The 114,013-nt window shown below is 38.6% G+C and overlaps 2 protein-coding genes and 1 long non-coding RNA gene across 7 annotated transcripts; 2 read left to right on the forward strand and 1 right to left on the reverse strand.

The window, feature by feature from the left end:
* Positions 1-10,335: 10,335 nt before the first annotated feature.
* Positions 10,336-15,216, reverse strand: LOC140514321 (uncharacterized). The gene is made up of 3 exons (XR_011970545.1): positions 15,101-15,216; positions 13,342-13,489; positions 10,336-12,402 (listed from the first exon to the last, which is right to left on the reverse strand). It is a non-coding gene; the product is annotated as an uncharacterized lncRNA (long non-coding RNA).
* A 15,894-nt stretch (positions 15,217-31,110) lies between these two features.
* Positions 31,111-54,746, forward strand: LOC140514330 (sulfotransferase 1 family member D1-like). Of its 2 annotated transcripts, none has more exons than XM_072624533.1 (8): positions 31,111-31,624; positions 39,367-39,521; positions 43,267-43,392; positions 45,221-45,318; positions 48,314-48,440; positions 50,973-51,067; positions 52,396-52,576; positions 54,210-54,746. In XM_072624533.1, the coding sequence occupies exons 2-8, from the start codon at positions 39,377-39,379 to the stop codon at positions 54,320-54,322; spliced, it is 885 nt and encodes a 294-aa protein (XP_072480634.1). In that variant the 5' UTR covers positions 31,111-31,624; positions 39,367-39,376; the 3' UTR covers positions 54,323-54,746. The 2 variants fall into 2 exon arrangements, with proteins under 2 accessions (XP_072480634.1, XP_072480635.1); XM_072624534.1 differs by lacking the exon at positions 31,111-31,624 and adding an exon at positions 37,330-37,523.
* Positions 54,747-64,566: 9,820 nt separating this feature from the next.
* On the forward strand, positions 64,567-91,244 carry LOC140514333 (sulfotransferase 1B1-like). Of its 4 annotated transcripts, XM_072624539.1 has the most exons (10): positions 64,868-64,910; positions 65,047-65,206; positions 65,276-65,422; positions 72,429-72,611; positions 77,608-77,736; positions 78,430-78,527; positions 87,493-87,619; positions 88,580-88,674; positions 90,051-90,231; positions 91,059-91,244. In XM_072624539.1, exons 4-10 carry the CDS (start codon positions 72,467-72,469, stop codon positions 91,169-91,171), a joined length of 888 nt encoding a protein of 295 aa, XP_072480640.1. In that variant the 5' UTR covers positions 64,868-64,910; positions 65,047-65,206; positions 65,276-65,422; positions 72,429-72,466; the 3' UTR covers positions 91,172-91,244. The 4 variants fall into 4 exon arrangements, with proteins under 4 accessions (XP_072480642.1, XP_072480639.1, XP_072480641.1 ...); XM_072624538.1 differs by lacking the exon at positions 65,047-65,206 and having other exon boundaries at positions 64,568-64,910; XM_072624540.1 differs by lacking the exon at positions 65,276-65,422 and having other exon boundaries at positions 64,814-64,910.
* The last annotated feature ends 22,769 nt before the right edge of the window (positions 91,245-114,013 follow it).

Below are 114,013 nucleotides of genomic sequence, written 5' to 3' on the forward strand. Positions count from 1 at the left end.
TGTCATTTCCATTGATTACATCATATCATTGTTTTGTCTTTTATTCTCAAAGCCTGGAGGAGTGCCTTGGACATAGTAGACTCTTAACAAGTGTTTCTTAAAGTTAAATTAATACAACATCAAGGTATACAAATGAAAAACATTGAAAGTGCAACATACATGGGCTCCTGATTAACTTGAAATAGCATCCTTTTGCCCATGCCAACACGGACTTTTCAGCTGGCAGTGTCCCAACGCTGACTTTATGTTGACATTGCTTTTATCACTCTCTGTTCTAAGATCCCTAAGTTTTTCAAAATAATGTTGTATCAATGTCATTTGTCATTTATCATTTATATCATAGTCCATTTAATTTTAATTGTAGGAGTTTTGCTTTTCTTTTATCCCCAGTGATCAGCACAGCACCTGGCAGATAGTAAGTGCTTAACAAATCTTTGTTAATTAATTGGCTGCGTTATTAAGCTGAGCTCTTTTGGGTAATCCTGAGTGCACTAAGAAAGTTCTGTCATATTCTGGGGCTTCATACAATCAGCACAATGTCAGACACAAACAGAAGCTTCTGGAAGACCTCAGCATCCCCCAGTGAATCTCCATCCCATTTAGATCTGCACGGGACATCCTTCCATGATGTTCTTGTTCCCTACCACTGCTCCAGAATCAGAACCACTCCTGCAACACTGGCTTCTCACCATCTCTCTCTCCTAGTGCCATGACTTCAGGATAATTATTGTGTATGCTTTCTGCATTTCTCCCTGTGGTCCCAGTCAGTGGGTACTTATGTGCATCATTCTGATGGCAGGCAAGAACTCCAAATCTCTGAGCAGTGGAAGAAAGTAAGCTAATCCCAGATTCCACATGTTCTATCCTTCTCTCCTATTATGTGTCATCCTGCCCCAGAATGACTTTGGGGCAAGAAAGGTTTCACTGTCATCTCTCTACCCCAGGGAGAATTAGACAAGTCTCACCTCTAGTGGCAGCTAGGTGTCACAGAGGCTAGAGTGCCAGCTTTGGAGTCAGGAAGACTTATCTTCATGAGTTCAAATCTAGTCCCAGACACTTATTAGCTGTGTGACCTTGGGCAAGTCAGTTAATGCTTATGCCTCAGTTCCTCATCTGTAAAATGAGTTGTAGAAGGAAATAGCAAGCCACTCCGGCATATCTGCCAAGAAAACCCCAAATGGGGTCAGGAAGAGTCAGATGTGACTGAAACTTGACTAGACAAGAAAAAACCCTTGAGTGAAATATAAGACAGTTCTCTTGGGTGGGTCTTAGGCCAATCCCTTTAGGGGTAGGGAAAGAAGGAGAATGAGAATGGCAAAATCTTCAAGAAGATAAAAGGTCCTCTTTGTTCAAATTTCAGTTTCTTCCTTTAATTCATTTCCTTATACAAGAGGCTTTTTTGTCCTTAACCCATCCTACCTTGAAACAGTGAAGCGTGAAAAGCCACTTAACCCTGTTTACCTCAGTTTCCTCACTTGTAAAGTGAGTTGGAGAAAAGAAAGTTGGGGATTGGAGTTGGAGGTGTAGTAAAGTAAAAAGAAAATCTGTAAAATGAGTTGGAGAAAGAAGTGGCAAATCACTCAAGTATTTTTGCCAAGAAAACTCTAAATGCTATCATGAAGAGTTGGACACAAATATAATGACTGAACAACAACAGCACGTCTAGTGATGTGTCTTATAACTTCTATTCCATCTCTCTACCCCTTTGGAAACATTTTGGGTCCTAGGATCTCCACAAAAGTGAAACAAGTGATGAAGCACCAGTTATGTACAAAACTATTTAAAGCCAGAAACAAATAGAGAAATAGATCAGTGGAATAAAAGAGAGAACGCAGAAATAGAATCTAGTGAACATAAAAGATAAGGATTTGATAAATTTATACTTTTAAAATCACTGAACAATGGAATTATTTAATTATTTGTTCAGGAAAATTAGATGGTTAAGGACAAAAATATATATACATTTGGATCTATACCTCCCAGAATTTGGATCCTGTCTCATCCCCATAATAGGACAAATTTATGCCAGCATATCCATTTCCCATACCCCAAATGAAGGTTAGATTAGTTTTTCCCTAAAAGACAATAAAGCCAGAATTGATTGGCCCCAGGGTGAAACAGGTCTTGTCTGTGCCTCCCTTGAGTTTCCTAGAAGCCTTTAGTTATATTTATGTGGCTTCAGGGTCACCTAAGGACATAAAAAGGTCCACCTACATGAGGTCAGGGTCCTCCAGACTTGGCAAATATCCCAAGAGTGACAATTCACCACACTTTGCCCTGCTGAACAGATGCATTTTTATATGGAGATAAGGGGGGGGAAGGGGTAAATCTACCCGAGTTAAGTTCAGGGGCATTTTTGTTGAATATCCTTTCTATCTCAGAGCTAAGTCAACCTTCTGTTAACTTTTAACTTTTGTTAACATAGGTCTTTTGTTTGAAGACCTATGAACAACTCATTGCAACCCAACATTGAACTAAGTCACGACAACCTGTAATCCATCCCCCTCTCCCTCCAACCCTGTCACTAGCTACCCTTATATACAAATTTATCCTTCCTTATAAAGTTATCCATATCCATACCCATACATACATATGTTTGCATGTATCTATGTTATGTGTGCATATTTATATAGCCTTACAATAAACATATCTTACCATCAGGAGAAGTCTAAGGGGTGAGGATTTCCCCTTTAGCATGTTCCCAGACTTCTGCATCAGCCACCAAGATGTTATATTTTTAAATATAAAAATGAAAAAAGAAAAAGGAATATTTACCTTCCCAGTGGAGAGAAGGGATTGTTTTGTGAGTCAAGCAAGAAGAAGAAAGAGTGGTATAAAACTGAGGTATGTGGCTACACCAAGACAGAAGAATTTTTTTAGTCAGTGAATATTTATTAAATACTTACTATATGTCAGACACTGTGCTAAACATTGGGGATACAAAGTCAGGCAACAAAACCACCTCTGTCCTGAAGAAGCTCATATTCTAAGAGGAAGATAAAATATAAATAGGCGTGCATATAACTGGATATATACAGAGCAGAAGAAGGTATCCATAGAGGAAAAGGAGAGAATGCCTTGTGCTAAAGGAGACATTTGATCAGTGTTGATGGAAGTCACCAAAGCTAAGAGATGAAGAATATGAGAGAGTGGATTCCAGATGGGCAACAGCCATTACAATGGCAGGAGAGAGTGTACCATGTGCAAGAAAAGAATAGTCCAATGTAGGTAGATCATAGAAGATTTCTGATTAGCTAGGAAGAGACCAGGCTATCAAGGACTTTAATCTATCTGTATAGGGTATCCTATAGTGCAGTATAAGTTTTAATAATCTTATTAAAGCTTATTAAGCTGGATTTGTTTTATCTCTTAATAGAACATATTAAATAAGCTTATTTTTCCTTCTATACTTAATAAGTTTATTCAAGTTTAAAACTTCACTAAGACTTTTGGGACCCGCTATATAAGAATAAGAACCATTCCCCAAAAAATGTGAATAGGCAGTGATTAAGAGAAGAAATCCAGGCTATTATGTGAAATTCCATATGAAAAATTATCCAAATCACTAATAACAAAAAAAGAAAGAAAATTAAGAAGTTTATACTTCATAACTATCAGATTGGCAAGGTTAGGAAAACGATAACCATTGCATGGGCTGTAGTAAGAAAGGCTTATTAATGCAGTGATGATGAATCTGTAAATTGAATTGGTCCAACCTTCTGGAATGCAATTTAGAAATATACCTTTGAGAGACAGTAATGAGTTGTTTCCACAGAGTAGCTAAGTTGAAGAAGCCACTATAAAAAAAGTTAGATAAAAGAGGCTGGAAGACTGCAAATGGCCAAAAGAACTGATTCTTGTATCTGTATTGCTCTGTCTGTATATGTTGTGTTGATGTTTCCATGTGAACGAAAGTCTGTGTTTTATCTAACAATTTGTAAGATTGCAAATTTAGCCAGCCAATCAGCAGGAACAGAAAGGCTGAGTTGGACTGTCCTTGAAATGTCACATTACCTCCCTTCCTCAACCTTCCCTTATCAGTTTCAGAGGAGCAGAGGGACAGAGAGGGAGGGAAAGAGAGAAAAAATTATTTCACAGTTTAGTTTATATGTTAGATAATAGCAACTAAAAGAGTGTAAGAGAAGCGTCAGGTCAGGAGTAGAAAGAAATAAGGTAAATGAAGTTTTAAAGGAACTTTACTCAAAGTCCACCAAAGGAAAAGGTGAGAAAGTTTAAGAAGGTAAAAATGATAGGAGCAGAGGTACTGTGTAATCAGAAGCCTTGAAAGAAGGGGAAAAAAGGAGGAAGGGAAGGAATTTCTCTTTTTCCCTCAGACCATAGAAAGGCAGGTTAACCAACATTTAGCCATTTCCTGCCTCACCCAAAGGAGAAACTTTTGTGTAATGGGACACAATCGAAGATAATTGGTAATTCTGATCATATTTGAAAATGTGAAAAGGTGAAATGTGTCTCTTGATTTAATGTTTAAGATGGGTTCGAATTTATTAAACTCTACTAGAAGTAAGTGAAAGATTAGCAAGTAAAAGAAAAATCTCAGGTAGACAACTTGGAGTGAAAAGTTGAGCTTTGAATTTAAATTAAAATCTAACACCAGACAATGTGTTTAAAATTGCAACAAAAAAAATTTAATAAGGGTTTTCTGTCTTTTAAGATACTTTGTTCAGGGCTTTTCTATCATAGCCTTAGTTATGATTCACTTTAGAATTTCAGTGATTTCTTTTAAATACATGTTAAGCATCAACTCTCTCCAGATTCTGAAGGATGAAGACAAGGAGAGAGAAGTCTCTCAAACCCCAGTGAGTCTTTTAAACCTTTTTAGGAGAGAATGGGTTGAGATTTGATTGAAAATATGGAAGACAAATAAGAAGGTTTGGGAACAAATGGGGGTCATTCAAACCCATCCTGTCCCTACATAGTTGTTCTGGATACCTTTGTATCAGTTTCAGATGATTTAAGTATGTTGTGAGGGTGTGAGGAAGTATTTTAAGAGGACAGAAAAATTATGCAGATTTGAACATTAATAGCTCAATCTGAGATGGCCCTATCTGAAGGATACAAGCCACTATTTATTTCCTTTTTAAGACTTCATGGGTCTGCAATTTAGCATTGTTTTAAGTCCTGATTATAGAAATAGTTGCCTAAGTTATCATAAAGCCAATTGACATGGCCTAGCAAATTTCTATAATCAATAAGTTATAATAAATGATTATCAGGTGATAGTGTGTGTCCACGTATTGATGAGGAGATGAATCTCTGTGCAAGGTGATGTGGAAATGCATTCACCTGAATGGATGATGGGTTCCTTCAAGTTTTAAATATATAATAAGGTATATTGTTGAAAAAGTAATTTATCTAAATGTTGTTATATTAGGAATTACATTGTTAAATTAATGATGAATTGATTAAGAAGCTGTTATGAATTCTATGTAAAAGTCGTTGTGCTGTAAATTCTTTATCTAGAAAACGACCCTTGAAAGAAAATAAGTGTGATTTTAAGCCTCTTTCGTCTAAGGATGTATGTGTGTATGTTAATCTGGAGGCTTATGCTCTACTACATTAATTCTGCACTAATTTAGGAATTAAATAGGACTTAAAGTGGTTTTAATGAATTCCAACGTTGGAAAGTTTATTTTTGCTTTAAGGGAGAAATTCTAGTCAAAATTATTCCACTATCATTTATGAAATTTCTGAAATTGTTAAATAAGTTACTTGGGGTTACTGTTTTTATGCTAAAATGTAAAATTGTTCTTTGATTACTGTGTATGGGAAGGAGGGAACTGGGTGAAAACTTTATTTAGACTGGTTCTGCCCATTCCAAACAGTTCTCCTGTATGTTGGCAGGCATGAGCAATAGCATCAGCACCCTCCCTGGGGTCCATGCCAATTCCCCTTATTTTGTAAAATTACCAAGGTCCTTGGAAACCATCTGGATGGGCAAGGTCATTAGCCTCAGGAAAAGAACTTGTTTGGGTTATGTAGTTCCTAAACAATGAATATGACTTAGTCTGAAGTTGTAATAGATAAAAAGGATTTTTAATAGTTGGCTTTTACACCAATGTAAATTTGAGAAGGAAAGATGTTAAATGGAATCCCTTATGTATGTAAGTTCTGGTAAACCATTATTGCTTACTGCAGCTCCAAGAGAATAAAATTACTGTACTTGACTCTAAGTTGTAATTGTTGAAACTTGCTGTTTGAGTTCTTGGGACCATAGCTAAACTTGTTTTGAGTTTGAATTTGGATATAGTTGTCTGCATTAAATCAGTATCTGGGAGAATGCCCTTAGTTACTCAGAGAGAGAGAAGGTGAGTGTTATTCCTGGGTTTAATTATCTAGTCATGTCCTCGCTTTTTCCTTTTTGTGGCATGTTTCTGAAATCAAAACAGGTAGGAGAAGATGTGAACACAATGCAAGCATGTGGAACTTTGCAGTTTTCAATCCAATAATTGTGTATATTAATATCCTTGTATAGTCTTGTAAAAGATAAAATCCCTGGAATAAGAACACTGTTTCTGAATGATATGGGAGTATTAGATAAAAGAAAGGAAAAAAAGTACAAACACAATGTTGAATCATTATCCCATAGAACAAGGCTGGGATTTAAAGTTAACAGAAAAAAAGGAATAAGGTCTTTACATGTTACAAAGTGATTTAAGAGCAAGCGAGTATTAATACAATTGACTGAATTAATTACTGAGACTAAATCAGAGACATCTACAATTTGGGAAAAAGAATTTCAATGTAAGTTTCTTAGAGGCAGGTAACCTCTGGTAATATTTTGCATTAATGGAGAAGTTAAATGTTTCCGTTTTTATTTGAATTCATTTCATGATCTAAACATAAGTTGAAGTTAGTGTTTGAATTTATCATATGTGTATCACATTCTTTTAGATTGAGCTCTGTTAGAAAAGGATAGAGAAGCTTAGGAAACGTAAATCTATTAGAGCAATAACATGATATTAATGGTAAATTTTATTTTATAGTGTTATGTAATAAGGAACTAGAACAAGTTTAGAAAGGCATGCGAGCTACTTAAGACTTACTCTAAAGATGTTCCTCAACCAATGTGAAATTATAATCATATCTGAAGCTGATTATTGGAGTTTGCTATTTTAAGATTTTATAGGACTGTCAACTGATTATTTTTCTGAGTCTAAGTCCAGGTGTGGATACCAAGAAAGGCTGTCTGAGCCATTGATCCATGATGTCAGCCACCCTGTGAGGGTATGAACTGCAAAAAGGTGATCTCATGGGAAGGTTGGAAGAACAACGTTTGAACCTAAGCTGAGGTAGGATTCTCCTGACTCAATTTTCCCACTGACACCTGGCAACGTTAAGCCTAATTAAGTGCCAGCTGACAATCTACACGACTTCTGCCTGGAATTGATATGAAATTAAGAAAATGTTTCCTTGCTCCAGCTGTGTCCCCATTCTTAATGGCAAATTCCTATAATCAAAAGTTTTGTAAGCATGATACCAGATATATTAGATAGCAGGTTGGTAGGGGAACATCTGAGGTTAAGCTATAAGTCTAAGATTACACTATTAGACTTAGGATTTTAGACCAACAACAATAAGTTAGGGTCCTTTAATTCTTAGTAATAATTTGAAGACAATTGGGTCAAGGGCTTGTGAGATCAGCATATTATTCTTATCTCAGTTAGTTAATGTTAAAGGAAGAATGGTTTGTAGTCTATCTCGTAAATGCTTTAAAGAAGTATAGCATGACCAGAAGTTAGAAATGTTTATGACCTGATATGTACTGTGTTAAAAATTGATCATTTACTGTATTTATGTAGGTATTGAAACCTGTAATCAATTTCTTAGTAAAATCTCATCTTCTTGATTGGGGAATAAATAATGTGCAACTGGCCAAAGTTCCCATTTCAATTTTGTAAGAGCAATAAGGGGTACAAGGCTTAAGAATGGTAATTCATAAATTGTGTCAGGATCAATTTTGTAGGAGAACAGAAGGACTTCTACAAAAGATGTCAAGAAGATTCTCTGCTGAAGATGGTTTGAATGAACATCTAGACCATAAAGTTGCAAGAGATGATGCTCACCCCCCTCTCCCCACTGCTGTATAAGATGAAACTTCTAAATGGACAGTTCATTGATTCACCTTTTTCTTTTGGGTCTCTGTTTCTATATTTATGAAGGGGATTGCCCCCCCTTTAATTTCTCAATGCATCAATCAGCCTGTCTGCCTTTCTACTTAAAGGGCAGATAGATGAAGGGAAGAATTCATATGAGAATGAGAGTAAGGGAACATTAAAAACGTGGAAACACAATTTTAAGGAGGGAAATGTTTCGATCTTGGTGGAAAGAACCACAGGAAACTCTCTCTGATGAGGATTGTGAGTTAATGATAAACAGGTTTAAAGAGAATATTGAAAAAAATATTGAAAAATATTGAAAGAATATGGAAACATAACCCCTATTAAAAGAAGAGAAGGGACTGTGAGAGACAGTAAAGTGTTAAGTTTCCACAGAGTCACTAAGTTGAAGAAGCCACTGGAAAAAAACAAGTTAAGTAAAGAGGGCAAGCAGACTGCAGGTGGGCCCAACCAATCAGAAGACAATCAGTGGCCTTCAGAAAACCACAAAGTTTTTGATAAAGGGGTCCAAGACTGCAACCAATCTGAACCAGCAGGGGAATATGACCAGGAATAACTGGGAAGCTTTTCTTCTTTGTGCTTGCTTAATAAACTCCTTGCATATTAACTTCTCCACTCAGCGGGGAGAAATAGCACAGAATTAGGCACAATTCATATGTTAAAGAAAGGGGGGAAATATTAAACAGGCATGTAAAAAAGTTTGTGTCCTAAAGGGAAATGGACGAATCCATCCTCTGATGGGAAGATTTGTTCTGAATTAACAGTATAAAGCCAATCTTGCTTCTACATTACACATTCCCTCCTCTTGAAAAGAGGGGTAGGGTCTGCTTTGGCCAAAACATCCAAGTCCTCTAAACTCTGCTTCTATAAATTTTTCTTGATACCTTTTTAGTGTCAAGCATGTTTCTAAAATACCCAAAACGTCCCTAAACTATGTCACCTTTGAATCAGCTGCTAAGAGCTGAGAGGCAGCTCACCCTAAAGAGATGAGAGACAGAAGAAAGAAACTTTCTATGTATGAAAAATACTTATAGTGGGACTTTTTGTTTTAACAAAGAAATGTGACTATCTATCAATTAGGGGATGGCTAAACAAATTATGGCATATGAATGAATGTAACATAATATTAATGTGGCATAAGAATTGATTAAAATTACAAGTGCTGAGAAACTTTGGAAAAATTGCATAGACTAATTCAGAGTGAAGTAAATAGAAACAGAACTATTTAAACAGTAACCAACAACACTGTAAATGAAAATAATTTGGAGAGACTTAAGAACTTGATCAACACAAGGAACAATTCCAACTCAGAGAATAAGTGATGAGAATGCACTTCCCACTTCTTAGTGGAGAGGTGATGATAGACTATAAGTTCACAATGAATCCTACATTCTCGGACAGTCAATGTCTGAAATTGATTTTGCTTGAAGATACATACTTGTCACAATGGAGGGCTTTTATTCAGGAGAAAGGGCTTAAGTTGTGAGGTAGTGATGAAAATATTTTTTAAAGGAAAGAAAAGAAAGTACATCAATGAACTATTTTAATAATACATGGCAAAGGCAGCTCTTTTTGTGGTGGCCAAGAACTGGAAATTGAGGGGATGCCCATTAATTGAGGAATGCCAGAACTAGTTGTAGTATATGAATGTAATTGAATATTATTGTGCTATAAGAAATTATGAACAGGCAACTTCAGAAAAACCTGGAAAAACTTATATGAATTGATGCTGAGTAAAGTGAGTAGAACCAGGAGAACACTGCACACAGTAACAGCCATAGTGTTTGAGGACTGACTTTGATAGACTTAGCCTTTCTCAACAATATGAGGAGCTAAAACAGTTCTAAAAGACTCACGGTGAAAAATGGCATCAGCACCCAGGGAAAGAACTATGGAATTGGAATGCAGAGCGAAGCAGACGATTTTTTTCTTTTGTTTTATTTTTCTTTCTCATGGTTCCTCCTGTTCATTCTCATTCTTCTATACAACATGACTAATGTGAAAATATGTTTAATAGGAATGTACACGTAGAGTCTATACCAGATTACGTGCCATCTTGCAGAGAGAGGAGGGAAAGAAGAGGAAAAAATTTAAAATTTATGGAAGTGAGTGTTGAAAACTAAAAATAAATTAACTTAAAAATGCATAGCAAAGAGCAGAAGGAATTTTAGGAAGGGAATAAAGAAACAAAGCAATGTTGACACTAGCATGTTAAAGTTTATTTTATTTTCTTTTATTCTTAAAACAAGCTGTATAGGACGGATTCAAGAATTTATACGCAGTCCTTTTCTTGCTGACCTTTGTCTGTGTAGATATTCCTGTTAGTTGATGATTTTCTAGTTCACAGTAAAAAGCATTTTTTTAAAAAATACATAGCATGGCATGCAATACAGTGGAGCAGTGTTCTGCTATTTGAGGAGCAGTAATATAGCTTACTGAATGTCTATTTAATCATTTTATTGATTCTCCTCTTCTATGGGGACCAATAATAGAGAAGTAATTCTGTGTTGTGAGGAAAGTGGCATTGCAATAAGGAGATTGATTAGGGAATGGAAACAGGATTGCCAGAATTAAGAAACCTCTAACACCGCAAGAGATCGTGGAGGTGACAGCACTAAAAAGGGGTAACTCCATTCCTGAGAGATGAACAATCCAGTGGACCTAAAGTCAGACCTTACAACCTGAAGACCAAAATTAAAATTTTTAGTTTTTGCTATCTGAGAGACTCTGCTTGCCTTTATTCTTTAGCAAAGAGCTAACTCTCACAACTTTTCCTAAAATTACACAGAAAATTAGCTAAAGTCAAAAGTGAAAGTCAATCAAGTTTTGTTCATCGAAAAAAATAAGTATTAAAAAAATCAAAGGTAAAAATTCAAGCCTGACAAGTAAATGATTAAACTCTTATCTCATGATGTAATAGTATAGAAGAAGCTCAAAGACCACAAGAATGCAGGTTCAGCTGAATTCTGGCTTTACCATGGCCCTTAAGAATAATAATAAAAAAAAATTATAGGCAGCCTATGAGGGATAATTTGTGTTATAAACTAACTTTTCAAAACTTGGAGGAGTTCAATTGGAGGTAATCACAAGGGCATAGTACTGTCATCTCTAAGATCATTTTATGACCTTGGGCAAATCACTCAACCCAGTTTGCCTCAGATTTCTCATCTGTGAAAAAAAAATGTGCTGGAGAAGGAACTGGCAAACCATTCCAATATCTCTGCCAAGAAAATCCTAAATGGGGTCAAGAAGAGTTGGACATGATTGAAAAAATGGTTGCTTTCACTTATATATACATATGTAAATCTAAAATTAGATTTAGCCTACCATTTTAGCCTACCCTCCAAATCTCACTTGCAGATTAAGTTCCCTGAAAGATCACTACTACAAGGTCAAAGATCTACATTCCTCAAGAGGCCCCACCAGTGTTTACCTTTCAAACAGTCAGAGGTCACAACTGGCTTAGAGCAACGACTTTTAGCTGAATAGCTTAGTAAGAGAATTTACATTAGACCATTACTGCCAAAATCTAGGGCATACTCCCCTTTGAACATACTGTTGTCAAAGAAAAGATGTTAGTACTGTACCATCTGCATTTTAGGTGCAAATCTTAGCTCAGTGCTTAATAAAAGTTTATTAATTGATTGAAGTCTACCATGAACAATTTTATTTAATTTAATGATAACCTAATATCCAAGCATTTCTAACAGAGCATGAGAGAGAGAGAGAGAGAGAGAGAGAGAGAGAGAGAGAGAGAGAGAGAGAGAGATGTCTAAACTGGTATAGTATTTGAATACCCTTGGACAGAACTCTTTCCCCCCAAGACAATTTAAGTTTACATTTATAGAAATCTTGAACAAGGAAAAAAATTATCATAAAATTAATCCTAAAAAGAAATGATGTCTCCATTTCCTTTTCTCTCATTTTTTTAATTCTTGCCAGTCTAGCTTCTGACCTCTATATTCAACTAAAACTGCTCTCTCCAAAGTTACCAGTGCTTTCTTAAATGCCAAATCCAATGACATTTTTTCATTCCTCATCTTTCTTAATCCAGTTGCAGCCTTTGAGATTACCGTCACCCTCTTCTTCATACTCTCTTGAAGTTTGGGGAATGCCACTCTCTCCTCATTCTCCTTCTACCTATCTGACTGCTGCTTCTCAGTCGTTGCTTTGTCTTCAGTCAGGACACACTCACCGACAGTGGATATCCTTGTCCTTTGTTGTATGAATTGTCTTAGGGTCATCATGAGCCATTGCCAATTAGCTGTCACAGGAGACAGACACAGGAAAAAAGCAGTTTATTGCACTCAGAGCACAGGTTACACCAAACACTTGCCCATAAGTCTGAGCCACAAACATCAGTTTTAAGATATTTTGTGTACCTTATATACCTTGGCTACATAACCATGGAATTTTACAGATAGCAGAAAGAAAAGATAAAAATCATTCCATGAGAAACATAGGAAACTAGGCAGTTAAAACCAGAATGGCAGCTGATGTCTCAAGCTTGATGTCACAGACTTCAGCAGGACACATGACTGAACTCACTTAGGATGTTCAAGACAGAACCAGAGTCAGAGTTTTTCTCGTAACACTCTTTACACTACTTCACCTACTGATCCTAACAGTTCCCAGGAATTCAACTAGCATCTCTAGGTAGATCCTCAGATCTGCTTGTACAGCTCTAACCTCTCTGCTGACTCTTCTCCACATGCCTATTAGACATCTCAACTGAATGTCCTGCAGAAATCTTCAGCTCAACATGTCCAGAACTGAACTTATCTTTCCCTTAATCATCCTACCTCCCACCTTCCCTATTACTATCCATGGCAACACCATCCTTCCAATCCCTCAACCTAAGTACCATTCTATTCTTCTCATCATCTCTCCTCCCATATCCCGATCTGTTGCCAAGATCTATCGATTTCACCTTTGTAACATCTCTCAAATATGTTCCCTTCTCTCCTTTGACATCTCATGTCTGGATTACTGCAAAAGCTTGCTGGTGGGTCTTCTTGACACAAGTCTTTTCCCACTCTGGTCCATCCTCCATTCAGCCACAAAGTGATTTTCTTAAAGGACAGGTCTGACCACGTCAATTTCCCCCCCACCCACCCCCAAGTCAATAAACTCACTATCACCTCCAGGATAAAATCCTCCGTTTTCATTCAAAGTTTTTCCAAACCTAGTCTCCCCTACATACCTATCTAGTCTTCTTATACATTATACACCACACCCATATATCCACACACATATAGTCTTGGTTCAGTGGTCTCCACTTAAGAATTCCGATCAATGCCATGACTACTCATGACTCCAGAAGACAAACGATGAAGCATGCTTCCCACCTCCTGTTGGAGAAGGTATGGATTGTAGCATAAGAAGCCTTTTCAGAAATGACTAATATGGGATAAATTTGTTTTGCCTGACTATACTGTACATTTACATACTATTGCCAATCACTGTACTAACCACTTTACACATATCACCTCATTTGATCATCACAACAACTTTAGAGGGTGTTATTATTCTCCCCATTTTATGATTGAGGAAACTGAGGCAGATGAGATTAAGTGATTTGCCCAGAGTCACACAGCTAGTGTCTGAGACAAAATCTGAGCTCGGGTCTTCCAAATTAGATCATTTATTAAACTGGAATAAGAAAATACATACACATATCTCAGTTACTATATACTAAAACATAAAAACCCTATAAAAAAAGGCAAAAAGGCAAAACTATTCAATACTACTTTTACTGATCATAATACAATAAAAATGACAATTAATTAAGGATTTTTGAAGGAAGGATACAAACTTAGATGGAAAATAACTAACTTGATCCTAAAGTAATGGGTAGGGCAAAGATCAAATCACAAAAATGGTATATAATTTCAAAAAAGATAATGACAACAATTAGACCAAAACTAATCAGACCAAAACCAAAAATTTTATGATGCAGTCAAAGTAGTCTTATGGAGAAAATTGTGTCATTTTCATCAAAAGGAAAAAAATAAGAGATCAAAGAAGTGAGCATTCATCTAAATTTCTATAATAAAAAACAAATCAAAACTCCCCACCTAAACATAGTAGTAGAAATGTTGAAAATCAGAGGATAGATTAAAATTTAAAAAGAAAAAATTAACAAGAAACAGCTAATTTGATTTTTAAGAGAGTAAAACCTGATAGATATTTTTTAAAATAAATTTAAAAAGAGAATTCACAACAAATGAAAAGAAATAAAGGAAATTATCAGAAAACATTTTGTCAAGTTTTACATCCACGAAACTGGTAACTTCAAATAGATGAATATTTGTAAAAATATCAAATGCCCAGTTTAATAGAATAAGAAATAGATAATTCTAATAGGTCAGCCTGACTAGGAGGGGCACTGAAAAAGTCATATACGAAGTTCCAATGGAAGGGGGGAGAGAAAGATCCACAGAGATTTACAGGTTAGTTCTCATAAACATTTAATGAATTATCAATGTCAATACTACATAAACTTTAAAAAATTATGAAAAGAGGGGCTCTTATCAAGTTCCTTTTATGACACAGATATGGTATTGACACCCAAATTAGGGAGAGAGAAAATAGAGAAAGAAAATTATAAAACAGTATTTCTAATTACTATCAATGCAAAAACAGTGGAGAAAAAAAAAGAAGCAAAGAGGTTACAACATTATCCCTACTTAGGGAATTTCTGGGAAAACTGAAAAAGTCTGATATGAATTAGGTTTCGACCAACATCTTATATTGCATGCAGTAATAAATTCAAAATAGACATGTGACTTGAATCATAAAGATTATACTATAAAAGCTTAGAAGAATCAGATTAGAAACTTATCACAACTATGGTTAATAGCTAAATTCTTAAACAAACAAGGGATATAGCAATTACAAAAGTTGTATAATTTTGATTACATGAAATTAGAAAACTTTTTCTATGAACAAAATTGCTGTACCTCAGATGAGAAGGGGAACAGTACACTGTGAAGAATATTTATATCAAATACCTCTGACAAAGGTTTGATATCCAAGAATTATAGACAGTTAACAAAAAGATAGAATTAGCCTTATATCAGAGATGAATCTGGTAAAGTGCTTTGCTAGTGATTCATATGCCAATGTGAAACATTTGAGTTAATAATTATAGATCTTATGCTGACCCACCATTTTCCAATTCTGTAGGAAAGCTGGTTTCTATCACTTTCCTTGTTGGACACGTTTAGCAGTGCACAAAATTTCTAATATAGTGAACTTATTTCTACCAAGTAGAAGATTTTTCTACATTTTCTACATTTCTAATTTTCTACATCCTTCTTTAGGGGTTCTACATCTCCTCTAATTTCTTTGCTTCTCATGCCTGTATAGCATAGTTTGTGGTTTATATTGAATTTTAAAATTTTTCTTACTTTCACTGTTTCATTCTTTATGTCACCTTAACCTTTTTGTTTTCGCTTTCACATACTTATTAAAGATTTCAGAATCTTCAGGTATACCAGATTCCATTCTGCATTCTTCATTTTCAATACTTTTAATCAGGTGATATATGCATTCAAGTTTTCTACTACATGTACCAGTCTTTCACTGTCTTCCCTTAAGTTTTCAATAGTGTTCTCAAGCACCAACTTCTACCACGATTTCATTTGATGTGGGTTCTTAGAAGTATGCTCTGTAGCTCCACCTTTCTTTCCTCCTTTGGTTCTTACCAGGACAACAGCAGCAGCACAAATTTTGTGTGCAGGTCCTGAAATGTTTTTAATGCGGTCAAAGTTTTGGAGGATATATTTCTTTATTGTGGTTGTAACAGGCACACGCATTACTTTGCTTTGATATAATTAGATCCATACCATAAAACTCAATTAGGACTTTTCAAAATTATCCTCAAGTTATTTTCATCTCATCAAAATCATTTGAGACATCAGTGTTGCTTTTGCCATATGTTTCACTATTGAGTAACTCCTGCGCCAAGTGTAGATTTCCAATTCCTTCCACTTCCTCAGTTTTTCCTCCTTCGTATTTAAGTAATTCCTCAATTCCCATTTCATGTAGGTTTTTGGAATGCAGTTACTCTTTATGATTCCCCTGCACTATTCTGTAATTATGTTCTGTAAACTGAGAATGAGGATACCACTGACAAAAAAAAATTCTGTAGGAAAGCCTTGCCTTTACCTGACATCTGCGATGGGTCATAATAAAAATATTCATATATTTAGTCTATTTCATGGTTATTCATAGTTTGTCCAGTTTGGTGGACAATTCCTTCTACTCATCTGTATTTCTAGTAAATGGATGTGTGGGTATTTTTTATTTGTTCCACTTTATTTTGTCCTCTTGTAACAACTGAGAAGGAAGAAGCCCCTCTTGCTTCACGGTCTTTCATGTCATGTCCTTCACTGCCAAGAACAACATGACAGTTTTAAGTAGAGCTAGTCTACATTCTTATATTTCTTAGATTCACAGGACCAGTTACAATATACTGGCAGAGTGCAACACTTAAACAGTCATGCAACTTGAATCTAACTGTGTGATTTTTCAAAGTTTCTGAAACTGTAGCAGTCCCGGGACACATGGAATACCCTCTCTACATCACCTTGGCTGGACTTCCTATTCTTTGCTGTTACACTCCAATCACAACATGGACAACAGATTAGCCTTTGAGGTAATTATTACTATTGGAATATAATCACTTTATGTGAGAGAGGACCAAGCTTACTTAAAATAAGAATACTTTTCTATTAAAGCTAAATTCTGCATGCCTTAAGACTGGATTTAGTCCTTCAGGAAGAATCTACTGCCTGCATGGCCTCAAGTAAGCTTCTTTAACCTCTCCAGGTCTCAGTTTCTTCCTCTGTCAAAATGAATATGTGGAGATGAATTAGCTCTCAGATTCCTTTCCATTCTAAAACTTTGATGCTCTGACTATTATTAGTTGTAGCAAGTATTATATAGGTTAATTTCTCTGCTCAAAAGAGCAGATCTAGGTAAGATGAAAAATTCTGTGTATTTTATATAAATGGAATCCAGATTCAAGCATCTCTGTTAGAGATTTTGTGTGAAATCTGAGAAATATTTCTGCAGCTGTGCTCAGGGAAATATACTGCTCCTTTCCTGAGAAAATCATGATACAGCAGAATTTGACATCAGAAGACCCAGGTTAAAATTCTGCCCCTGTGACTTACTATCACTGTGACCTTGAGTGAGTCACCAGATTTGGGCTGCTTATAGGGTCCCATCCAGTTCTACATAATATGATCTTATCCCCCTCTTGTCAAACTACCCACCTTGCCATTCATCTTACTCTGGCCCCAGGGAGAGGGCACATCAGGGAGCAGCAGAATTCAAGACATGTTCCCAGTGGTGAGAGAACACTTGCTTTGGAAGCCACCTTAACAATGTTGAACTCAAGTGTCCATGTGGAAGAACAAAGAAACCAAGTCCCTGAGAGGGATTGACCTCTCTTGAACTTCTCTCTTTCATGTTCCTCAAATATTTGTTTGTCTCTAATTAATGCAGTTCATTCATGCTTATGAACAGATTCCTCCGCTCACTTTCTTTGCTTAGGGGTTCTGCATATTTCTCATCAGCAGAAATATGTGTGTAGAAAGCTATTTGTTGGCTCTGAAGTCTTATTTGCGGTTCTAACTTTCTTGGTGCACATTCAAATGTGTAGATATTGGGGTGGGATGGTGGGAAGATCTAATTTCTTTCTTTGTTGTCTAACTCTTACTCATTCTTTCTAAATGTATTTGGTCTCTTGAGATAGTTCACCTGCACACTACTCTATGCCAGCTACCTTAAGTTCTTGAAGGTATTTAGCATCCTGTTAAGGTTTTTGTTACTGTCCCCTGACTGGTAGGATTGTAGAGTAGTAAGTCTGATGGACCTGAAGGGAAGAGACCTGGATTCAAATCCTGCCTCAAATATCAACTTTGACCTAAAGAAATTAGTCAGGATACCAGTGATGGCCCAGGATGCAGCAGATGACTTTTGATATCTGATCTGACTCTAAGCTCTCCACATTACTTGCTTTAGCCATCTTTGTGGTCAATGTAAAAGGTTGTTCTCATCTACCCATTTCACCAGGGGAAAGCTTCCCATGTTTAAATTAGACACCCCCCTAACTCACCAACAGATCAGAGACCTGTCATTTACCCTAAATCTGGTGTAACCCATCTGCCAAGACAGTTTTACCATGGTGTGACCATTGCACATGCTATAGTGTTTTGGAGCCACAGATGAGAATTGCCTGGAAAAGGATCCAGCCAGCCCTCACACCAGAGGCACTAGTCCTCCCTTAACACCCTACACCCCCTATTAATAGTATTAACATTAATTAACATAATTTATTATTATATCCCTCATATTAGTTTGATATTAACTCATTAATAACATAACAGTATTAATAGTGCTCCGATTTCCTCATTTTTTAAACCAAAAATCACAATGTTAACACAACCAATCTCATAGGACTGTCATTGAGAATCAAATTATGTATTATGATGTGAGTGTAGATTTGGTAAGTGGCCCAGAAAACACTTGGAGCACTTCTAGTGTAAGCAGCAAACATTGGCTAATGTCTTGCCTTCTACAAGATTATGGAAAGACCTGGAGTCTCTCGGCGGCAGGGTGTAGTTTGTAATTTTATCACCAGGTGGCACTATTCTCCAACCAACAGACTAGTGGTCCATTGAAGATCCGTTTGAAAGGTGCACAAAAGATTCCTTCCATGGGAACGGGCTAAAAGCCCCAACCTGCCAAACCTTCAACTTCAAAAAGACCCAACAGGAAAGTCCCACCTGTTCCAGGCTCGGGGGGAAAAATGCCACTGTGTACCATAAAGACAGGGCAGTGTAGATCTAGAACCTCCATCCCTACTGGCCAGAACATCCTCTAGCTCCATCTCAAGCTCTCTGTGCTGATATGGAGAAGATAGGTACTGACAGCAAGAAGTGCTCTTCAGAGTCGCCTCTCAGCCTGACGGTGCCTGCCTGGCTACTGTCTCTAGAACCATGCCAGCCTTCCTGCCACAGCTCCTAGTACAGATGTCAGATAGTGACACAAGTCCCATTGTCTGCTCAGCAGATTGGGAGGTTTTGACCTGACAGGTATGGCTTTTCCTGTCCTTGTGACCTAAGGGCTGCTGGAAAGTCTCTCTTGGACCAGGGCAAACATGGTCATAACCTCAATCCCATTTCCCAAAGTCAGTTGACATGTTAGTCACCATCATGACTCCAACCAGCAGCATCCAAATATGCTTCCCTTGGTGAGGAAGATTCCCAGTCCCAAGGATGAATTGGAGGAAGACTAGAATGTAATATAAGCAAGCATCCCTTCTCACTTTTTTTTTAATTCAAGCCTCTACTTCAGAAAGAAAGAAAGATATTGGACAGAAGTAGTATTCTGTCCTTCCTAGAAGAACTTTTTCTTCTCTCGCAGGCTCCTGTTGCTGCAGGGCTCCTAGGTCCCCATCAGTCCCTATACTTTTAAGTGGTTTCATGACTGCAACAAGCAAATGCCTCCCTAGAGGGAGATCCCATGTCAGGTATATTCCCAGTGAAGGCAAAGGGGAAACAAGGCAATGGTCATGAGTATTTAAGTCTTTCTGATCACCAATCCGCCATCACCTTCGGCCCTGGAGCTTGAGGGTACCATTTATACTCAGAAACACAAACTAACCCCCTGTAAATGTTGTCTTTGTAAAGGTTGGCCAATATAGGAGACAGTTCGTGTTGGCCACCGCCTCCTCTCAGGTTTGTAAGGAAAGTTCCTTACTTAGGAAGACGCTGGCTGTGTGTGGGAAATAGATTCTTTTCTTTTTTCTTTTTTTTTAATGTAGGTGGGAAAAGTACAATTTATCTTTTTAAAAAAATTTACATCAAACAGCAAATGATCTATAGAATTGTAGTGCCCTCATTCACATCATAGAAAAGTTCTGGAAGAGTACAGGATAGATTGTTCCCATGCCAACCTGGAAATGTCTTAAAACAGTTGCAAACTAAATTTTGCTATCTAAAATGTCATTTGAAAAGCTTAACAATTGACTACAGCAGAAGAGCTGGTATTTAAATATTAAGAAATATGGCAAAAAAAAAAAGATTCACTTAATGAGTTTAACACTACGGAATATAAACTGAACAGTTTCTTTAGCAAACGCAGCACATTGGTACTTAGCAAGTCTATTGCAACATGTAGCCCATTCATTGGTACTTATAAGCTGCATATATGCATATGTCTATGTTTTTAAACTATATTTCTTGAAGACACAAGTGTGAAACTTCAAGTCTTTAAGAGCATTGGGAGATAGTTAAGAAGCTCAGATTGGGAAAGAGCTTTTTATCACCTTCTCACACTCTCACTCACCTCCACATTCTCTGTTTCAGCCAAACCTGAATCACTGGCTGTTCCCTAATCACATCTCACATTCTCTTCTGCCTCCATGGTACCTGGAATGCATTCCCTCCTCATCAGGTGCCACCTTCTGATGAGAAAACTGCCTTTGTCCCAGTCTCCCACAGCTGAAAGTGATCTTGGCTTTCTCAGTGATAATATTGAGAAAACACTTAGCACAGTACCTTCCACCTAGGTGTTTAATAAATGTGTATTTGTAGACATATTCCTTTTCTAAAATTTAGCTTGGCTATTTTGTATGGATCTCTCCTTTGCCAATCCCATGTTATATTTCACATTAGTTTCTCTTGAAGTCATATTCTTTCAATTAGAGTATAAGCCCCTTGAAGACAAGGATGACGCTGTTTTTCTTTTTTAATCCTCAGAAGTCAGCACAGAGTCCAGATCCTTGGGAAATATCACCCTGTGACATCTGAAAGCCAACCCTAGCTGGTTTCTTTGTCTGTCTGAGTCTGCCCTGTGAGGATCTATGACTTATATGCTGACTGGGAAGAATGAGTCTATCTCATTGGAGTGGTTTAATTGACTCTCTCCACCCATAGATTTGAAATGAAATAGAGAAAGTTTCAGGGTCAGAAAGGGAGGTTCTTGACCCCCTACACACATTATCTTGGACTCACTCCTATGAGAGGTTTAAAGGTGCCCAGACCCTCCCATGTTTGCTTTGGAGGGCGCAGCTCAGGAAAAACACAGACAATTCAGAGCATACAAATGAGGAGAGGTAGTAGTGGTGGGAAGTCAGAAGGTCCCAGAAAGCCTAGTCCTGAGGTTTGCTGGATAGAAAGAGTAGGTTAGACAGAGCAGGTGCAAGATACTCCAATTAGAGTTTTCCTCTGCGGTGAAGTTGTAAGAGCGTTGTTGGATCTGGAATCCAAGGACTTGAGTTCAAGTGTGGGTCCTATAATTCCCTATACCTGTGACCTCAGGCAATACTTCACTACTCTGAGTCTTAGATTCCCCAGCTGCAAAATAAGAGGGTTGGACTACATTAGGGTTTTTCATCTTTTTGCAATGTCATGGACCTCTTGGAACCTATGGACCCTTCTCAGAACAATGTTTTTAAGAGCATGAAATAAAATACATGGGATTACAAAGGAAACCACATATGTGAAAATACAGTCATCATTTTATTTTTTTTTAAGTTTATAAACTCCCAAGGGAAGAATCTCTAAACTGGATGGTCTAGAGATTCTAAGGTCTAGGGTCCCTTGGAATTCTAATCTATGATTTTGTGAAACATCTTTAGGACCTTGACCCCTTAATGTACTCATCAGAACGTTAAGAAACCTGGGTGAAATGAAGAAAGGAAATCTCTGAACCAGCCAGTAGCTATCTATCTTAAAAGCCTTCTGGTGGTTTCCTGGTAACTGTATCATTTGCTACACACAAATCCAGAGCCAAAGGACTCAGGCCAGAAGGCTTGGGTCGTGCTAAAATGACTAGATCAGGGCTTCCCAAGATGGGGTATATATTCCCCTTGGGTGGGGGTAGGGGAAACAGAGGGAGTAAATAACTACAAAGGGTGTCCCAAAAGTCTTAGCACAGATTTAAGTTTTAATAATTTTAGCAATATAAATGCTACAAACTCAGAAAAATACCATTTGAAAGTTAGCTTAAATTTCTTTCCCAATTTAGTTTTGTGAATTTTACGTAATAATTTTTTTTAACTTTAACTAGACAAGCACCCTGTCATTATACATTGCATATGAGACAGTTTTTGGATGACATTTTCTCAGATCAGTGGATGGGTAGAAGAATTTCTCTTGCTTGGCCACCTTCATCACCTGATGTATTTCCATTTGACTTTTTCTTGTGGAGTCACATCATAATCGTCATATGTACATCAAAACCTCACTCTCTGGATAATCATAAGGCTAGGATACAAATGCCCATTCAGTCACTGAGCCACAGCTGATGAAAGTTTTTATAAAGTTTGAAAATCAGCTAGAGTGGTGTATAACACAAGATGGTAGGTATGTTGAGTCTTATTAAGAAACATCCATATTTTGAATACTTAATCTTTCAAATGTTTTTTATGAGTTTATAGAATTTATACTTCTGAAGTTATTAAAGTTTAAAACTGCATTAAGATTTTGGGTCACCCTGTAGACTAGCCAATGAAACACTACAAAAGTAGTTGTGTTAGTAGTAGGGAAACCATAGATTGAAGAGAGAAAGGTGTGGAGGTAGGGAGTGGCACAGAACCTGAGAAATTTAAGAGGCAGTTGAAAGGTAATTACTACCGACCACAGATAAAGCTCATTGATTTTGAAACATGGATAGACTTGCACAAAATAATGAAGAGTGAAATGAACAGAAGCCAGAGAATATTGTATACAGTAACAGTAATATTATTTAAAGAATAAATTTGAGTGACTGCCATTTTGACTATTATAAATACCCAATTAACTACAAAGGATATATGAAGGAAACTGCCATCTGCATCCAGAAAAAAAAAAACTAATATAAGTATGTCTAGAATGATTTTACATATTTATGTGTGTACACATTTTTGTGTCTAATGGTAGTCGTCTCTAGGGGATGGGGGAGGGGAAAAAAAGGAAAAAATAAATTTACATGATAAATTTTTTATATATTTAGAAGGACTAGCAAGCTGTATATAAAAGATTTGCAGTTTCGTGTGCAATCATCTTTTTATCATTCTACTATGTTATGGAAATGTTTGTTTTATTTCATAAAATAAAATAATTTTTAAAATGAATGAGGTTTGAATATGAAACATTGGTATATAAAGCTAGAAAAAAAATCATAATAGTAGCTCACAAATGGCATGCTAATTGAGTTCAAAATCAAATAATTAAAAACCCTGATTGCCATGTTTTTGTTGTGCCATTGGAAAAGTTTAGTTCATTCTTAACCAATGTGACCATAAAACTTTAAATTCTTTTATGACAACTTTTGCATATTTAACATAGTCACAGGACCTGTTCACATTGGTCCTTCCCTGGTGGTTGACCAGAATATGTGTAAATAGTCTGTTCTTCCCTCCAGTTTGTGACAACCATATGGATGATGAGATGTGGCATTCTAATAGGATGGTATAGACCCTAAGTGATCCCTCTATTGTCCTCCCAACCACTGAATGCATGGCGGGAGGAGGGAGGTACAGGGGGAGGAAGATTGGAGGATGGGAGAGGCATAGCACCTGGCAAAAGAAGAGGTATCATCTTTCCTGGCTTCAACTCTCCAGGTGGTAGGATAAGACTGCAATAAGGGGGAAAGGACAATCTCCAATAAAAGAACTCCCACAAAGAGCTGTCACTTCTTTTTAACAAATATGGTCCCTTCCTTCACCTGATGCTGTCATTGGGTTATAGGTTGACCAAGGGACCACTCAGCAGTCTATCTTGTGATGTGACAATACCAAATCCTATCATCAATGGGTCCCACATAGCCAAAAGTAGCATCAAAGCACCTACATGGTCAATTGGAGGCAGGCAGAGGGCATTTTCAAATGCTCTGCACAACCCACCAAGAAGGGCAAAAGCAAATACATTCCACTACCCTGTTAAATGAGCTAAATTGTTATCATAGAAATTACAGCTTTATGAGTCTGTTGGACAAGTGAGAATGGGATAGATTTCTCCAAGGGTACACAAAAAATGTAACAACAGAAACAAGGAGATTTGCAGGTAAGTGAAAATACCAAATCCTATCAGCCCCAAAGCTCCCATGCCTTTGGTGGGAGGCAGACCAAGAATGCCCACCAAGAGGGACACTCTTTGTGACCCTGTCACATCTGTCAGTCAGGATTCTCAGTCCAGTCTTCAATCAAATCCAAAGCAAGAAACATCCAGAGGAGGCTGAATGCAATCTTTGGATATGTGTTTCAAAAAATTATACCAAGATAAAATCGTCACCTGATTAAAAACAGAACCAAGGGTCTCCTTAACTTGTTTGACTGCTCCAAAAAACATTTAACAATTTTATGCTACTAAAAATGCTACATACCAAAAAATTTTCTTTATAAAAAATTAATTTATTTCTCATTTTTATCTAATAGTATTTGTGGAGAGCCAGAGTTAACCTGAAGGATTGATCAAAGCAGGGTGAGGTCATCTTCATGGTTTTTTTTACTGATTATTTCTTGAGGACAACTGCAGCATTACCTAAGAAAAGATGTGTATATTCTTTGGCTTGGGAACACAGAATTTGGAAGAATGTTTTGTCTTGGGACTCACTTTCCCCTGGGAACTATTGAGTTCACATGAGATGTATTGATATATTTGACTATATGAAGATTTGCTGAGCTACAATAAACTAGTCATGTACAGATTATAGAGGCTCGCCTACCCCCCACTGCTGTTGTCTCTTTCTTTTCAATCACTGTCTTGCCCTACACCATGCCAGTTGCTGGCAATTGGAACCTGAACAGGGACATTGAGGAAGAAGGGGAGATGGGGTCTTACCGAAAGACTCCAGAGTACTCAAAGAAAAGATGGTAAGAGAATTTCTGATCAGTAGGCTCTCTGGGGGAAATATTTTCCTATCACAACCTTTCCTAACTTGGTCTCTAAGACCATAAAGAATGTGTTTCCTAGCCTCCGCTTGGTCTGGAGAGCCAAGTCAAAAGTCTGATTTGTGCAGAGGATTTTTTACAATCTTCTCTCAGTTTTTGGATTCTTCTTTTCATTGTCTGTATATGTGTTCTGTCTCTATATGTTCTGCGTGAGTGTGTCTGTGTGTTAGCGCTAGCACTTCCATTGCAGCTGAACTTTGGAATGCAGTTGTCTCTTTCCCTCCCCCTCTTCTCCTCTCTCTGATTGCTGCAGCATCAGAGGAGAGGATGGGAAAGAGAAAGAAGAAACATCTTATACTATTTAGTTTATATAATTGCTAAACGCAGTTTCAGGTCAGAAATAGAAAGAAATAAAGTATGTGCAGTTTTAAGGGGCCTTTAATCAAAGCCCACCAGAAGGAGAACATGAGTAGAAAATTTAAGGAAAGCATAAAAGGTCTAGAAATTGTTGGAAAGCTATTGGTAAAATTTTCTCTCTCTTTCTACCTTCTAACCCTGGCCAGATTGTGAAGGTGGGGAGAAAAACAAAAAGAAATCAGAAAAACTTTTCCCCTCATATCAGAGAGGCAGACTGACTAGCATTTTAATTATCTCATGCCTCCCCTAAAAAAGAAAAGTTTTTGTATAATGGAAAACAACTGAAAGGTAGTTACTCTGGTTATATTTTAAGTGAAATGTGTCACTCCTAATTGGAAGTTTAAGATAGTCAGAATTTGTTTTATTATTTGGCACTAAGGCAAATTGGGAAAATGCACAGATCTGAAAAAGACATATCTCAGAGATAAAGCTTTGAACTCTCCAGTAGACAGAAGGGGACTAGGCACCACTGGATCTTTTTCCAGAGTCTCCCCCACTTCAACTGAAAGATTCATAGCCCTCTCTTTCAAAGAAGCTTTTAACGAGTGGACACAGAAGTGAAGTTTACTTGAGTAAAAATTAGAACCATTGAGATCCTTTTACCCTGTAGTCCTGACTCTGACTATCGAGCTAAGGCTGCAGCAAACAGTTGGGACAACTAAAAACATTTTAGGATATTCTGTTAACTCCTCTCATCCCAGATTAAATCAAGGATATACAGTGTTAAAGAATAGTATGGAATTTAAGTTATCCACCCCGAGAGTAGGGGATAGGCCACAGAAGTATGAGATCACAAGCCAACTAGCCTCTACATTTAGTAAGCCCAGTCTTGTATTGATAATTTTTATATGTGATGGTTTGGAAATGCAATTAATGTCACCCAAAGTTCATTGTTTGTGTTACTATTGTGTTTCTAAATTGTAGTAAAATTCTCTTATATTAAAAGAAATTGAGTGACCACTGTAATCCAGAAATGGTATTAGAGAAAGAAATTTTTAATCTGAATTTTGTTGAAGCTAAAAGATGTTGGGAAAATTGTGTAAAACCAGTTGTGTTATTTTAAATTTTATCAGTCCTGCTAACCTTGTCTTATAACGTTTTGCAATTGCCATTTAGAAAACCAAGTATTTTCACCTTTGTCTGTTAAAGAAGTTATAACTAAAACAATTTGGCTATCATTTATAAAAGTTGTAAGATGGTTAATTAAGCCATTTGGAGTTACTGTTTCAATGCTAAACCTAAAATTGTCAATTGATTACTGTGTGTGGAAAGAAAGGAACTGAGTGAAAACTCTAAAGAAAACTTTAGATTGGTTCTGCCAATTCAGAACAGTCCTCCTGTATGTTTGGGGTTTGGTAGCCATGGGGTCTGTGCCAGTTCCCTTTATTTTGTAAAACTGCTAAGGCCTCTGGAAACCATCCATGTGGGCAAGGCCATCTGCCCTAGGAAAGAACTTATTTGTGTTATGTAGATCCTAAACAATGACTATGACTTCCTCAGAAGTTGTAATAGACAGAAAGGATTTTTAATAATTGGCTTTTACATCAGGACAAGTTTTTAATTTGAGAAGGAAAGATGTTAAATGGAATCCCTTATGCATGTGTGTCCTGATAAATCTTTATTGCTTATTGCAACTCCATGAGAATAGAAATAACTGTATCTGACTCTAAGCTATGATTAGTGAAATTTGCTGTTTAAGGTAAAAGGCATTTGGGACCATAGCTATTTTTGTTTTGAGTTTGAATTTGGGTAGAGTTATCTGCATTAAATCAGTATCTGAGAGAAATGCCATTAGCTATTCAGGGGGAATGTGCTCCTGTACTGTTAACAGGTGAAGTTTGTATCTGGAAAGAAAACACCAAGGGGACAATTCCAGACTCAGTCTAAGATGGGATCCTCCTGGTCAGTTTCCCTATTGTGCTCCTTTACAAAGGAATATTTCCCACCTGACTATTCCTGAGTCTGGTTATAAAACAGATACTGCATGACTGGAGAATTTCACTCTTATCTGAATTCAAACAGAGTCAAGGATGTTTTATCCTGTCATATTTGGTATGTCACATGTCCCTGATTTTTTCCTTCTATAGCAAATTTCTATGATCGATAGCAACTAGTCAGTAAAACATGTGAGCCCTTTTGTGTAATCTTACTGCAGATCTAATATTATTTTTATCTGAAGTTAGAACATATTCAGAAATTTATGTAAACTACTTAAGACTCACCTTAAGATGTACCCATTGTTTAAAAGGATTTTAAAAGCTCTGGATACCTTTGTACCAGTCTCAGATGGTTTAAGTATGTTGAGAGAGTGTAGGGAAGTATTTTCAGAAAACAGAAAAATGATATAACTTGATTTGATAATTAATAACCCAATAAAATTTGAGATGGTCCCACCTAAAGGATACCAACCCATATTTAACCTCTTCTGGCCATTTTTTGACCTTGGTTTGCTTAACCTTCTTTCCAGATTTGTCTCCTCCAGGTTTAGTGCCCTCCACTTGCAGATGATCATTCTGGCTGCGTATCACCCTCTGTCTGAGACCATTTCACTGTCTAGACCTGGCATTGACCATGTTCCTGATGCTGACTAAAGACCCAACCTCTCCAATGGCAGGAACTTGTGAGGTAGGGACAGCTCTATGTCCAATCTCAGCAGGAAGCATTTTCAGAAGCCAAGACCTTCATCCCTTACCCCAAAAGATTTTGAGCTCCATCTGTTTAAGAGGAGAATGATGGGGTGCTTGGTTACATGTACTTGGGTTCCAATTCTAAAATAACATTTCTCTTTAAAAACCACATTTCTCCCTAGCCTCAAAATATTGTCTCAGGCAGTTTCTCCCTCAAGGACACAGCCTGCCCTAGCAACAACCGTAATCTCCCTTCCTCCGATAGTAGCCAGCTGCAACTGTAGAACTCATTAGTTTGAACTGGCTGTGTACTGGGTCATAATGACATTTATTGCTCACTGACCAATCATATGTATCCCAGACTTAGACATACTTATACTCCTTTAGTGTAATAAATCTCTACCTTGACTTCAACAATACTTGAGTCTGTGAAAGAAAAAACAAAGATATTAAAAATTATCTCCATAAACAGAAAGGGGGAATCTAGGCTGATTCCTTAGCACAGAGATTAGCAAAAATAATCTATACTCTCAATTTTTTGAATCTTACCCTAGATATTAATTCTTTTTATGCTACAGTGGAGCAAATAGAAAATAACCCTCGACTGGGATTGACCCAGAGGGGATTACAAAAAAATTGTTGATACATTACATGGATTTCCTCCCTTCCATATTGTTTCAGTGCTTTTGCATTTTTTTGCCATATGTTGTTATAGTAGCCTGCTTATTTCTTTGTCTTCCTTGTTTCATCAGACTTCTGATGGGGCTGATTAAACCCTTGTTGGTTGAGCTGCACGAATTCTGATTAAAAAATAAAAAGAGAGGAGATGTGGACAGCCAGAGTTAACCTGAAGGATTGATCAAAGCAAGTCATCCAGAGGGTGAGAAAGGGGGATTGGCAGGGCCTCCCCCTCCCTGGCCTCTTCATGTTTTCTTATTGCTTATTTCTTGAGGACAGTTGTAGCATTATCTAGGGAACGATGTGTACATTCTGTGGCTTGGGAACACAGAACTCGGAAGAATGTTTTGTCTTGGGACTGACTTTCTCCTGCAACTCTTGAGTTCACACAAGATATATTGATATGTTTGACTATATGAAAGCCTGCTGAGCTACAATAAACTAGTCATGTACAGATTACAGATTGTAGAGGCTCGCCTAGCCGCCGCTGCTGTTGTCTCTATCTTTTCAGTCACTCTCACCCTACACTATGACAGTTGCTCGCAAGTATTTTATTTTTCCAATTACATGTAAAGATAGTTTTCAACATTCATTTTTATAAGATTTTGAGTTCCAGATTTTTCTTCCTCCCTCTTTTCCCACCTCCCCAAGACAGCAAGCAATCTGATATAGGTTATACATGTGTGCAATCACGTTCAATATATTTCCACTTTAGTCATATTGTGAAAGAAAAAAAAACAAAAGGGAAAAGCCATCAAAAAATCAAAAATAGAATGCTTTGATTTGCATTCAGACTGCACAGCTCTTTCTCTGGATGTGGATAACTTTTCCATCATAAGTTTTGGAATTTTCTCAGATCATTGTGTTGCTGAGAACTAAGTCTATCAGAGTTCATCATCATACAATGTTACAATGTTCTGCTGGTTCTGCTTACTTCATTCAGCATCAGTTCATGTCATTCTTTCTAAGTTTTTCTGAATTCTGTCTTCTCATCATTTCTTACAGCACACACTTTATTTCTCATTCCTGACAGTTATGACACAGTGTGTAGAGCATTGGACATGGAGTGAGAAAGAACTGAGTCTTTCCTCCATTCCAGACACTTACTATCTGTTTGACCCGGGGCAAGTTACTAAACTGCTTCCCTCAGTTTTCTCATTAACAAAAGAGGGGATAATAATGGCATCTATTTCTCAGGGCTGTTCTAAAATCAAATGAGATCATGATTATAAAGTACTTAGCACAACATTTGGCATAGTAAGTACTGTATAAATATTTTGTTATTTAGTCATTTTTTCAGTCATGTCCAACTCTCTATGACCCCCTTTGGGATTTCCTTGGCAAAGATACTGGAATGGTTTGTCATTTCCTCCACCAGATCATTTTATAGATGAGGAAACTGAGGCAAACAGGGTAAAGTGACTTGCCCAGAGTCACACATCTAGTATGCATCTGAGGCTAGATTTGAAATCAGGTCTATTAAGTTCTCTCTATGTGCAATGCACCATACTAATTCTGGAGATACAAACAGAAAAGACAGTCTCTGCTTTCAAGGAGCTCCCATTCTATGGGAGAGAAAACATATATGGAACATTTCAGATACAAGTCAGATGGAAAGCCCATGGTCCTTAGGCTACAGCTACAAAGAAGATGTTAATGTTTCTTCTTTAAAGTCATTTCCATTGATAAAATTATATCATTTTCCAGTGTTAAACCATTTGATGACACTTTGATAGTCCTTGGTGACAAGGACTTTCTTTTCTGAGTCTTCAGGAACTTTGGCTACATCACTTACAGGAGCAGTTGCCAAGCTGCATCTCCATTGGGGTTGCTTCCTGTGTTTGAAGACACTCAGCTAGGTGGCACTGCAGTGGATAGAGTGCTGGGCTTGGAATCAGGGAGACTCATCTTCCTGAGTTTAATCTGGCCTCAGACATTTACTAACTGTGTGACCCTGAACAAGTCACTTAACCCTGTTTGCCTCAGTTCCTCATCTATGAAAAATGGGTTGGAGAAAACAATGGCAAACCACTCCAGTATCTTTCCCAAGAAAACACCAAAAGAGGTCACAACAGTCAGACATAAAACAACTAAACAACAACAATAACAGCCATATATATATATACATATATATAATATACGTATATATACGTATATATATATATGGTAAACTCTAAAATTCACTTCTTTCCATATAGAATGAGGGTGCCAGAAAGTTTACTAAAAGTCAAAGTTGGCAATCCTTGGAGTGGATAGGGTTAACCCACTGAACACTTTAGGAAGCAAGCATGTCTGATTCTCCAAACTGGTTTGGCTAAAAGCTAAGCTTTGTTACAAGGAAAAATTATTGTATTTTCTTAATATGATCTTAATTTTCTTAGTATTCACGTCATACCAGTGCCTAGCTCCATGTCCACTATTAGCTGCACTTACTGACTTGGCCAAGCCACTGTGTGTGCCATTAATAATATGTATCTGATTTTTTTTACCTCTGTTTTACAGCACCATAGTCATCAGTGACATCCTCCCTCTGGGGAGGAGCTGAGAGGGCTTAGTCCATTCTTTATCGAATATATATTTATTCACACCTGATCCAGCTGCTGAGTCTGACAGATTTCCTCTGGCTCCCTTCCATCCTGTCCCCCACCAAGACAAAATACACCTGCAACTAAGCCTTCCTGGCTTAGAATAACAACCACCAAGACGCCTGGTCAGGTCACATTTTTGAATGTCCTGTTCCCCTTGTCTTATTGCCTTTTTTAAGAACATTGAAAGAATTCATCTAAGTTGACTAGGTTACTGGAGCTGAATTATTTTCCAAATCAGGCAAAGAAAACCTGGATTTCTGAGTTTTCGGGAGAGGCGAGGAACAGGTAAGGAACATTATCCTCTATTCATAATGACCTTGCTTGGGTGAATCAAAAATTCAGAGAACCAAAAAAACTGAAGGTTGAACAGAGTGTAGAGGAAGGTGTGGTTAGTATTTGAGAAAACTTCCTTATTAGCCCTAAGTCTGCTGCCCTCATGTGCCCTCCACATGTGTGCCCTCAGAAGAGTAACTCTGGGTGAGCTAGCTCATTATAAAATTAGCGAAGCTCCTAGCTGAGACAATCTCTGGGATTCCTTCCAACTCTGAAGTACTCTGCTGTGCTGTCAGACATGGAAAAAAAAGTTTGAATGCATCATTGTGATGTAGACCCTATACCGTAGAGTGACAGAGATGGGTTCTTTCCCCCTAAACAATACAGGTGAAATTTGAGGGGACTCAGGTCTAAGATGCTAACGTATGGACTTGAAATGTGTTTTTAGTTAGATTAAACTTGAGATGAAGGCAGTCCCATATAACATTTTTGAAGCTGAGTAAGATAAAAATAAGAAATTTCAAGTTGTTAGGTGTGAATTCTTCCTCTGGCTAAACCCTAATCCTCTCTCAGTATATCCAATATCGGTCAGTTGTAACTTCTCATATAACAGTCCAAGTAATTAAGAGCCCTATACAGGAAAGAGTTCCTTGGGAAAGGGGATGTCAGTTATGTGATTCCTTTACTGGGCTGTCTTAAATGAGTTTCTTTTCCTGGTGGCCGCAGCATCAACTTTCACAAATGTACTTTTCGCATTTTACTTTTTGATAAATGAACTCATTATTTGACTGTTATCATGTTGGATTTTTAATGCATTTATCCCTTTTTAAATGTTAACAGGAAATCATGAGGTCACATGAACTAACCTCTCGACATCAGAAGGCAGGCATTAATTAAGCTCAGCTCTGGGAAGGAGTTCAGTTGTTTCAGTCATGTCTGACTCCTCATGACCCATTTGGGGTTTTATTGGCAGATACTAGAGTGGTTTTCCATTTTCTTTTCCAGCTTATTTGATAGACCAGGAAACTAAAGCAAACAGGATTAAGTGACCTGTCCAGGGTATGGACCCTAGTATGTGTCTGAAGCCAGATTTGAACTCAGGAAGATGAATCTTCCTAACTCTAGGTTTGGTGCTCTATCCATTATGCCACCTAGCTGTCTGCTCTGAGAAGGAAAGGAAGGGCACTTGGGGTAGGGAGGTGGAGCAATTCAGGGACTACTGCAGAGCAGAAGTGGCTGGCCAAAAATTGAGCTTACCTGTATATGGAGAAAGGAAAGGAAAATCCAGTCAGAACCTGTCCTGCCCCCACTAGGGTTCACCAGACCCAACAACACTACCATCTTGGATCATAGTCTTTTATGTGACCATAGTCTGTTGTCATTCCTCATTCTCACTGTGACCGCTAATCCCTCCACCCCTCAGTTTATCCCCATGTCTTCACTTCTACACTCTCCTCCCTCCCCCACATTGACTCCTTGGTAAACCAGTTTCTCCTTATCTTGAGTCCCTTACCTCTTTATTCTAGAGATCTTCCCCTGCCAAGCATTAGTCTTGGATCACTCCCATCATGCACTGCCTTTGCTCCTACTCATGTGCTGCTAAACAAAACTGGAAAAAAATCACAAAACTATCTCAACTGGGCCCCCCTTTGAAGCAAGGCAACCTTGTAATACCAACCTAATTGCACCAAATGGATAATTCAACTTATATCATCACCCTTTCATCTTTCCTCAAATCCCCCATGACTCTCCTTCCCACACACTCTCAGTGAAGAACTTTGATTCATATTTCACTGAAAAATGAGAATATTTGCCAAGAGCTCCCCCTTTTCCTCTCTTCCTCATCTCAGAGCTACATATTGTCCACCACTTTCTCCTCCTTTACTCCTGTCTCATGTGGAGAAGGATCACTTCTCCTTACCAAGACAAACTCCTCTAGGCACAAAAGTGATCCTATTCTATCACATCTTCCAATCTCTCCCTATTATCCCCACTCTCTCACTAACCTTCAATCCCTCCCTTTTTACTGGCTGCTTCCCTCCTGCCTACAAATATGCCTGTATCTCCCCCTTCCTCACAAAACCCTCACTTGATTCCTCCATCTCTGCTAGCTACCAACCTATATCTCTCCTTTTCATGTCTAAACTCCTTGAGAAGATTGTCTATAATAGAAGCCTCCCCTTTCTCTCCTCTCACTCTCTTCTTAACCCCTCATAACCTAGGTCTGACCTCATCGCTCAGCCAAAATTGCTCTCTCCAAAGTTACCAATGATGTCATTGCCAAGTCCAATGGCCTTTTCTCATCCCTCATTCTTTTTACCCTCTTTGCAGCCTTTGACATTGCCCTCTTGTCCTCAATAGTCTTCTTCTCTCTGGATCATTGTGACACTGCTCTCACCTGCTTCTCCTCCTGTATGACCACTCTTCTGTCTCCTTTGCCTGCTTTTCATCCAGGTCATGCCCACTACTCATGGGGGTTCCCCAAAGCTCTATCTGAAACTTTTTTTCTCCCTCAATACCCTTCTGCTTGGTGATCTCATTAGCTTCCTTCAGGTGCGCTGCCCAAAGGAATATAAATTTTGATCACTGAAACCTAGGAAGATATCTTTGGGTTTATGGGCTAGATTTCTTTTTTATGGACCGTGCCTTAAACCCAAATCACTATGGCTCTCATTGATTAGCCAACAATGGGTACCAGCCCAAGCCTCACTTGGTCATTGTCTGGATTCTGATGGCTCAGAGCGAGCGTAAATAGCAATTGTTTCTGTTTTGGTCTGAAATTCCTGAGGGTTTTTAACTAGGTCAAAGATTCCATTCTTTGCCTCATTTTTATCTCAGCTTCATCACTGAATGGGCATTGCCTCAGACAAACTGAGACCTGGGAAAGACCTTAACTTAAAAAGACCAAGGCCTCCCACCACATCTGGGTCCCTCTCCAGTTATCCCGATCTACATCTGGCCACTGAATCCAGATGGCTCCTGAGGAGAAAGTGAAGCTGGTGACTTTGCACAGCCCTTCCTCACTTAAATTCACTTCACTTGCAAATCACGACATCACCTTCCTGATGTCACAGTCCTCTTCGACAATGAAGGATGGACAGCAACAACCTGCAAGGGTCAAAGTTAGACTTGTTGAGTGGGAATATGGGAGGTAGATGAAAAGATTATGTTGGAGATATGAGATAGATACTGGTAGGGATCAAAAGGTCTGAGTCTGAGTGTTCAATGTTCTTTTGTTCCCCATGCTCCTTATAACATCACCTTATACAGAACTACTAATTTGGTTCAGGAGGGAAGTAATAATAGATAGAGGGACAGACAAATAGTAATTATATACATGCACATATATACATATATATTATATATGCATGTTATATATACACATATGTTCTATATACATATATGCATATACATACATATATATACATATGCACACACATATATACATACATAATTATGTATATATTTACTTTTACTCTATAACAAAATGTGGAAGAGTTGGTTAAAATTAATCTCAAAAATTTCAGATACTCAGCAAGCAAGAAAAGTGCCACAGTAGATGTTGCAATTTCCTAACTACCGTCAGTCAATCAACATTTATCAAGGCCCTACTATGCACCAGGCATTATGCCAAATGCTGAATGTTTGAGATTTTTTAAATGATAAAAGTAAGTGATGACTGCAAAGAAATAAAATGAATATGTTTATATAGAGAGAGAGATAGCAAAAAGAAGAAAATAAAGGATGTACATGCACACGAATAAAGATTCAAACTCTTTGATTCTCAAATTCTTTGCTAACTAAGATTCTCCCTGAAAGAAAATCTAATGAGCAAGTGAAAGGCTGTTTGTCCACACTGTCAGCAGCAGCAGTAATATATGATCTCATAGATGTCTTCAATTCCTCCCGAGTTTTGTGCTGGTAGATGGTATCTATGGAAATAAGAGACCCTGGGGAAGCCAGTTGGACAGAAGTCTAGTTAACTCTTCCATTGGCAAGCATCTGTACCTAGCACTGATGAAGCAGATGCCTCAGTAGCCACAAGAATCCTACGGTGTGTCTATATTGCATGAATTGTCAGAGAATTACAAGATACTGATGGTACCAGAAACAGTAATGGATCTAGATTTTGGAAAACCTGGACTCTTACTTGCTAGCTGTATGACTTTATCATATGGCATTTATTATAATAGCACCTCAAAGTTTGCAAATCACTTGACTAAGTTGTCTCATTCTATCTTCCCAAGAATCCTGGGAGGTAGGTGCTATTGCTATACACCTCTTAGAGATGAGACAATTGAGACTGAGAGAGGTAAATGACTTGCCCAAGATCACACAGCTAGCGTATGCCTAAAGCAATATTCTAACTCAAATCTTCCTGATTCCAAAGAAAATATCCTGTGCATTTCTCCTCTTCGCTGCCTTCTTAATTTCTCCATCTACAAAATCAGAAGCAACGGGAATTATGGAAAGAGCACTGGATTTGAAAATAGGGGAGCTGAATTCCACCCCAGACACCTGTACTTACATAACACTGGGCAAGTCCATCTATTTATAGAGAAGGATGCTGGGCAAGTCTATGTATTGATAAGATCAGGATGATACTTGCACTAACTTCTACACCGGGTGGCTTACTAAATAACAATAACAGCTTGCGTTGATGAAGTGCTTTAAGATTTTCAAAGCCCTTTACAAGTATTATCTCATTTGATCCTCACAATCACCATGGGAGGTAAGTGCTATTATTACCCCCTTTTACAGATGAGAAAATTGAGACAGACAGAAGTGACGTGACTTGCCCAGGTTAACTCAACTAGTAACTGTTTAAGGCCAAATTTGAACTCAGGTCTTCTGAGTCCTATATGTTATCCAGGTAGATAGGTGGTAAAATGGATAAAGTGCTGTATTTGGAGTTAAAAAGACCTGAGTTCCAATTAAGCCTCAGACACTTACTAGCGGTGTGACCCTGGGCAAGTCACTTAACCCTGTTTGACTCAGTTTTCTCCTCTGTAAAATGAGCTCGAGAAAGAAATGGCAAACCACTCCAGTATCTCGGCCAAGAAAACCCCAAAGGGGTCACGAAGAGTTGGACGTGAATAAATAGTGGAACAGAAAGTTGCAGTCAGGCTGATCTTTGATTGATTGAAAGAAAACATTACTAAGCAGTATAGTTATCCAAAAGTCAAATGTGCAGGTACAATGCAAAATAAGAAAAATCTGACTGGTTGGAGGCAATGGGCAGCCATGAAGTTAGTTTGGGTAATTGCTTGAATTAATTCAGTTAATTAATAGCCCAAGTTATATAATTCAGGCACAGATGGAGCTTGACTGTTTCTGAATTTCTTTCTACCCATAAAATTTTATGATTCTGTGATCTGGGGTAGACTACCTTTATCTATTAAATAGAGATGAAAACAATATTTTTTCCTTTCTACCTCTGAAGGTTGGTTATAAGAATCAAGTTAATTCATATTTCTAAAGGTGTACTGTTTTCCAACATATAGCATTATTATTTTAATTCATTATTAATAATGATGAGAGTTAAAATTTAAAGTTAAGCATGAAATAATCCTGTGGATAAGGACTTTCTTTATCTTATCATACGAAAGGGCAGTAGAATTGCATGCTATGCTTTAGTTAACCCCTGCTAATGGGTTAATCACATCTTTCAGGGGACTGGTTGTTTTTCCAAAAGGTTAGAAACATCCTCTGGAGGAAATTCTATTCCCAGAGACCTTGGTTACAGAAGTAAACAGTAGGGGCCCAATGGAAACTGTTAACAGGTTGTCTGTGATTCAAGCTTACTCTTTGCAAGGATCGCTGACGTAGGAATTTGTAAGGTACTCAGGGCAGAGTAAATTGAATGATCTTGGCTCTGATACTTGATTTCTAAAATCTCTGGAGTTTAAAGGTAAGTGAAATTTGCATCTAATAAGATACATTTTGGGCATTTCTTGCATATAAGAATATTTTGGTTCTAAAGAATTATGATTTTGCTATATGATATAAACCAACTCAATGCACTCTGGGATTCTGCCAAGAAAACCCCAAAGGGGTCACAAAGATTGGACAATTAAAAAACAACTGAACAGTGATGGCAAATCTCTGACTCCAGGCCCAGTTCTCTATACACTGTGCCTACTAGCTGCCCAATTCGATGCTACTACCCTTGAATTACATTTTTTTAAAATGATCATATTTACTGCTAATTTCATTTAAGTTTTAACAGGTTTAAGCTTTAGGAGAAATGGCATTGTTTTCACAGCCTCAATCTGTACAACTAGTTATAAGACCACAGAAGAAACCTTACTTTTATTCCCTCCTTTTACAGATGAGGAAACTGAGGCAGACAGAGTTTTGTTTTTTTTTTAAATCATTTGCCGGTCATCACACATCTAATGATCCTGGGTTCTCTGGCTCCAAAGCCAATACTTTCCCCACTACACCATAATGTCTATCATTGAGTATGTTTTGTAAGGTCATTTAAAGTAATGTTAGGCATAGTGAGATAGAACTTAGGGATAGTTTTCCCACCAACACATAACAACCACGCAGAGTCCCAAAATGCAGCAAAGTCAGCACTGACAGTGGGAAGATGTCTGAAAGAATCCTCCCTAAAATAAATAAATAATAATAAATAATAAATTCAGAAAAAAAATGACTGACCAGTTAGTTATTCAATCAACAAGCATCCATTAAACATCCTCCGTGTGTCGTCCAGGTCTGAATTAGTCTGAATAAAGAATCCTGTAGGTAGCCACAAGTATTCAATACACACCATTTGAAGTTATAATTCTTTAAAATATGGTTATTGGCTCAAGTCAATTGAAACAGGCAAAAGGAATTGAAATAACATTACTACTACACGGGATTCACACTCATAAGTACCCAGCTGACTAAATAAATGTGTTAATTAATTGGTTTATTAGTATTTTAACAAAAGCTAAAAACTTAGACTATTGAAGGTACTTTAATGGAGGTTTAAGACAGTTGCTTCATTTTTTTATATCCTTGTTTTTGTTCCCATTTGTTTTTCCTGGTAAAACTTTAAACTTAGATTCTAATCCTGTAATTAAATTAATTTTTAAAAGGGGGGATTAATCTCCAGGACCTCATGCTGATAAAATCTGGTTGAATGTCACAAAGAAAAACTGATGCACTCAGTCCAATATTATTCAATTTTCATGTATGTAAAATCAGCTATTTAATTCGCTATATCTCAACTTTTATATACATAAAGGAGAACATGGTACAAAAGTTCTCTGACCTTTATAACTTCTCTGAATTATTCTACATCAGCTAATCAGTCGACAAACATTTGTATGCCAACCAGTGTGGTAATCAAAGGGATTACAAGGGAAGGAGATGGTATTACTGAAGATCTTGCAAACAGTTTGTCAAATTTGACCTCTGGGAGTTCTTTCAAATGCCAGATTCTTTGTATCATCTCCACAGTGGTGATGCTAGAAGTCAACACTGTTGTCTACTCAATAATCAGATTGGATCAGGTTTTTACTATATGTTGTTTAATAACTGTAGCTGAATAAAATTGTTTTTAACTAGAGTGCCACCATGTGTAGTTTATAGTTTAATTAACCAAAAAAAAGGATTATACATATATATATATACACACACACACAAATATATGTATAAATATGTTTGTATGTATATCAAGTGATAGTGTCAAAAATAAAGATTTCATAAATTCTGCCAATATTCATGGGGGTATTCCATCTTTTTGTTTTAAAAACCAGTCTCTGAAAAATGGACAAAAACGATATGTTCAGACGAGAATTAGTGGATGTTCATGGAGTACCCCTCTTCTGGACCATTGCAGAAGAATGGTCCAAGATAGAAGGATTTGAGGCCAGACCAGACGACCTTCTCATCTCCACCTATCCCAAATCTGGTGAGTTCAATCACTTCGCTAGGACAATTACAAGATATTTACAAAGACAAGGTGCTGCTGTGGTTGGAGAGCTGGCTTCCAAATCAGAAAGATTCTTCCTGTCACATCTTGCTCATAGCTCTCCAAAGTGTAGCTGGAATCTGATTAAAATAGATTTTCTATCTGATTTTTATGTGTTAATGTGTTAATTTAAATATAGATATATGTATGTATCTATATCTCTGTGTGTGTAAGTTGCTGTAAATCAATACGCAGCCCACTGGGATCCTCATGTATGATTCAGGAGCTGTTTCTATTTCAGTTTGACCCCACTGATCTAGGCAACTATTTAATGGTTTTCCTAAAGCTCAGATCTCACCATGTCATCTCCTTATTCAATAAACACCCATGACTCCCAACAACTTCCAGGCATTCAAAGCCCTTCATAACTTAGCTGCCTACTAGACATCCAGTCTTCTTCCACCTTACTTCTGAATATGTACTCTTTGATCCAGTGACACTGGCCTCCTGGCTTTCCCATCAAAAAGATGCTCCATTTCTCAGTTATTAGGATTTTCTCTGGCTCTCCCCCATGGCTGGAATGCTCTCCCTCCTCTTCTCTATCTGACAGCTTCCCTGGCTTCTCTTAAGTACCAACTAAAATCCCATTTTTTACAAGAAACCTTTCTCAACCCCTCTTATTCTAGTGTCATCTCCCTCTTAATTATTTCCTTATTTATCCTGAACATAGCTTATTTGTTTGCTTGTTGTCTCCCCCATTGTATTGTGAGCTCCTCGAGGACAGGGACTGTCTTCTGTTTCTTTTTTATCTCCAGTACTTAGTACAGGATCTGGAACAAAGGAGGCTCTCAATAAAGGTTGATTGATTGATTGAGGATGGTAAGTTGCAGAGAAGATGATGATCTATATTGAATGAGGAAGTTTCCTCCCCTGGGATTTCAATCCTTATTCCTATCCCTTATATGCTAGCATCCAAACTGGTGAGAAATAACTCATTCAGGCTGAGAAGGGGTGAAGATATAAGATAAATAAGCTTATTACACAACTACAGTGGTGGGTGTCTCATTGGATAGACATACCTCTATAGAAACAAAAGCAAGGCTAGATACCTATGTCCAATGGCAAATTCCTTCCCTGTCTCTTTATTGTCTGGGTAATATAGGGTGCACAACTTTCCACTATATCTACTGCATAGTTCCCCTTGTCCCCTTGTCATGTCCCCTTCCGCTACATATATGATATGGTCATTAAAATGACCCTTCAGTCCTCCCAGAGGAGGAGAGGTTAATATTCGTAAGCTTGTTATGCATGAGCATTCCAAACAAAACTTAACTTTTACTCTATATAGCTGACTTCTACCCTCAAAACAAGATAAAAACGAGTTGGAACTTTGCTTTGCCCTAGACATAGTTCCTTTGTTATGTCTCCCATTCTGCTGAAGGTTATTCTGAATTTAGGGAAACAAATTTCTCTGTTATATCTCTGAATTTCCCTCTTTTTCTGCTAGAAGATAATCTAGTACTAATCTGTGTTGATAGTGTGTTCTACATTCAATTTATTTTCCTGCATTTGCTGTAAGTCAAAAGACTTTCTGGTATGTGTTAATCCCCCAGATTTCATAAGTCATATATCACATAATTTTGGTGGAAACAAAAGTTTTCATCATTCCTTACAAAATCACTTTTCCACAAATGGCCAAATGGCACCCACTCAAATTTGATGAATCGTTCCTTTTAAAAATTGAGGGGTTCTTAACATTTTTGTGACATAGACTCCTTTGGCAGTCTTATAAAATTTAGGGACACCTCTGCAGAATAATTTTTTTTAATAACTAAGGGAAATGTTAGTTTTCAGTTCAAGGTTAATGAAAATAAAGGTATTATTTTTCCCCATCCAGAAATCTATTCACAAAATAGGGTCCATGGACCTCTGGTTAAGAACCCCTCTATAAGTCTAACTCTTGAGGTAAGTAAAATAGACTAAGCCTTCTTGGTTGAAGACCATTAAATTCTAAACCCTTTCTATGCTTTTCAGTCAAAACCGCAATGTCATACACAAATATCTCACAAGCAAGGGCTTCATCCTAATTAGTCCAAATGGATTACTAATTGGTTTGTATTTAGTTAGCAAATCAGAATGGTTTTTTCTCTGCAATGCGAATAACTTGTCTCCCCAGTATTGGATACTTCATTTGATTGTGAATGGCCTTAACTGATTTGTCTATGTTCTGTCAGAGCAACTTGACAAATTCCAGACCAACCAGATCTGTGATCTCAACGATGTAGTCAAATGATCACTGTATCTGAAGTCAGCCAATCTGAATTCACACCCTAGCTCTCCTCACCTTGGACAGATCACTTTACCTGCCTGTGCCTCAGTTTCAGGGGTGGAACCAAAAACTCACTTATGCCCCTTGCACCTAAATTTATTATCCCTTTATATATGTCTCTCACAGCTCCTCCTCCAGGGCTTTTCAGTCTCCTTTTCTGGAACAATCAATCAGCAAACTTTTCTTCTAGATGACATGGTGGCTTCTAGATAGCCAGACTGGAATCAAAAAAAGCTGAGTTTGAATCCAGCATTAGATGCTTATTACGTGTAAATAGGATGCAATGGATAGGGCACTGGGTCTGGAATCAGGAAGACTCATTAGATCCCTTTGAAATATTTCACCAGCTCCCTTTTCTCTCCCCTTTAATGCTCACTTTAACCAGATTTTACCTGGTTACAAATCTTATGGTGTTGGGCATACAGTAGAGCTTCCCCTCGGTAATAGAGCCTATCTATCCTGAGTAATTGTGAGGACATTGACGAAATAATGGACATAAAACATTACATAAATATTGTTGTCCCACACCACACTCTTCAAGGAATTGACTGCTTTTCTCACTCACCTTGACAGATTGTAAGCTCTTTAGGAGTAAGGATTTCCAAATACCTGGCTCATAATAGTCACCTGAGATCTTAATGATTGATTCTTATGTTTTCCATAATTTGTCTTCTAATCTGTCTATGGTATGACATTTTATATCTAAGATGTATCCATTTGGAGCTTAGCTTGGTATATGGTGCAAGGCATTGATGTAAACCTAATTTGTACCAGACTGCCTCCAGTGTTCTCTGAAATTTTTGTCAAATACTGAGTTTTTACTTCTTAAGTTGTGGTCTTTGGGCTTATCATACACTAGGTTAGGTTACTTTGTTTGTTTGCTTCTATGTCTTGTGAATCTAATCTGTTCCACTGATTGACCTTTCTTTTCCTTAATCAGGACCAAAATATTTTGATGATTTCTACTTGTAGAATAGTTTGAGATCTGTCACTCTTAGGACCAATTCTTTCCCACTTTTTATTTTCCCATAACTTTATCAAGTAATTTTTCCTCATCATAATAATAGCTAATATTTATATGGCATTTACCATGTGCCAGGCATTGTGCTAAGCATTTTACAATTTTATCTAATTTGATCTTCAAAATGATCCTGGGAGTGGGTACTCTTGTTATCCTTATTTTACAGATGAAGAAACTGAGGCAAACGGAGATTAATTGACATACAGCAAGTATGTCAATTTGAACACAGGTCCTCCTAACTCAAGGACCAGTGTTCTGTCCAATGAGCCACTTAGCTGCCTTCAGCTCCCTTGTATGAAAATGCTTTTTAAAAAATAGTCATGCTTCCATAAAACTAAAATTGAGGTCTTTTCCTTAATTTAATGAATTTAATTTCTGTAATTTATTTTTTTCAGGTACCACTTGGGTCAGCGAAATCTTGGATCTGATCTATAATAATGGGGATGCAGAGAAATGCAAGCGAGATGTTATATTCAATCGGGTCCCTTTCATGGAACTGATAATGCCTGGATATGTAAATGGTATTTCCAACAAATGTGTCTTTACCTTAGAAGAAATCTACATTCCCATACTCTTTCCATTATCTCTAGAGCTGACATTATGAAAAGTTATAGCGAAAAAAATCCACAAGGCTTAAAAAAAAACATAGAAAGCTAATCAAATGTTATCTGAGCAAATAACAAATTAAAATAGTCTGATCATTAGATAATAGCAGTGAACTCCCTCCTTTCACCCTGCAACCTCTTGGTAGTTAAAGGGGGCAGTAAGAAGAGAAGCGGGAAACATTATTTCACAGGTCAAGAAACTCATCATTTGCTAAGTTCAGATCCAAAGATTTTTAGAGCTTTGATCATATCCTAAATGAAAATCTTGATTGTACTTATCAAACATTCCATAGATTTGTTATAGTAGAAAGCACTCTCCCCAACAAAAGAAGAACCCAAGTCAAATCTTTATTTCTCAGCAAACCCTTCTCATATAACAACATCCTTCCTCTTGCCTTTGTTAGCTACGTTGAACCATCACTGATTAAGGCTCTCTCTCCACTGAAGTAAATCCCAGTCTTCCTGACCTTTCCTGATGCTATCAAAGTTTGTCCCATGGCCTATTTTCCAGTTAAATAACACAAAGGATAAAGCACTAGACTTAACATGGGAACACTGAATTAAAGCCTATCTCAGATACTTTCAAGTCTTGACATCTTTCAGCTTCAATTTCCTCATCTATAGAAGTAGGCATTTATTTCCTTCCTTCCTCCCCTGATGAAAATCAGCTCTAAGGGGATACCAGGTGACACAGTGGATAGAGCACTACTGGGCCTGGAGTCAGGAGGACCTGACTTCAAATCTGGCCTCAGACACTTACGAGTTGTGTGAACCTGGGCAAGTCACTTAATACTGATTGCCTTTTAAAAAAATCAGCTCTAAATCTAAACTGAGACTTTGGCATTTGCCTGCAGCATGGAAAGCTTAAATGATTTGCTCATGGTTACACAACTTATACATACATACATACATACATACATACATACATACATATATATATATATATTATACACACATATATGTCTTTATTAGGCAGGACTTGAATCTAGCTCTATAGCTCTTCCTGACTCTAAGTCTGGCTCCCTACCCAACTGAAACACTGCACCTCCCATATCATTATGCTTCTTTAACTTCTTACTCTCCTCTTTGTTCCTATGGCACAGACACTTTTACTGGCCAGATCAGCTCTACACAACCTTAACAGCCCACATCAAGAAATAAAAATGTTGAAATAGTGCCATCAGCTTCCCAGGAAGGTTTGGTCCCAGCATGTCCATACAAATGTAGCCAAATGATGCCACACATGTCCTATGAAAGCTTTAGGTAGAAAAGGCACACTGCTCCAGGGTAGGGAACTTGCAAGCTTGAGGCTACATGGGGCCTTCTAGGTCCTTGGGGGTGGTCTTTTGACTGAGTCCAAGTTTTACAAATCCTTTTATTAAGAATTGGGATCTCAGTTTCTCTCTAACATGGGAGTATTTTATCTCTGTATTCCATAAACCAAATGACCTCCATGTTGATTCCAGCTCAAACCTATGAATTGATTTCAAGAAACTCAGAGAAATTTGGTACAGCAAGACATGGTTTTACAGAATTAAGCTTAGTCTCTTCTTTTTTAAGAAAAAGAAGGGGAAGAAAACATTGACCATACCATAAAATTAAATTTATGTGATATATCAATTACATAATGAACTTTAACTAAGAAAGAATATGTTAATGATGACTCAGACCACAGAAACTCCCCTACCATGATGAGGCAGAATTAACCTTTGCCAATCTTGGTTATTTCTTTCCACATTTACAGGCATAGAGCAATTGGAAGCATTGGAGTCCCCACGCTTGGTGAAAACCCACCTGCCTGTAGAACTCCTTCCTTCTTCTCTGTGGAAGAATGACTGCAAGGTAACCAATTCTAAAAGGAAGGAGGAGGTTGAAGGGGGAGACTGGCCTTCTCCAGCCTTCTCCAGGACTTCTATCTTCCATTAGCGGGAGAGGTATTTGTTTCCCAGGGAGGAAAAAATTAGACAAAATCTTGTCCATAGGAACCCCATGCTGCTACTCAGAGATTTGCAGAATCAGAGGTATAGAATTTTAATAATGGCTATCATGTTATTTAGCACTTTATATACAAATAAGTTTATATTTATATAAAACACTTTACCAATACCATCTCATTTTGTCCTCACAATCAGAGGTAGGTCTTATTATTATCCCCATTTTGTCAATGAGGAAACTGAGTGAGAGGTTAGATGACTTGGCTAGGGTCACACAGCTAGGAAATGTCTGAGTTTGGATTTGAACTCAGACATTCCTGACTCTAGGTCTAGTGCTTTATCTACTGGGCCATCACTCTGCTTTCCTTCCTAAGGATTCTCCCACAATAACATTATGTGTCTACATATATGTGTGTGTGTGTGTGTGTGTGTGTGTGTGTGTGACATAATAGAGGAGCATAATGCAGTGGGGAAAAGTTGTCACATCAAATCAACTAGTACTTATGAAGGTTATTTCTTCCCCAAAGAAGATAAGTTCCTTTAAGATAAGATTTTATTTCTTATTGCCTTGCCGTTTTTTGTATCCCTACTGCCTGACACATAGTAGATACATGAGAAATATATGAATGAATGAATTGAACAGAACCTATTCAGCAGCAATGATCCCTCACTGGAAAGTCCCTTGATCCCCCTGGCTATTGGGCACTCTTACTAGTCATCCCCCACACACCGGAAGAATTGATATTCCTAAAGCACAGGTCTAAGCAGGTCACTCCCCATTAAAGGAGCTTATAGGACTCCCATTGGACTCTAGAATGAATACAAATTGCTCTACTTGACCTTTGAAGCCTTTCAAAAACTATCTCCAGCCCACTTTCTCAGTCATAGCACAAATAAGGCTCCTTCATGCCCTGAACTCAGATCCTCCTGATTCCAATGCCAGTGTTCTGTCCACTGCACCACCTCGTTGCCCCACATAGTGGAAACTTAATAATACTTGTTGAATAGATGAATAAATGGCTTTAAAACTTCATATAGTAGACAATGTTCATGATTTAGTAAGTAAAATATAATGAACACAGCATTTTATTTGATGAGAATAATGCTTTAATATCACTCTTTTGATGTAATGAGAACACTCTTCATTGAAGCAAGTGGGAGTGAGCTAAGCTCCCCTGAGCCCTCTCCAGGGACACTTCTGGCCCACCTAAAGGACCTGGTCTTTGAGATGGTGATGCAACCCCCTCAACTCAACAGTTTTTATTTAAAGGGAGGTATAACTTCTGCCCTCAATCCCTACTTCCCACAGGAAGACCTAGAGAGAGTTCTAGGGCACACATTCTTTCAGGAAAACAAAAAGTAGAGAGTGAAAGCAGAAGTTATCTCACTTTTCAGTTCCACCCTAAATGTCCCCATGGGGGTTGTGCTCTTGCCAGAGCCGATGGGGAAAGAAGACCTGGCAAACCCTATTACATCAAAATCTTAACACTGAGTCATTGCAATCATCAATAAATTGAGTTTATTATACTGTACTTAGATTTAAATGATGTAAAGGATAATGTGCTAGATCTGGAGTCACGGAGATTTGAGTTCCAATCCTCCCTCAAATGCTAGCTGTTTGACCCTTGGCAAGTCACTTAACCTTTGTCTTCAAATCTGTCAAATGAGAAGAAGAAGAATGCCTACCTCACAGATTTATTGCAAGAAATTAATGAGATACTATCCATAAAGAGCTTTGCAAACTTTTGAGAGTAATAGTAAAATAGAAATCCCTGCTTTCATTCTCCAGCAGGGGAGTGGGAGTGGGAATGATATGTAAGGAAAAACTAAATATTTCATTTTCAAAACACGAAGTCTCCCCACTCCACGGAATGACAGCTCTTTTGTAGTAGGAGAAAAGTACTGTCATAGAATCACAAAATCACAGGATGGGAAGGAACTTTAGTCAACTGATCCACTCCTGTCCTAAAGCATGATCCTTATTTATAACATTCCAACTACGCACATGTTCCAGAAGTATGTTGGGGTCTTTTTAATGGAATCTCTGGTGTTAGGCTTGCTTTCTTGTGATTGGGTTGTTTCCCCTAAAGATGGAGTGCAGAAAAAGATTCTAATTGAAGATTAAAGTTCAACTGGATTTTGGTTTGCTGAGATTTTTTCATAGTAGGACATTTGCATTTTTGATGACATAATTTCTTCCTTGTTAGAAGACATACATGCAGTGGTGTGCTGGTGGATGTTTAACAACTGAACCCTAAAGCACAACTAGGTGGCTCAGTGGATAGGGAGCTGGGTCTAGAGTCAGGCCTGAGTTCAAATTCTGCCCTAGACACTTCCAAGCTATGTGATTCTAGGCAAATGACCCAACCCTGTTTGCTTCAGTTTTCTCATCTGTAAAATGAACTGGAGAAGTAAATGGCAAACCACTCCCCTATCTTTGCCAAGAAAACCCCAGATGGGGTCACAAAGAGTTGGACATGGCTTAACAACGGAACAACCCTCAGAGGGAAAAAAATGTAGGCTGGGCATTTTTGAGTTTAATTAATCTACATTATCAGCATTTTCTCCATCACTTCCTTAATTATAGACAATCAACAAAACAATAAGTCAAGCCCTAATTTGTAGCCTTTGCCAATATTTGAGGTATAAAAGCTCACACTGACAATTTAAATCAGTTCTTTCAAGCCAATTTGAGACCTGAAAGTGGTGCCCTCTCCTATCTATGCTGTGCTAATGCACAGCTAGGGCGGTCCTATGTCAGAGGACAGATGTGGAAGCCTAGATTTGAAAGTAGAAAAGGGAAACATCTGTTCTAATAGCACAAATGTATGTTACTGAAGTCACTTATCTTCTTTTTAAAGAATAGTCATAGAATTCCACAAATCTCCCATCTCTTCCCGCAGATGATCTACGTGGCACGAAACGCTAAGGATGTGGCTGTCTCTTATTATCATTTCTACCGGATGTCAAAGATGCACCCAGAGCCTGGCACCTGGGAGGAGTTTCTGGAGACTTTCATGGCTGGAAAGGGTAAGCTCAGAACTTAAAAACCAGAAGTGTGCTAGAACACACTATGCTTGATAATTGAGTGACTGAATAAGGAGACATGGCATTCATGGTGAATCAAAACATTGATTGAGGTCTCTTTCTCCATTTCTTATTCTCTTAGACACCTGGTGGCATAGTGAATAGAATGCTGGATATGGAGTTAGGAAGACTTGAGTTCGAATCCATGCCCAGACACTGAGTAACCTTAAGAGGTTACTTGACCTCTGTCTGCCTCAATTTCCTCACTTGTAAAAGAGGGCTAAATAAAAGCACCTCCTTCCCATGGTTGTCATGAAAATGTTTTTTCAAAGATAACATATGTAAACTGCTTTGCAAACCTTAAAGTCCTATGTAGACACTCTCATTATCATTATTGTAATTTATTATTGTTATTACAAAAATTAAGAAAAAAACAGAGGTGAGGTGAACGTGACAAAAAATTAACATTTTATGGTGTCTCTTCCAGTGGAATAGGTGTTATAAATAATTAGAACTTATAGATGACTTTTTTCAGGATAATTTGTCAAAATTCATTCTCATTATCCTTGTGCAGGCCCTGATCTTATACCTGAAATGTTTCAGAACCCTCTGAATTTATCTTCCTGTCTCCAACATACACCTTATCAAATCTACCAAATTTTGAAAAATTTGCTCTTGTTTAAAAAGGATAAAGTGGAGATTTCTTGGTCTGGTATAAGGGAGGGACTACACTGATTATCTTACCTGCTTAAAAGTAATTACATGACCTTAACAAATTATGTTGTAGTTCAGTTGTTTCCATTCATGTAGAACTCCATGTGACCCCATTGGGGTTGCCTTGACAAAGATGTATGCCACTAGAGATGTATGCCACTTCCTTCTCCAGCTCATCTTACAGATGAGGAAACTGAGTCAAACAGTTAAGTGACTTGTCCAGAGTCACTTCAGCAGGAAGATGGGCCTTCCTGACTCCAAGCCCTTCACTCTCATACACTGCATCACCACCTCACTGTCCCCAACAAATTAGGTTTGAATCAGAATGGACTGTGATCAAAACTTGTACATCTCCTTCAATCTCTCAAAACTACTGAGTGAGAGATTGGCCACACCCTAAGGAATCTGTATGAAAGGAAAAAATTATCTCAGAACCTGTGATTCAAAGGGTCTGGATTCAAGAGGTATCCCAATGGGATTTCACTCTCACATAATGGAGTTGAACAGGCCCTTCATAGAGTTGAACAGGTCCTTCACCCTGATTTTGGTTGTCAATTGAAAAGATGTTCTTATCTAACAAAGGCAATTACTTTTAATTAAATGGGAGAGTCTTATCTTCACACTGGCATTCAAGGCACTGCACAACCTGCGCTAGACTATCACTCCAGTCTTCAATTTTCTCCTCCAACAAAAATGTATCTAATTTCCTCCCAAACCTATTTTAGACAGTTCTACCTTTTTACTTTTGCTGATGATATTCTACCTGCCTAACATGCCCATCCCCATCTTCTCTTATGATTTAAATTCTGCTTGTCCTTCAAGGTTCTGCTGAAGTCCCAACTTCTTGCATAGTCTCATAGATCCAGAGCTGGAAAGGACTAAAGAAGGATTCCAGTCCAACTCTTCCATTTTAAAAATAAAAAAAACCTGAGCCCCAGAGAGGTAAATAGTTTGGCCAAAGTCACAAAGTAGGCAAGTGGAGGAAGAAGGATTTGAACCCAGATCCTCTCATTTCAGAGCCAGGGTTGATCCCCAATTCAGCATGAGTTATTCAGATCTCTTCCTTGAATTTCTATTTTATGTATAGTTTCTACAAGACATTGAGCACTTCCACTTCCTCACTTTGTAATATGACCCATCTTTTTTGTGTAGATGGCCTTTAATTTGTAAGCACCTTGAGCAAGGTCTGTTTTGTTTTTTCTTTATAGAGTGTCTTTTTTTATTCCCAGAACATAGTGGTCTAATTGTATGGGTGTGTGTGCGTTTGTCCTTCATTATCAAAGAAGACCACGCCATCAGAAAAATAATGACATGACTTGCACTTGGCTTTGTTTTGAGTGAGGGAGGGCTGTGCACACAGGTCACCAGCCTCACTTCTCCTCCAGAGCCATCTGAATCTAGTGACCAGATATTCATCAGGATGACTGGAGATGACCCAGGATGAGGCAACTGGGGTTAAGTGACTTGCCCAAGGTCACACAGCTAGTGAGTGTCAAGTGTCTGAGATGAGATTTGAACTCAGGTCCTCCTGACTCCTGCACTGGTGCTCTATCCGCTGCACCACCTAGCTGCCCCAATTGTATAGGTACTCAGCATATTTTATCATCACAGCAGAATATAAGTTCCTTGAAGGCAGGTTCCTTGCTGTTTTTTTTCTTTTGTATCCGTAAAATTTAGCAGAGTTTTCAACAAAGTTGGCATTTAATAAATGCTCCTTGGATTAAAATGGATAAGATGATAACAGTGACAATAACAAGAAATGTAGGTGATTTTCTTATAAATCTTTCTTTTTCCCTGAATGTCTTATCTTTTGTAACATAGTGAGTTTCGGCTCCTGGTATGACCATGTGAAGGGCTGGTGGGAGAAGAAGAAGGACTACCGTATCCTCTACCTCTTCTACGAAGATATGAAGGAGGTGAGAGAGAGAGAGAACTCTCTTTCACATGAAAGAAACTCTACCTCCCTTCCACCCTTGAAATTCTCTTCATTCACTTAATTATTTAAAACACGGCTGTCCTATAGTCACTCTATCTTCTTCTAACAAAGCATCTCACATTCATCTTGTGAAGATGAAGAGAAATTAATTAGATGAGAATACAATTAGATGGATTCAAAACTGGTTGGATGGCCAGACTCATAGTTATTGTGAATGATTCCATGTCAAAGGCTATTTCACATTTTTAGCAATGACTCACATAAAGGCAGAGTTGTCATTCTCCTCCAATTTGCAGATGACTCAAAGTTGGGAGAGATCATTAACTCACTGGATAACAGAGTCAGGACCCCAAAGGGCTTTTACAGGCTGGCATATTGTCCTGGTTTTAACAAGGGATGAATGTCAAATCTGATGTTTGAATACAAAAAGAAATCAGCTTTCCATCTAAGAGATGGGGAGGCATGATTAGATAAGGTTGTATCTTTCTTGAGATCTTCTCAAGCTGTTTTATGAAGAAAACGTCCTTACTCCTTTATTTTTGCTGCTCTACATTCATCTTGTGGTGATGTTCTATGTGTTTGTGGAAGAAATGTGGAGATCTTGGAAATTTCTGACCTACTCCATCATCTTCCCAGAATGCCATAGAAAGTAATTTTTCTTTAAAAAAAAAAGTTGACAGATTTTAGTGGACCATGACGTCAATATGAGTCAGAGGTTTTGTGACACCCAAAAAAGCCAATAGTATCTTGGGTTTCATTCAGGGAAGCATAGCTTCTAGAAGTAGGAAAGTGCTAGTACAAATGTATTCTGCCCTCACCAGCCTTCACGTGGAGTACTGTCCTCCATTTTGGAAGGATTTTGATAAACTGGAGAATATCCAAAGTAAGTAGCCAGGATGGTAGAGTCTCAAACCCATAATAATCCACTGAAGCAACAGGATAGATTAGAGAAGAAAAGACTTGGAAGGAATTGACAGCTGTCTTCAAGTATTTGTAGGGTTGTCATTTAGAAGAGGGTTTACGCATGTTCTGTTGGTCCAAGAAAACACAAGAAGAAGCAAGAAATGGACAGCATAAAGAAAGTAATTTAGGTATGATGTCAGGAAAACACTTCCTCAAAGTAAGATCTGCCCCAAAGTGGAATAAGTTGCCTAGAAAGGTGGTGGGTTCTCTTCTTTGGAGATCCTCAGACAGCTGTATAGCCATTTTTTGGCCATGTTATAATGGGGGATTTCTTCCAAGTATGAGTCGAACTACCTAACCATTGAAATCTCAGCTTTATTATTCTATGATTCCATGATTCTCTAGGACCCAAAACGTGAACTACTAAAAATACTGAAGTTTCTGGAAAAGGATTTGCCAGAAGAGATTGTGAATAAAATCCTCTATCACACCTCCTTCGCTATCATGAAAGAGAACCCAGCAACCAATTATACTGTGAAGACAGGAGAAGAAATGGACCACAGCATATCTCCCTTTATGAGAAAGGGTGAGAATCTTACAGGAGAACTCATACTTGAAAATGTGTTGGAAGAGATCTGAAAGCTCATCTAGTCCCACCCCCAAATTCCATGAGATTAAATGACCTACTAATGGCAGGAGTAGGAGAAGGGAAATAGTAACCATGAGTGGTTTTTTGTTGTTGTTCAGTCATGTCTGACTCTTCATGACGCCATTTGGGATCTTCTTGGAAAAGATACTAGAATGGTTTGCCATTTCCTTCTCCAGCTCATTTTACAGTTGAAGAAACTGAAGCAAACAGGGTTAAGTGACTTGCCCAGGATCACACAGCCAATAAGTGTCTGAGGCTGGATTTCAACTCAGGTTTTCCTGATTCCATGCCTGGTGCTCTATCCACTATACCACCTAACTGCCAACAGTCCATTTAGAAAAGCAACAAGGTGAGGGCAAAAAGAAAAATACAATTTCAGGGCAATATTCTGTAGAAAACATCTTTACTGCCTAACTGGATGGGAAGTTTTGAGGTAAGAAGTTTCCCTTAGCATTCAAAGCAAGTCTCCTAACCAATGTCTTCCCTGGAATCCTTTACTGAACCAAGACAGCTTGGGCTACTGGAATGACTTAGGTTTCCTCACACAGGAAAGCATCAGTAATTGTAAGAGAAACAGAATCAAGGATAGCTGGAGTGTGTGTATTTCCCTGAGCAGCTTCCTCATTGATAAAATGAATAGGTTAAACCAGATGATCACCAAGGAACCGTCTGGCTCTAAAACTCTATTGTATATAATCAGCACACTTTGAGTAAAAGTTGTGAATGACTAGATGGTTGAAGTGATGTGGGACTTAGAGTGTCTGCCGAAGTTTGGCCTAGCTCAGCACTTAATTTGAGACTTAAAACTGTACTAAGACTTTGGGAACACCCTGTAAGTATTAAATGCTATTACTACAGTTATTTAAGATTCAAGAAAAGATTGAAGGGATTCTTGGTGCAGTGGACAGAGTACTGGGCTTGGAATCAGGAAGATTCATCTTCCTGAGTTCAAATCTGGCCTCAGACACTTACTAGCTATGTGACCCTGGGCAAATCACTTAACCCTGTTTGCCTCAGTTTCTTCATCTGTAAAATGAGCTAGGGAAAGAAATGGCAAATCAATCCAGCTTCTTTCCCAAAAAGCAAAAAACTTAAAATTGGATCAGAAAGACTTAGGCAGGATTGAAATGACTGAAAAATAACAACAAATAAGAGAAATTTTGATGATAATCAAGTACTCTCTAGGGCAGCTGGGTTACCTTCTTTAGAAGGCATATTTTATCCTCTGTCATTCTAAAGGATTTGGGTGGAAATCTTTCTGAATTCTTCATCTTCAGACTTTGGACTGAATAAAATTAGCAAGAAAATGAAACTGTTCAGTTTTTGAATCACAGAGTCTTTTCCTGGATGGTTCAAGAGCTATTTAACCTACGATAATGTTAGAAAAGCCGCCAGAAGTACATACCTGGAGAAACTAAAGAAATTTGAGAAACTTGAGGAGGAGAACGTGTGAAGCATAGCTCTGAAATCAAAATACAAGGTTTGGGCCAAGATTTGGAAAACAGACTAAAAATGGCTTAATGGAAGAGTGGTACAATAGGTTAATACTCTATCCTTTCTTTTCTACCAGGGATTTCAGGTGACTGGAAGAATCAGTTCACAGTGGCCCAGTATGAGAGATTCGAAAAACATTATAACCAGCAAATGGAAGGAACCACACTGAAGTTTCGAGCAGAGATCTGAGGAATGTCTCCCTTTCCTCCAAAGCTCTAAAATGCTTTGCAGAGGGAAAACAGTCATCAAACACTTAGTGAAAATATACATAGGCTATGAGCTTCTACAATTGTCTAACTTAGTAATTTGCATATATATGCATATATATGTATATGTATATATGTACTGCTGAGAAAAGTCCTAAAGCTGTACAAAAGAGGATGTTAAAAATGATTGTCCAAGATTTCCTAATCAATTGCCTGTTTAAATTATCTTAAAGAATTAAATCATGAAATGAGATAAGAATTTTAAAAGCATGCAATTACACCTTTTCTTATCATACAGAGTTGTAACTAGAGTTGGACAGGTAGAGCTTTGTCCAAGAACGATGAAATTTAGAAGGTCTAAAACTTTTTAAATGATGATTTTAAAAGATTATAAAGTTTTGAAATTTGATTTGTGTTATTTTTGATAGCTTGTGGACTCCAGTAGAATTAAAATGTGCCTCATTAACAAAGATTACTAGTTCAAAGTGGAAGTTACCAGAAGATAGAATATGTGTTCCAAATGAATTCCTCCCTACCCTGGTCAAAGCAGCCACCTAAATACATCCTACAACCTGTACTCAAAAAACTCCGTGTCCTTGCATCTCTCCTACTCAACTGACTTTGTTTTAATTATCTCCTGTATTGTTTTTACATCATGTATTATAAAGTTAATTTGAGCATTTTGATCTGCTTACCTCAGATATCAATATCAGATATTATAGCTCTGTGATGCCATGTTTCTTCATGATTTGAATATCTAGGTAATAGAAAGGCTTAGGTTATGGGTTCTTTGTGAAAGAAAATCTCAGCATGAGGCTTTGAGATCTATTAGACCTAGAAACTACCTTCATCAAAATCTGTTCCATAATTCCTCACTGTCTCCTTCCATGAGAACTGGGATGTGCCAAGTCAATGCTAAGTTTTTAACTGAGTCTACACAAGGGAAGAAATACATAGATCCACCCTCAGGTGGCCCAATAACCTATATTTCAGCTAATCAAGATAAGTGCATCATAGTCTTAGAACAGTGTTTTGGTAATTACTCTCTCCAATGGATATGTTTTATGTAATGATGATGTAAATTAACATCAAGAAAAGTAACAAATATAGTGAACATATGATGAAAGTGGCAAGACTCACTTGTCCCCTTCTCATAATACATCTTTCAGAAATTATTTTGTGAACCTTTGTCATCACCTTTAACCAAATTAGCTAATATTTACTGAGCAACTATATTGTGTGTGCTGTACCTGGTCCTCTGTTAGGTACTACGTGAGATACAAAAATATAAGACATGCCCTCTGCCTTCAAAAAGCTCTCTTCATGTGAGAAAGGAAAAGAGATAGTGAAGGAAGGCAACTCCAATGAAGGAAATTAAGCAAAATGAAGAGAGGAAAAGAGTGGGGTAAAAGATCTCATTTTTTTTTCTTTTTGATGAAGTCTAAAATAAACTCCTTAACTGAGAGAGTCAGAGGAAGGGTGCCATGGGATGCTTGAGGAGAGATGAAAAAGTTTGTTTACCTGTTATGATGAGTAAGATAGGAATAAATTAAAAAGCTGTAGAAAAATAGATAAATAAACCAACATGAGGTTACAGCAAGGGCCCAATTGAGATTATATAACATAAATTTATAATGGACCCAACCAACAGTTTTGTGGTTTTTCTCCAGCTCCATTAAATAGTAGATCAATAGGACTGAAGGTTGCAAAAGTTAGTAGTCATGCAAAGCTGAAGCTTGGCAAAGCATGCTTAATGATAAGATAAGGGGGCCAAGAGTGTAGACTTGAAATGGGTCACTGGAAGTTTGAGATAGGGAAGGGAGCAGAGTATAGGTAAAGTTTAGGTGATAACTGGGGAGAACACTGAAGGGTGGAGGGACTGAAGGTCACAGTGAGGATGAGAGTTGCTTTCCCTGTCTCATCTTTTCTCTCCTCCATTCAAAAGTCACGATCTGCCCAAAGTCCAGGTCTGGCCATTTAATCTCAGCAAACCTCAGTGTCTCTTTTCTATCTCCAGGATAAATTTTTCTGTTTGACTTTTCAAGCCCTTCTCATCCTTGTGCTTTCCTACTTCTGCAGTCTTCTTACACTTTAGTCTCTTCCAAATACTCTGTAACCTGGCTACAATAGCCTCCTTTCTGTTCCTTGCACAAGATACTCTATATCCTAATTTTGTGACTTGCCACTGTCTGTCATTCATGCATGGAATGCTCCTCCTTCTCTGCTTCTTGACTTCCCAGGTTTCTGTAAGCACAAAGTGGCATTTTTTATTGTTTTATTTTCTTTTTGGAGTTCTGTTTCCCAGATTCAGGCTAAATTGTGAACATCTGAAGGCTCAGTCTCCTCTGAACCCCAGTAGTTCACAGTGTTGCTGAGCCACATGGGTTGTGATGCCTTCTGTCTCTGAGCCTATTACTTGAAAACTATATATACTGAGAGCTTGGTATTTTGCTTTGGGGGTTTCACTTATGACAAGGACATTTTAATTCCCTGTATGGGACTCCTTTGTAAAGAGCCCCCCGACTAATCAGAGCTCCCTCATCTGGTAGTGTTTGTAGGTGGCTGTATTATTTTGTCAGACAGTACGAGCCCTGTCTGTTGATCTTTGTGCTAATTTAATTTCCCTGATTTTATTTTCTCTATGTTCAGGGTGTTGACCTTTCCCCTGAAATAGTGAGTGACTTATATATGTTTAATTAAAGAAGGATTGTTAACCCCTTTGTAGCTGTCTTTCTCTTATAAAGCATATCAAAGAACTTGTGCTAGCAGGCCAACTGGTTGTGCTAGGGTGCTTGCTAATGCAGTTTCCTTCAAGTTTCAACTCAAATCCCATCTTTTGGAAAAGAACCTTGTCTGTCTTCCTCAATTCCAGTGCCATCCCTTTAATATTAAACCTCCCATTTATTATATATGTATGTATGTGTGTGTGTGTGTGTGTGTACCCATATAAACATACACATAGAGAGAGAAAAACCAAGGAAGACTTATATGAACTGACACAAAGTGAATTAAGTAGAATCAAAAGAGTATATACTACATTGGTTATTGTCCTTCATCTTTGAAGAGGACCTAAATGACATCACTATGATAAAGTGAAATTTCAGTGTGTCCACCTGTGACTGATCAGACTAATACAATCTCGGAATGCTCTACCACAGGTTGGGCACAGATAGTCTGTGTGAATAGTTGGGGTGGATTCTCCAAATTTTTGCATCCTATATTGTATGGTGATCAACTGTGAATGACTCAGCTATTCTCAGCAATACAATTATCCAAGACAATTCCAAAGGATTCTTGATGAAAAATGTTACCCACTTCCAGAGAAAGAATTCATGGTGTATTAATGCAGATTGAAGCATACTTTTTTTACTTTATTATTCTTATTTTTTGTCTGTTTTCTTTTGCAACATGGCTAATACGGAAATGTTTTATATGAGTGCACATGTACAATCCATATCAAATTGCTTGCCTTCTCAAAGCATGGAAAGGAGAGGGAGGGAGAGAATTTGGAACTCAAAAAAATATAAATAAATGTTAAATTTTTTGTTTGCATGTAATTGAGAAAATAAAATGAAAAATGGAAAAAATTCAAAAAATAAGCATTTTTGTACATATAAATTCTTCTTTCTTTGATCTCTTTGGAATATAGGCCTAGTAGCAGTATTACTGCTGTATTACTTGCAGTGTTACTATCAAAGGGTAAGTATAGAGGGGCGGAGCCAAGATGGCGGAGTAGAAAGACGCACATACACATAGCTCTGAACCCACAACCCATAGAATGGCTACAGGGAAGTAACTCACGGCGAATTCCGCACCCAGAGGCCACGGAACATAGGAGCGAGGGAGATTTCTGTTCCAGAGAGACCTGCAAACCTCTCGCGGGGGGTCCTTCGCGCTGCGGACTGGGCGCCGGGACTGGGAGCTGAGTGCAGCCCTGCCGCGGCCACGGCACCGAGAGGAAAAGATCCGAGCAGGCTTCACAGACAGGATCTCCAGCGGCCACGCGGGTCCCTCCACCCACAGAGGGATCTGCAAACCTCTCGCAAAAGGTCCGTCGCGTTGCAGACACAAAGCCCAGCCCAGACCTGCTGCGGCCACGGCTGCGGCACCGAGAGAAAGAGATCTGAGCAGGCTTCAGGGTCGGGATCTCCAGCGGCCGCACAAGTCCCTCCACCCACAGGTGACAGGGGTGGGTGAGAGAGTCCTTTGGCGGGTCGAGAGGGGAGTGGGGTGCCCCCATAATTCAGGCCCCCCCCGGGAGGTAGAAGCTGAGAAGCGGCTGCAGACAGGGGCTCCCCAAGCGGACGGGAGCTTGAATCCATTGCGGAAGGTCTGCGCATAAACCCCCTGAGGGAACTGAGCCTGAGAGGTGGCCCTGCCCCAATCTCAGCACCAGATCATAATCTCATACTGAATAGCAGCCCTGCCCCCGCCAAAAGCCCTGAGGCTGGAAGCAGCATTTGAATCTCAGACCACAAACACGGGCTGGGAGGATCAGGAGGTGAGGTGGGTGTGAGGAAAATATTCAGAGGTCAAGTCACTGGCTGGGAAAATGCCCAGAAAAGGGAAAAGAAATAAGACTATAGAAGGTTACTTTCTTGGCGAACAGGCATTTCCTCCCTTCCTTTCTGATGAGGAAGAACAATGCTTACCATCAGGCAAAGACACAGAAATCAAGGCTTCTGTGTCCCAGCCCACTCAATGGGCTCAGGCCATGGAAGAGCTCAAAAAGAATTTTGAAAATCAAGTTAGAGAGGTGGAGGAAAAGCTGGGAAGAGAAATGAGAGACATGAAGTCAAAGCATGAACAGCAGATCAGCTCCCTGCTAAGGGAGACCCAAAAAAATGTTGAAGAAATTAACACCTTGAAAACTAGCCTAACTCAATTGGCAAAAGAGGTTCAAAAAGCCAATGAGGAGAAGAATGCTTTCAAAAGCAGAATTAGCCAAATGGAAAAGGAGATTCAAAAGCTCACTGAAGAAAATAGTTCTTTCAAAATTAGAATGGCACAGATGGAGGCTAATGACTTTATGCAAAACCAAGAAATCACAGAACAAAGAGAGAAGAATGGAAAAATGGAAGATAATGTGAAATATCTCATTGGAAAAACAACAGACCTGGAAAATAGATCCAGAAGAGACAATTTAAAAATTATGGGACTACCTGAAAGCCATGATCAAAAGAAGAGCCTAGACATCATCTTTCATGAAATTATCAAGGAAAACTGCCCTGAGATTCTAGAACCAGAGGGCAAAATAAATATTCAAGGAATCCACAGAACACCGCCTGAAAGAGATCCAAAAAGAGAAACTCCTAGGAACATTGTGGCCAAATTCCAGAGTTCCCAGGTCAAGGAGAAAATACTGCAGGCAGCTAGAAAGAAACAATTCAAGTATTGTGGAAATACAATCAGGATAACACAAGATCTAGCAGCCTCTACATTAAGGGATCGAAGGGCATGGAACAGTATATTCCAGAAGTCAAAGGAACTAGGACTAAAACCAAGAATCACCTACCCAGCAAAACTGACTATAATACTTCAGGGGAAAAAATGGTCTTTCAATGAAATAGAGGATTTTCAAGTATTCTTGATGAAAAGACCAGAGCTGAAAAGAAAATTTGACTTTCAAACACAAGAATGAAGAGAACCATGAAAAGGTGAACAGCAAAGTGAAGTCATAAGGGACTTACTAAAGCTGAACTGTTTACATTCCTACATGGAAAGACAATATTTGTAACTCTTGAAACATTTCAGTATCTGGGTACTGGGTGGGATTACACATGCACACACGCTCACATACACAGAGACAGAGTGCACAGAGTGAATTGAATAGGATGGGATCATATCCTTAAAACAAAATGAAATCAAGCAGTGAGAGAGAAATATATTGGGAAGAGAAAGGGAGAAATTGAATGGGGCAAATTATCTCTCATAAAAGAGGCAATCAAAAGACTCATTAGTGGAGGGATAAAGAGGGGAGGTGAGAGAAAAACATGAAGTCTACTCTCATCACATTCCACTAAAGAAAAGAATAAAGTGCACACTCATTTTGGTAGGAAAACCTATCTCACAATACAGGAAAGTGGGGGATAAGGGGACAAGCAGGGTGGGGGGGATGATAGAAGGGAGGGCATGAAGAGGAGAGTGCAATTCGAGGTCGACACTCATGGGGAGGGATAGGATCAAAAGAGAATAGAAGTAATGGGGGACAGGATAGGTTGGAGGGAAATATAGTTAGTCCTATACAGCACAACTATTATGGAAGTCATTTGCAAAACTACACAGATTTGGCCTATATTGAATTGCTTGCCTTCCAAAGGGAAGGGGTGGAGAGGGAGGGAGGTAAAGAAGGTGGAACTCAAAGTGTTAGGATCAACTGTCGAGTAATGTTCTTGCCACTAGGAAATAAGAAAAACAGGTAAAGGGGTATAGAAAGCTATCTGCTCCTACAGGACAAAAGAGAAGACGGAGACAAGGGCAGAGAGGGATGATAGAAGAGAGAGCAGATTGGTCATAGGGGCAATTAGAATGCTTGGTGTTTGGGGGGGGAGGGGATAAAAGGGGAGAAAATTTGTAACCCAAAATTTTGTGAAAATGAATGTTAAAAGTTAAATAAATAAACTTAATAAAAAATAAAATAAAATAAAATAAATAAATAAATAAACAAAGGGTAAGTATATTTTCATGTCTTGGAGACATAATTGTAACAATTAACTAACATTACAAACTAATAGTTGTCCAAATGTGTGAATAGAGAGGGGGTGCATTTTTCATCATAAGTCCCTCAGAATAATCTTGGATCATTGTATTGCTGACAATAGCTAAGTCATTTACAGTTAATCATCATACAATATTGCTCTTATCTGCTGGTTCAGCTCATTTACTTTATATTAGTCCATATAAATAGAGAAATTATGGAACTCAAATTTTTTATTTTCTTTTGTATTTTCTTTTTTTAAATTTATTTATTTTAAGTTTTCAACATTCATTTCCACAAAATTTTGAGTTCCAAATTTTCTCCTTATCTCTCCCCTTCCCCCACCCCAAAATGCCTTGCATTCTGATTGTCTCTTCTATTAATATGCCCTCCCTACTAACACCCCTCCCTTCACTTATCCCCATCTTCTCTCTTGTCCTGGAGGGCAAGATAAATTTCTACACTCAATTACCTGCATTTCTTATTTCCTAGTTGTATGCAAAAACAATTCCCAAAATTTGTCCCTAAAACTTTGAGTTCCAACTTCTCTTCCTTCCTCCCACCCCATTCATCCCCACTGAGAAGGCAAGCAATTCAACATAGGCTATATATGTGTAGTTTTGCAAATGACTTCCATAATAGTCCTGCTGTGTAAGGCTAACTACATTTCCCTCCATCGTATTCTGCCCCCCGATTTCTTCTATTCTCTCTTTTGACCTTGTCCCTCCCCAAGAGTATTTACTTCTAATTGTTCCCTCCTTCCATTTGCCCTCCCTTCCATCATCTGTCCCACTCTGCTTATCCCCTTCTCTCCTACTTTCCTGTAGTGTAAAATAGATTTTCATACCAAATTGAGTATGCATATTATTGCTTCCTTAAGCCAAATGTGGTGAAAATAAACTTCACTTTTTCCCTCTCACCTTCTCCTTTTCACCTCCAGTGAAAAAGCTTTTTCTTGTCTTTTTTATGAGAAATAGCTTGCCCCATTCCATTTTGCCCTTTCTCCTCCCAATATATTCCTCTCTCACCCTTTAATTTTATTTTTTTAGATATGATCTCTTCCTATTCAACTCACCCTGTGCTCTCTGTCTCTCTGTCTTTATTTCTGTCTCTCTCTCTGTCTCTCTCTCTCTCCATATGTGTGTGTGTGTGTATGTGTGTGTGTGTGTGTGTGTGTAATCCCTCCAACTACCCAGGTACTGAAAAAAGTTTCAAGAGTTACAAATATGTCCCTTATGACTTCTCTTTCCTGTTTACCTTTTCATGCTTCTCTTGATTTTTGTGTTTGAAAGTCAAATTTTTTTTTCAGCTCAGGTCTTTTCATCAAGAGTGCTTGAAAGTTCTCTATTCATTGAATGACCATTTTTTCCCCTGAAGTATTATACTCAGTTTTGCTGGGTAGGTGATTCTTGGTTTTAATCCCAGTTCCTTTGACTTCTGGAACATCATATTCCAAGCCCTTCAGTTCCATAATGTAGAAGCTTCCAGATCCTGTGTTATCCTTATTGTATTTCCACAATACTCTCATTGTTTCTTTCTAGCTGCTTGCAATATTTTCTCCTTGACCTGTGAACTCTGTAATTTGGCTATAATATTCCTAGGAGTTTCTGTTTTTGGATCTTTTTCAGGAGGTGATCAGTGGATTCTTTCAATATTTATTTTGCCCTCTGATTCTAGAATATTAGGGCAGTTTTCCTTGATAATTTCATGAAAGATTATGTCTAGGCTCTTTTTTTGATCACAGATTTCAGGTAGTCTCATAATTTTTAAATTTTCTCTCCTGGATCTATTTTCCAGGTCAGTTGTTTTCCAATGAGATATTTCATAGTATCTTCTATTTTTTTTATTCTTTTGGCTTTGTTTTGTAATTTCTTGGTTTCTCATAAAGTTATTAGTTTCCATTTACTCCATTTTAATTTTTAAAGAACTATTTTCTTCAAGGGCTTTTGAACCTCCTTTTCCATTTGGCTAATTCTGCTTTTCAAAGCATTCTTCTCTTCATTGACTTTTTGAACCTCTTTTTCCAATTGAGTTAGCCTATTTTTAAAGATGTTATTTTCTTCAGCATTTTTGGGGGTCTCCTTTAGCAAACTGTTGACTCTCTTTTCATGATTTTCTTACATCACTCTCATTTCTTTTCCCAATTTTTCCTCCACCTCTCTTACTTGATTTTCAAAGTCCTTTTGGAGTTCTTTCATGGCCTGAGACCATGGTATATTTATTTTGGAGGTTTTGGATGCTTATGTCTTCCCCTGATGGTAAACATCGTTCTTCCTCATCTGAAAGGATGGGAGAGAATACCTGTGCACCAAGAAAGTAACCTTCTATAGTCTTATTTTTTTCCCTTTTTGGGGCATTTTCCCAACCAGTTACATGACTTTTGGGTCCTTTGTCAAGAGTAGGGTACACTCTGGGGACCTGTAAGTTCTCAGTTCCTCCAAGGTGACACAATCAAACAAGAGGAGTTCACTCCCTGGCCTGGCTCCCCAGGGGCTTTAAGCAGGGGTGGGGCCATTACTCAGGGCTGAGGTTCAGATCAGCTGCTCAGTTTCTCCAGAGGCTTGAAGATGACTGCTCCAACAATGGAACAATGGGGCCAAAACTAGGGGAGGACCCTGCTCCCTTGTCATGGAGGTGAAAAAATCCCCACTGACCTTAGAAGCTGGGTCTGGCATTTGTGGGGGGGGAGGGGGCAGGTTGGTTTGGGAACTTCTGCTGCTGCTGCCAAGGATTTCACTTCTGAGGTCGCTTTGGCCCTGCTCCTCCTGGTGCCACACAACCAAGGCTTGACTGGGCTCTGCTCTGCATCAGTGTGACAGACTTTTCCCATCAGCCTTGCAGGTCACCCTGGGCTAGAAATCTCCTCCACCTATCATTCTGTGGCTTCTACTGTTCTAGAATTTGCTGAGAGTCTTTTTTTACAAGTATTTTATGGGCTGTGGGGAAAGAGCTAGAAGATGTGTGTCTTTCTACTCCGTCATCTACTCCGCCCCCTTGGAACTCAAATTTTTTAAATGAATGTTTAAAAAGCACTTATGTGTAATTAAGAAAAACAAAATGAAAAATGAAAATATTCAAAAAATTAATATTTTTGTACATATAGATTTTTTCTTTAAAATACAGACCTAATAGCAGTGTAAATGGTTCAAACAGTAGGTACAGCTTTGTGCCTTAGAGATATAATTGCAACAATGAGCTAATCTTACAAATTAATTGCCTAAAGGTGGATGAGGAGGACACATATGTGATACTCTTCAAGCAATGAGTATTTGGACAGGGGTCTTGTAATGCCATCATCTTTACACAAAGGACTGGCTTTAATACAGCAGTCCAGTGAGGAAAGGAACCATCTCCAGGCATCCTGATTTATATCTCACCACTGGATGTGGAAGCCTCTGGAGGAGAAAGAGAGGCTGGTGACCTTGTATAGTCCTCCCTCACTTAAATCCAATTCACTTGCAAGTCATGGCATCACCTTCCTGATGTCAAGGTCCTCTTTGAAAATAAAAGACAAACCACAACAGCCAGTTAGGAAGATGGAGATGAGTCCAGTGCCCTCCAGTCTCTTCAGATAGTACTATAGAAGTACCATGAAATTCAGATAGGATGGCCCTGCCTTGCTGCACTCCTTACTGGATTATTTTTTACTCCAACAAGCAGAAAAAAGACCTTGTAAAGAAATATCCTGACCAGTCTTGCTCATTAGAACTGCATTTTTTTTTCCTTCCTTGGCTCCATGCCCAGAGTTCTGAACTCACTATTGTAAATGAGTTCTCAGCCAATTGGCCATTGCTATTGTGTATCCAGGAAACGCTTGCTCAGATTTAGACTTTCACTCCTTACACAACGGTCACACTTCTGTTTTCTCTTTCTGGTAAGTGTTTGAGGGGAGAAGGGGATATTTGTTTTCTTCCTGTTCTGATATTTCCTGTTCTGCTTGTAAAAGTGCATCTATAGGTAAAGTCTACCCTTCAATCATTTCTATGGGCTTTTCCCAAAATTACTCAAAGGTTTCCAAGGTGATGATAAATTCGTGCCTGGGAACACTCTCTTATCTCTTTGAGATGGGTGTAAATTGGTGCCAGAGGTTGAAGTGAGACAGGCTGCAACCAGAGGAAAAGAGAAGGAAGACATGTCTGTTGGGAAAAGATTGAATATTTGATCTAGAGGGTAAGTCCTTTTATATTCACCCAGGACTTTCTGCATCCTATGCTTCAGTTCTTCAAACATTGCTTTCAGATATAGGATCCTGGAGAACACAGCACCTGGCACTGGAGAAGCTGGATTGAAATCTGGACTCCTCTACTATTTGCATGGTTTTATGTAAACGTGAGGGGATTGGACTGCATCAACAATTTCCAATCTTTAGGCCCTAGAATTTTTGCGGTAAGTACACATCTAGTCATGTACTTCCTCATTTAATGGATAGCCATAGCACATCTATTATGTGGAAGGGTTTAATGTTAAAAAGGGGTCCTTCACACATGAAAAGATTGGGGTGATTTCTAAAACTTTTTGTAGCTATAATCTGAGCTAGTTAATTGGATTAGATTTACCAAATAACCTTGACACAAGGTATCTAAACTTTTATAGCTAGAAGGAACTTTGAGGATTATCCAATTTATTGTACAAATGAAGGAAACAAAATTCAGGAAGAAAATGATTTGTCATACATGGGAGGGAAGCACTTTGATTGGTGGCAGATAGGACTAGAATTTGGGTCTCTGGGGTCCCAGAATTTTTCTGTTTTACCACCCTGTATTATATATTAACATTATATTATATATTATTTTATTATCTATTACATATTATACTAAAATACATAAATATATGATATTCAAGTTTCAACCCAAATCCCATAATGTGAAAAAGAACCTTAAGATACATGATACAGGTATAATGGGCATTATTCTATTGGTTCTGCCTTCTGTACTCTGTATCTCTTCACATTCATCTCATGCTTCTCTGCATTCTTTACATTCATCCTTCTTTGCAGTATGATCAGCCACTTACTAATCCTTGGGCAGACATTTTATTTTCAGTTTTTGGATACTGCAAATAATGTTGCTATGGACATCATTGAATACATGGATTCTTTCTTGCTGCTATTAATCTCCTTGGGGTAGAATCCAAGTAATGGAATCTCTGAGTCAGAGGATATGAATGATTTGTAACTTTTCTTGCATAATCCCAAGTAATTCATCAAATGATTTAGACAAATGTATAGCTCTACCAGTCTTAAAATATCATGCCTGTGTGCTGAAGGACTCTTTTCACTACCCCTACAACATTCCCTTTCCTTCTTCCTGCTTTGAAACTAACTAAAACCACCAACAACACCCTACCAACACACCCACCAACATGCCTGTTTTCCCCTAACATTTTTTCTCACAGTACTCAGCTCAGTCCTTGGGCTCTAAAGTTCCTGGTGCTAATCTTATAGATCTATGCCACACCAGAGTATTTGTCCTTATTAAAACATCCCTCTTTCACCTTTGTTACACATCTTTTAAAAAAACAAGCTAAGCAGAGGACTCTTAGCCTGAGCCCGGGTTTTTCTAAGATTTAAAGATTGAAATTGTGTTGCAAATTAAATGAAGAAACCCTTCACTCTACTCCCAAATGTTAGATGTTCCTCCAATTTTTTTATCTCTTCTCCAATTTTAGGCTCTTAGGAAAACTTTAATGTAAAAAAAAAAAAAATGTTACACAAGAGCCTCAGCCTCCAGCCAAATGGAAGCACTCCAAGAACAGTGTTTTGAAATGCTGGGAATGGAATTCATAATATAACCTTTCCTTCAGAACAACTTTGCCCCTTGAATCTTGGAAACAGGAAAGAATTTCTCTATTATGATCAGAACACATTGTTAACTGATCCACATTAAAAGGGACTTAACTGTAGGAGTTTCAACATGAGTTCCTGAGCTCTTTGGGGGTCCCACCTTGGAGGAATTTGATCAGGAGCCCCTGATTTCATTCACCTGTTTCCCAGCTACAGCTTGTCCTTAGAATCCATTGTGGTTCTTAAGTGTCTCTACTAACTTCTCAAAAGCAGAGCAGAGGTTATGTTGATCTCCGATTCTTAGAATGGCCCATGGACTGATGCCCACGGGGCTTTCCTTTTTTCTTTCTAATCTGGGAAAGGAAGGGTAGCAGAGTTGAGAGACAAGACCAACATTGGAATTGGAAAAACCTGAACTAGGATCCTACTTCTGACATACCAGATGAGGAAACTGAGGCAAACAAAACCAAGTGACTTGCTGAATGGGCATTGCCTCAGACAAACTGAGACCTGGGAAAGATCAGCAATTACAAGTGCTGGAGGAGATGAGGGAAAATAGGTATTTTAATGAACTGTTGGTGGAGTAGTGAACTAGTCCAACCATTCAACAGAACAATTTAAAACTATATCCAAAGGATTACAAAATTGGGCATACCCTTTGACCCAGAAATACCACTACTAGACATGTATTCCAATAAGATCAAAGGAAAAGAAAAAGAACCTACATGTACAAAAATATTTGTAACAGCTCTTTAGTGGGGATAAAGAATTAGGGAATGCTTGTCAATTGTGAAATAGCTCAATATCAACAGATCATAAAGAGAGGATTCAAGTCAAAGTCTCTGACTCCAAATCCAGTGTTCATTCCATTGCTGTTTTGTTGCCTGTGAGGATAAGACACTCATTGTATGAGTGTGCATTTCAGAAAATAAACTTGTTTGGGCTAGGTTTAGAACATCTTTGGCACATAGTAGGTTGTAGGATAGGGTTACAATATCTGGCACTCATTTATTCAGGGGAAGAAGATTTCAATGGGAAAACATTCTGATCAAGGTCAATAATTGAATGAGACAAAACATTAGTTGGGCAAAAATGTTTTCAGAGAATCTGAATTTGAATGCTATCCAATAAATCAGTCTTTCTTCCACAAAATCCTATTCTGACCCTTCAATGTGGTGTAGAGTTGTGGGTTCTCAAAGGGCTCTCTCAGAGGTGTGTAAACTCTTGCAAGTCCTGCCAAGCTAGAGTTGCTTCAAGTATCATATCGGCAACACAATATTTTTCCTTTCTTTTTTCTTTTTCAGATGCTTTCTTGATATTCTTTTCCTTTTCTATATCTTTTCTATAAGAGGCAGCTAGGTGGTGCAGTGGATAGAGCACCAGTGCAGGAGTCAGGAGGACCTGAGTTCAAATCTCACCTCAGACAGTTGACACTCATTGCCTGTGTGACCTTGGGCAAGTCACTTCATCCTGGGTCATCTCCAGTCATGCTGATGAATATTTGGTCACTAAATTCAGATGGCTCTGGCGGACAAGTGAGGCTGGAGAAGTGAGACCTGCACAGCCCTCCCTCACTCAAAACAAAGTCAAGTGCAAGTCATGTCATCATTTCTCTGATGGCATGGTCTTCTTTGGCAACAAAGGACGAACACACACATCTTTTCTATATTACTGTTACTTCCCAACGACAACCCCACCCTTAACTTTGAACTCTCAATGAATTGAATAAGTACAATGTTGCAAAGCAAACACTTTGGTCATATGTGAAAAAGATGGGAGGGACTTGGGGATTACTGAAGGTAGTAGGGAAGGAACCTGTAAATAGGGAAAGGTTAAAGATTCAAGAAGGAGATGATTGAATGGGCAATTGAACGGAGAAATGGGAGAGTGTGTGAAGAGAGCTTGGCCTTGGCAAAGAGAAGTGCCACTCCATTGTCAGGAACTGGGGTAAAGGAGAACAGAATGGAGGATGATGGGAAAGGGAGAAGGGAAATAAAGAGAAGGGAAAAAGAAACTCAACAAAGAGAATGAGATGAAGAAAGGCTATGGAAGGCTTGAGGAGAGAGGAGAGGAGATTTGGAAAAGCTCCTGTGCGAGTGAGATAAGGAATCAATTAGAGAGGAATAAAAGGACTGCCTTATTGCCCTGAGAGTCTATTTGTTGTTAGGTACCACAAATCTGTAGTATAATCCAGTGACTTTCTCTAACTCCATTTAGCATTCAATGAGGAAAGTAGAGAAAGTTATTGGAGAAAATAATGCAGGGCTAGGGCTTGACAAGAAATTGGCAGTCCTTAAACAAAGGTGCTGAGAGATCCAAGAGTACAATTATGGGTAGAGTTGAATTGACTATCTCTGAGATTGAGAGTAGGAAGAGAGAAAAGTGAAGTCATAACAGGATAATAGTCAAAGAATGTTAAATGAAGGAGAGAAAGAAAATTGATGTCAAGACAATGGACAAAAATAACTTTAGGAGGAATGAGACATAAGGTGAATTAGGATAGTAAAAGATTATGGTCAAATAGAGGACTATTAGAGGTTTTTAATGGAATTCAGTAAGATGCAGTGATTTCTAGAAGAAGTCATTTTTCAGTGAGAGCAAATCAGTAGAAGGAGTAGGACAGAAAGAGTTCCGGAATGAATGAAATTTGTCCACTATGACAAAGGAATACCACAGGGCAGCATGGAAAGAGTGGACAAAGATGGAGCACATAGAAAGTAGAGTTGATAAAAATTGGGGATGAGATCACAGAAAGGTAGAGGTTGGGGAAAAGTTTGTTCTTTGGAACTGGTGATGAAGCGAGATAAAGAGAGTTATAGATGCTAGAAATTTGTTAGCTGTAAGGGTAGTGGACAGAAAATGAATTATAGCAGCCAGTCTCAAACAACACCTGTACCACCTACCACAGAGGGCTATTGTGAGGAAAGTGCTTTGTAAACCCAAAGTGCCATAGAGTTGTGAGATAATATTAGCAAGAATTGCCCTATAAGATCTTCAAAGCAAATATGAGAGGTGACTAGAGAACCTCCATTAGTATCTGAAACCCTCAAGACAGTTCTCCAAATAAAGCCACTCATTATATAGAAATCAATGATTTATTCCATTAAATAATAAATGACTTGAAAACCAGGGGAAAGTACATAAGGATAGAAATCATGATACCTGAATTCTAATACCAATTCTCCCCTGAAATGGTGGTGATCAGACTTTCATCAAGTCCTTCCCTCCTCTGTAGGGCAAGGAGGCACCATTGCAGGTAGAACACTGGACTTGGAGTCAGGAAGGTCTAAGTTTAAATCCTGACTCAGGTGCTTACTAAGCTATATCCCACTGAGCAACTCTCAGACTCTCTCAGGCTCAGTTTTCTCAAGTATAAAATGGAAACAGTAATAGCACCTACCTCCTAGGGTCATTGTAGAAATCAAATGAGATAATATACATAAAGTCCTTGACAAAGTTTTACATATTATGTAAATATATTATAAAATTTATTATAATGTATTATAAATATAGTTTCTATATCGTATGTCTATATGCCTATATACAAATATATTTTATACGCATGTTATTGTTCAGTCATTTCAGTCATATCTGACTATTCATTAACTCATTTTGGAATTTTCTTAGCAAAGATACTGGAGTGGTTTGTCGTTTCTTTCTCCAGCTCATTTTCTAGATGAGGAAACTGAGGCAAACTGATGGTTAAGTGACTTGCCCAAGGTCACGCAACTAATTAGTGTCTAAGTCCAGATTTGAACTCAGGAAAATGAATTGACTCCAGGCCCAGTATCCTATCCATGGTGCCACTTAGCTGCCCCATGTATATGTATCTGTATATAATATGTGTGCATGTTAACCATTATTGTCTAGAACTTAGTTTTCTTGTCTATTAAATGAGGTTATGCTTAATGATTTCTAAGGTCCCTTCCAGCTCCAGCATCCAAAGAAAGACCCCCTATTGAAGCCTAATCATCCACAAATGAACAATTGCAGTGCCCACCCAGATTTCATTAATATTATGGTTGTTCTAGAATGAAATAAGACACAGGCTCACTCATGAGCATGTCTGGCTTCTCTTCCTCTTCGCAGCTTAAACTACAGTCTCCAAAGGATTAAAGCAAACTCACCTTCTGATAGAGAGGAGATGGACTCAGGATGCAAAATGAGATGTGGAATGTTTGTACGTGACCAAAATGGGAATTTAGAGTAGGCACATATCAGAATCAGGGAGACTAATTAATTAGGAGGCTATTGCAATAATTCAGATAACAGGGCTTGGTTCAAACTAAGAAAGTAGCTGTGAATTAAGAGGAGTCAGTTGCAAGAGATGTAGTAGGGATGGAAGAGCTAGGATTTGGCAACTGGTTGAATATGAGGAGTGTGGGAGAGTGAGGAAACAAGAATAATGCTGAGTTTACAAACCTAGCAGACTGACAGGGTGGTTGTGCCTTTGATAGAAATAAGAAACTTTGGAAGAAGGGAAGGTGTGGGGGAAAAGTTAATGAATTCTGTTTGGGATCTATCAAATATGTGATATCTCTGGGACATCCAAAGCACAACAGGCTATTTGCTGACCTAACCTACCTGATCCTCCCCACCTCTTTTCAGCCTGGTCCCAGTCTCCATTAATGGTATCCCTAATTGGAATAATTAATACTCATTTGCATGCTAAATGCAATGGAAATCTTGTCCAGGGAGTCTCCAGGGACTTAAACCTTCAGTACTGACTTCATATGTTTCCATTTGAATATGGGAAAAGCTTTCCAATTCCATCTGTTTCTATTACAAAAATATCCCCTCTTTGGAAAAGAAATGCATAGCAAAACGATGAAGGGAAGGTGGTAGGGGAGGCACTGTTCTAATGTGCTCATAGAAGAATGGCAACTTTCTACATTCTTAATGGCTGAGAACGTTTCTCTAGATCCCAGGCGCCATCTTCACCCTGAAGAAGCCTCTTTGTTCTCTGTGGCCAAAGACTTTCCCCCTCCCTTCCTGAATCTGAAGCTTGGATTGCTCAGCCTGGCTGGCAAGTGGTATAGATCTGAGCACTGAGATAAGTGTTATCCACTAATTCGGCATGGTTATTCAAGCCAGAGGACGATGTTTTGCTGAGCTAAGCAGGACTTTGACTTTAACACTAGTGTTTTCCGTAGGCTCAAGTAATGAGGTTTCACGTTTCCCCTGATCCCTGCGTTATTTCTTCTCTGATTATCTCAGAGCTCTTAAAGGTTTTCTCCTAAACTTGCATAATTACCCCTGAGTGAGGAGTAGATCTTGGTGGTGAGCTTCAGGATAGGGAAGAAGGAGAGAATTCTGCTTAGATTTCCACCTTCTGATGATTTGATCACAATTTCTTTGCGGTTATGCCAGGGCTTCTCACTTCGAAGCCCACTGGTCTTCAAGATCAAATTCACACTGCTTGGCCTGGTATTCATGGCCACTCCTAACTTGATTCAATCTAGCTTTTCATCCCTTCCTCTTCTGTTCATGGACAAGACTTGCCAAGTCAGTGGTATTTTTACCTTCTCAATGTACCCTGAACCCATATGATCTTCTGATCTTATTCACAATGTTTTATTAACCACAATTTCTGGTTTGATTCCTTTCCAGTTTGATTACAACTGACACATCATCCATCTAACACCAGAATGACTTCTCCAGATATCATCCGACATGATTGGGAGATTGTCCATGGCTACCCCATGGTTTATGCCTTTTCAATAAACTGGGAAAGGGTCGAGCAGTTCCAATGTAAACCACAAGATGTTTGGGTAATCACTTATCCCAAGTCTGGTGAGTATCATGTCTTTAAAATGGATGTCTGCCCCATTTACATATGCCCTTATCCTCACCACGTTTTTCCCTTCAGTCTTCACATAGCACTTGATTTTGTGATGCTCTGATATAATTAGGAAATAGTAATAATAATTTTGTTGTTTTTCAGTCATGTCTCATACTTTATGACCCCCATCGGGGGTTTCCTTGGCAAAGATATGGGAGTGGCTTGTCATTTCCTTCTCCAGTTCATTTCATAGAGGAGGACCTAAGACAAATATGGTTAAGTGACTTGCCCAGGGCCACATGGCTAAATAAGGCCAGATGAGTCTTCCTGAGTCCAGGTCTAGCACTCTATACACTGCTCCACCTAGTTGTCCTAAACAACATCTCATCCTCACACCATCCTGCGATATATAGATAGATAGACACACAGAGAGAGAGAGAGAGAGAGAGAGAGAGAGAGAGAGAGAGAGAGATAAGCAGAAAGACAGAGTGACAATCACAGTTGATTCAAAAATATATAAAACATTCCAAAAAATATAAAACCAAGTTCTTGGACCCCAAATTAAGAACACCTCCCTAGCTAGCCTATAATGTACATGCATGCACATGCACACACACACATACACACATATCTCACAAGGTTAACATGAGGATCAAATGAGATGATGTATATGAAAGCTCTCATAAAATATAAGTCTCATGCAAGTGGAAGTTGGGGGATGTAAATCTTTCAGTGGATCTGGGTTTACAAGGAACACATAGTCTTTCTCCTCAGTCTCATTGCTTCTCTTGTCCAAGTTCCTACACTCCATCCCATCCCCTTAGCCTAAAGCCTCAGGCTTTTTATGCTTAATGTGCAACTACGCATCTCACCCACCTTCCCTTTGAAACCTTTCTGTCACTGTTTCTTATTTTTTTCTCTTCTGCCTCTAACATTCAGGGTTCTTTTCTTTGGAAATTCATTTATAGTCAGTTCAATTTCTTTTCTCTGAGACTGAATTACTTAAATTCTCTATCTCTCATTTTGTTATCCTGAGTTTTTACATTTTTCTCCATATTCAGCCATTTCATTTGCTGTCAGTTTCATTGGGAGATAATTGGAAAAAATAGTTTACAATAATTTCATTTATTCCCTCTTCATATGTTATTGCTTTTTTCATCTTTTATTTTGGTAATTTGGTTTCCTTTTTGATCAAATTATTTTTTTCTCTTTTTTCAAAAAGCTTTCAATTTCATTTAAAATTTAATTACAGGGGTTTTTCTCAGTTTTCTTTGTCTCTTCTTTGATATTCAGAACTTTTATTTTGGGGGCCCAATGAGGGTTTTTATTAGTTTCTTTTTCTGGTTGCATGTTCAATTCATTGCCCTGTTACTTTTATCTTTTGCTGATGAAAGTGCTTAGAGATATAAATTCCTCCCTAATAACTGTTTTGTTTGAATTCAAATTTTTAGTGTGATTTTTTATTGCTGAAAATCTATTTGATGAAAAATGAAATAGGAATCTATTTCATCTATGTAACCCTTGATCCAGTGATACCACTACCAGTTCAGTCATTGTTCAGTCATGTCTGACTCTTTGAGACCCATGTGAGGTTTTCTTGGCAGAGACACTAAAATAGTTTGCCATTTCCTTCTCCAGGTCATTTTACAAATGAGGAAACTGAGGCAAGCAAGGTCAAGTGACTTGCCCAGAATCATGTAGCTAGTAAGTGTCTGAGACCAGATTTGAACTTAGGAAGATGAGCCTTTCTCTCTCCAGGTGCAGTGCTCTATCCACATCACACTACCTAGCTGTCCTTACCACTACTAGACACATGCTCAAAAGAGACCAAAGACAGAGGAAAAGACTCTTTAAATATGATAATGTTTATAGTAATACCTTTTGCTGTGGCAAACAACTAGAAACAAAGGAAATACCTACCAAATAGGAAATGAATGAGCAAATTTTAATATATAAACATAATGGAATATTATTATGCCACAAGAAATAATGAAAGAAACTGACTCAGAAATCTAGAAAGATTTGCATAAACTGACTCATCAAGAAGTGAGCAGAACTAGGAGAATTTATGCAGTGACTATGATAACATAAAAGAAAACAACTCTGAAAGATCGAAGAACACTGATCAATGCCGTAATCAGCCCCAAGTCCAGAAGAATGACAATAAATCCCCTTGCTTCCCACCTCTTGGCAGAGAAGTTGATGGACTTGCCACTTGAAGTTCCGAATGAAACGTCTGTTTTCAGATACAGTAAAAAGATGGATTTGTTTTGTCTGACTATCCTTTTTTGTTGCAAGAGAGGACTTAGTTCAGGGTAGAAGAGTTCTGGATAAGAGTGGGAAAGAAATAATGGGTTGTCCTCTAAAAAGGAAAAGACAGAAAAGAACATCATTGAAATATTTTTGAACTATATAAGACAAAGTCGAAAGAAGTTCATGATGGTTCAGAGACAAACAAGGCAGTGTTAGTACTGTGGTACTCAATTTGATATAAAAGCATTTTTTAAAATAAGCTATATATAACAGAGTCACAGTTTCATAGACAGCTTCCTTTGCTGTCTTTCTCTGTAGGTTAAAAGCTTCATTTTGTTGATTTTTCAAGTTCCAAACAAAGACAAAATACTCTTGGGCGGGGAAGGGAGAGGGAGGAAATTCTACAGTTATCCTTTCCACATTATGGAGGTTAAATGTACAGCCCCCATGATGTGGAAAATATGCGTAAAATATTTTGGCTCTCCTTTTGTACCAGAAAGAAGTCTGAATTATTATAATAAAAGATAAAATATATTGATATTATACTATACATATATTTTATGCATTTCTGAGTTTCTAAACTTTTTTCTGTGTCGTCTGCTGGCCTTCATGTGTTTTCTGCAGCTTCTGCAAAACTACCAAAATATTTCCTTTTAATTTCTTATGCCAACATAAGACATATTTGAACCGCAAGGGGAAAAGTCACAAGGTGGAAGGAATAACTGCACTTAAATATCTGTAAGACTTTTTCTAGCTCTAAATGTTCCAATCCTAATCTAAGTGGTGAGAGTCAACAAACTTAGAGAGAAAAAGAGTCTTCCGCCATTCTCCACTTAGCCCTGGTGTATTTACCAGTTCAGAACAAACCTCACTGAAAAAATTCAAGCAGAAATGTGAACAAAGCTGGACATCAACCAAAAGGCATTTCAACCAGAGACACAGCAAGACTGTTGAGATTGTTCAAGGGACTCAGTCATACCCTCTGAGTCTGCTATAAAATAGAGCACCAGCTCAGAACCCAGAGGATTCAAGCATCTAGAAGCTGAACTACAGAAGCCTCCAACAAGCTCCTATGGTGGTATGGAGTTCTCCCCAAAGCAGGACTTTTCTGAACTTGTGAGCTTCAGAAAATGAGAGGATTTGGACTTTTCCTCAGCACCCATAAGCATATTCAGAACAGCAGCAGTTGACAGTAGTGACTGTAACAAGAAATGAAGATACATTGACTAGACATGATAAGGAAAGGGAAATCCAAAACTCAACAAGAAACTGGGCAGAAAAGCTACTCATATCTAAGGAGAACATCTTAAGAATTCCAACCAAAGGACTTCCAGAAGTTATGAGTTACCCCTTGGAAGGATACCATGGGCTCGAATATTGAGCCCACTTTCCCTTGGACTCTGTACATGCTTAGGGAGAATGTCACCTCTATAGGAAGATATTTTGTACTGACTATATTGCCATAGTAAATACTCATTTCCAAAAGGAAATTAATCTGACTCATTGAAATTAACTAATAATGGGGGAGAAGGGAAAGAACTCTGGTGGGAGCTAATGACCTATAGCATTGGATAAATGCTCCCCAACCCTTGAGGACTATGTCTGGTTTCCAAGTAGACTAGCTCTGGCCACCATGCTAGACAGTACAAATGGGAATTAAGAGAGTTAAGTCTAGAATCTACACGTGCTACACTGCTACCTGACATCTGAGTCTTAGTTTCTTAATATGTTAAATAAGCATATAACACTTGCCATGTCTACTTTACTAGACAGCCCTGTGTGTGTGTGTGTGTGTGTGTGTGTGTATTTTGTTGAGGGCAGGTAGGTGGTTCAGTAGATAGAGGGAGGGACCTGGACTCAGTTAGAGCCCTTTTCATAAGTTTGAACTCTGTCTCAGACACTTTCTAGTTGTGTGACCCTGGGCAAGTCACTTAACTCCATTTGCCTCAGTTTCCTCATCTGTAAAATGAGCTGGAGAAGGAAAGAGCAAACTACTCCAGTATCTCTGCCAAGGAAACCCCAAATGGGGTCACAGAGTCACACACAAGTGAAAAGTAACTCAACAATCACAAAAATATTGTTACTTCCCCAGGCTATTGTGAGAATAAAATAAAAGGATGTACATTAAGGGTTTTTTCAAATTTTAAAGTGCTTGCATAAATGTCAGCTCCTATCATCTTCTACAGGGAGTTTTTCTCAATCCCTCTAATCCTCGTACCTTTCGCCTGCCTATTAATGGTTTTCTTTTTATCCTGTATAGGGTTTGTTTGTTACATCTTTGTTGGTTTGCTGTCTCCACCATTACATTGGGAACTCCTTGAGGGTCTCTCTTTGTATCCCCTATGCTTAGCACAGCGCCTGGCATTTAATAAATGTTTTTCAGTTTATTGGATTACTGTAATCAACAATAACTGCAATAAAATCAAAGTGACTCTAATAATAGCTAACATTCCCATGGCGCTTTAAGGTTTGCCAAGTGCTTTACGTATATTAACTCATTTCATCCTCACAACAACTCTTGGAAGCAAGTGCTATTATTAAGCACATTTGACAGCTGGGCAAACTAAGGCAGAAAGTTTCAATGCCTTTCTCAGGGTTACATTGCTAACAAGTGTCTGAAGCAGGATTCAAAGTGAATTCTTCCTGACTTCGAATCCAGCCCAATCTCCACTGACATCTGAGTACTCATCATCACTTATACTCTCGAATGCAAGTTAAATGGATGACTGTACCGTTTTTTTTATTTTATTTCAGGCACCACATGGATGAGTGAAATCATGGACTTAATTAAAAATGATGGATCTGTTGAAAAACAGGGAAAAGTTCCAATTACTGAGCGAGTCCCAATGTTGGAGGCTGCCGCTCCTGGGATAATTCCTGCAGGTATATGTCATTTTTTTTTTCCTCTTTAAGGAAGGAGAATAATTGAGAGGGGGAAGGGGACAGTTTAATGCAATTGAGAGAACACTGTACTGAGCTCTAGTGGACCTACATTGAAGTCCTAGATGTGCCCCTTGCTAGCTCTCAACCAATTGAAAAACAGGTGTTTTCGGAGTCCAAAACTCAATGAATTGGTCTTTGAAACCAGTCTTCTACAATGTTGGGCAAGCATAGAGTTGTCTGAAATCAAGAGACATTTTCGATTTGCTCACAGGTGTTTCTGATTCCAAGTACAGCGCTCTGTTCACTACTCCATACTGCCCAAAAGGAGTCATGTAGCGGGGAAGATGCTATAACAAAAACATTTTCCATAATCTGAAGATACAGTAGTTCTTGCACTATTAAAGGCAAGCAAGTGTGTATAGGTTCTCTAAGGCACAATCATGCCTTTCATTCAGCTGCAGCCTCTGTTTTCAGTGGTTCTCTGGTGAGTTGGCACAGTAAAGAAGAAGATGGATGGGGAGGGGATTCCATCCCAGCCTTTCTGAGGGCAAGAAAAGGCAAAGACAACTGGAAATTGGGTTAGTCTCCCCAAGCAGATAATCAGAAATTGCAGAAAAGTCATCAGTTAAGATAACATGACAAATTTCAAGTAGAAAATCTAATTTCTTTATGTATCAAATGGACTTTTCCCAGGTACGGAGATTTTAGAAAAGATGCCATCTCCTCGATTTGTAAAGAGTCATCTGCCCATCTCCCTTCTTCCTAAGAATTTCTGGGACAACAACTGCAAGGTAACCACTCCTTTGAGAGGCAAAGTAGGTAAAAAGTACACCAAGCCAAGAGACAGAAGACTAAGGGTCTCCATAGATGATAGAAACTGACTTGCCCACCTCAGAGAAAAATGTGAAAGTACATTGGAAATTGTACATTGATAGACAATACAAGCTTGTATTATCATTACCTTCCCTCCCTACTCACAGTCCTAGGGGTATAGAGAGGTCAGTAACCTAAGGATTACTTCAAGCTTAATTTTCTAACAATTTCAAGTTAAATCCTCACATAGATGACTCTTAATTTCTCAACAGAGAGAAAAATGTGTTCGGTTACAGGTGACAAAAGTCAATACTTTAAGGACTCATTAAATGTCAGTTTCTACTATGTGCCAGGCACTGCATCAGTCGCTGCTCTAGAGGAGCCCACAGATGTAAATAACTATATGCCAACAAGAACTAGACAAGGTGAATCAGTAGGATAAATAAAATAAGATGGGACAGACTTCCTGCAGAAGGTGGAATTTTAGCTGGGGCTATGCATAAATAATTTTGCAACTCAGAACAACAGCCCTGATTGAACAAATTATCAATATGATAATTTATAATCATATATCATAATCAATATGATGTTTATTAAATGTCTAGTGTTTTCAAGGCAGGGTACAGAGCACTGTGGAGAGGGGCTACACCTTTTATATCATTAGTAGTGTCATTTCCTTTACTAATGCAATTCACCACCTTTTCTCTGCAACTGAGGGTCTTAAAGAGTTATTTAGAGAACTTCCAAGTTACATGTATTGCCCACAGACCTATGGCTAGGATGCATCTAAAGCAGGACTTGAACCCATGGCTGTGAGGCTGGTGTTCTCTCTTTCTGCCTCTCAGATGTAAAGGAAAAAAAGTAGCCACTGACTTCAAGAAACTGACATGTGTAAGCCAGGCTCCACTCATCCCCAAGATTTCTGGGTCCAACCCTGGAGGCTTACATCCTCAACATCAATATTTTCATTTTCTTTCTTTTGCTTGTTGTCTCAGTCTGCATTTAAGCCAGGAAAGTATTCCAGATTAAGTATAGGTATGTCTAACCTGTCCTAAATGTGGGGAATAGGGTCTTCATCTCCCACACAAGTGCTGCACCTCTAATGTGGGAACTAGGTATGGAAAGGCCTTTGTTTTCACACCAGAGAAAACAAGTAAGATACAAAGGACTCCTGGGAGCTCATAAACAGATACAGAAACATGGGGCTGGGGCAGCTTGTTAACAGTCTGTGTTGGAGGCAAAGCCTGACTCTGGATGCTCTGGGGTTTCAGGCTCAGGATTGGAATGAAATGTGATACTCGTAGGCCATCTCATGTAACCAAAGAGGCTTACTTAACTGTAGTCAACAAAAGAACACTCAGAAAGTATTCAACTACAAATGGCCCAATTCAACTCCAAACAGCAGGCAGCTACATAGCGCAGTGGATAGAGCACAGGGCCTGGGGTCAGGAAGACATGAGCTCAAATCCAGCCTCAGATACTTCCTAGATGTGTGACAAGTCACTTAACTCTGTTTGCCTCAGTTTCCTCATCTGTAAAATGAGCTAAAGAAGGAAATGGTGAACCATTCCAGTATCTTTGCCAAGAAAACTCCATAAAGGGTCATGAGGAGTTGGACATTACTGAAAACAACTAAACAACAGCATCGCCAAACAGAAAATAACCTGGTCAGCAGGACGTTTTGGGTTGAATGCAGACTATCCACCAAGGCCAAAGGGCAATGAGAAAACCTTCACCTGCTAGACCAGGGTTAGGAAAACTGCAGCCTCAAGGTCACATGTGGCCCTCTAGGTCCTCAAGTGCAGCTCTGTGACTGAATCCTTTCAAGTTAATCTGAAATTAATGGAATCCTTTCAGTCAAAAGACCACACTTGAGGACGTAGAGGGCCACATGTGGTCTCAAAGTCAAAGGTTCCTCACCCCTGTGACCTAGACCAATCCAGTCTCAAGGATGGTTTCCTTGCCCTCTAGAGGAAAAATGAGTAAAGCCTTCATAGCAGATATGACCCTTACCCAAAGTCTATCAATTCTACCTGGAAGGAAACTGCTATCTGGGCAACCCCCTGTCATTCTGGGGAGTCCCTCTTCACCTGGTCCCTGCAGGACTTAAAGTCCCAAATTGCCATTTGAACCAGGGGTAGAAACACATTTCCCATGGGCCAAACCCATCCAGCCACTTGTTCTTGTATCAGCAGTGATCTAAAAATGGTTTTTACGTCTTAAATAAAGTTTGTTTGTGTTTTAAGATATAAAAATCATCTTCAGTTTTGCACTACGGCCAGTACAAAAACAAGCACATCAACCCCTGCTTTGGACTCCCCCTAGAAGGTAATAAACATGGTTTAGAATGTGTTGAACATTTAAGGACTTTCTCATTGGACCTGGCTAATGAGGTCCTCAGCTGTGCTCTACAAGTCAGATACTGGGCAGCCACTCTGTGGACAGCCCTCTTTTCTGCCAAGGAGCATGCTGCATCCAGAAATCATCATTCTCTGGAGGGTTTGCTTTCTAAATTCTCAAACTTAGAAATGCTTACTCCAAAATCCACCAAATCTACCAAGGCAGCTATTTCAGAGGAAAGCTTCCTTCTCTGGCCAGAAGGCTGGATTCGAGGACCACACTGCCTGCAGGATTAGAATCCCCACAAAAGCCCCTCTTCTTTAAAGAAGACACTGGGGTACAGGAATAGTGTCCTCGAACTTGACTTCCTGGCTTCACAGAAGCACGTCTGCCCTTGTCATGTGAAGAGATTACATGCTGTTGATCTGCATTACTGTTCATGGAAAGAAGGGAGAAATCCCTTCCCCCCAGTGCACTCTGGAAGGAGTACCAAGGGCAGAGTCCAAGAAGGAGCCCAGAGAACGAGAGAGATTAGATTGTTTTAGGTCACCGGGATGGGGATCCCAGTCCTCAGCTGGACACATATTTGGAGTTCTCTGACCCCCTTCAGTGGCTTTCAAACAATCTCCCGCATCCTGTAATTCCATCAGGTTTATTGTAAGGGCTCAATTTGATCCATGACTCCTGTAATCCAACTCCTTACATGTTCTATTGGGAAGATATACCATGCACCAGCTAAATAAATAACAGAGGATCAGTTACACAATAACTTCAAAAGGGCAAGAGAACACTACAAACTAGAGAGATCAGAAAATGTTGCACGTTGCATGAATCTTTGAAGGAAGCTAAGGGAGTTTGTGGGAGAAAAAACTGAGAAGAGAGAGTTCATTGAAAAAGTTAGAGATTACCTAAGCAATGGCATGGAGATTAGTGATTGAATGTTGCTGGGTATGATTGTTGGGTAAATCCAGAGATTAGGAGTGTATAATATCTTAAGGGATAGCCAGAGTCCAAAAAAGTCAAATACCTCTCAGCCTTGTGGAATTACATGTATGTATGTATATATACACACATATTGTGTGTATATCTATACATATGTATGCACATACATATGCATGCATATATACCACATACATTTAAATACATTCACATATCATTACATAAAAATTGCATTTATATATGTTATATGTAATCTATAGATTAAAATATATAAATATATAATTAAAATGTGTGTATGTGCATTGTAAGATATTTGTATACTATATGTATATAATTTATATTATATTATTATATGTGCTGTATATTATATAGTGTATATTATCACATATATTCTATATATGATATAATATGTAAAACATTTTAATATGTCTATTATTATATGATAAATTCGTATATTAAAATTTACATAAAATATATCATATATATGTATACACATACAGTGATCTAAAGCTTGTGAAGCACTTTATTCCCATATTTTTATGTTTATTTATTCATTTGTAGTTTTCAACATTCATTTCCACAAAATTTTGAGTTCCAAATTTTCTCCCCATCTCTCCCCTCGTCCCATCCCAAAATGCCATGCATTCTTATTACCCCTTTCCCCAATCTGTCCTCCCTTCTATCACACCTCTCCCTTTCCTTATCCTCATCTTCTCTCTTTTCTTGTAGGGCAAGATAGATTTCTATACCCTCTTACCTGTATTTCTTATTTCCCAGTTGTATGCAGAAATAATTCTCAGCATTTGTTCCTAAAATTTTGAGTTCCAACTTCTCTTCCTTCCTCCCTCCCCACGCATTCTCACTGAAAAGACAAGCAATTCAATATAGGCTATATATGTGTCATTTTGCAAAAGACTTCCATAACAGCCATGTTGTGTAAGACTAACTACCTTTCCCTCCATCCTATCCTGCCCCCCATTTATTCTATTCTCTCTTTTGACCTTGTTCCTCCCCAAAACTGTTTACATCTAATTATTCCCTTCTCCCATTTGCCCACCCTTCTATCATCCTCCCCCACTTGTCCCCTTCTCCCCTACTTTCCTGTAGCATGAGATAGATTTTCATACCAAATTGACTGAGCATGTTATTCCCTCCTTAAGCCAAATGTAAAGAGAGTAAGCTTCACTTTTTCCCTTTCACTTCCTCCCTTTTCCCTTTCATTGAAAAAGCTTTTTCTTGCCTCTTTTGAGAGATAATTTGCCCCATTCCTTTTCTCCCTTTCTCCTCCCAATATATTCCTCTTTCACCCCTTAATTTTATTTTTTTAGATATCATCCCTTCCTGCTCAACTCACCTTGTGCTCTTTGCCTAAATACACACACACACACACGTGTATGTGTGTGTGTGTGTGTGTGTGTGTGTGTATAATCCCTCCAACTACCCAAATACTGAGAAAAGTTTCAAGAGTTACAAATATTATCTTTCCATGTAGGAATGTAAACAGTTCAACTTTAGGAAGTCCTTTATGATTTCTCTTTGCTGTTTACCTTTTCATGCTTCTCTTCATTCTTGTGTTTGAAAGTCAAATTCTTTTTCAGCTCAGGTCTTTTCATCAAGAATGTCTGAAAGTTCTCTATTTCATTGAATGAACATTTTTTCTCCCCTGAAGTATTATACTCAGTTTTGATGGGTAGGTGATTCTTGGTTTTAGTCCTAGTTCCTTTGACTTCTGGAATATCATGTTCCAAGCCCTTTGATTCCTTAATGTAGAAGATGCTAGTTCTTGTGTTATCCTGACTGTATTTCCACAATACTTGAATTGTTTCTTTCTAGCTGCTTGCAATATTTTCTCCTTGATCTGGGAACTCTGGAATTTGGCTACAATATTCCCAGGAGTTTCTCTTTTTGGATCTCTTTCAGGAAGTGATCAGTGGATTCTTTCAATATTTATTTTGCCCTCTGGTTCTGGAATATCAGGGTAGTTTTTCTTGATAATTTCATGAAAGATGATGTCTAGGTTCTTTTTTGATAATGGATTTCAGGTAGTCCCATGATTTTTAAATTGTCTCTCCTGGATCTATTTTCCAGGTCAATTGTTTTTCCAAAGAGATATTTTACATAATCTTCCATTTTTTTCATTCTGTTGGTTTTGTTTTGTAATTTCTTGGTTTCTCATAAAGTCATTGCTTCCTTTTGTTCCATTCTAATTTTTAAAGAACTATTTTCTTCAGTGAGCTTTTGAACTTCCTTTTCTATTTGGCTCATTATGTTTTTTAAAGCATTCTTCATTGGCTTTTTGGACCTCTTTTGCCATTTGAGTTAGCTTATTTTTAAAGGTGTTATTTTCTTCAGCATTTTTTGGGGGGTCTCCTTTAGCAAGCTGTTGATTTGCTTTTCATGATTTTCTTGCATCACTCTCATTTCCCAATTTTTCCTCCACCTCTCTTACTTGATTTTCAAAATCCTTTTTGAGCTCTTCCATGACATGAGACTACTGTATATTTATTTTGGAGGTTTTGGATGCAGAAGCCTTGACCTTTAGGTCTTCCTCTGATGGTATGCATTGCTCTTCCTCACCTGAAAGGATGGAAGGAAATACCTGTTCACCAAGAAAGTAGCCTTCTGTAGTCTTATTTTTTTCCCTTTGGGGGGCATTTTTGCAGCCAATTGCTTGATTTTTGAGTCCTTTGTCAAGAGTATACTCTGGAGGCCTGTAAGTTCTCAGTTCCTCCAAGGTGGCACAGCCAAGGGAGAGGAGTTTCTTCCTCTCCTAGCCTGCACTCTGATCTGGGAGCAACCATAGGAACTCTGTTCTGCCCAAGATCTGCCTGCAGGGTTCTCTCTCCAGAGCCTCCACCAGCTCCACCACTAGCACTCTTTTGCAACCCAGGAGAGCTACTCAGAGCTGAGATTCAGATCAGTGGCTCAATTCCCGCAGCATCTTTAGGTGTAGGGCTCCAAAACTGGACACTGCCACTTCAGTGGTGGCTGTTGGTGGGTCCAGATCACATTCCCTTCTAACCCAAATGAAAGAGCTTTCTCACTGACCTTTGAAGCTATCTTTGGAATTTGTGGGTTGAGCAGTGTTGGAACTGCTGCTGCAGATGGCTCCCTGAAACCTGTTCCAGGTCCTGTCCCTGCTTCACCACGTGCCCCACGCTGAGCTGCCCTCCACTCCATGCCTGATATGATAGACCTTTCCTGTCAACCTTCCAGGCAGTCTTGGGCTAGAAATCTCTTTTACTCTGTCATTTTGTGGCTTCTGCTGCTCTAGAATTCCCTTAGAGTCATTTTTACAGGTATTTTATGGGCTATGAGGGGAGCTTCTATAGGTCCATCTTTCTGCTCTGCCATCTTGGCTCTGCCCTTATGAAGCACTTTACAAAAATTATCTCATCTCATCTTTACACAACAACACTGGGAGGTAGGTTCTATATTTAGCCCTATTTTGCAGATGAATAAACTAAGACAGAGGATAATGATTGTTCAAGGTTTCAAATCTAATAAGTGTCTGAGGCAAGATATGAACTCAGGTCTTCATAACTTCCAGCATTCTCTCCACTGAGCCACCAGCCAGCTGCTTTAATAGGAATAGGTTTGTACATATACACTGGTGTTTAAATATCAACATATATGTGAAGTCTATATCATCATTAATTCTGATATAGTCTTACTCCATGGGAGCTATCAACTAGCCTTGTTAGACTTTCCCTAGAAACAATAAAATAATAAATTTAGAGCTTAAAGTGTTGCAATAACTAGGTCAAGTGATTTTCTCAGTCTCACAGTAAGTAGCATGGGCAGGATTTGGGGTCTAGGTCTTCTGCTCAAATGGGGCTGCTAGGAGGTGCCAGAGTGCCAGTCTGAAGTCTGGACACTTACCAGTTATGTGACCCTGGGCAAGTCACTTCACCCTGTTTGCCTCAATTTCATCATCTGTAAAAAGAGCAGGAGAAGGAAATAACAAAACATTCTGGTATCTTTGTGAAGAAAACCCCAAATGAGGTCATGAAGGCTCACATGACTAAAATGACTCAACTTCTGTTGTAATCTTTCCACCACAACACAATGCCCCCTAATGCCAATGCATAGCTGTTTTTCTGGAACTTTTACTGAGTTACCAAAGATGGAAACAAGCTAACTACAAATTGGATATTTTTTCTCAAAGGTACGGTTTAGAGTGTACAAATATCTTAGAATCCACCTTAATAATTTGATAAATTAAAAGGTTTATTTGAATCTCAAAGGGAATCATCTTCATACTTAGCACCTCCTCCCCCGCCAAAAAAAGAAAACCTCATTTTTCAGAGTCCCAGAAAGTTGCCACAGCATAACTTAAATACTCCATTTTCAGGTTGGTTTTTATTTTTTGTAATTGGGGGATTATTGGGAAACCTATCCTTTTGACTTGGCAGTACTATTCTATTGAAATCACAATTTAATGATTTATATGATGTAGATGTAGGGACCAAGGGGCCCCTCTTCTAACTAAGGTTCCCAAGCTCTGGATTCATAATGATAATGATTTGCCTTGATATAATACCTTAAGGGTTACAAAACAGTTTACAAATATTATCTCATTTTATCCTAACTACAACCCTGGCTTGGAGATTAAGTGACTCACCTGGATTCACACAATTAGGAAATACCTGAGGTCAAGTTTGAACTGAAGTATTGCTGACCATTGGTCCATTGCTCTAACCACTGCTCCACTGGTCATGCAAGACTGAGTTCAAACCTCAGAGAGTATGACCTGTAAAGGAACTGATTTAGAGCCAGGGACAGGGATCCTGGAGCCCCAACTTCACATGTGGTCTTCTAGGTCCTCAGGTCCAGCCTTTTGATTGAATCCAAGTTTTACAGAACAAATCCTTTTATGAAGGGGATTTGTCCTGTGAAGTTTGGATTCAGTCAAAGGGCCAAACTTGAGGACTTAGAGGGCCACATGTGGCCTCGAGGCCACAGGTTCCTCACCCCTGGATTAGACTTTTCTCATACTCATGGGCTCATCATACCCTTGACTCTGAGTACAAAATCTCTGATGGCTCATTTTTAGCATCTCTAAAAAATTAATAATGTCCCTTCTAGAAAAACACCCAATGTATAAAACATATCAAATATAGGACTGTTATCTATTTCCTCCACCACAAAAGAAATGCTTAAAATACAAAAGATTCAGAAATCCATATTGACAGATACTTAAAATATGAAATTCCTCCTGTATTCTCTGAGAAGAGAGAATTCCTGGGAGATTTGTGGGACTGCTGAACAGGCATTTCAACTTCACATCAGTCAACTAGCATTTATTAAGTTCTTGCTGTATATCAGGCCCTGTGCTGAGTGCTGGGGATACAAATAAAGCAGAAAAAGATACAGTCCCAGCCATCATGGAACTTGACAGCTGAAAAGAGCTGAGGAGAAAGATGAAGCAGGCTGGAGTGGGGACACTCCAAAGAAAATCGAACAAGGGAAGGAAACCATATTGACTAAGTGTCTACTATCTGCTTGTTCTACATTGGCTCACTTAAAACAATGACTTTTGACCTTTACCTTGCCCATTCCCAAAGCTCAGGTGGTTTTAGTCATACATTTAAATAAGGAGCTCCTCAGCACTCTAGATTCTGCTTCCTGGTAATGCCTCTTTCTTCCACTACCTGCCTACAGGTAATCTATGTGGCTCGGAATGCCAAGGATGTGGCAGTCTCCTTTTACAATTTTGACAGAATGAACAAGTTCCACCCCGAGCCAGGCACGTTTGCTGAGTACCTCGAGAAATTCATGTCTGGCAATGGTAGGTGAAGCAGTTAAGACAAAGTTACTAGGATAATTGTTACAAAAGATGCTCCTGGCAGAAATACTGTATATATCAAAAAGTGATCAGTAAATACACCGTATTATCACAATGATCCCATCTAAGTTTTTGCCCTCTTCAATGTCGATCTTCTCTGTTCTCTCCTTGATGGGTGTAAGGTCAATGGGATACCCATAGCAGCTGCTATGAATACGCACAGGCATTTTCAGGGTTGGTTCACAAAATACAAAAAACTATCTTCCTCCAAGACAAAACCAAAATATTTATTTGGAACATTGCTGTTAGGATATGAAAAGGCACAATTTAGCAAGGTGCTCACCACCAATCCAGGGAGTGCCCACATCTCAAGCATTCTTTAAACGCCCCTAGGCAAGCAAGTTCCTCCCTCCACCTATTTCCCTTTCCTCTCACACCTCTCCCTCCAAACAATACAATATATACTGTTGTCAATCAAAGACTCTTGATTGGCTTAGTGCAGAGAAGCTCTGAAATCAGCACTTAATTGGAAAGGTGTGGAAATCCCTGCAGCTCAGAGCCTAATTGGCTCTGCATCAAGGCTCCATGTGAGGCCTATTAATGAGAGGGGAAGAGTTTATATCCCATTAACCTTACAATGGTATTTCTTTTTCTTTGTGTTCTTCCACTGAACCTGTAACTAATACTTCTATGCACTGCTATTTCCCTGCAACTAAATACTCAATTTCAACAATCACACAATCATCAAGAAGATGTTTTTTCGGGGGGGGGGGGGGGAAGGGGGGGTGAGAAAAGAGAAAGCTCATTTTCTTCTTCCTTCTGTGCTTTCATATCCAGGGTTAAAGCAGATTACTAATAGATCACTAGATGTCAAGAGATCCCAACCTAGTGTGAGCACATGTCCAACCTGAAATGTTTTTAACGCATTTGTATTCTCCATTTTGTTTTGTTTTCTGAATGTAGTGGCCTACGGCTCCTGGTATGAACATGTCACAAGTTGGTGGGAGAAGAAGAAAGATCACCCCATACTCTATCTGTTCTATGAGGACATAAAAGAGGTGAAATTAGCACAGTGACATATTTCAGCTAATATTTTTTATACCGATTAGATGGAAGACTGATTCTATCTTATGTGAAATAGACAAATTGATGACCAAAGGCTTCCATCCATACTAACCTCTTGCCTTTGATACAAACATTTATTGAAGGAGTGATTTCCTTCTTATTTTGGTTTTTGAAGATTAGGTTTGCATAATTGTAGGAGTTAGAAGATCCAGCTATAATCTATTAAGTACCAATGAGGGTATGATAATCCCACAAAGTAGGTTTTTTTGCTTCAGATTCCTCAGACTGACTTCTCTGAAATCAAAGAATTTGGGTTCACATCCCAACTCTGACGTTTATTACTTGTGTAACTTTGAGCATGTTGATGTCTATCTCAAACCTCTAGTAAACTAAATGAACTTTATACTGTCTTCCTGGACTTAAACAACCAGTAAGTGATAGAACCATAATGCATCACCTGATTCAGTTCATGGAATGATAGATTTACAGCTGGAAGGAACCTTGGAAGACCTCTGGTCCAAAATCCTCCTTTTGTAGGTGGGCACACTGAGGCTTAGAGAGATGAAGTGATTTACCAAAGGTAATGTAAGTAGCAAAAGGCCAAAGTCTCCAACTGTCTCCAGGGTCATCACCAGTCACCCTGCCCTGTGTCTTGCTACATCCCAATGACTTTGAAGGGGAGAGAGAGGCTGATAACTGCATAGCTGTGCCTCACTTAAATCTAATTCTCTTAGAGAATAAAGAATCAACAACAACAAAGAGTTGAGATTTGAACCCAGACCTTCCTGACTCCAGGCCAGTTCTCCCTCCACTGAACCACTCTGATTGTATCCAGTTTTCTCCCACATCTGGTTCCCTTGCTAAAATATTAAGAGTAGAGAAAAATGAGGACACATTCTTATGGAAGGCAGAATAATTGAAATGAGAATGCAATATATTTTACATCTCCAAAAGCAGCATTCATAATAGATCAAATGAGAATAAATTATTTCTGACTTTTTTAGTCCAATAAACACTTATTAAATTTTAAAATTAATATGTTATTAATAATTTAATTTTAATTTTCTCCTTTGTGTCAGTGTGTAACTTTGTGGCTCAGCTGAGATTTAAAGATTAAATTAAAGGTATCAAGAAAGCTTAATAAGGATTGTTGAATGTTGAATCTCATTATGGGAATCCATATGACTTAGAATCAAATGCACTGACAAATATTTGTATTATTGATCAAATAAAAGCATATTTGGAAGAGTGAGTTACCGAATTTACAATCGCAGATCTTTTCTTTAACCGGTTTAAATTTAGTTCACCATACTACTGAGGACCTTCATCTTTCTTTCTTATTTCTCAAAGTGTCTTTCTCCATCCATAGGATCCGAAGAGAGAAATTCAGAAGGTGATGCAATTCCTAGGGAAGAAACTGGATGAAGAGACCTTGGACAGAATTGTCCAACGCACCTCCTTTCAAACAATGAAAGATAACTTTATGGTGAATTACAAGACAATACCAACTATAATGATGGATCATGATATCTCTCCTTTCATGCGCAAGGGTGAATATCTCCATTTTTAATTTTTTTGGTTCAGACCTAAAATTTTATCAATATGGGGAACTCCCAGTATGGAAAGTCCCTCCACCAATACAGTTTAGTACTTCACTGATTTGTCATTTATAGTTTAAAAGAGTTGTCTAGGGCATCTTGACATTAAATTCCTTGTCTTCAGTTACACAACTATTCCTGACTCCAAAACGACCTTCTATTCTCTAAGGAACCTACCTCTCCAAATAGTACCATAAGTTTGAAAGTCTAAATGTAAACAATTATGTTAGAAAGAAAAATTAAAGGTCATCTAGTATAATTCTCTTGTTCTATACATGTGAAAACTAAGGCCCATGAGCTTTAAGTCCAAGATCACACATCTTATAAGCAGGAGGCATAATTATTACCACTGTAAGTTTTTTATAGTGCTTTCAGACTGGCAAAGCACTTTACAATCCTGGAAGGCAGGTGCTATTATTATCCCCACTTTACAGGTAAAGAAACTGAAGTGCAAAGAGGTAATTTGTCCAAGATCACAGAACTAGCATCTGAGGAGAGATTTGAATTCAAATTTTATCCTAATTCCAGGTCTAGTGCTCTATCCACCGTACCACCTAGCTACCTCAGCCTTTTCTGAACTGTATTTCCTCTCAGTTCAGCCCAAAGAAAAATGGCATGGCTTTCTTCCTCTAGTCATAATGATGGCCAGAATTAATTGTTAACAATTATTAAAATGTTATTTGGTTCCTGCAACTATCATTGACCCCTCCTTCTCCTCTTCAATACCTTCATGAGTGGGTTTGTATTTTCATCCATTTTTTTTCCTCTTTGATCTTCAGGCATTGCTGGTGACTGGAAGAACTACTTCACTGTGGCACAAAATGAGATGTTTGATGCAGATTATGAGAAAAAGATGCATGGAACAACTCTGAAGTTCCGAACTGAAATATGAACAAAAAAATGGTATTTTTATGCAATAAACAGATTTGTTGTAATTTCATTTCAACAAATATCTCTAATGAAAAGGTTTCTTTTTCCTTAACCTTGAAAATAAAAGCAACTCTCTCTATGGTTCAAATAAGGGTAATTGCAAAAAGAGAACAGAGCCAAAATTTGGGGCAATTTCTATGAAAACCAGCTCTGGTCCAACTTCTGACCAACAGTTTTCTTTTTTAAATTTGATTTATTTTAGTAAACACAGCTATTTTCTCCCTGTCCTAGCTTTCTGTCTCCTTACCCCACCCCCTCCAAATGAGATGGTGGTGGAGAACTCTTGTAATAAATAAACATAACCAAGAAAAAATAAATTCACTAATTGACTGTCCAAAAGTATATCTCTCATTGTGTACCTTGAATCCATTGTATTTTTCTTAATAGGTAGGTAGCATGTTTCACCACTGGACCTCTGGAGTTATGTTTCGTCATTGTATTGATCAGAGTTTTTAAATGACTGATGTGTTTCTACCACCATTCTCACCCCATATGAATTCCTCAAGTCAAGATTGCATCCAAAATCTAAACTACCATTTTTGAAGCCATGATATATGAAATGGCTGTTGATCCCTTTTGAATTGGTTTTATGTTGTGTAGATACTTCAGCTGGGACAGGGAGAATGTGTATCCACATGGACCTAATTCTAAATCAGGAAAGGGCTGCCAAGGAAAAGCAAATGCAGTGACCTTCAGGCTGTCCTCAATACCTGACATAACCAGGATGACCTGCTAGTACAGGGTCTTGGATCTGCTTTTCTTAAAGGAAAGCAACTTTAAAGGGGTCAATCATCTTACTTTAATCAAACAATGTATCATTCACTTAGTCCAGGGGAAAAATCAGAACACTGAACTTCAGAGAAAATGCAAATAGAAATTACAAGCAGAAATTATAAGCAGACAAAAATAGCATAAAGACCAACAAACAGGGCTTCTAACTGTCTGACCGTAAGCAATACATACATCACAGATCAGTAGTCAGATCCAATTGTCTGACTATTATATACATACATAGTTACCAGAGAGAGAAGCACCAACATCTGGTCTTTCAAAGTCAGGGGGCTCCTTAACAGCTACCCAGAGTCTCATCTGGCCAGACAACATGGACACTCTTCCTATGAGTGAGCCCCAAAGCAAAACTTCACCTCAGAGTATATATAGAGCCAGAAAGCATCACAATCCACGTGAAAGTCTTCAAGCAAGCAAGCCTCCCCTAAGCAAGCTTCCCTTAATGGGCTCCACATGAGGCCTAGTCATGGACAGGAAAGATCTTCAATCCCATTAACATTACACCCCCAAATAACTCTCTCACCCTGTCCTCCTGTCCCCATGAAAGACCAGCAGCTAGAGAGGCATAGTAACTCCTAAGGGAAGTTGAGCTTGGTCATTACATTGTAAGCTCCTCAAAGTCAGGGACTTTTATCTCTCTTTGCATCTCCAAGGTTGGGCACAGTGCCTGGAACATTGTAGGTGCTTAATAAGTGTTGATTGACCTACTGACTGGCCATGCACACTGAAGAACTTCTAAGAAGGCAAATTCATGTTAATAAAAGCATCAACAAGCCATTCATTTCTTCAGCCTCATGAAACTTATGGGGAAGGAATCTGGAAGGAGATGATCAGTCAAAATCACATTGTTAAGTTTTTAATTTGGAGGGGGAAAATGAGAGGGAAACCCACTTATTAAGCTCTTCCTTTGTATCAAGCATTGAATTTGGAACCAAGAATATAAATAGGAAAAAAAAGCAGTCTCCTGTATCCACCCCTAGATTGGCCCTGGGTTCACTGCTGTGGGGTTGCCTGTCTCCTCTAGAGGGGAACCAGATTCCCAAGATTCTGTTTCTATCCCCACTTCAAACTCCTGAGGTATAACTCTACATTAGGCTCTAGTCTAAGGAGTCTGAAAGGGTTGTAAAAAAAGAGGTGGGCAAAGTACAAACATGAATCAGGTCTAACACAGGTAGTTTTATTCACATACAGAAAAGGGGATGCTAAGAAATAGTCATAGAATGAGTGCAATCAGTTGAGAGACTAATATTCAGGCACTGTTGAGACATTTGCAAATACTTCAACATACATTTCACTGAGTATAGCCCCACTGACACCAAATGGGCTGTTTCTTTCTGACCTTCTCTCTCTCCCTTTGGGTGACTCTTCCCCTCCTGGAACATCTGCTTCTGTCACTCTTGATTTTTGCTACTACAAAAGCTCTGGGAGCTACTTCCTAGGTTCCTGGTGATCTCACAGGGAGGGACCCAGATACCAGCTTGCCTGGGAAGTAATCTAATCGCAAGTACCAGGGGAAAAAATATGAGTCCCCCACTCCACCCTCTGGATCTGTGACTCATCCTTCCAGGCCAGCAAGAAAAACAGGTCTAGTAAAGTCATGGAGTTGCAGTTCAGCAGTCAATTACAAGAGTCATCATGACTGACAGGAAGCAGTAAGAGTATATCTGGCATTGTTTGGAAGCAGGAGACACAGGGAAGTGACTCTTTATTACATATCCCCAAGACGATAATACTGGTATTAAAGGTTGCAGATTTTTGTCCACTTTGACTCACCAAAATTAGGGCAACCGTTTCCCCAATGTCCTTCCCTTACCTCATCCTGGGATTGCCCAAAACCCCTTTGAGATGGCCAGATCCCACTGAAGAAAAACTTCTCCCACCTTTGCCCAGGCTCCTTCTAATTCACATTGTTTAGTAAGAGGTAAGTCAACAACTCTCTTCCTTCTGATGAAAAAGAAGTACCCCGTACCCTACTATCTATCCTTATAAGCTTATCATGTAACCTGCCTCTATATACCTGGAAGCCCTCCAGCACTCTTTTCTGACCTATAAATATGACCTAAAAATGTCAAATTCTTTGGGTTGAGAAGTCTCTCTTCATTGAAAACTCTCTCTGTACATGTGTGTACGTGCAAATGTATATTCTTTTACTTAACTGATGATACCTATTCATCTTAATCTATTCACTTAGGACATTAAACTTAAAAACTGTAAAGAATAATTTTGTGTGTGCTGTGTTGTGCAAGAACAACCATACAGGGAGATTGTGTGCATTAATCTTTCCTCATTCTTCCCAGATCCCCGTGAAGCCCCTCCAACAATTAATTTTGTAGATGTCTTTTCTGTGTATGTTCATGTTGTCTCTCTCATTGGAATGGAAGTTCTCAGAATAAAGGAATAATTTCCTTTATTAATAATTAATAAACAATAATAATAATAATTTAATAATCCCCACCATTTATCACCAAGACTATCATATACTAAATGACTATTGCTTGGTTGATTAAGTAATGATTTATTGAATAGCAAGAAGATTAATTATAGGGAAATCTTCTTTAATTTTTCTAAGTGGCCCTCCTGCTAGTCCTCATGAAGTTGATGCCATTGCATGATGTATTCAACAGCAAATTCCATAACCTCTAATGCCTTGGTTTAATCAGAAAGCTTAAAGTGAAATTTTCATTGGATCATAGGTTGAATTGTTTTTTACTTGTTTTTGAACTACTAGGTGGATCATATTTGAATCCTCTCTTTCACTTTCATGAGATCTACTTGAAGCTGAACTTCAAAATAGCTTTTCAAAGACCCTGTCTGGCACATTAGATTTATCCTTGCTGTCCTCAGGTTCTCTTTCCTAGACTTTCCTGCTCCTACTACTTTCTTCTCTTTTTTTATGGTCCCAAACAAACACTTGAATTGCCTGTGTGACTTCATAAATGAAAATCCAAGCAGATTTGTCTACAGGTGATGTCACACATCCCTAAAAGTCCTTTTAATTTTATTATAAAGTAATAAGTAAGTAAATGGCCATTTGAATCAGAGAGCTTGCACTTCTACTTTAGTCAGTCACTTAGCAAACAATCAGGGTCTTAGGATTCTAATACATATTGTTAAGTCAATTTCAAAGTGGGATCAGTGTATTCACTGTTGAGTATCCCTTACCAAAACCTCCTTCTTCCCACATGTAACTGGATATTCAGACTGATTTCTCTGGAAGCAAAAGTTCAGAAATTCTGAAACTATGGTTATTCTTGGAATTGAGGTCTATCCTTCTTTCTCAATGATGTACAGTGACATCAGGAGTGTGATTTCTTCCCTTGCACATAAATTGGATTTGAGAGAGGCAGATCTGCGCGATGACATACACCTCACGCTCTCCTCCAGAATAATTTCAGTCCAGTGTCAAGTCTCAGTTACGATGACTGGAGATGGAACTGGATGTAGTGGATAACCTTGGCTTTTCTTATTTATGGTCTCTCCCAGGTCTCACTTTGTTTGAGGCCATGCCCACTCAGTGACTAAGGGTTAGATGAGAATTGAGACAAAAGATGGCTCACTATACCATCCCAAAGATATAAATCTGGGAGGGGAAGACCCTCAGTGTTTTGAGGTAGAACAGAAATCAGTTGCTATTTACACTCATTTTAAGCCATCAAAGCCTAAGCAATGAGCACAGAAGTTTGGCCTGAGCCTATTATTGGCCATTACACCAAAGCCAGAACAATTTGGATTTAAAGGCATAGTCAAGTAATTCCATTTAAAACACCATAAGTTTTTATATACATACATATATATCCACACACACACATATATATACATATATATTCTATACACATATATATTTACTATTTCATTTCCCCAATTACATATTATGGTCATTTTTAACATTAGTTTTTAAAATTTTGAGTTACAAATTCTCTCCCTCCCCCCGCCCATTGAGAAGGCAAGCAATTCCATATAGCTTACATGTGTGTAGTTATGTAAAACATATCCATAATAGTCATGCTGTGACAGAAAACATAGACAAAAAACTCAACAAAACTAAAGAAAATTTTTTTAAAGTACACTTCAGTCTGTATTCAGACACCATCAGTTATTTTTCTGGGGATAGATAGTATTTTTCATCCTAAGTCCCTCAGAGTTCTCATGGGTCATTGTATTGCTGAAAATGGCTAGGTCATTCACAGCTGATCAGCTTAAAATATTGATGTTACTTTGTACCCAATATAATTCACTTTGCATCAATCCATGCAAGTCTTTTCAGGTTTTTCTGTGAGTATCCTGCTCATGATTTCTTATAGTGCAATAGTATTCCATCACAATAGCATACCACAATTTGTTCAGCCATTCCCCAGTTGATTGGCATCCTGTCAATTTCTAATTTTTACCACCAGAAAAGAGCTGCCATAAATACTTTTGCACATATAGATCCTTTTCTTTTTTGTTTTTTATCTCTTTTGGGATACAGATATATATTCAGCATGATTTTTCTGTGGGAAAAAGTTAAGAAGTTCTGAAACCCAACTATGTTTATTCTTGGGATTGTAATCTTTTTTTTTTATTTTTAACACAGTTTATAACAGATAAAGCAATTCAAACTTTTGGTCAGGTGACATTTCTTTTTAAACAATTTATAATATGGACAACAAAAGAATTTTTTTTAAACATTAACCAACTGAGATACAAATAATATTTATGTTGCTAGCTTCACAAGCTCTTGACCTAATTGTCTCCACAGTATTACTAAGAATTAAAGGACCCTAACTTATTGTTGTTGGTCTAAAGTCCTATGCCTAATAGCTTAATTTTAGATAACCTCAGATGTTCCCCTACCCATAATCTACAATTGAATAGACCTGGTATTAAGATTACAAACCTTTTGACTATAGGAAATTGCCACCAATAGTAAGGACATTGCAGGGATACAATATCACCCCAACTTCATGTCAATTCCAGGCAAGATTAGATTATCCACTTGCATTCAGTCAGGTTTAAAGTCTGCCAGGTGTCAGTGCGGAGATTGAGTCAGGAGAATTCCACCTCAGCCCATGCTGAACAGCCACTCTCCCACCCTTCCCTTGAGATCACCTATGCAGTTCATACCAGCATCTCATCAGCTTACTGGCATCATGTATTGGAGGCTCAGATAGCCTTTCTTGCTACACATACCTGGAGTTAGACTCAGAAGAACAGTCACTTAATAGTCCCATAGCATCTAAAAATGGCAAGTTCCAATAACCAGGTTTCAAATATGATTATAGTTTCACTTTGGCTAAGAAACATCTTTTGAGGCAAGTCTTAAGTGGCTTGCATGTCTTTCTATACATGTTCTGGTTCCTGATTAAATGGAAATCATAAAATCAAATTTACCATTAAAACCTTACCTTTTCCATCAATGCCAAATTTTACCCGAGGTTACCTTCCTCTAGGAAATTTAAACTGAAATTCTTTTTTCCAAACTAAAGATGTCATTGATTTATTCTCAGTAATTAATTCAATCTATTGTTTTAATACTAATTGCTTTTACCTTACTGTGTAACATGTCCAGTTTTTCTCCCCATCACCCCTTCCCCGCTTCCTAATACCTTGCATTCTGATTGCTCCTTCCCTCAATGTACCCTCCCCTCCATCACACCCCACCCCTCTCCTATCCCCATCTTCTCTCTTTTCTTGCAGGGCAAGATAAATTTCCATACCCCTATCCCTGTAGTTCTTATTTCCTGATTATATGCAATAAAAATTCTCAACATTCATTTCTAATACTTTGAATTTCAACTTCTCTCCCTCCCCCTCCTCCCTCCCCAGCCCTACTGAGAAAGCAAGCAATTCAATACAGACTAAATATGTGTTGTTTTGAAAAAGACTTCCATAGTAATCATGTTGTGTAATACTAATTATATTACCCTCTGACCTACCCTATCCCCCTTATTACCCCCCCACAATTGACCTTGTCCCTTCTCAAAAGTGTTTATTTCTAGTGACTCCCTTCTCCCATTTGCCCTCCCTTCTAACATTCCCTTTGCTCCACTTGTTGCCTCCTCTCCTACTTTCCTGTGGTGTATATAAATTTTCATATCAAATTTAGTGAGCATGTTATTCCCTCCTTCAGCCACATGTGGGGAGTGTACCTTTATTTTTCCCCCTCTCCCCTTCTCCCTTATCTCCTCCATTGAATAAGATTTTTATTATCTCTTTTATGAGTTATAGCCTGCCCCATTCCATTACTCCCTTTCTCTTCAAGGAGTTTTCCCCCTTCACCCCTTAATTTTTATTTTATTTTGTTTTGGGGGGGGGGATATCATCTTTTCTGATATAATACACCCTGCACTCTCTATCTATCTATGTGCATATGTGTGTGTGTATATGTACAATCTTTCCAACTACCCAAATACTGAGAAAAGATTCAAGAGTTAAAAATATTTTCTTTCCATGTAGTAATGTAAACAGTTCAGCTTTACAGAATCTTTTATGATTTTTCTTTCCTGTTTACTTTTTCATGCTTCTCTTGATTCTTGTCTTGGGAAGTCAAATATTTAAATACAGATCTGGTCTTTTCCTCAACATGAAATCTTCAAATTTGTCTCTTTCACTGAATGACCGTTTTTTCCCTTGCAGTATTATATTCAGAAATGCTGAGTAGGTGATTCTTGGCTTCAATCCTACTTCCTTTGACTTCTGAAATATCCCACTCCAAACCCTTCAATCTCTTAACGTTGAAGCTGCCAGATCCTGTGTTATCCTGATTGTATTTCCACAGTACTCAAATTGTTTCTTTCTACCTGCTTGCAGTATTTTCTCCTTGATCTGGGAACTCTGAAATTTGGCCACAATATTCCTAGGAGTTTCTCTATTTGGGTTTCTTTCAGGGGGTGAGCCATGAATTTTTTCATTATCCATTTTGCCCTCTGCTTCTATAACACCAGAGCAGTTTTACTTGATAATTTCATGGAAGATAATGTCTAGGCTCTTTTTTGGATCATGGCTTTCAGGTAGCCCAATAATTTTAAAATTATTTCTCCTGGATCTATTTTCCAGGTCAGTTGTTTTTCCAATGAGTTCTTTCACCTTATCTTCTATTTTTTCAAATTTTTGGTTTTGTTTACTAACTTCTTGGTTTGACTCATAATCATTCATTTCCCTGAACTCAATTCTCCCTTTCAACGAATTATTTTGTTCAGTGAGCTTTTGAACCTTCTCCTCCATTTGGCTAATTCTGCTTTTTAAAACCTCCTTCTCCTCATTGGCTTTTTGGACCTCTTTTTCCAATTAAGTTAGCCTCTTTTTAAAGGTGTTATTTTCCTCAGCATTTTTTTGGTTCTCCTTTAGTAAGCTGCTAACTTGTTTTTTAAGGTCTTCTATTGCCAGAGCCCATTTTAAATTCACTTTGGGGGCAGAGGCCCTGACTTCCTCTGACAGTGTGCCTTGTTCTTCCTCATCTGAAAGGGTGAGGGGAGACACCTGTTCCCCAAGAAAGTAACCTTCTATGGTCTTATTTTTTTCCCTTTTTTGGGCATTTTCCCAGACAGTTACTTGACTTCTCAGGATTGTAGTCTTGTGGGTGGACAAACCCAGTTAAAAGCAAGTACAGTTAAAACAACATGCAAAGTTCAGTTAAGGTTCAGTTTTGAAGTGGATCATACATGGTGGCACCTAAGTTAGGGAGTGAAGAGGGAGAAGGAAACAGGGAGACAGAGGGGGGGAGCATGAAGAAAGAAAAGAGAAATGAGAACAAGAAATAGAGACAGAGAAAGAGTAGAAAAAGAAATTGGGCAAGTGCAAGCTATTGAGTTTATTAGCCATTGAGAAACAAGAAAACAAATTTAAAAGAAAGAAAAAGAAAAAATATAAAATGATACGTGAAGTACCTCATCAGATAATAACTAATTTGGACAATAGATTGAGGAGAGGTAATTTAATAAATACTAGACTGCCTGAAAGCTATGATCAAAGAAAGAATCTATACAGCTTATTTAAGAAACTATAAAGGAAAATTTCCCCAATATCCCCCAGCCAGAGGGTAAAAGAGAAGGGAAAAGAATTCAGCTATCATTTCCTGAGAGATCCCAAAATAAAAATTATCTGAAATAATATAGCCAAATTCCAGATTGCCCAGGCCAAAGAGAAATACTTCAAACAGCTCGTAAGAAGTCATGCTAATATTGTGAAACCATAATAAGGATCATACAAGAATTAGCAGCTACTATGTTAGACCGGAAGGTTTGGAATATGATATTCCAGAAGCCAAAAGACCTAGGATTATAGCCAAGAATAACCTGTGCAACAAAACCGCATTTAATGCTTCAAAAGAAAAAATGGATATTAAATGAAAGAGGAATATTAAGCATTCTTGATGAAAAGACCTGAGATGAATAGAAAATCTGACTTTCCAAAGCAAGAATCAAGGAAAGCATAAAAGGGCGAAAATAAAAGAGAAAAGGGACTCAATAAGCTTAAAACTGTTGATATTTCTATATGGAAATACATTCCATGTAACATCATATTTATGGTACCCTCACTATACCTTACAATGCCTTAGCATACCTTTGCTCTCTAAAACCTGCACCTTCTACACCAATCTTCATACTCACCCTTCCTTTTGTAAGTAACACTCTGCTTGATAAACTGAAGAATAACATTAATTGATGAAGAGATTTTGAAAGGTGAAACACATAGAGTGAGATGTAATGGACTGGTTGATCATTGGACTAGCAGTCTGGGAATGTAAGTTCTAGTCTCAACTTTTGAAACAGTGAATTAGGTACTCTTGAGTAAACATTCTAACTTCTCCCATCTTCAATGACCTGATTTGTGTCATGGGTAAGTCTATCCAGGTTTCCTGGCTATCTTTTCCTAGAGACACTTTCATGAGTTGGAAACTAAGTGACTCTAATCCTACTCTAGGCTTACAACCTGGATGATGTTCCAGCAGAGGTTCACCTTCCCTAATGATTGAGGCAGGTACATGATTCAAGGGATAGAGGGTTAAACTGGTGTCAGGGAGACCTGAGGCCAAATCCTGCCATAGTTATTTAACAGGTGCATGATCTTGGACAAGAACTTAACTTTCCTCAGTATTCTTTCATGGAAAATAGTGGTAATAATTGCACCTGCCTTATGGGTTTGTTGTGAGGATCAAAATGAATATATATGTAAAGCACTTTTAAAATCTCAAAGCACTTCATAAACTTTAGTTATTGATTCTAACTCTTATACTAATCATTACAATTTTGGTTCATAAAACCATATGGTATATCGAGCTCCATAACACTCACCTGCGGAAATTTGTAGAAGTCAAACAAGGTCCCCATATGGACAGAGAGGGCTGATGTGACTCCTCCAATAACAGCCACAGACTTGTCATGCTCCCAGCAGCTGTAGTTAGGGATGAGCTGGTCCAGTCCAGACAGCCATCTCAGGGAGCTCTCCAAGGTCCTCTCATCACTGTGGTAGGTGTTGTAAGGGTGGAATGCCAAGGAAATGCTGGACAACAGATCCGGATTCCTATTAATCTCCTCTCCAGCAAACAATAGAGTCAGGGTCTGCTGGTAATTTTTGTGCAGCCACCTATGGGGGTAGGAGAAGGGTCATAGAAAATTAACAAAAGCTTCAAATAGAAGACTTTTCAGAAGACTGGATTCCCCAGACATGAGAATCACAACTAAGAACTCTATTCTTCAGCTTATTTCATTTGTATTTAAAATACCCTCCCCATGTATCTTGTTCTTATATGCTTCCCTTCTAGTGATTCCTGAGATGGGGAGGGTTATTGTCTTTAAGTTACTATGTTATTTTGCCTGCCTGAGTCACTCACTCATTCCACAAATAGATAGTGAGCATTCCCTATGGACTAGATACTGTAGAGGATCTGGATTTTCCTTGACCCTAAAAGGACTATAGTATTGTGATAAAGAAAGAATAGACCCACCAATAAATGTAATAGAAGGAGGCATAGGATCTGTTCAAGGTGAATGTCACTGAGATCTAAGGAATCTGGGCAGAGGAAGGTCCCATCCCCGGGACGAAATGAAGGGAGGTTTCATGAAGAGCATCGTGGCCCATGAAAACTTAAGATGATTTTGATATATGGGTATTTGGGGAAGAGAGGCTTCCAAAAGGATGAAACTCATCAAACAAGTTCACATAATTGTGGGAATAGGAAATCCTGCATCTTTAGGCCCCCAGTATCACACTCAGGTCCTATCTGATATCTCCAATGAAAGGTGAGGTCCAGACTCAGCATTCCCTCCCTCTTCACTACCATACTTTACCATACCATAGAAGAGTAGAAAACCCAAGTCATTTCAAAGATTGTGACATTGTACCAGGTCTTTAACCAGGAAGCCAAAAGCAAAGAGGGCTGAGGAGTAACAGGTTCTTGGCAATGTTTTAAAAATATATACAACCTAGTAAGATTTCTCTAGCAGATCCCACCTTTCAGACAAACTGGGCTTGTTTTAATGGAGGCAGAAGGTAAACATGACAGAATCCCAACTCCTGGCTACATGAATTAATGTGATAGGTTTGGCATAATTTTTAATTCTGTCTTGTGTGTGTGTTCATCCTTCGTTGCCAAAGAAGACCACGCCATCAAAGAAATAATGACATCACTTGCACTTGACTTTGAGTGAGGGAGGGCTGTTCAGGTCACCAGCCTCACTTATCCTCCAGAGCTATCTGAATCCAGTGACCAGATATTCCTCAGGATGACTGGAGATAACTCAGAATGAGGCAATTGGGGTTACATGACTTGCCCAAGGTCACACAGCTAGTGAGTATCAACTGTCTGAGATGAGATTTGAACTCAGGTCCTCCTGACACCTGCACTGGTACTTTATCCACTGCACCACCTAGCTGCCCTATTTGGTCTTGAGATGTCTTTTGCTAGGTTCCTGAGAATTGGAGACCATATTTGCATTCTTTCCTTCATTCATTTTCCACTTAATTACAATCAGAGAGGACAGAAGGATAGCCCCGATGCACAACAAGGAGTGTCATTCTCAAGACAAAATTCAAAGACTATATAGACTTTATAAAGGTATTTGGAGTAGAATGGGTTTTTGTCTAAAGATTCACCAAGGGATGATGGATCCTTCTTTTCCCTCTAAGTCAAATCACTAATTCTGCCTGGTTGGTGAATAATAAAGTAAAAAGAGAAAATATGAAGAAGCATATAAAGGCATTAAAAAGATAACCAATGATTAAGATGATTTCATGATTTTGTCCTTTAGACTAAAAGATAGAGTCACAAATACTTCTCATTTATAAAATAAAAGAAAGATGTAAAGGGAATTAAAACAAATGAGAGGGATTTGTAAAATGACAGAAAATATAAGATAGATATGTAGAAGTATTTGACTACAAGAAATTACAGATGAAGTCAGAATTCTCATCTACCAAAGACATTCAATGAATCTCAGAGTCTGTTTCCTACAACCAGAAAAGAGGGTCAGCTCCTAATCTGTTCCTCCTCAGCTCTCACCAAGGGAAATTGTCCAGGATTGAGCGTCTTTTAGTCTGAATCTCATTTCTGCAGTGCAGACTTACAGAGACCTATAGGTGAATATTGCATTGCATACCCAGAGTTCCTGCTCTGTAAACCGGAGTTTGTGTAAAGGGAATTGATAGAGAACAAAACACAAAACTGAAGCCTGGCCAGTAGCACAAATCTCAGTACAGATTCTCTTGGATACCTTCAGTTCAGCAAAATTAACCTGGAGAAACTACAACAAGCCCCTCCCATATCACCTGGAGAAAACCAGAATACTCCAGACATCACTGAGCAATACCAGACTTTGCATAAAGACATTTCTAAATTCCACCCAATACTTGTTTCACCTGCAGCCTGGGCATTCCTCTTTTCTCGCCAATAAATTCAAATCTCCCTAGTCCTCGGTTTCAGGTTCTGGCTCCGGCTGGTCTAGTCAGCTTTGTTTGGGTTTCTTGGGTTGGACTACTCTGGTTGTCATGACCATGTAACTCCTGACAAGAAGAATGGGGGAAAATGATAAATTCCCATACGTACAAGAGGGAGACTATGTAACAGCATATTTTGACTCATAGAGGAAGTCAGAGGAATATCAAATCTTCACTGAAGAAGGAGGTCACGTGACTCCCTAAATGGTTGCACTCACCTGTTTTCAGATGGGTCAATATAGAGGCAAAATATGAGAACTTTCATTCCTGTGGATGGAGTAGGTTACTCCCTGCTTAATATCAGTTCACTCAACAGCAATAACTCTGTTCTAGGATGGAAAAAGGACGCAGGCTTCAAGGAGTTCTGCCACTTCAAGGTGTTAACTGGATTCAAGGGGCCTGGGGTCTAAGGATTTTCATTCCCTTCACTACTTAAATATCAGCATGAGGTCAAGTCACAGAAGATAGGGTGATAAAAGACTGGACCTGCTCAGGACTGAACTTCATGGGTATGGGCCCTTTGGAGGGGAACAGATGGCAGAAGTTCACTCTGTTTCAATTGGAAGGCCAATCAGACATAGGGTGATGAGAAAGGATGAGAAAAAATTCAGAAACGAGATCATGCTACATGGGCCTGACTGATAGTTCCATCTATAAGGACTTCTTTTTCAATCATCATAATGAAAACAAGCCCAGGCAGACAGACGGATACTTACTTCTAAGGCTCACAAGCCTTGTTAGGTGGATTTTCAAAGAGCTCTCCTCCTGCTGTACCACTCACTTCAACTGAGAGCAAGGATATAAAGATGCCAATCAACAGGTCCCCATCTCGGGAAACTATTAGCTTAATCAGGTGGAAGTAGGAAAATCTCTCTGTCTTGTGCCCAGAGCTTAGAAACTGCAGCATCGGAGATATGAGAAAGGAAGAAAACAGTTGAGAAACAACTTTCTGAATATGGGACAGCATCTCCCTGAAAATTAGCCAAAGTTCCAAGCCTGGGGAAACCAAGGAACCATTCAGACCAAAAATCAGCTGCCTCTATCACGGGACAGATGAGGATTGTCCAGTGTCAGAAATGACCTGTCCTTCTGTAGTTTTCAGGCTCTGGTCTGTCTACTGTACCTGAGGAACCATAATGGGGCACTAGTAAGGCCCATGTTTAAGATAAGGACAATGGTGGGAGATGAATGGATCTTTGAGGGTTTCGCGAGCTTTTAGAGTGAACTCTGTCTCCCAGAAGAATCCTTATTGTTAGAACCTGACAGGTACCTCTCCTTCTACTCCAGTCTCCACAGAGAAGTTTTAGTACATGAGAAACTCTGGGGACCAGACTACCTGGGGAAGAACTGATATTAGGCAGGGAGCAGCGTACCCCATCCACAGGAATGAAAGTTCTCATATTTCCTCTCTGTTTGCCCATCTGAAACAGGTGGGTGCAACCATTTAGGAAGTCATGAGACTGCCTTCTTCTTCAGTGAAGATTTTACATTTCCACCTGAGTCTCTGCATCCAAGGGGGAACAAAAAAGGACAGAGTTATGTTTTGGACTCTCTTTCCCTTGATCCCAGCAGAGGCTAGTACAGAAGTGCCTTCCTAGGAAAGAATTGCCATGACCTGGGTTCACTGTGTGGACTGAATCTCATGAAAACCTCTGCAGTAAGTGATAAAATAAAATACAAACCTTCAGCGCTGGCAATTTCCCTGATAGTCTGTAAGCCTTATAGCCTTGAAGGCCCCCACTTCCCTGTGCTACGTATAATGTAAGCCTCATATTCAGGACTCAGTAGAATCTTCTGAATTTCTGTTATAGTTGTTGGTTGGTCGGTTGTTTTCCTTTACTCTCAAAGAGGACGAAAATGGCATCATTTTATTGGAGTCAGATTACAATATCCAACCGTGGCTGATCAGGTTGAACATGAACTTGGAGTGCTTTACCACAAGTTGGGCACAAATAGTCCATATGAACATTTGGAGTGGAGATTTCTCTAAATCTGAGGATCTCATATTCTTTTGAGCTACTGTAATACACACAAATTCCTCCCTTACTTCTCTCTTTACTCTTTGGACAGAGACATAGCATCACAGCCTCAGACATTAAAAAAAAGAGCCTCAAAGATTACTTTGTCAGATAGGTTTATGATAGAATTCCACTCTCCAATGACTAGCCTTTGAAACACAAGCAGACTCATATTTCCTACTTGATTAAGGCTATAATGACAATCTGGGGATACATATTTTGCTCTTTTGATGATGGGGATAAAGAGTTTAGAGCTGCTAGAGTCTCAGGAGGCAATCTGATTTGATACCTTCATTTTAGAGGTGAGGAAACTGATGCCCAGGAAAGTAGAAGGATTTCTCTGCATTTACATAACATAAAGCAGATGAATTCTGGTCTTTTGATTGCAAAACAAAAGCTCTTTCTACTACTCATTACTGCTGCCTAGAGAACTGCACAAGTATCATCCACTCAGAATGTAAGTGAACCTGTATGTGTCTATGAATCCCCATTACAAGTATTCTATCTTTAAGGATCACCAGAGTTATAAGGTACCTCAGAAGTCGTTAAGCACAAGACATCAGAGATGCAACGGAGCATTCTAGAACGTGAGGTTAAATTTACCAGAGGAAGAGAAGAAAGACAAACCTTGTGATAGCCTGAAGTCCCTGGTTGGGAGACAGGGCTATCTCAATATTGCCACTGATCATGGGCATCCCACATGGCCTGGGGGATGAAGGACAAGGACAGTGGTAGGAATGAATAACTAGATGCATGGAATGAATGAATGAAAATGAATTTTATTATTCACTGTCTTACAGGCAGGTGACAAAAATACCAAAATAAAGACAATCTTTGATCTCAAGATGCTTACATTCTAATAGAGAGACAACACACGTATAGGAGTAGTGGCCAGGGAAGTATACTTTACTGTGGACAGTTAAAGGGATGGTAACCTGGAAATGAGTAGCAAGTAAAGAGAAGCATGGCTGGTTATGCACCTAAATACAGTAAGTAACTATGGCTGAATCCAATCTGGAGAGTAGATCTGCAGGGTAAAAGTGGCAGGACTTTGAAGGAGACCAATAAGTGAAGCAAGCAGTTTTCCCTCACCAAGTGCAGTAATAGGGAAGCCTAAAACTCCACTTTCACTTCATTAAGGAAATCCACAGGCATAATAAGTTCATCACACATGGTGAGAATGCTAGGAATCCTGACACCTGTATACTTGAATCAGTGGTTCCAGCTGGCAGCTTTTCTACTTCACATGTATGATGGCATGTGGTGTGATCACAAGGCATGTGATTACTGCTGACAGGAGAATGAAGGATGTGGTTAGGAAGATGGAAAGATAGACATATGTATGTATATGTCTATACAAACATAGACATATACATGTGTGTATACATATATACACATGTGTATATGTAGATAGACAGATAGGTAGATGAAGTATTTATTAAGATCTTACCATATGCCAGGCTCTGTGATAATATCTGGGTACACAAATCCAAACAAATAGGATAGTTGCTGCCTGCAAGGAGGTTACTCTATAATAGGGGAAAATAATGCATAAAAGGGTTTTAGAAAGTAGAGGGTGGGCAGAGTCAAGATGGTGGGGTAAATACAGGGATATCTTTGAGCTTTCCCCCCAAATCCCTCCAAATACCTGAAAAAATGACTCTATACAAATTCTAGAGCTACAGAACCCACAAAATGACAGTGTGAAACAAATGTACAGCCCAAAACAACCTGGAAGGTCCACAAGAAGGGTATATAGCATCTGGTTGGGAGCAAAACACAGTCCAGCATCAATGACATCAGCATAGCCAGGGCTGGAGCAGGCCTCAGGGGACTAAATCACTGGCAGCTGCGGCACTTTTCAGATTTCTCAACCCACAAACACTAAAGACAGCATAGAAGAGAAAACTCTGTGGAACCTGGATGAAAGAGGGGGAGAGGGCAGCAGTGGCTTCTGGAGCTCTGGATCTGCATATGATTGGGATTTGAGCAGCTGAAGCCTGTGACAATGCAACTACCCCCAAAGGAAGGATTTTTTTTTTACTTTGACAAAGAGTTAAACAGTCAAATATTTGGCTGGGAAGGTGGGTAAACAGTGTAAAAAAATAAATAAATAAACCCTGACTACAGTATCTTACTTTGGTGACAAAGAAGATCAAAATGTACAATCAGAAGACAACAAAGTCAAAGCTGATACATCCAAAGTCTCCAAGAAAAATATGAATTGGTCTCAAAAATGATTTTGAAAGTTAAGTAAGAGAAGTAGAGCAAAAATTGGGAAGAGAAATGAGACTGATGCAGGAAAAGCATAAAAAACAAGTCAACACTCAGAAAATAGAAGACCTTTAAAAACAAGTTAGCAGCTTACTAAAGGAGAACCAAAAAAATGCTGAGGAAAATAACACCTTTAAAAAGAGGCTAACTCAATTGGAAAAAGAGGTCCAAAAAGCCAAAGAGGAGAAGGAAGCTTTAAAAAGCAGAATTAGCCAAATGGAGGAGAAGGTTCAAAAGCTCACTGAACAAAATAATTCATTGAAAGAGAGAACTGAGTCCAGGGAAAAGAATGACTATGAGTTAAACCAAGAAGTTAGTAAACAAAACCAAAAATTTTAAAAAATAAAAGATGAGGTGAAAGAACTCATTGGAAAAACAACTGACCTGGAAAATAGATCCAGGAGAAATAATTTTAAAATTATTGGGCTACCTGAAAGCCATGATCCAAAAAAGAGCCTAGACATTATCTTCCATGAAATTATCAAGTAAAACTGCTCTGGTGTTATAGAAGCAGAGGGCAAAATGGATAATGAAAAAATTCATGGCTCACCCCCTGAAAGAAACCCAAATAGAGAAACTCCTAGGAATATTGTGGCCAAATTTCAGAGTTCCCAGATCAAGGAGAAAATACTGCAAGCAGGTAGAAAGAAACAATTTGAGTACTGTGGAAATACAATCAGGATAACACAGGATCTGGCAGCTTCAACGTTAAGAGATTGAAGGGTTTGGAGTGGGATATTTCAGAAGTCAAAGGAAGTAGGATTGAAGCCAAGAATCACCTACTCAGCATTTCTGAATATAATACTGCAAGGGAAAAAATGGTCATTCAGTGAAAGAGACAAATTTGAAGATTTCATGTTGAGGAAAAGACCAGATCTGTATTTAAATATTTGACTTCCCAAGACAAGAATCAAGAGAAGCATGAAAAAGTAAACAGGAAAGAAAAATCATAAAAGATTCTGTAAAGCTGAACTGTTTACATTACTACATGGAAAGAAAATATTTTTAACTCTTGAATCTTTTCTCAGTATTTGGGTATAGTTGGAGAGATTGTACACACACATTCACACATACACACATAGATAGAGAGTACAGGGTGTGTTATATCAGAAGAGAAGATATCCACATACATACACAAAAATAAATAAATAAATAAAATGAACTAAAAATTATGGGGTGAAGGAGGAAAATACCGGGAAGAGAAAGGGAGTAATGGAATGGGGCAGGCTATAACTCATAAAAGAGATAAGAAAAATCTTATTCAACGGAGGAGATAAGGAGAAGGGGAGGGGGGGGAATAAAGCTACCTCTCCCCACATGTGGCTGAAGGAAGGAATAACATGCTCACTAAATTTGATATGAAAATTTATATCACACCACAGGAAAGTAGGAGAGGAGGCAACAAGTGGAGCAAAGGGAATGTTAGAAGGGAGGGCAAATGGGAGAAGGAGTCACTAGAAATAAACACTTTTGAGAAGGGACAAGGTCAATTGTAGGGGGGGAAAGATAAGGGGGATCAGGTGGGTCAGAGGGTAATATAATTAGCATTACACAACATAATTACTGTGGAAGTCTTTTGCAAAACAACACATATTTAGTCTGTATTGAATTGCTTCCCTTCTTAGTGGGGCTGGGGGGGGGGGGAGAAGTTGGAATTCAAAGTAGTAGAAATGAATGTTGAGAATTTTTACTGCATATAATCAGGAAATAAGAATTACAGAGATAGAGGTATGGGAATTTGTCTTGCCCTGCAAGAAAAGAGAGAAGATGGAGATAGGACAGGGGTGGAGTGTGATGGAGGGGAGGGTACATTGAGGGAAGGAGTAATCAGAATGCAAGGTATTAGGAAGCAGGGAAGGGGAGTGATGGGGAGAAAAATTGGTCATGTTACAAAGTGAGGTAAAAGCAATCAGTATTAAAACAATAGACTGAATTAATTACTGAGAATAAATCAATGACATCTTTAGTTTGGAGAAAAGAATCTCAGTCTAACTTTCCAAGAGGAAGGTAATCTTGGGTAAAATTTGGCATTGATGGAAAAGGCAAGGTTTTAATAGTAAATTTGATTTTATGATTGCCATTTAATCAGGAACTAGAACATGTATAGAAAGACATGTAAGCCGCTTAAGACTTGCCTCAAAAGATGTTCCTTAGCCAAAGTGAAACTATAATCATACCTGAAACCTGGTTATTGGAACTTGCCATTTTTAGATGCTATGGGACTATTAAGTGACTGTTCTTCTGAGTTTAACTCCAGGTATGGGAAGCAAGAAAGGCGATCTGAGCCTCCATTACATGATGCCAGTATGCTGATGAGATGCTGGTATGAACTGCATAGGTGATCTCAAGGGAAGGGTGGGAGAGCAGCTGTTCAGCATGGGCTAAGGTGGGATTCTCCTGACTCAATTTCCCCACTGACACCTGGAAGACTTTAAGCCTGACTGAATGCAGGTGGACAATCTACTTCTGCCTGGAATAGACATGAAGTTGGGGAGATATTGTTTCCCTGCAATGTCCCTACTCTTGGTGGCAATTTCTTATAGTCAAAAGGTTTGTAAACTTAATACCAGATCTATTCAATTATAGATTATGGGTAAAGGAACATCCGAGGCTGTCTAAAATTAAGCTATTAGGCATAGGACTTTAGACCAACAACATGAAGTTAGGGTGCTTTTATTCTTAGTAATACTGTGGAAACAATTAGATCAAGAGATCATGAAGTTAGCAACATAAATATTATCTGTGTCTCAGTTGGCTTATGTTTTAAAAAAAAATTCTTTTGTGGTCCATATTGTAAATGCTTTAAAAAGATGTATCACCTGACCAAAAGTTTGAATTGCTTTATCTGTTATAAACTGTGTTAAAAATAAAAAAATTAAAATTAAAAAAAAAAAGTCAACAGCTTGCTAAAGGAGATTCCCAAAAAGAATACTAAAGAAAATAGCACCTTAAGAAAATAGACTAACTAAAATGGCAAAAAAGGCCCAAAAAGCCAATGAGGAGAAAAATGCCTTAAAAAAACAGAATTGGTCAAATGGAAAAAGAGGTCTGAAAGCTCACTGAAAAAAATCATTCCTTCAAAATTAAAATGAAGCAAATGGAAGTTAATGACTTTATGAGAAATCAGGAAACTGTATAATAGAACCAAAAGAATGAAAAAAAATAGAAGATAATATGAAATATCTCATTGGTAAAACTACTGACCTGGAAAACAGATCCAGGAGAGACGATATAAAAATTACTTGACTACCTACCTTAAAGCCATGATCAAAAAAAAGAGCCTAGACACCATCTTTCCAGAAATTATCAAGGAAAACTGCCCTGATAGTCTAAGAACCAGATGGTAAAATAGAAATATAAAGAATCCACCAATAACCTCTTGAAAGAGATCTCAAAAGGAAAATTCCTAGGAATATTGTAGCCAAATTCTGGAGTTCCCAGGTAAAGCAAAAAATATTGCAAATAGCCAGAAAGAAACAATTCAAGTGTTGTGGCAATTGGTTGGTTGGTTGTTGTCCTTCGTTCTTGAAGAGGACCAAAATTGTGGAAATACAATCAGGATAACAGAAGATTGAGCAGCTTCTACAGAAAGGGATCAGAGGGCTTGGAATATGATATTCCAGAGGTCCAAGGGGCTAGGATTAAAACCAAGAATCAATCACCTACCCAGCAAAACTGAGTATAATCTTTCAGGGGAAAAAGTGGAATTTCAATGAAATAGATGACTTTCAAGCATTCTTGACGAAAAGACCAGAGCTGAATAGAAAATTTGACTTTCAAATACAAGAATCAAGAGAAGCATGAAAAGGTAAACAGGAAAGAGAAATCATAAGGGACTTATTAAAGTTGAAATGTTTATATTCCTAAATGGAAAGATGATATTTGTAACTCATGAGACCTTTCTCTGTATTAGGGTAGTTAGAGGAAATAGAGATGGATAGATGATAGATAGATAGATGATAGATAGATAGATAGATAGATAGATAGATAGATAGATAGATAGATAGATAGACAGAGACAGACAGACAGATAGATATAGGGCACAGGGTGAGTTCAATATGAAGGGATGATATCTAAAAAATAAAGTTGAGAGTTGAAAGAGGAATATATTGGGAGAAGGAGAAAGAGGGAGATAGAATGGGATAAATTATCTCACATAAAAGAGACAAGAAAAAGGTTTTACAATGGAGGGGAAAGGGACAGAGGTGAGAGGGAATGAGTGAACCTCTCATCAGATTGGGCTTAAGGAGGGAACATACACACTCAGTTGGGTATCTTACCCTACCAAAAATAAGGGGGAAGGGGATTAAGGGGGGGCAGATAATAGATGGGAGGGTAGTTTGGGGGAGGGGGTATTCCGAAGCAAACACTTTTGAAAAGGGACAGGGGCAAAGGAGAAAATGGAATAAAATGGGGGTGGGATAGGATGGAGGGAAATATAGTCTTTCACAACATGACTATTATGGAAGTGTTTCGCAAAACTACACATGTACAACCTACATTGAATTGTTTGCCTTCTCAAGGAGGGTGAGTGGGGAGGGAAGAAGGAAGGCAATTTGGAACTCAAAGTTTTAAAAACAAATGTTAAAAATTGTTACATGTAACTGGGAAATAAAATATACAGGCAATGGGGGATAGAAATCTATCTAGCCCTATAAGAAAGTAAAGGGGAAGGTGATGGAGGGGGGCTTATCAGAAGGAGGGAACCCCTGGGTTTGTGAAGCTTAGAGGAAGTAGCAGGCCCCCACTCACACCCTAATTTCATTCTCCCCAGTGGATGCTACATTCTGGGATTCCTGGGATTTGCAGTCTTTGAATTCAGGGACTGGTGAGAGGGTAACTCAGGCATCCAGGGGGGTCCCTATTGCCCCCACCAGGTGGCCCAGACCCCCAGGTTCCTCTTTGTGGTGAGAGACCAACCAGGGGTCCAGGGAGGAGGCACCTGGCATTCCCCTTCAAGCTGCCTCGGGACCTCTGGTTTCTTCTCTTGATAGACAGCCCAGAGTTCAAGAGATGTTGTGCTTTCAGTGGTAGGCACAGCACACTTTGGGGTTTCCTCTCTGAGTGTGATGAAACTGGGGTTTAGAGGTGGGTACTGCACTTGGCTGCATGCACCCCAAACACTTTGTGTCACTCTGTGTCACTCTGTTTAGAGCAAACCATGGTCCAGAGGGCGACTCCATTGGTTGCATGCACCCTAGAACCCCAGCTTCCTAATCTGGAGAAACCCTGATTGGAGGGGTGACTGCACTTGGTGGTAGGGCTCGGGTTGTGTCATTGGGATAAAGGAATTCCCTTCCGGGAGAGGAAAACCCCAGGGAAGGGGTGAGGGTGCCTGCACTCCCCATCAGACAAAACACCAGGTTAGGAACCTGGGAGTCTGGGGTGCCTCCAACCTAGTACAATTTCCCACCTTGATTCCTGGTTTCCTCTCTTTAGAGAGGATAATGTGAGGATCTGGAGTGCCCAAAGGCCAGGGATATTGCTCCCCTGCACCCCATGTTATGCTTAAGTTAATGAGACAGAAGATCTCTGCCTGTGAATAGACCTCACTTGGAGCCCTGGTGCTTAACCAATTAGGCTCTGGACTAGTGGAGATTCCCACAGCTTCCCAATTAAGTGCTGATTTCCAAGCTTTTGCACTAAGCCCAAGCAAGTGTGGAGTCTTTGACTGGAAACAGTATATACTGTATTGCTTGGAGGGGATGGTGTGGTTGGAGAGAGCCGAATACAGAGAAACAGATGGAGGAGCCAACAAATGGAGGAGCAAAATTATTCCAGTAATTTTACCAAAATGACTCCAATGGTTT

This window comes from Notamacropus eugenii, chromosome 7 (genome assembly GCF_028372415.1).
Source record: "Notamacropus eugenii isolate mMacEug1 chromosome 7, mMacEug1.pri_v2, whole genome shotgun sequence".
In the NCBI taxonomy this organism is placed as follows: domain Eukaryota; kingdom Metazoa; phylum Chordata; class Mammalia; order Diprotodontia; family Macropodidae; genus Notamacropus; species Notamacropus eugenii.

Bases quoted from the DNA above. Each gene is read 5' to 3' on its own strand.
- LOC140514330 (XM_072624533.1), top strand. From the start codon at position 39,377: ATGGACAAAAACGATATGTTCAGACGAGAATTAGTGGATGTTCATGGA. The intron at 51,068-52,395 runs GTGAGAGAGAGA...ATGATTCTCTAG, and splicing joins TCTACGAAGATATGAAGGAG to GACCCAAAACGTGAACTACT. The intron at 52,577-54,209 runs GTGAGAATCTTA...CTTTTCTACCAG, and splicing joins ATCTCCCTTTATGAGAAAGG to GGATTTCAGGTGACTGGAAG.
- LOC140514333 (XM_072624541.1), top strand. From the start codon at position 72,467: ATGACTTCTCCAGATATCATCCGACATGATTGGGAGATTGTCCATGGC. The intron at 77,737-78,429 runs GTATATGTCATT...GACTTTTCCCAG, and splicing joins TCCTGGGATAATTCCTGCAG to GTACGGAGATTTTAGAAAAG. The intron at 78,528-87,492 runs GTAACCACTCCT...ACCTGCCTACAG, and splicing joins TCTGGGACAACAACTGCAAG to GTAATCTATGTGGCTCGGAA.